Here is a 143,086-nt window from a genome sequence, read left to right as displayed (position 1 = left end):
AGCTGAGGGGAGACCTGATCGCTGCCTGCAACTGCCTGAAAGGAGGTTGGAGCACGGAGGGGTTGGGCTCTTCTCCCAAGTAACAAGTGATGGGACAAGAGGAAATGGCCTCAAGTTGTGCCAGGAGAGGTTTAGATTGGATATTAAGAGAAAATTCTTCATGGAAAGGGTTGTCAGGGACTGGAACAGGCTGCCCAGGGCAGTGGTGGAATCACCATCCCTGGAGGGGTTTAAAAGGCGTTTAGACGAGGCTCTTAGGGACATGGGTTAGTGCTGGAGTTCGGTTTGGTCATGGTTGGACTCGATGACCCTGAGGGTCTCTTCCAACCCAAATGATTCTGTTGTTAATTGTTCAGGGAATAATGCATTTCCAGTACGGGAGACACACACGGCACACACCGGGCACCCCCAGCTTCCCTGGGGGGCTCTCGCCAGCGCTGCTGAATGGCCCCGAGGATCCCCCCGGTCAGTTCTCTTCCTCCCCCCGGCAGCGATGCGGGGCGGCCCCTCCCGGGGCGGTGCGGTCGGTCCCGCTGCCACCGCCCCGTCCTCTCCCTCACTTCCTCAGCGGCCCGCGGGGGCGGCCGCCGGCAGCCGGCGTCCCTCGGCGGGGCGGGGACCGGGACGAGAACCGGGGGGGACCATGAGCCAGCGCCGGGAGCCGTGTCCCGCCGAGCCGCCGGGAGAGGAGCTGGAGGCGCTCGGGTAAGCGGCGGTCGGGGGTCATAACACCGGGGAGTCCCTGCGCGAAGTAGCCGGGCTGCCCGATGGGGCAGGAGATGCTAGTTCTTGATGATTCTATGAAATGAAACGAAGTGTAAGATAAACTGGGGTTTGTTTTAACGAGGCCACTGAAGGGCTCTGTGAGCCCAGGACGGGGTGCAGCCCCTCGGGGAAGCCCAGCGACTGGCCCCTGCGGTGTGTTTGAGAGGCCGGCAGGCTCCTGTGCACAGAGGATGCTGCGGATGGGTCGGAGAAATAAATTCTTCCTGAAAAGGGCTGTCAAGCATTGGAACAGGTTGCACAGGGCAGTGCTGGAGTCACCATCCCTGAAGGGGCTTAAAAGCCATTTAGACAAGGTTCTTAAGGACATGGCTTAGTGCTAGAGTTCGGTTATGGTTGGACTCTATGATCCCAAGTTTCTATTCCAACTGAAACAGCTCTGTGATTCTATGAAATTAGAGCTCAGGCAGGCGTTTCAAATGTAGTGGACCGTTAGAGGGCTACAGCTTCCCCCAGAGAAGCTCTGCCATGTTGAAACCTCCTGAGTTGTGTGTCCCGGGTTGTGCCGTGTTGTTTACCTGCCTCTCAAGGCATCACCAAACCCAGAGCTTGTCCTCAGAGCTGCACTGTCCCCTTGGCCATCTCCCCACAGAGATCTCCCACATCCCAGCTGTGATAAGGGTATTGCCCTCACTCAAAAGCAAAACCCGAGGAGCGAAAGAAGGAAGGCCGAAGGTTTCAACAGAACTCGTTCCCCATCCAGTGTGACTTGTGCATTGCCTGCCAGTTAGCTTTGGGTTTTATAGGAGGAAGGTTTGGGTCGTGTTCTCGCCGGCAGCATTGCCATGGGTGAGGAGAAACACGGGCTGGAGGAGCAGCAGAGGTGGCACTGGGATGCCAGGGAGGGAATGGTCGGTGGCAGCCAAGCGAAGGGGAGACAAAGCATAAGAAAGGATAGTGAAGATACTGGAAAAGCAAAGTGTCTCTGATGTAATTTCTGCATTCAAAAAGAATAAATACAAAATTAAATGTTTATTGGTTCCTGAGTACTTACAGATAAGGACCAAATCATGGGGAGCAAAGCAGGGGGTGTGATTAATTCACTTAGTGAAGAAATTGGAGTGTAACAGAGAGACTTGAAATTAGTATCTCCACACTGCTGATATTTTCCCATATTTAGAAGAACCTGTTATTTAAGTGCCTGTTTCTGAAGCATATAACAAATATGAAATGGAAGTAATTTTGCAATGGTACCAAGTGGCCATCATATACTTTTCTTTTACATCTGTAAGATAACACTCATCCTAAAAAAGTATCTGGGGGGTGGGGGGGGAAGGGGAAGAGCTGCAGCTGCTGTAGGAAGGATGATTCCCAATTCCCAGACTTTTATTCATTTAGACTATAGAGTCTGAGTTGATTTATGCCGGTAACCTGTGCTTATAAACAGCCTCCCTGGTTGGCAAGGAGTTCAACCTCATAGATGATCTTGTAGGACTGCAGCTTGACGTGGTGCCTGGTGTGGTACCAGTACAGATGAGAAGGCTACAAACATGCATTTTTTAAAGCTGTCACTTCTTTATTTTAATTACACTTGTATTGAAAACCCACACTTTTCACCCTGCCACAAAATACTAAGCATCTCCGTCAGTTGAGTTAAACGCACTAAAGAAGAATAAGAAATGCCAAGCACAGATTTCCTTCAGATTATTAAACAAACAATTATTTTTGGCTAATAATAAAGCCACTTTTTTTTTTTCCAATAGAAGTCCTGACACACCAAACATCCTGGTAGCAGAGTCTAAAAGATCTCTTAATGTAAATACTTCCTTGGCTGTGAGAAGTCAGTGTGTCACTTTCCTGCCCGTAACATTCAATTCTTAGCCACCACAATGTTGCTTTTACCCTAAACTTAGTCCCTGGTGCTATCACAGTGCTGAGTTTCCCTTAGACCTGACACAGTATCTAGCACAACTGAGACCGATTCTGGTGAGGAATATATGTCATTGCCACAGTAAAGACCAACAGTCAAGTATCATTCAAATGAGCAGCTTTGACCTTCACATTCCTTTGGGGAGGAATCCAAAACAGGTTATTTTAGAGCTTCTGCTTTACTGTTCAAAAATTAAAGTAGCTAAAGGTTTGAAGAAGTGTAAAATGGGAAGTGCTGCTTTACTTTTAAGAGAAAGGAGAGTGGGTAGCAGGATATCCTTGTAGTTTACTCAGAAAACTGGTCATCAAAACAGAAAGTTGACTGCAATGTAGATGGGCATACAGCATAAAAAACTCCCTGCTGGGTACCTGACCTGGTATTTGCTGGGCTGTTCTAGATTAATACTCCTATAATTAAACTGAGAATATCAGAGCTGGAGGAAGGGAGAAGAGGAAAAGAAAAAGTCAATGGATACAAACCGCAGCTTTATTTTACCCTGCTCTAGAGATATCCCATGTGTCACAGGAAAAACGATCAAGAAATAACATTTGAGCATCCCACTTACCATTGGGATTACACAGTCACTGAAAGATCTAGACATATCTACAGATGTTTCTCAGATTGGATTGTTTTTCTCCAGAGCCTCAGTATTTGTAAGGATGAACTTTTTGACCTTTTACATCACAACAAAGGAAATCAAGAGTGATGGGTTTGGCATTGCTTAAAAAAACCCAATCAAACAACAAAAAACCCCAACAAAACACAGGAAACAAACCAAACACAACCAAACCAACCAAACACAACCAAACCCCAATCAACTCACCTCCCCAAACCAAACCAAACAACAACCAAAAAACCCAAGCTATTTTGTTCAGTCTGAAGCGGCTTATATTTATTTTGAGAGTTTGGGTGGTCAATCAAGAGTTCAAAGTGGAAATTCACATTCTCTCAGCTTCCTTGTCAATGTGTTTATAGGTGGAACTAGTGGCTAGCAAAAAGCTAGATCAAAATCAGAACACGTTGTTAAAAATGCGTTACCTCATTCATTAACTTCTTCCCTAAATCTACAAAAATACTTAAAAAGGGGGCACTGAAGTTTCTCAAAGGAGACACAATCATCTTAGCCTAAAGGAAAAGGACATTGTGAATCTTCTTTGAGGGTCTCTCTGGCTATTTCTGAGGCCAAATATTTTCCCAATCATATTATTGCTGTTACTGCTCTAAGGACACCCTGCCCACTGCAGTGGCTGGTCACACATAACCTGAGTTTGGGGAATTCCAATCTGCAATTCACTCTATTTGCACAAGAGACGAGAATGTGGAATATCCCGTCATACGAGTGGTTACGGGCTGGTCTGGTAACACGGCTTCTGTCCCAACATCAGTGATGCTGTTTGTCTTTTGGAGGTGAGAGCGATGGGGCAAGAGGAAACAAGTTTTTGTAACCTCTTTCCTTTCGCAGTTGAAGTGGTTTTTGTCATCCCTTGCAGCACAGTTTTTACCTTCCTCCAGCTCCAGGTTTGACAATACACTGACAGATGGTATTTGGTAAGACTGGACGATACATGTTATGCTTAGTTTTAGCAAGAGAAGAGAAATTAGACCACAGGCCTAGACCAGATGGTGATAAAACTGGAGAACTGAGGAACTGATGTGACTGGGACAGGGCAAATTATCATAAGAATGTTTTTCTTTCATCTATGTTTCTCATGGCAACAAGGGCAAAGTTACAACAGCTAGAAAGCGGGCAAAAGAAATGGGTGGAAATCAGAACAAAGGCAGCTGAAAGAAGGGAGTGAGAAAATGGAAGTGAAAAGCAGAAGCTGAACTAGTGAAAGCCAACAGTTAGAAGACATGAAATTTGAGACTGGATACACCAATGTTACTTCCTCATAGTTCTATTTATAAATTATTTTTCCTGTGAAATGACACCCTTGTATTTCAACAAAGTACTTTGCATAGGTGTATGCTTAAGCGTTTCAGTGTGACACATTGATAGGACGTCTGATAAACAACAATTTTGGTTGCATGCCACCTATCTTGGCATTCTCACCCTTTTGTTGGTTCTCTCGACCTCTGTTGGGTTGTGTGCCATTAAAAATGTTGCTAAAACTTCATTTTTCCCTAATGAAAAAGAGCCCTTTGTGACTTCCAGATGATAGGTAACACTTCCAGGGTTTGATATTGGGGAAAAAAGTAAAAATGAAATAACACAAACAAACAAACCACCCACCAGAAGCCTTGACAGATCTGATCCAAGATCCAGCATGCTGAGAACAGAGAACTAGGGAGGCTATTTTGTAGGGTCAGTTTTGGAATAAAGCACATAAAAATCATTGTGTCCAGCCAAATGAAATAAGTCAGTGCTTTGTTCGTCACTCCACCAAACAGTGCAGTGCATTTCTCCTTCAAATTAAGATGCGAATACATCCTTGAGGCTCAGTGTTATTCAGAGCAGTTATTTACCCTGGGTGGTTTTCTTATGGTGGTAGATGTTGGAAGGTTTTGCATCCTTTTTTTTTTTAATATTAAAAAAAATATCTACCACAATGAGTTTAATTTTCTTACACTTTGAAACTATATATCACTCAACATTCATCCTCGGGTTAACCATAGATGAGTGTTTGTGTTCCTTGTGCATTCGGATACTTTTTAAAAGTTAATCCACCTGACGCCAGCTGCAGGTTTATTCACCAGCTCCTATTTATATAGGCAGAAATGTTTTGCAAAATATCCGTGTGGTTTCTTTGTCAACAGCATTAGCAGAAACAGTTGCCATACCTAAGGGCTGTCTGATCTGCAGGCGACATGGAAATGAAGTTTCATTAACGTTTTTCTTTGAAGGATCTTGAATTGTTAAAGAAAAGAACAAATGAACACTCTGAAAAGCAGGAAAAATAGCGTGGTCCTTCCACAACACAAACACGCTTACAAGTATAGGACAGAGAGATCTAATGTAATTCAGGACAAAGTCAAAGCGCCAAGAATGGATGACAGCAATTATCAACTCTGAAACTGAGATTGCTAGTCTAATCAGCTATACGGAACCAAAAAAGGGGAGCATGCGGGGTTTTTTTAATAGGAATGAGTGCAGATCTTAACAGTGCACGTGAACTGAGTTCGGGAAACACAGAGTTTGAGAGGAGTTTGCCCCAAAAGAGGAAACGTAGCAAAGTGTGTAGATATGTCAGGAAGTAAAGATTCTGAAAATAGGCAAATGATCCTGTATACCACCCCAAATTGCTTTAACCTTATCAGCAGAGACCTGGGTAAATTGTTGCTTTTGCAAGGGTTTTTTTTAGATAGAGCAAAATGTCAGCTGTTTGCACACAACTTCATAGTTAAAACCAATAAATAATAGTTTTCTGAGCTTGTCAAAAGGAGTGTGCTGAACGGGGTAGAGTTCTGTGCAACGTGCATGTGCCTGTGAGAAGGATGGTAACTCAAAATCACAGCAGCGTTAGCAGTGGAAACCGCCGGTCAAGAGCTGAGCTAATGATGCTTTAACACCTTGTGTCTTCCCAGCTGGTACCACGGTAACCTCACTCGACACGCAGCAGAAGCGCTGCTGCTTTCCAATGGGCAGGATGGAAGCTATCTCTTGAGGAAGAGCAATGAAAGAGAAGACTTGTACTCCCTCTCTGTACGGTATGGTGTGCAAACAAGTCAGTTTATCTAACGGTTTTAAACTCTTCACTTACTCTCAGTTTGTCTCACGCATTGAGATGACGTGCAGATTTCTTACTAGGGCTTGAACTGTTTTAAAACATACTCCTAATGATATAACACAGCTGAATGTTTTTTTGTTAGAAGAGAAATAAAATTGATTTGGTTTGGAAATTGCTCTCATTTTTGCAAACTATGAGTTAATCTTGCTGGCAAAAACCATAATTCGATGGGTCTCCTGTAGATGTTCAGTCTGCATGGTAAAAACCTGTACACCAGTTACAAGAGTTTAAGAAACAGTTGATGGGAATAGAGAAGTTTTATGATGAGTGTTGTAGTAAATATACCAGTTAATAGGCAAAAACTTCACCGGTTTCTGGATCACTGTATAGGAACCGTCATCCGAGGGACAATACAATGTTTTCCTGGATTATTTTACTCCTCAGTTTTGAGCTAAGACTCGGTTTTAGCCAGTAACACACAACTAGTTCAAACAACATCTCCCAAGATATCAGGCCCTTGAAGTCATCAGAATTACAGCAATTTACATCCGATCAGGATGCAGACATTTTGGAGCACAGGTAGCCTATAGGCCTGGGCACTCACCACTCAATCACATTCAAGGAATTTCCCAAGAAGCCACAATATTTTAGAGAGACCATACAAAAGGTGCTTGGATTGAGGTAACCAGCCCTAAATACATTTTTAGCCTTTGGTAACTGTATGAGATATTAAGCCCCTTCAATGAAAGTTAAAGCTAGTGCCTTTAAGCCCATTTCTGCCTCAAACTGAACAATTAGTGACCACAGCTCAGCTGAATCCCCATAACTTCTTCAGCTAAAGTCACTTTGATGAATATAATGGTGGTAGTTATTCAATGCCTTAATAGATGGTAACACAGCATACGCCCTTGAAATTGTGACTTTCTGCATGGTCGGTACCAGGAGCTGTTATAATTTGGAAGTGTAATCACTTGGAAACTGAGGAAAATGCAATTTGCATGTACCCTGTTATAAAAGGCAAACATGACTCACTTCACTTATCTCTGATAGAAGACCCAGGAGCAAGTGTGCCCGTACATACACTGCTGAAATTATTACCGTTATAGATAGCCATTCATACAAGGAGCTTGGGGGGTGCCTGGTAGATCTGTAGGTGATGTTACAAAATAAGTATTCAGAGTAGCAATGACTGAATTGAATGCAAGTCTTGGGAAAGAGAGTAGTCGCATTTATAAGTAATAGTATTCTGTTAAAAAAATATATATATTTATATATTTATATTTTATATATATTTAAAATGAATCATTGTTTTTCTGGTTAATATTTTTGACTGTAAAATGTAACTGAATATTATTTAATCTACCTCTAACAATTAAAAAAAAAAAATAATCTGTCTTGAAGGCAGTTGCCAAGGGCAATCAGGAAACAATCCATTGTAATAAAACAAAATGTGAAGAGCTGTTCTCTTAATAGGAAACAAAAGCTAAAGTGTTAGTTAATGAGAATAAATTTGCTGCTTTAACAAATTCTAGCCTTAGAAGACCTGGCAAAGACCTACAGGCCAATTCCAGTCTTTAGTTTGGTTCCCCATGTAGGAACAAGAGTCACTTTCTGCATTACCATGTGAACTGAACGTCCCAAACTGGAGTTTGATCTTTTATTCTCTTACAGAAATTTCTGGTGAAGCTGCTCCCTTGAAATACTGAATTAGGTTTTAAAATGTTTTAATAATTTGCTACTGTTCTCTTAAGTTTTCCTTTCAATTTTTTTGACTAATATTGAAACTTCATTTTGGAATAAGTCACTCAGTTTTGTTCTGATACATTTTTGTGTAAAGCCTAATTTTAGCAGTTGTTTTCTTTCCTGAAATTCTACAGCTTTACTTTCTGCCCCACAAGGAACTTCAGTCATTACTATAGGGTTTTTTTAAAGGCAACAGTGCTCAGAGACATCCCTTGAGGGTTTCATTGACAGCTGCAGAGAGATGACACATTGCCTGAAATCCCCTCCCCAGCTGCATTAGGCAACTTTAAAAAGGAACTGGGAAATGGAGTAGAAGTTGCTCTCATTGCAACATGGTGTTTCCCATGAAATTAAATGAAGAGATGAAAACCCTGCGGCAAAGTCACATCAGCTATTTTGCACCTGGTTTACACATGCGGGAGGTTGACGGAGGCATGTTCTATTATACAATATCATGAGTACTACATGATGTATACTTGAGTACTGTTGAAATACGTGTTTGAAATGATAATCTCTTGTGGAAGTGACAATAATCATAGAATCATTTTGGTTGGAAGAGACCCTCAAGATCAGAGTCCAACCATAACCCAACTCCAGCACTAAACCATGTCCCTAAGAACCTTGTCTAAATGCCTTTTAAACCCCTCCAGGGATGGTGACTCCACCACTGCCCTGGGCAGCCTGTTCCAACGCCTGTCAACCCTTTCCATGAATAATTTTTCCCTAATATCCAATCTAAACCTCCCCTAGAATGAAAGAGACACTATAAACACCTTTCTTCACTATATTTTCAGTATATTTGCTACATACACTTTCCCTGAGACAAGATTTTCTCTGGACTGTTTTGGGTGCTAGTAATATTAACAGAAGTAACGTTTTCACAGGAGAGATACTTGCACTTCACCAACTTCTGAAATCTAAATAATTCCTCGTCCAGGAAGCGAGTCCTTGCACACTTCTCTAAATACCATCAGCTCTCACAAACAGGTGCTGCTACTTCCCTGACAGAAAAAGAACCAAAAAGGACCCTGGTTCATATTGGACAGTGCCCACCATAGAGGAACCATTCGCCAGAGATGAGCAGACAAATCCTAAAGCCTTACGTATCTAAACTTAGGTTATTAAATCTCCATTTGTGTGCAAAAAGGAGGCAGCCTATTTTTGAAAGAGAAACAGAAGACATTTTTAATGAGAACAAAAGACACATACAGAGTAATACAGATGCACTATCAAGACTAAGGGCTAGTAAGCAAAGGGATATCATCCTGCTTAGACACAGGGCTGCAAACCTCATTTGTAAGTCTTTTTGCTGATAGCCGCAAGAATTAAGTTAAATTGACCTTTCTAGGCTTCCATCATCTCGTATCTGTAAAGCAACAATCAGATTTTTCTTAATAAACCCAAGTCTCAGATGTGTTGAGTATTAGTGAGGGGCAGTAATAGCAGCAGTACTTCTGCTAGGACAGAGATTTTCAGCCTGTGATCTGGGCCAGATTTGCCATAGTGGAAGCTGCTATTTAAGGACTGTACACGCCAAATGCCTTGACAAATTTTCCTTTTTTGTTTGTGTGTTTTAGGGGAAAAGATTCCGTGAAACACTTCCACGTTGAACACATAGGAACCTCATTCAAGTTTGGATTTAATGAATTTTCTAGCTTGAAGGAATTAGTCATGCATTTTGCAAATCAGCCTTTAATTGGCAGCGAAACAGGTAAGGAGAGCCATACGTTTGTATGAACATATTTGTAGTCGTGCTTCACACAGGTCTAAGGATCTTCCCATGTATTATCAGGTAGATTTACCACTGAAGTGTTCACCCTCAGGAATTCACATTTGTATTAAACTCAATTATCTAAGACATTCCTCTTCAAAAACTCTTTCGAGTATTCTGAAGACAAACTACATGTAAGCTTACTGGGTTTTTGCTAATTGGGGCATGAGCTCCTTTTGATTTCTCAGGGTGAGAGAAAGAAGCATTTCAAAATACACATGTACTGGGAGGGAGTGCAACCTTCTCAACAAGGGCAAAACCAAAGCAGGGTGTTCAGTATGGAAATACACGTTCAACTATGAAGCTGAAATCCCCCCAATGAGATAAATGGAAAAGAGACTTGAAATCGTTTAGCTCCACTATTCTTCATCCAATGAAGAAGTCTACAGTGGTAGGGGATGTGCCCTGTATTACCTCTCCCTTTCTGTCTACAGTAGATCAACCTACTGGTACCATCTGCCATCACAGGGGTTTGTCTTGTTTTTAAGAAAAAGGAAAGCACAGGCTGCTTTAGCAGTCAATGTGCTACCTCAATTAAGAGTCAAAAGATTAAACTTGGTTTGTGCAAATGTGTTGAACACCACCAGACCGGAATCCCCGGAGAAACAGAAGTATATAACCATGACAACACCAGTTTCAGGTTTAGCTTCAAATGTTAAGAGTTGAAGATGCATCAGCACAAGTTAGCGCCAAAAACTTCAGTATCCTGTGTAGAGAGTATATGCAAATAACTCATAGAGTAGTAGTAATTATGTATGCAAGTGAGCAGTTAAATAATAGTTGGTACATGCAATAACTAATGTATGTCACACACTAAATATGCACCAGTGCTCTTGTAACGCAAGCATTAAATTCAAGGTTTGCTTTGCAATTTTTTTTCCCTGTCAAGAAAACCACAGCGGCACACTCAGTATGGCACTTGTATCTTTCAAATCATTCTCTTTTTAAGTTGCTTTTAAGAGCGTTTCAAACACAGAGTTGCTTACATGCATCTTTTGCACAGCAAGCTATTTTTCCTGTGAAATCAGACATGCACCCCCAGGCCTAACGCTGTGAAGATTACGGTTGACATATAAAACTCGTATTTCCCCATTCCTTCGCTGCATGTGTTGCAGACATTAGTACTCAAGGCATTGGTGTTATGTGACCTCTGTGGACAGGATCAACACTGCTGAATGATGGGCTCACTTGTCGCCTTAAAGCTCCCTAATCAGATTCTGCTGGCTCTGTGAAACCTCTTTAAGTTGGATGTGGTACAGAACAAGAAAAGCCGTTCAAACATCACATCAAGAAACCTCCTGCCCTCCCTTACCGTGGATAGCAGTAGAGAGGAAGACACAGAGACCCACAAGACAGAATATATAATGGTTTCCACTATTTTCCATTTAAGTTCTGTCTCACTGGAGCCAGTTTTGTGTCTGAAGAGACACACCAGACATTGATCAGCACTTGGAACACACAGCAAACTGGTCTATGGGGCACAGTGGTTCCTTCTTACTGGGACAGCTGCAGGTTTGTGCTTCAAGCCCAACAAACCGTGTCTCACTACAGCTTCATTTGACACTCCAAATGGCTACGTGGCCTTGCATCTATTTTTCTGCAGAGTAATACGCACACTTCCTTCTGAAACACAGATAATTCAAAGGAAATTGTGGCCACTGTGTTCTGCAAGATATAACAGCTTATTGAACAGCCAAGCTGAATCTAGTCAGTAACAAGGTTGAAGCAATATACTATCATATTTCTATATTTCTATCTTTTTTCAAAGTGACACAGCCAACGTGTCATTTTTACATGTTTGCTTTCTTGTTTTTTACCTAAAATATTTTGAAAATGTATAAAAACTTTAAGTCATTACCCAGACCAAAAAAGCCAAAGTCACTTGAAGCTAACATTTCCAGCAATGGGACTGATTGTCGTTCTTCCTTAAAAATAGATATCACACAAAAATGTGCAAGAATAATATTGCTACAGCGCAGCTTTTACTAGTTCTTTTTTTAGTTATCAAATGATTCTATAAAAGTATCTTTTGTGGAGAAAAAACATGGAGAACTTGCTAGGAAACAAATATTGTACAAAATGTTGAACTAGTTCTGCAACAGGGCTCTTTGTGCATGGTGTACAGATGATGCTACTCTGATTCTTTGCAACAGCTTGAGAGTAGTTTGTGTAGACTGGTGATGGGAGTTCTCAGTTTCATTTTAAAGGATAAAGCATTTTTTTCTGCAAGGCCAGAGAGAATTAAACTGATTTTGACTTTTCGCCGACTGCCAGTTGAATAGATCGCCTTTGCATACACCCCCGGTGCCTGCAAACAGATCTCAGTTGGGTACTTCAAATACAACTTTTCCACTTCCCTTTGTCCCCCTTGCCATTACAAACTATACTTTAAACGTTATTTCGCTTTTAAATTACTCAGTCAGCTGCAGGTTTCAAATCCAAGTTCTTACCAATTCTATCATCCCTTCTCTTTGAAGAGCTGACAATGTCAGCGTAAAATGCAAATGGAGCCGTGTCTGCTGTGGCGTGACTTTATTTTTAAAGAGTGACGTTAGATGCTGTAGCAATTACTGTCTTAAGAAGGTTCTTCGCTATTGTGAATAGCGTAATAGATTCACTGTTGAGAATCATGCAGAGAAGGTGCAATAAACACGACCTTTTTTTGGAGAAAAAGGAAAAGCTATAATCAAAATGTTATTAACTGGAAAGATCTATGGTAAAACAGTTAAAGGTGGTGGCAATGTGTGCTTGCTGTTGGGAAGTCTGCATCCGAAGCTCTGACAGATTAAGTGATTTACACAGCAAACAGTGGGTTGTTGGTCTGCATTTCAGCTCTAACTGTGAAAACCGTGGTTGAATTTGTTCTGCATTACCTACTTACTCCCAACTGGAAAGCAGGTTCAAGCAGGACATGACACTTGCCTTTAAGGGTTGTCTAATGGTCCTGTTCTGTTGTTGTCTTGATTTTTCACCACTTACCATGCATTGCAGAAGGGGTTTAATTAGGCACTGCTTAGAAGTAGTGAAGAGGGTTTTCAGTCTTGTTTTCAGAGATGTAAGAACAAATTGACCCCTGCTGTGCAGGGGTAAGGGAATTAGGCAAGGTACAAGTGTCCCAGCCATTGAGGATGCTGAGCAACACAACAGAGCCGAGAAAGTGACACTGGGCAAATGAATCCAACTCTGCGGTTTGTGTGGTGGATTTTTGTAGAAAATACCCTTCACAGAGTGTAACCTATTAATATGATACATGTTAGAAATAGTCATCTAGTTTTATCAGGACGGCAGAGTAATTTAGAGCATCTCATTGTTTTCTGGGATGGATGTGGCCCAAGTCCTGCCCCTTTAGAAGGAAAACACCTTACAGGGAGTGTCACAGAGATCCTGAGGAGTTTAACACCTTTCCCTAGAATTAAAAAGGTACAAGAGCTAAAGCTAATCCTTTACAAACAGGCAACTACTACCAGTTATTTTCTAAGACTGTCTTGCCAGATGATTCAACCCTGCTCCTTTTCTCTGCAGGAACCTTAATTGTATTGAAGCATCCCTACCCGCGGAAAGTGGAAGAACCTTCCATTTACGAGTCCGTCCGAGTTCACACGGCAATGCAGACGGGAAGGACAGAAAGCGATCTTGTTCCAAACGCTCCCTCAGTAAGTTGTGTTCTGGTGTGAGAGGTGCTTCTCTAGGCCCAAGTTTAGTATGATTATTGGAATAACAGCAGTAATTCATCCCTTTATGTGTTCGTAAACACACAGAGTGTTGCACAGCAAGCCCTTGTTTTTCCAAGCATCCTTTACAGCCAGTGGGAAGTCTCTCCCTTGCCCCCCACAGGTGAGGGTTACACTAAATAGCAAAATTAAAGCTACGGAATTTGCCACATTTTGTCTCACTCAGTGAATATGAGGATTAGTTGACAGGAAACGGACAGTAGTCTTGACAAACTCATTATTTATTAGGGGTTTTTTTGTAGTCTTTTTGATTTGGTGAAATTGTTGTGCCCAGATAGCAAAATACAGCATCCTTCCTAACTGCAAAGGAAAGAAGGAAAGTGCACCTGAATTTCTAAGTCAGTTTAAAAGTGATATTTTGAAAAAAAAATTAAATTAAATTAAAAAAAATATATACATACACATATATATTAAAAGATGTGCAAGACAGGCAGAGAAGCATTTGGCAAATGAAACTCCAACTGAAGCATGGTACAACCAAGTTAATGACAGTACCTATATCCCAATAGATACATTACTCAAAAGGGTTTTTTGGGCATTTTCACATTTGGACTTCATTACTTCAGACTCACCTCGAAGCTGGAGATGGCATTGCTGTATTCCGACACAGACTTACACCCACAACAGAGCAAAATGACGGAGAAGACCCTCCAACCTTTCAGCCCTAGTGGTTCTGAGCCCAGTGAAAAGCTGTGTCACGTTAAACACTACACCGTACTGGTGCAAGAAACAAGAGAACATCTTCATATCCATTTGGGCCACCTGCTCTGACATCTGTGACTCACTCAGACAGTAATCAGAGACTTTAAACCCCCAGTAATTCATATCTAAGCGAGTCAGGTGGTGTGTCCAGAACAGCATTGCTCAGAACAGAAAGTTTTAATGACATACTCTATTTTTAGAGAAAAAGAGGAAGAGTTACATTAATATGGGTTAATGAAGTTGATAAAAGAACATCCTCTATGTCTCTCTTCATGGCCAAGTTCCACTTCAATTTCCAAAGGAACTCTGCTCCCACATACAACCAATAAAAAGGCAATAGTTTATCAAGAGCAAGTAGCAATTAACTTGGGAAGAATTTGGTTTTCAGAGGTCATCAGCCTCACAATTAAGTCTTTACACAGAGCTTCAGCGAGTATCTGAGAATTCATAAGGCCACTCATAGGGCAGAGAAACAGTTCAAAACCCAATTTCTCAATATTCAGGCCATCAGCTTGCCTGGGAGGCATGGTCTGAGAGATTGACTTCAGTGGTGGACCCATCCACACTGAGTGACAACAAGGCACGGGGCCACAAGAAGGTTCCCCCAGAACAGGCTGCTCTTCCATCTTAGGGGTGTGGGCAAAGGGGGGGACGTGGGAAATAGAAGCAGAACTCAGTCTCTAACCCGCATCCCTTGTTACTTCACAGCTTGGCACAAAAGAAGGATATTTGATAAAACAAGGCAAAATAGTCAAGGTAAGGAAAACTCTTGCTCCTTCCACTTTTCCATCACCCGCAGAAGACACAGACAGTGCAGAGCTGAAGTAGCTCCACCTGCAGAGGGGAACAGTGTGTGTTTGGGCAACAACAAAGCACAACTGTAAACCAGAACATGTCAACAGCTTTAAAGGTTTTTCTTTCCTCAGAGACATCACACTAAATTCTCACAGGACAATTACCATCTGTTCTTGCTCTTTCAGAACTGGAAGACGAGGTGGTTTACACTGCATAGGAATGAACTTAAGTATTTCAAAGACCAGACAGTAAGTAGCAAACATCAGTTCTACTCTTAAAACCTCTACAGAGGCAGCTGCAGCCTCCTCATATCTCTGGCTTCTTGCAGCCACATCACAGCTTCCCAAGCTAAAGCTCCCACTCTGTCAGAGGGGTCGTACCTTTCCAATAAAGTCAGGGCTTTGCTGATGACTTCAACAAGAGGAAGTTTTACAGTTGGAAAACATTTACTGTACTCTGTCAGTCTCACCTACTTGATACGGTTGTTGTTAACAGTGTGGTTTTGGTTGCTTTGTTCCATGGATTTTAAGCTACCAGCACAACACAGCTTTCAGCAGCACCTTTGACACACGACCTAACAAGACAGCAGCGCTACTAAAACATTGCAAAATATACTACTAGTATTTGCAGAATTACTTGATTGCATCCTTTATTTCAAGTGATCACACAGCATACATGGAAAACCATTCAATTAAACACAGCTGCCATCCTGGCACTCTGTCATAGATTAACCTGCTGCATTGGGGGAAAACAGCGTGTCCTTGCAGTTGCTGTTCCATTTCTGTCTTAAACTTAAACAAATAAATACATCTAGAGTTTCCCCACCCTTGCAATACCTCCAGTTCAGGTTCCTTTATAAACACAGCCAAACTGTTTACCTCTGCCAAATCCTGTTTCAAGTCTCTAACACATTCTAATACAACAACATACACAACTGCCCTCTTTCACCAAATATCACCGTTTATAAACAGTAGTTACATGATCTTCCATCAGTTTTCATTTCATTTCAAGTTTCTGGGATAACATTTCAAAGGGCAGCTATCAAAACATTTGGGCAGCATTTGTGACTTACCAGGCAAGAAGGTGTCTTTGTTGGGAACACAGCCGCCTCCTCTGGTGTTTCCTGGCACTGCGGTTGTTGCTGTGGGGTTGCAGATACCAACAGATGCGCAACGTGGTGGCCATGAGATGGCATTTGTTAGCACACCCCAGCACAAGTGGCTTTCCTCTGGTGTGGTGGCTGTGAGTTATACACTACACCAGAGGAAAACATCAGGAGAGGGGAGAAGACACCAGGTGCCTCCAAACACCTGATGAAGGACCATGGGAACAGCTGAGAGTATTTGGGCAGAAAACGAGCTGTTCTGCTTCAGCTGCCTCCTCTGAGGTGCTCAAGAGTGCAAGGCTGAGAGGAACAAATCAAAGGAGGACCCTCACACTTCAGGGAAAAGCAAAATTTTAAGGGAGAGGTGTTGTAGTCAAACACACTTTACATCCCTGCACCTGAGCACTCTTGGACCTGTCCCAGGAGTCAGATGAATACACACCACTCATACAGCCAGGCTCATCGCTCCCACTTCAGCCCCATTTGCCACTACCCAGCTTCATCCTTTTAAAGCACTTGGGAATTAATTAAATGTCCAACAGCTGGCTAGGCCACATAAGACCTATAACCATCCCCTTGTCTCCTCAACATGATTCCAGATTTGCTGCTGTGTCAGTTACATTTGAATGTATTGACCCTACCCTCAACAGTCTGCATCCAGCTCCAACTTTCCTGCAGTAGAGATCTCCTCTATTGTTTGTCCAGATCTGAACCTGGCTTTTTTATATATTTAGCTCAATTCACCTCATGTCAGTGCTGATGTTACGTTTGCTAGTTTGGATTTATGTCATTAACAGCTATTGTGCCTATCTATGCCTGGAAAAACCTAGTGTGCCTCTAGAAGCATTGAACTGAACCAGCCTTTTCTTCTATTTTCATTTGTTCCCGTGTTAAAACCGTTTTATTTCCAAGGCCACAGAACCGATTCGAGCACTTGACTTAACTGAATGCTCAGCTGTGCAATTCGACTATTCCCAGGAAAGAGTCAATTGTTTCTGGTGAGTTGCTGAGCTTTTTCCACCTCACTGGAAAGGTCAGAATAGCCAGGGAAGTTTGCAGTGTAATGACTGGACACTTCTGAAAGCTGCCCTGCAACCCTGATGTTCCTCTAAATCACAAGCCTCTTTCTGTCAACCAGCCTCTGTCGTTTCTGCATGGCTTTGCCAAATTACTGCTGGCAAACGAGTGCTTTCTTGGCAGGGAAGGTGCAGGTCTATATGTAGTGGGCATTTCTTTTCCTAATTCTGTAAGCACGTATAATCATCCCCTAGACCCGTGGAACTTAGGTACGTTCCAGTTCCCAGTTCAGACATGGCTACGGGTCACACAGTAACCACTTCTGTGCCCAAATGTGGGTCTTTTGTCCATATGGGACTCGGGCAGCACATCCCTGAGCTGTGAGTGACTGTAAACCATTCTTGCCTGTAAACCTGGCGACTGAACAGGAGCGCAGCCTCCCTGCCCTGTCCAAACAACTGTTGGTGCAGGCCAGCTGCGTTGAGCTTTAGGAAGAGCTACTGCTTTCTTCTAGCAATATAATGAATATTTTTAATTGTTTACTTACAGTTTAGTGTTCCCGCTAAGGACATACTACCTGTGCGCGAAAACTGGAATAGAAGCTGATGAGTGGATTAAAATATTGCGATGGAAACTGGTGAGTGACGTGCACCCTCGGTGCAGCCATCATCAACCCCCCAACGCTGCAGCTCCCAAGCGCTACAGTTCTCCTTGTCTGCAAGAAGGGAAAAATTGTTCTGGAACATGTAGATTTGCTTAATGTATAAACCAGCAAATGCACTTCAGCATTTTTAGGATGCACTTTTAGCGTATATTCATCATGAAGAAGAATTGGCTTCCATCTTTAAGGATGTCATTGTGTAGATGGTAAACAAGGTGGAACATCAGCACAGACCGCATGTGTCAGGTCACGGAGGAAACAATGAGAAGACAATGTAAAGGCTTGAAAGCATTGCTTCCTTAAAAATACTGGTATTTGGGTTGGTCGTACTTGCCCACATCCACATGCCTGCAGACAAACAGTAACGGATTGTCTTTCTGTTCTAGGCGCAAATACGGAAGCAAGTGGAGCAGCGTAACTCCGCTGTCAGTTCCTAGCCGTGCCCGCAGCGCCTCTGCTCCTCTTTGCCAAGGGGAGGGCATTGCTTACAAGAGGACGGTTTCCAATGTCCCCAGTACTCACGGTGGGCACACGTGCGTGTGGATACTGCACACGGACACTTGCTTGCAGCTCTGCACACAAAGGATTCGTACAGCTGAGCGCTCCCGGGCTGTCGAGTCACACATGGAGACAGTTTCAAAATCAGCGTTGGTTTGATATGCGTGGTCTATGTCTGCAGTGCACTCTTGATTCAAACAGCTGTTCACTCATCGCAGAAGTAGCCACTGTTTAAAACTTTCGTGGTTATTCAGAGCACTCTTGATAACTTATTGCAGGCTCCATCACAACTAACCATTAGCAGAGTAGTCTGTAACCTTGACCCTGTTGTTTAAAACCAGTCCTTCCTGGAAACATTAAATATTCCTTTTGTACTACCTGTTTAGGCTCCAAACCCAAAGAAAAATGACAGCAGTAATTACATCTTTGTAAACAATATCTATGTTACAATCCAGAGAGTATTTCAAGGCCCTTTTCAAGGTGATGGATGAGTAACGGTTCTGGTCACGTATGTTTTTTACAGTTCAGAATTATACCGCAGTGATGGCTACAAATGAACAGTTGTTTCAAACAGCATCTATAGGTAACGGTGAGCGGCACCACACGAGCACAGTTGCTTACAAACTAGGAACAGGCACCTGCTTCCCAGCACACATGTGACAGATCTGCCACTGGACTCCAAGGGTGGGTGACAGGGCTCTGCAGAAGCCTTTGCCTGTGGCAGCCACCAGCGTTGTTCACAGCTTTACAAGTTGGGCCCCTTACAGTCCCCCTTGAAAATGGGCTGAATTTTGTACTTTTTTGCCACGCAGAGAACTCAAAATGAGGTTTTGTCCAGAACTACGTTCCAGAATTAAGCGCTGCTTGCTTTATATTAAACAAGTAACAGAAAAGCACCACATAAAGATGTGGCAGGGCAGTGTCCAAGAGATGCCTTTACTGTGAGAAGGCTGAAGAGGAGAAAGGGTAAAACATACTGGAAGAAAAGAAGAACACAGATTTGAACATAAGAATAGCATTTTATTTCAACTTCAAAATATTTGTAAATATTTTTTTTATACAGACTGTTTTCTGAATAAAATGTCATTATAAAACTACCTAATGTGTTCGACATTCCTGTTAAAGCTTTGTCCTCCTTTCTCCCTTAAAGAAGTGGTTTAACAAACTGGCATCTCATTTAATTAAAAAGCTTTGATGAGTTTGTGTGAGAGAGAGGCAAGATAAAGGGAAGAGAGAGACTATATTCTCCAACAGCATCACTCTCCTATGAAAACGGCTTGGAAATGGAGCTCCAAGTGTAACCACAAAAGCAGCCTTCCCTTTTTCACAAGAACAGGCTGTGCTACCAAATACTAGAAGCAAGTTCAGCACACGGTGTCAGGAACTGAAGCCATCAATAGAAAGTGTGTTTGGCTGCTCTAGGAGGCAGAGTCAGACCAAGGCGTTGAACGGAGGCTCAGCAGGAGCAGGCCTTAGCTGGAACATGAACACGTTTTACCAGAAATACACACAGAAGCTCCTTGGGGCTCAGTTTCCAGCTGCTTCCGTAGTGACCAGCAACAAAACTGAACCCAGGAGCTTATTCAAAGGAATACAGGTTGACTGACAAATTTTAATTTCTGAGGGAGCTTCTGAGCCAAGAATTCCCAGTCCTTATTTTCAGCACCACCTTCTCTCCTCATCCTGCCCGATGCTGAAGGTGGTCAAGGTGTAAGCAAGGGAGGATGATGCCCTCTTTCCCAGCCTGAGGCACAAACCTGCCACGAGCTCTTCCTTCCACCAGCAGTGCTTGGTTTTAGCGCTGGATGTCTACACTGGAGGCATCACGAGGGGAATGTGGAAGGGAACGAGGTGGGGCAGGCAAGGAACAGCGGATCGCAGCCAGCACTAACCTCTGCACCAACACGGGACTCTGTGTCCTTATCCCCCAACCAAGGGACGCGCTGGTTGGTTTTCAGCCTGCAAACTCCTGGATTTTGTACATTTACAAACACTGAGGCCTGTTCTCGCCACAGAAAAGCTGAAGTGCAGCAGAGTACTACAGTGCAACAGAAGACTGAACCAGGATCTGTCATTTAAAAATACTGTATTTTATTTATATTTATTTACTTAGGAAAACCTAAGGGTAAATGAGCTGAGAGTGTCACCAGTGATGAACCCACACAAAGACTATGAGACATGAGATCTTCACAACCGTATTACGCAAAAAACCCATGAAGAAGTGAGACATTTATTGGGTGCTTTTTTCTGGGCATCAGGAAAACCCCTAAAGCAACAGCTTTCATAGAAATAGTTTTCTTCTTAATGGAAGCAGGATGCAGCTAGCATCCAGAGTAGTAGCGTTGCCTCGCCAAAGTATCACCCACGTAAGAAAGCTGAGATATTTATTGATTGTACCAACACATCACTGCTTGTAAACTTGCTCTCACAATACTCCTTCAACCACATCTTTCAGAACACCATACAACCCATCTGCTTTCCGACATGTAGTGGTAGCTGGCCTGAGGATAAAGCCCACGCGTGCCTGGTTCCCTGTAAAGCAAGAGATCTGTGGGTTGCTCGTGTGAGCATCGTGCACATCTGGCTCAGCTGGCTGAGCTAAACTCCATGGGAGCTATGCCGGTGGTCTCTCCAGTACTGCACAATACAAGAAGCATGGCCTAAAGTAACATCCACCTACAACACACTAGTAGATCATTTCAGATTCAGTACTATGTACAATTTACTCTTACTTAGTATACTAAGGAGCTGTGGTATTTCTTCCGAGACGTGTTATTTGACTGAGGATTATTGAATCTTTCTGTCCACTGGGCTGCAGAGGGATGCTGCACTCTGGCTAGACCATCAGGTTAAGAAACTTCAACAACCTGCCTCAGTTCTTCAAATAGGGGCGTGAGCTCCTTCTCCAAACTCACAATCAGCCCTGGAAAGAGAGAAGAGACAACATCCCATGAAACGACATGACCAAGAAGCCTCTCTCCAAACCACACCGCTCCCTCTCCTTCCAAGTCATGGGCAGAGCTCTCCAAAACACAAAGTCTTTCACTTGAGCTTCTCACCCTCCACGGGAGGAGCAGCTGAGGCTGCTCAGCCTGGAGAACGGGAGCTGAGGGGAGACCTGATCGCTGTCTGCAACTGCCTGAAAGGAGGTTGGAGCATGGACGGGGTTGGGCTCTTCTCCCAGGTGATGGGACAAAAGGAAATGGCCTCAAGTTGCGCCAGGGAAGGTTTAGATTGGATATTAGGAAAAATTCTTCATGGAAAAGGTTGTCAGGCATTGGAACAGGCTGCTCAGGGCAGCAGTGGAGTCACCATCCCTGGAAGGGTTTAAAAGGCGTTTAGAAGAGGTTCTTAGGGACATGGGTTAGTGCTGAGTTCAGTTACATTATGGTTGGACTCAATGATCCTGAGGGTCTCTTCCAACTGAAATGATTCTGTGATTCTGTGAGTGGTGGGCAGCGCCCTGAAGGAGGGTGCCTGCAGCCCCCAGCACCACCACAGGCACAGCCCAGTAACGCAGTTCCCCTCCACGCTGCTGCTTGCTTCCACTATTGCTCCGCTGCTTCCTGCAGCTGCTGAGGCCCACAGAGCTGTGTGAGAATCAAATCCCTTTTGCTCCAACTCTCACTAACCAACGCCCTCAACCAGCAAGCCCAGGTGCCCTGGTGAAGGATTTCCCCACCCCACAGAACTGAGAATCTGCATGTTACTGCAGAACATAACTCGGAACTGACAGAAAGAGACCAAACAACTGGTTTGTACAGTACAACAACTGCTGGTGCAGTGAACACTCACACAGCAAAGGGTAAGGTTAAACACATGAGAAATATATCTCTAACAGAACAACTTCAGCAAGTCACCTAAAAAAATCTATGAATTTTCACTCACACTTTCCCTTCTCCCCTTCACAATACACTGACAAAATTCATAGCAGGAGCAAAGTTAATATTCCTTGACGTAAATTTGGGCAATTGATTTTCAATTATTTAAACACCCGGGTATTAAAATACTGCACTATTTAAAATATGCATTAACACATACCAGTATTGGCGTTGCTGCTGGCAATGAAGCTTACTACCAAAGGTAAGCGATTGAACTGCACCACCTGCAAGGAGAGAGAACAGTGTTCAGCCAGCGGCTAACACATGTTGGATGTCAGAGCTCCAGCACACAAATTCATCCCTTCCAATCCCTAACACTCTGTGGTTCTGTGACTTCTCTGTGTTATCGACTTCATAAAGTTCAGAGTTAAAAACACCAGGAGAACTCACACCACAGTACAGGGAGCTGCATGTGGAAAGCCTGGTGTTTCCCTCTGCCCTGTGTCCTGCAGCATCATTCACCTGCAATCACTCCAGAACACCCTGTGGAGAGCATGGTAACGAGAGGGCAGGCAGGTTTTGTCGCTTTAAAATGCTATTCTGTGTACAGCAGTACCTCTTCTTCCACTAACAGGAAACTGGAACCTCGAGCATGACAATAAGCTGTTAACACCAAGAGAAGCAAAGCAACGTACTCAATGTGTGTCAACTAACTCATTCACCCATTTGTTTCCCAAACAAAACCAGATACTGTGGACTAAGCAGTTGGCCAGTTTACTGCAGTCATAATAAAAAGATCTCAAGACCCCTAGAACTTGATAAGGAGAAGAAACTTAGTAGACGGTGGATTTCGGGACACAAATAACCAGTTTGTAAAAAATGTGAGTGGTATTTCAAAGCTTTCTTACCTCAAAGTCATACTAACAGCAAGAGGAGCAATGAAATAGGCTGCATGTGCTTATTTAAATTTAGATGTCACTAATTACAAACAATATTGTCTGTAAGAGAACATAAACCCTTTGTAACATCCTGAAGACCATATGAGCAGTACCTGCTGCAAATTCCTGATTACCACCTGTTCATAAAAGTTCACCCTTTTCAACCAGTACATCTCTGTTTTGAGAAATGTAAGAGATGCTTGACAAATAGTGCAAAAGTTTAGCTTGGCCATGTAAGCAATATAAGAACTAGAACAAAAATACTTCAATAGCAGTGAAGTGGAAATCCAGCAGAGTTTAAGTCACCTCTCCCTTGCTCAGGAACAGCTCAGGCTACATGGAAGTTACTCACCTGGTACGTATTGTAATAGCAGATGATGCTTTTGTTTTTAGAAAGTCCTAGTTTACTGCCCTGATCTGTGGCAAGGGCAAAGGTGGACAGAAAGCCAGGTCGCAGTGCATGTTCTGGAGCGTTATCATTGGCAACTGGAATAAAACAAGAAGGTATTTTTACAAGATATGTCTGGCTGTATCACAGCTCCTTATCCAGCTCAGTGCTGGTGCCGGGGAACCATAACACATCTTACACACTTCCGCAACAAGTACAGGACAATCTTCATGAGCTATGCATCACTTAATACTCTGTACACAACTAGTGCTCATTATCCCAGCGTTCTCCCTAGCACACATAAGAAACAGGCTTTTCCTTTAGGATATTCAGCCTGTGCTGAAGGCACTTTGGTTCTGTGGCCTTTGCTCTTCATACCAGCTCCAGCTTTTGAATTCATTGCTGTCACCACGTCCCCTGAATGAAAACAGGTGAGGATGTGCAAGTTCTGCTAGGTGTTTAAATACTTTGGGACATTAAAAAAAACCCTCCAAGACTTGAACCAGTAGTCTTCAGTACTCTTAAACTAGTTTACCCACAATGTTAAAACATCTTAAACAAAGACTGCAGAGATAGGATAAAAATTACAGTACCAAAAAGGAAAAAAACCCCCAAAGTATAAAAGTTGGATGCAACTGCTTCTGAGTACAGACCAGCCAAGTCAACACAATACTGATAAGCTCTCTCTAGGACTTTGTATCAGGCTGCAAGTGACCTGAAGATGCAACCAGTCCAACACTATTCACCAAGGAAAACTTGTCACCTGCAATTATTGAGGACACTGCATGCACACAAATACAGGGATAAATTCAAAGAGATACAGAGCCAACTATTGAACTTAAAATAGAAATCTAATTTAATTCCTCAGCTTCGGATATTCAGCTATTGGGCGTAACCAGAGAAGATTCTGTTGTACATGTCCACCCTCTGCTGTTCAATCAGGATTTCGGTCGCAGGGCACAGTAAGAAGTCGAAGTTACCTTTGATAACAGGGACGCCGTCTCTATCTGAGACCACAATAGCGTGAAGACCTTCAACACTGCAAAAAACGGGGAGACCGTTTTAAAACCAGAATAACTCGTAGCAAAGATTATTTTGAACAAATAATTAAAGGCAGGGGGGGAATATGGAAAATGTGATGTGTTCACTGAGTTAATATTTTACTGAAATGGACTTGTACTGTTTGGTATAGGTGGTTTCTTGGAGCAGTAGAAAAAGAAATATACAATAAGAGTATAGAAAAATAGATAGAAAAATAGAAGAGATACACAGAAATATAGAAGAAAAGATAGAAGAAATATATAGAAATATAGAAGAGATATAGAAAAACACACGGAACTTTCCACTTCAGAAAGAACTACTAATCAAATGTAATTTCTCAAGGAAGAGCCTTTGATGGTTGTTCTCACTTAACAAGCGCCCGGCTGGCTGTATTCACACACACGCCCGGTCCGTGGCTGTTTGAGGGGATGATCCCGGATGACCAGCCGTGTCAGGAGGGATGTTTTGCTCACTCCCCATGGCGGAACTTCAGTCCTTCCCAAAGGAGCCCCTGCCAGGCTGAGCTGCCTTCACCTCCAGCTCGTTTAATCAACAAAAAGAGCCGCCCCCCCCCCCAAAAAGCCCGACGAGCCGGGCAGGCCCCGCCGCCCCGCACCACTGACCTCGGCAGCTTCTTGTACAGAAACCTCTTCAGGTCCTGCGGGCAGAGACGGCGGCTCGTTACGCGTTCCCGCAGCGGGCGGCTCCCCCTTCCCGCCGCCCCGGCCTCCCCACAGGCCTCCGCCCGCGCCCCAAGCCCCCGCACTTACATCGGCCATGGCTGGGGCCTTGCCGGCGCTCCGCCACCTCCGCGGGCCTGCGAGACGAGAGGGCGCCCGGTCAGCGGCCCCTCGAAGGAGGGGAAAGGCGTAGTGTTGGGGGGCGCCTCCCCCCGCCTAGCCGCAGTGGTACAAGCCACCCCCACCCGCCCCAGGAAGGGAGAACGGTTGGGGCGAGACCACCGTCGTACCTGATGGGGGGGGGGGTGGGGGGGGAAGTCGCTACCCAGAGCCCGCAACCCTGAGCGCCCACCCGCACGGCTCCGCCGCTTCCCCTTTAAGCCTCTGTCACATGACAGCGCAGCCCGGCCGGACCCGGAAGCGCTTCCCCGCCCCGCCCGGTTGGTCACTGGGCCGGTTTTAAAGCCGGTTTAAAACCCGATTTAAAACCTGATTCTGACGAGCCCGTCACGGCGCTTTTCGTCTAAACACATGGTGAGCAGCTGAAAGCTTTGCTTAAGCAGCAGTCTGAGGGGCAACCTTGGCCGATTTATTAAAATACCCCCTACCACGCACACAAAAAATGTTTAAAAATGCAACTGTAAAAGAAAATAAATTGTAGGTGTGATGCTCAGTGATGGATTTTACTTGTTTCCCTGCGACACCGGCTAAAAGCCGTGCAGAGGTACCTGTGAGGTGGCTGCTGTATTCCTGATATTAAAGGGAATTTTGTCTCCGGTTCCAGGATGGATAACAACTAAATGTATCTTATTATTTCTAAAAATACAAACTTAATCGTGTTTAACATAAGCATCAACTTATTTTAACGATAACTTCACCTGAAGAAAGGTCATCCGAGAAGATTCAAGAGCTCCAACCTCTTCAATTAGCATCTTCCTCACAAGAACATTTGCACTGGACTTCCCAGCAGATTCTTTCAATGAAACCAGGGGAAACAATGACATTTTTGAAGAAAAAAGCCTTCAGACTATCCCAAGTATCAATCCCAAGGAGAGAAAAACCCACGTGGAACATTTAGACAATGTTTTCAGGCCATATTTGGAGCAGGTTAATCTTTATACTACAGGAAATAACAACATTCTGCATCTCACTTTTAAACTCCTGGGATGTCTGTGTTGCCATAGGATGCAGCTATAACTGCGGTATTTGTTTGTAGAGATCCTGACAGCAGTTGAACCAACAGCTCCATTATACATTATACACCCTTTTTCTTCTTAACTAAATATCACCTGCAAGCTCAGACTCATTTCTGAATGAGGTCTACGTCCTTGTGAAAGCCTTGGAATAATTTTCTTCTATCAAGAAGACACAGGAGTACCAATATGTACTTTGATAGTTTGCTTTCATTAGTATAATTACAATACATTCTGGACAGTTACAAAATCCAGGGAATCACGTTTTCTCCATAAATTTCTACTGCAAACTTCAAACAATTGGGTGCCTTTCCATCACTTCTTCACCTTTTCCCCCGTGAGCTTTGTAAGGACATCCAGTACAGCAAGCTGGTTTGTTTTGTTTCAGCAGCTTTCAGCTCATTCACCAGGCTTTGATGTCCACCCTGAACGCTGGTTTAGCTGCTCAACTCTCGTGTTGCGCCAATTCAATCGAGGACAGTTCCGAAAAGGTATGAATGCAAAAGGATTTCCTGGGTCACTTGAAGTGTTTAGTGCATTGCTAAAGTCAAACCCTGCTCTAAATTAGCAGCAGTTCCAATGAAGTCAGTCGAGTATTTAAAATTTCAATTCAGGAGGAGAATTTGGCTTCACATAAACCGATAGTGTTGTTCAAAGACAGCAGTTTTCTCAAGCAAAAAAACACCACTCGTATTACACGCCGCCCGGCATTCTCAAACACAAGAAACATTCTCCTGTTAAAACGTAAAAACATCAGCTACTGAACCTAAAAACATTTTTAACCCACTTTTGATGGAGTACATTGTACTCAGCCGCCTCAGAACACCTTTGCACCGGCAGGCGTGGCTACGTACCAGTTACGTGACCTCGCAGGTGCGTTTGCTCCTTCCTCGGAGATCAGTGCAGCAAAGTTCTGGTCCAGAGAAGCGCACACCCCCAGCGCCGGACTATGATCCCGAGGAGCGCACTGCGGACTAGCAAAGCATTTAAACAGCTGGCAAAAAGGCACATAGTCCTTAGCAATATCTCCCTGTTCCGCTTATGGTGCCCATTGATTGGGACTTAGCTTGAAATGAGTATGAAAGTGGAAGCCTCTCAGGAAAACAAAATATTAGGTTGCCTTTTCTTTGTTGAGCTTTAAGATTTTACTATTGCATGTTTTCCTCTGCCTTTCCAGCGAAAATTAAGGAAGCTATGGATGCATGTCAGCCATACGTATGGACTTACTACTACTGGAATACCAAACGGTAGAGCTGCTGTGAACTGTTTCAAGTACTAAAAGCAATGCATATACTGGTCTGTACAGCATGTGCAAATATTTACTTTGAAAGGAGATCAGTGTAGTTCTTAGTCTTCTCAGCATTGCTTAGAAACGCTAAAAACTACAACAGCGAACTGCTACTCTACACCAGATCAATATACCCAAACAAATATTTAGGAATATATGCCGTTATATTTAAAAATACCAAATTCCTCTAAGCTGGTAAACCTAGAAGATTTTACATAGAGATAAAATATTAAAAATTCTTATTCCAACTCCACACACTTGACATCTGAATAGGAGTGATGTAATCATACCATTTATTCCATCAGTGAGACAAAATGTTGTATGGAACTAAATTTCTGAGATTTTAAATAGAAAGTAATTTAACTCATATATACACAGTGTTCTTTCCACAGATATTTACATGGCAAATATGTTAGAGGAGAACCACTATGACTAAGTCTCTACAAGTATAGCATCCTTTCTGAGCTATTCTCTCTGCTGAAAGAATTCACAGAAGCTTTGAAGTAAAATCTAGACAATTAAAGTACCTATATTTCACAGTAGGTAAAGAAGCCATTAAATGATATTTCAGCATAAGGTTTCTGGAAACAGCTACACAGTAGAGTTTTACATCCACCCCTCTTCTCCAGTATTCATGGTGAAACTAAATCTCTTCTTAATTTACAAGAGATAAGGGCATATGTAAAGATATATGTCTATAATTGTAGTTCATCCTCCTCGATAGAGGCTGGTCAGCCGTTCTAGTTCTTTGCAGTTGTCCATGGCCATGGAGTCTGCTTTCTTTCGGAGACGGTCATCTCGATATACTTTTGCTGCATAAAGTAACTCTGATTCTTTAACGAACAAAAGAGAAAGAGAGATTTTTCAGGTTAGAAACACCATACTCCGCACACGATACATCCCTGCTCAGAGCTGTCCAAAACACCTCCGGCTTAATCCTCACCCTTTTTTCCTTCTGCTTATTCTAACTACCCACAGACAGCACCTAAACAGCACTGCTACAGCTTCCCCGTGCTGGATCTTCACTCCTTTTGAAGAGCAAAAGTGGTTACAGCTTTCCAGCACCCTCCTATTTCATACAGCAGTATCTGATTAAAAAACCCCAACCAAACAAAACCACTTGTGCCAGACCTCATTAACAATACAAACATAGGCCACGCTCAGTGATTGTGCGTGTTATTGACGGCTCCAGCGGCTTGTTTGTGCCCAAAAATCCACTCTGAATATTATGCCCATTACTTCGACTCATGCTGCTTCAGACGGCCGCTGCTCAGAGGTATTAATTAATAAAAGAGCTCTCTGTATTATACTGGAGCTCAACAGCTTGACGTTGCCGAACGTTTTAATTCTGTGAAATATTTGTCAGCCCTTCAACTCAAACTGGATTAGCAAGGCATGCGTAAATGTCAATCAGCGCTGCAAAGATTGTGACTGTCAAGGAGATCAAATACACAACAGGTATTTTGAATCCTTAAACTCACAAAATCAGCTGTTTCTATAAATAGAGAAAAATCTATTAGGGGCTGCTTTCTCAAAATCAATGTGGGTAGTTTTCGCAACCTGATAAATTGCAAATAGCAAACAACACGGCAGTCACCACCTTTGGGTTGTTTTTTAGCATTATATCGGGGTGACATGTTTCTCTAGTAATCACATTTTTCCCACTAAACATGTACATATGGATTCGTGGGCCTCTCTGCGTTGTCCAGGACTCTGATCAGGCTTAAAGTAGTTCTATCAGGAATAAATACTGAAAAATGGGAAGGGTGTTCTTTCTCCTCTTTTCATCCCCAGGTAGAAATTACATATCAACTAAAAATTTTCAAAGGTATTTACACAGTAAATATGTTACAGGAGACACAAACATAACATGTCAGTAAATCTAAGTGTAACCACTCAGTTAAAAAAGGCAAAATACCCTTCCAGATCTACACTCTGCTGAAAAAATGTATAAAGAATATGTGCTTTTTTATTGTGCTGGATTGTATCTTGTCTTTCATTTTTTGTTAACAAGCACAATCATTTTTGTAAACTGTTTTATTATAAGATTACTGATGATTCATCTTGTAGCTGAAAAATTAGGTATTGATTTCATTAATAGTAAAAATAAATATTCAAACATTTCAAGAGGATCAAAGAACAACCTGGCTGGAAAAATACAAGTTTTTGTATATTTGCTTATGAATTATACCCCAAAATTCTCTGATGCTTATGCTCTATTTGAAAAATCTGGGGAAAATTGTCCTGGTAAATCTAGAACTCTTGGCAATAATCTCATAGTTGTCTCCCAATGTACCGGTGTTTCTCTTGTGTATGTGTGACCAGCAGCACACGTTTCTGCCCACAGTTCTTTCCTGACACTATTCAGCACTCTGGTGCTTTCACACTGAATTTTAGGCTTCTGAAATTAAATAGCTCCTTGTATAATATTAAATAAAACAGATGGTAAACTAAAAAACCCAACAAACCTGTTTCTGAGGTCTGATAGAGCCAAAGTACCAAGCCCAGGGAGAACAATGACTCAGCATTAGCAAAAGATTAAGCACTGATTTACAGCTTATGCAGTTTTACACGCTGTGGAAAAGCGGTATTTGTATGTACAGTGGTCCAAGGCAGATTAGTTTTTTCCTTCTCCAGAAACACCTATGTAAGCTTTTTATTTATCTACATAAAAGCACTTAGAGAAATGAAGTATTGCCATGAGAAAATAATGTAGAAGAGATTAGAATTCATAGCTTTCATCCTTAACTTAGAGCAATTTCTTTCTCATTAGCAATTCACTGTAGTGTTCAATTTTCTGAGAAGTGGGTTAAAATTGCTGATGATTTGCAGATGGTTTTTAGGTCACTGAGTAAAACACAGAAATTAAGTGACACTGGGGACACTTACTTGCTGTCTTATTCGGGTATTTGACTAGTACAAGCACTTTGTTCTTTCCTGAATGAAGAATGCGTGCTTTCATGTAATTACACTTATTACCAAACTTACTTTGTTGCCTCTCCTTCCAACAATTATTACGAATGTTGGACACATAATCCTCTTCCACACTCTTTTCCACCTTCTGTAACGAGGCTCCTTTGTATTCATTTCTAAAGTCTTTGTTGACGTAATAAACGACGTGCAAGTTTTCTGTCTGCATTTTTATGGTCTGCCCTGTACTTCTGCAAAAAACAAGGGAGAGGGGAAAGAGCGACTAAATATTTATTTGATTTTATTTTTACACTACAAATACACTTTTAAAAACATTGCTATTCCAGAAGAATGGCATATCACTGAATTTGCCATTTCAAGGCAAGTAATACAATGAATGGCTATATAATCTGACAGAGAATAGAATTACTACACTTACCTAAACGTTCAACTACTGCTGCTTAAACCTTTGATCTTGCAAAAAAACAACGAAAACCAAAAAACCAAACCAACACTTCTGTAAAACACTTTACTTGTTTCATACCTCTTTAGTTAATTATAAGCTTTGTTAATAGAAAATTACATTCAAACTCAACAGAAAGAAAGAGAGGTCACTATTCTGTAGCAACCCAATACTGGCATCTCCATTCTGAATTGCTTTCTACCAGCCCTGACAAATCCGTTTTCCTGCTGGCATTCTGTGGACTGAATATCAAAGATTGTGTGCAAACATTTTGGCAGAGAAGCGTTTATAAGCATCGTAACAGCTTAGTTGCAGAAGGGAAAACCATCACACTCTGGAAATAAAGAGCTCTGAAAAATAAGAGAGGAGAAAAGAAACCTTTCTGTTGTGGGGCTGAGAGCTCTGTAAGGAACTAAGGCCTTTTAAAGCAGTTGTGGTGAGTTGGTTAAGTCTACTTGCTAGTTGCATGCTTGATTAAAGTTATGTATTTCTCTCAAGAAAATAAGGTTTATATATCCTACTGTACAAACCAGGTGAGTTTCCCTAGTAGAATTCCTTGCTGGAAAAAGAAGATAAACTATTTTACCATCACCTGGAAAGAAGCAAAGAACAGACAATTTCCGCAGCCTCATCTAGTTCAGAACTTAAATAAGGATGAGAAAGTTGCTTTCAAATACTTCACTTCCTACAAGCACAGGTGGCTCCTAAAAGAATAACGAGCCTTAGCAGGTTTGAGGATTTTATTAAATATGCTGGACATGCAAACACTTTTACATTGCATGGAACCACTCCCTTGTATTAGAAGACCTTCCGAACTCCAGGTATCACTGACCTCTTTTCTCCAAGACATTCTCACAGGATGCTCTCAGTACATAACTTCGAAGTTTTGTTATGCTTCATTTCTGCTCCATCTATACGTTTGCTTGCTTCCCTCGCTGTGGGAAATCAAGGACCAACTAATGGAAGCCTCTCTAAATGCTTCGAAGTGGGAGAGGGCGATTCCACTATCCTGCCTTGTGTTTGAAGCTGATGTAAGTGAGCATTACTTACGATCTTGGGTATAAGGCGTAAGGAGGGTTCGATACCATCAACTGGCTCAACAAGGAGACGAGGATCAACACAATAATAGGCATCAGCTGAATGAACATAGAGAAGCCTCCCTAAGGAACAAAACAGATTCAGGTATTTCTAAAAGAGCATCGGTAAACAGGTAAATTTGACAAGATTTAATGCTTAGCATGACTTTCTGCTTTAAGTGTCAAAAGCTGTTAGGAAAACTAAAACCACAAAGCTGCCAACACTGTGATGTTATCTTAACTTTCCAACGCATACACAATATTCACAGAGTGCTCAGACCGCAGGAGTTGACAGGCTGGCATGTACCACAATCAAATTAATAGCTGGATTCAGTTACATTGTACGCCGTGATTTGGCCTCATCTATGCAGCGATACGTACTTATGCACAACTATATATAATTAATATATATGAATACTGAGCCTTAAGTACAATTTTTTCCTCAGCCTAAATGATTTTTAAACGCAGACAAGGATTAGTGACAAGAACCAGTTGTCTATTTAGGCTAATACTACCAGTCACTAGTAAGCTAGTGATATACAACAATAGATTTACAAAACCAGGCTATTATAGTTTTGAATTTGCACGTCTATTTACCATCAGTAAGACCCGCCAAAGTTTAAAAATACGTAATTGGCAAGTACAAATCCTCCTCTACAGCACAGAGCTCCTGGACAATCACATCACCAAAAGCGACTACCAGCAAATTTCACAATCCACAGTTTAAAGACAATGGTGCTTAAACATACATCACCCCTCTCTTCTTCCCGCTCATGCCCGCTCTGATGGTGCTGATTAGGGTGACTGTAGCCAGCACGACCGTTAGAAAATGAATGTACACTACCTAAGGGAAGAAATATCCACATTTAAGTAACGTAAATAAATATATTTAGAGGTCACTGTGGAAGCAACGACGTAAAGCATTTAACATTACTGCACAATGACACAAAGTAACTCAACTTTAAGACATCTTACAATTTCAAAGTTGTTTAAACAAAATATTTAAGCTCCAAGACAACTGGTTTGTTGTTTCACATACTGCAGAATCACCACTCAAAGAACTGAGTTCACATTTTTGGGGTTTAGCAACACTTGGGGCAAAATAAACTGTGATGCAGCCTGAAGAGTTGAGGCCCGAGGCAGGTTGGAGTGATTTTAGTGTTTTATAATGTCACAAACTCTGATGTTGCTCTGTGCGGCCCCACTGTATCCCGATGGTTATACCAATACCTGTTGGAAAGGCCCCTCCAAAAAACATGTTGAATAGATCCTCTGGAGTGATATCTGCCTCGCAGCCTCTGTGGAAGTTGAATCTGCCGTTGCTTGGGTGGCTGCAGGTCTGCTCTTCGCTGCCCGTCAGGTCATACTGCTTTCGCTTTTCTGGGTTACTCAACACAGCATATGCGTGTCCGATCTCTGGAGCAAGGGATAAAATACAGCTCCCATAAATGAATGGTATGAACGGTATGAATTCCAGTATGAAAACTGCAATTTCAAAGTCAAGAATAGGCAGCAAATTGTGTCCTTTACTGTTACATTACAGTAGTAACACTTGCTCTAGCAGCCTAGCTTAAAGACATGGTAAGACTCAGTAGGTTTTCTCTGGTTTCATTTACTAAGTGGTGACTTCAAATACATCAGCTTTACTGTCTAAAGGAGCATGAACAATCCTCACTCAGCCAGTTCTTCATTAAACCTGTCCAGGTTTCCTTTTCTTCTCTCTCCTCCAGGCCCCTCCAACAAAAAGCTTCTTCAGCAGCCAACGCAAGGCACAGGGATCGTGTTTTGCAGTGTCGAAAAGCCATCAGTCATCAAAACGTTGTGAAAAGTGCAACAGTATAAGCTCAACACGGGCAAATTAGGCTATGACTTTGCATAATTAATGTTTTCGATGTTATCCAGTCTAAGAAAAAAAAGGTCAAGCCTTAGCTTTGTGCCTTTTAAGATGCCCCTAGAAATAATCATTAGCGATATGAGTGGAGAAGAGAACACAAACGAAGCCTGGTAATTTGCACTGAGAGCATGATGTACACTACTGACGCCAAATATTGCTAAAAAACCCTCTGTTACTCAGCACGAGGATAAAATTAGTAGTAAAAATTGAGATTTTTCCCAACAATTAAGGATTTAGAGAGACATAAATCAGGTGAATGCGCATAAAGTGAAGACATCACACTGGTATGGTACGGTCAGCAATCTTTTTTGACTATCTGCTTTGGATTATGTGATGCCAATTCAAACCAGATTTGATTTAAATATAATTTTCTTTAAATAAAGGACATAGAGAATGAAAAAACCCACAAACTTCCCCAAAGTTTCAAATGAAAGATTTCTGATGAAGTCGGTCAAAGAGATTTCAAGTGATTAACAGTGATTATATTTGCACAAACTTTTAAATCCAAAATATAACTTCTGCGAGACAACTTAATACAACAGAAGAGTCCAAGGTAGCTTGAGATCTATATAAGTACCTTGCCTAACATCAAACTCAATTCTGTCTTCTAATGGGACCTTTCCTTAAAATAAAAATAATTGTTATGGAATACTATTATTATGAACCTCCTTTTCTCAGCTGGATGTTAGAAACTCATAAGACACCTTTAAAGGCAAACTAAATCATAAAATAAATTTAAAAGATATAAAAATTCAATAATTTCAAGGCAAGAAAAATGCTGGAGTTCATTCATTTTTAGCCAATAGGATTCCCCTCCAAAATGTTCTGTTCATTTACCCATCTAGCCAAGAGCCAGAAAATGAAATTAAGCTGAAGAAATCAAACTTGTACAAAGTGCTTGTGCTAAATAAAACATTACATAATAAGAAATTGACTTCTTACATGTTCAAGATTATTTAAAATGCTATTAACAAAGAAGAATTATTCATAGCGCTGGAAATAATTTTGTAAGATTATCTTTTTTAGATAAAGCCATCACATAGCTGTGTTAAAACAATCATTAGCAATCAACTTTCCTGCTGTGTTCTATCTACTTTTCATCTGGAATTGGTAATATATTATTACAATTACCCCTTAAAATCTGTATCAACAGACTTGCTCAGGACCTTTTTTTTTCCCCCCTTTTTCCCCTTACCCAATTTAAGAGTTTTATCTGATTTATTTATGCATGAACACTTCTTTATTTATGCATGATCGTTTCTTGCAGATTCACGTCTTAATTCATCTGTATCTGAGATAAAGGGGCAGTTTTCTTTAAAAAGCTTTTCCTCAACAATTTTCCTTGTGCAGGGCTAAGCTGAGCAGCCTTAGATCAGGTCAAATCAGGCTGTAAATTTTACCTAAGAAATGGTCAAAGGCAACTATTAATAAGGCCAGGTTTGAAACCAAGTGGTTTTGTATGGAAAAAGTATTAAAGCCACACACATACAAGGAATTCTAAGGAAAAGGTAACGTAGCGTGGCACGCGATTCAGTAAAAACTGCACTCTGCTATCAAGTATTACTCTGGTTTTCTCAAGCTCAAGATAGTAAGATTCAATTGGCTACATTAAGTCAACAACAGTAATAAAATGCAGTTTGGTTTCACAGATTAAGTGTTTGCTCCCTGTACCCAAAAATTACAGTCGATCCTCTGAAACTGAACCCTACTGCAAAACCCCGCATTATTTATACTCCTAGGTATATGTTAAGAGCAGTCAGACAGAAAGGGACCTGGGGGTACTAATTGACAGGAAGCTCAACAGGAGCCAACAGTGTGCCCAGGTGGCCAAGAAGGCCAACGGTATCCTGTCCTGTATCAAAAACAGCGTGGTCAGCAGGACAAGGGCAGCGATCCTTCCCCTGTACTCTGCATTGGTGAGGACACACCTGGAGTATTGTGTTCAGTTCTGGGCCCCTCAGTTCAGGAAAGACATTGAAGTGCTGGAGCGGGTCCAGAGAAGAGCAACAAGACTGGTGAAGGGACTTGAACATAAGACCTATGGGGAGAGGCTGAGGGAGCTGGGGTTGTTTAGTCTGCAGAAGAGGAGGCTTAGAGGTGAGCTCATCACTCTCTAGAACTACCTGAAGGGAAGTTCTAGCCAGGTGGGGATTGGTCTCTTCTCCCAGGCAGTCAGCAATAGGACAAGGGGCCATGGGCTTAAACTCTACCAGGGGAAATTTAGGCTGGATATTAGAAAGCAATTCTTTGCAGAGAGAGTGGTCAGGCATTGGAATGGCTGCCCAGGGAGGTGCTGGACTCACCGGCCCTGGAGGTTTGTAAACTGAGATTGGACATGGCACTTAGTGCCATGATCTAGTAAACGGACTAGAGTTGGACCAAGGGTTGGACTCGATGATCTCTGAGGTCTTTTCCAACCCAGTCCATTCTGTGATTCTGTGATAATAAAGGTCAAATATTCTATTGGATAAAAATGTCAGTTTAATATTAGCTACAAAGCACCACATTGTTGTAAAAAGACAAGTGATCAACACGGATGGATTTCTTTTGATGTGACAGAGTTTAACCATAAAAGAAATTGTAAGTAAAACTAGGATTTTACTTTTAAAAGCCTCTGTTGCTCCAGGTGCGTGGTTTTTGTCTGGGTGGAATTTCAAAGCAAGTTTCCTATAGGCCTTCTTGAGGTCTTCTTCACCCGCATCCTTTGACACCCCAAGGACTTCGTAAAAGTTTTTACATTTCTTTATACTGCAAAAGAAAATGAAGCAAAATGTTGTCAATAAGAAGATGTAAAAGTAGCATGTTAGAACACAGCTGCAGATGAGGTAATACATTGTGCTGATGCAACACATTACATCTCTTGCTTTCAATATCAAATATATTTAAATTGCACTCTAGAAAAAAAAAATGCAATTTTTCATAATAAACTCGCTATTAAGCACAATAAACTATTGTACTCAAAATTAGTTACTCTACACATTTATTTCTCCTACAGCAGAACTACTACAGTTGCAATAAAAGGTGTCAATTTATGACTACTGTAGCATTTCCTCAGCCCCAATTCCATGAATATTGCTGTTAATAATACACAAAATGAAGATTCCAAATTTACTTCACAAATGCATCTTGGTATGCACCATACAAACCAAACAACACCTCCCCTTCTCCATTAACACCATTTAAACATTCGCTTTTTAGGGAAATAAGGCAGGTGAGAACACCTCTGCTGCTGGGAGCACACCTGGAGCTTAACAAACCTTCTGTCAGCGTTTAGATATATCCAGAGAAACAATAACAGCTCCAGCAATTACAGATTCACCTCATATGTTCAATGTAGCCATTTTAAAAAGTCAGAAATATTCTTCCTCTAGTCAGTCTCAGACAGGAAAAGCAAAATCTGGAAGTGAGGTAATAGTTGGGTAAGTTGTTCAATACTCAGAAGAGAGAAAGAGCAGTTACAGAGGTGGAAAGAACATTAATTTGATGTGCGCAGGAATGCTGACCAAACCAATAAATACACCTTAAAAAGAATTCAGAAACTTAGAAAAATAAGGCTGAATCACAACCTTGCATTGCAGAAATGAGGCACACTGACGCTGGGTGCATCCCAAAAGAAAAGGGCTGGTCTCAGCAAGAAATGGAATTACACCCATAAATACTTTAAAAGCTTTCTGTGAGTTTATTCACGTGGCTGTAACTGCGTCCACGTTCTCTGAAATGCACAGATTTCTATGTAAATATGGGTTTAATGTTACAAAGACTATACACAGGGCAGCCAAGTGTCAAAAATAAAAAGGGGTAAGCGAGCTTTTGGCGTTTTCATGAAAGAAGAACGGGTACCCTGTAATTAGGGCAATGCTAACATGAAAAATACAACCCCACCATCGCCTGTGGTCCTTCACAGTTCACAGATTGATCAAATCCACTTGCATTTGAGGGATCCTTTTTCCTGTGTTCAAATAACACGAGCTTTTATGGAAGTCTCGGTGTAATGCTGAAGTGAATGTATGCAGGCAGCTGCCAACACAAACATCCTGTGAAATAAATATAGCTCATTACATTGAAGCAACATTTAATAAGCTCCGGTTAGGAAACTGATAGAGCTAATTAAAAAGAACACAGTGAATCCATCATCAAGACAGAATGGAAAGAAAATACATTAAATATACTCTGAATACTGGAAAATTTTGTTTGTTAATTTGTACAATAAGAAATATAATTTGATAGTGTAAAAACACCTTCATCCTTACCCTCAAGCACTGGATTAGTTATGAACTATATCAAGAACAGACAGCTGTATTTAAAAGTGTAACAGTATCAAACTAAGCTTTTATTTCAAGAAATTGCTATCTCGGCAGCCAATCTAAGGTCATCGTCAATAATTCAGCATCTGAATTATCTGTTTGTGGACCAGACTCTTCAGAACTTTAGTTGATATAAAATTAGGTAGTGAGTCATCCACGTTTAGCAAAGTTGTTATTTTGTTAGCATTAGAACCGTAGTGTTAAATGTTTGTTGAAGTGTTTTTAAGCACTGTGCGTCCTCAACAACTTTTTTCCCCCAACAGCATATGGTCATTTCTCATGGAAGTAACAAACATGAAAAAATAAGTTTACTTCTTTGCAGACCTGATATGCATTTATTTGCAACCCTAAGATGCAGAATGGAAAATAGAAAAGAAAGAAAAAAGAACAACGCAAGAAATGCCAATCTCTTCTTCTAACCCTCAAAAACTCACCCCAGAATTTGTTCCCATTGGCAACCAGTGAAAATCCCCCACTGGGAAGCCCTCGCGGGAAAAGCGGGAATGGTGGGTATCAAGCAGAAGACATCCAAGTCAGCACATGACCCAACAGCTGGTGACACCAGGATCTGCTCAGAGACAGCGCATCAAATCAAAGCCACGTCCTGGTGGGGACATGCAGGGAGAAACCTGCCTGGTGGGCGCACAGCTCCCGTCCTCCAAAGGGATGAACGTCACCACACATCAGCTGTCCTGGACATGGGCCACAAACAAGCTCTTGCTGTTTCATAGAACCATTTCGGATGGAAGAGACCCTCGGTATCAGCAAGTCCAACGATATCCAAACTGAACTCCAGCACTAACCCATGTCCCTAAGAACCTCGTCTAAACGCCTTTTAAACCCCTCCAGGGATGGCGACTCCACCACTGCCCTGGGCAGCCTGTTCAATGCCCGACAGCCCTTTCCATTAAGAATTTTTTCCTAATATCCAATCTAAACCTCCCCTGGTGCAACTTGAGGTCATTTCCTCTTGTCCCATCACTTACTACTTGGGAGCAGAGCCCAACCCCTCCATGCTCCAACCTCCTTTCAGGCAGTTGCAGACAGCGATCAGGTCTCCCCTCAGCTCCTGTTCTCAGGCTGAACAGCCCCAGCTCCCTCAGCCGCTCCTCATCAGACATTTCTCAAGAAACAAGCATTCAGCCAAGGCGTAACACATTTCTACTTAAGTCTTTGCTAGCAATTGCTTTGATAAACAAAATATTCTACAAACACACATTGCTGACTCTGTACAAAGCTGGGATTCAATATTCCAACCCCCCTCATACCCTGACCTGCTGCCCTAGGCTGAACGGCCAGTCTCTAACACAGAAGACCCTGTGAATTTATGACGGTCACCCCTGGCTTCTACTCTCCCTCACGTGTTCTTGTCAGGATGGGCACGCTCAGGGCTCGCTGCCTGCAGACCTGTAACCAATCCTTCAGATCATTTACGCTGCCCTCCTTTCTTCTGCACAGGATCAACGCCGAGACACACAACCCCTGCTCGGTGTTCAGCCTTGTTGGCATCTTCAGATCTCAACCCAAAGCAATGACTGAGCAGCAATGTGAACGTTAGTGACAAGAGCTGAGCAGGAGGAACCTATGCTGGCTTCTGATCCCAAAGCCAAGCAGAAAAACACACTAAATCACGCATCAATTTCTACATAGGCTCAAGTTTCCAATGATGCCAAATGGCATCTTGCAGGTGAACTGGGAAACGTGCCAGTCACAGTTTGGATCACCTAAGTGTGTTCTGCAAAAAGTGCTCTAGATTGGGAAGAGTTACAGTATTGTTGAAGAACTCAAGCTGGTACCAGCATACCCACAGTTTCTGAAACAAATGCACCAGAAATGTCAGGTCTCTGTTTTACGGATTGATTCAACAACACATTAGGGTTCTTGGTGTGGTACCTTGCTCTTGGGTGTACCTGGTCAGTTTGTTTCTCCTGTGTGTATTATACGAATTATTCACGGCTGTGTTTACATCAGCATACTTAAGCTTTCATTTTAGCTGTAAGAAGTGTGGATTAAAGACAGGAGCTTTCTGACTAAGTCCACTGTATCTTTTGTGCCACTCTTCCATGACAGGCGCGATGACTGTGATTTCCACCTTGACTTTCTCAAGCATTCAAGTGAATATTCCAACAATTCACAGCAGTTCTATCAGCCTAATTAAAGGCACATCCCCATTTCTTTGCCCCTTTTTTTTCCTCCGTTTTAGAACACGAAGATTGCTCTTAGTAGTCTGCTTCCAGTTATTTATCTTCTTGAGACAGGGTTAAAGTAACGATACAACTTCTTCTGCTGAATTTGCAGAAGTCTCAGCAGGAGATCTGGAAAAATTAATGCAACTGACAATCCTTCTGGTTTGATCCATGAAATGTGTAGAGGCAAATTCTTGGTTTACTCCATCAATTCAAATCAAGCTGCTGATTATTCTTGACCACTACTGGACAACATTTAATCCTGCCTTGCAAGGTTGCTACAGACCTCATGCCTCTATTGGTTTGGTTCTAGCTCAGAGGCCCGAACACAAAATTCCATTCTTGTGCTCCCTTCCTTGGGGCAGGCCCTGGAAAAGCAGTTATTACACCACAGTGTTCATAAGGCAGCAATCCAAATCCAGCCTGTTACCCACGATGGTGGTTATCTTTCAGATATCCAAAAGCTTATATAGAATTTATGCTATGCTTTATTTACTAAAGAGGGACATCAGACACCACATGAATTTTAAGATCATTTAAAGGGAGTTTGTGTAAAGTGTACAACCTGTATCTCCAAAACTATTTTGTTTAATCACATAGTAAACAACAGATAATACAGCCTTGACAGCATGAAAAGAAGTGGGAAAGATTAATACAAAGCCAGTAACTGATCCTTTTTTAATTTTAATTTCATGCCAATCCACAAAACCCTTCCAAAAGGTCTGCACACTTGGTATGAGAAGGCAGATATGACAAACAATTTGTTGGAAATTAAGAACTCTTTAACTATAATACTGATCAGCACTTCTTCAGTTGTTTTAAGTGAACTAGAATTAAAAAAAAAAAAGCTTAAATTTCCTTTCTTATACAAATACTTCATTTATCTAGCAAGAAAATGCCAATAACCTACATCAAACAGTGAAGGAATTGCTTTAAAGCAAAAACCACAGAATCCCAAAAGCAAATTCACCCTTTTTTGTTGTGCATATGATTCTTAAGCTGACATTGCTCAAACAGCATTCAATTGCCTACAGACTACGAGGGCACTTGCTCTGAAGAGACCTAAGTCTACCGTGGGTCCTAACATAGACTTCTGCTGGTCTCCTGTCAATATCTGTGACACACAGGTCACCTGAAGCATTAAGGCAACTTGATCCAGCCCTTGGTGAAAAGATAAGCATCATTAAGAGCAGGATGTATGCGCTACAGGTGGTATTTTCAAAGCATTTCAGTTCAAAACTAACAAAGTGGTTTTTGATCTCTCAAGCTTCAAAGTGCCACACTGAAATAGCGCTGGTTCCCACAAAGCATCACCCAGCACTTATGCAATCAGCGGAAAGATATTGCATCTCCCACTTCTCCCTGTCGAGCAACTTGTTTGCAAGCTCATGTAATGCTCAACAGAAGTGTTATGGTAGCTTGCTAGTGATCACTGTCCCCTGTGTACGTGGAAAAATTAAACAGCACAGAGGTGTTGTTTGTACTCAGACCTACCCGCATTACTAGAGTAACCTCGACAAAATTAATGTGGTTGAATTAGTTGTAGCGCTCCAAGTGTGTCTTCACCACACTTAAATCTGTGGTCAGAAGCAAATTCAAGACAGCTGGACAACTCCAGGAATACTCATGAGTGATCCAAGTCAGAGACCTCCGAGTCAGCCTGACCACTCACTAGAGCTTATAAAAAAGGGTTGGAAATGGCATGTGTAGTTAGATCAGGAATGTTTTCTCTTGGTCTATATTCAATTACTAATATAGAACCAAAAACTCCTAGAGGGAAGAATACCTGAGGATAACGACCACCTTTCAAATCATAAGCATACAAAGCAACTTAGTCTGACAGAGTCAAATTCATTGTAAGGCTCAGAATGCATTAAAAGCTGTCACTTTTGCTGCCTTGCCATCTAGAAATTTCTTCCCTTATAGGAAAAGAAATCTATTTAAAACCACCACTTTTCACACAGTATTTCCTTAACCAACTCAAAGGCCTGAAATCCATTCCAGTGTGGTATGGCAGAAGCATATGGTGGTGACAAGCTCTACTCTCTGAAGAATTCCCTCCCCAGAGGGTGCATTTCATTTAATTGGAAAAGCCTGAAGCAGTAACACATGCAGCCCGTCATATTTCCAACTACAAAGCTCATTCTCGCTGTGGTGTAAACATGAACTTTCCCTCAGCTATCACCACTGAATATGTAATATTTTTCCATTAAGTTTTAGCCCACTGTTTGTATTATATTTAATCCTATTCTCCTTGGCAAGGCGCATGTGCTTTTAATTCCTAACTGCAAATTTTCTAAGTAGCGTGTTGATGTCACTGACTGACATCATGACAAACTTCACAAAAGTTCCAATAAGAACTGGGGACTTGTTGTGTTGATTACTGCACATCTAACCCAAAATTCAGTCTCTCCAAAGGTTTATAAACTGATATACCAAAGGACTGTAGCATCACTCAGGCTAAAGTCAAGATATTAACAGCTGGTTTTCTAAATGAAGTGTAAATTACAAACAAATAAGCAATTGTAATAGCCTGCATAACAATCCATATTGGCAAAAATCTGGGTACTTTTTAAAAACTCAAATTTTATACCCACAAAGCAGATCATTGAAATAGGTACTAAGAAGCACTGTCACATTGAGATTATCCTTAATATGCAACTTCCATGAATAACCCTAATTCTGTTTCTGATCTCAACAAACTGGATTAATTTTATAATATCTGGTATCTAGTGAATTCCTTCAAGGAAGCAACACCCCATACCAGGAAAGCATAGCATGGAGAAAAGCTGGCTCTAAAACATCATTTTACTCATGAGAAAAGCAGGCAACACGACTTTCTGGTAAAAGAAAAACAACAACCACCAAGAACTTGCAGGGAGCCTGATGTGAAAGCAGACTGCAGCTCGGAATGGCACGTCATGGGCGAGTGAACACTGGCACTGATACAAACCTGCCTTATATAGCAGCGTTCTGGGAATGCATTACATGTCTTAATTCGATCTAAGCCTCGTTTTACAGAGGACTTCTTTCTGGATATTTTGTCTCACACAAGAGTGCACACACATTTTGCGTCCGCTTTAACAGCTAATATTGCAAGGTGGCGAAAAAATGTACACGCTTATTCAGGTTTTACTTTAGATATATCACGAAGGGCAATAACATTAAGCAGAGATGATGGCAAATGAAAAGCTCTACTAAATAACAACATGGAAAGGATAACCGTGTCAGAGATGCTGCTGTCTACCTGCCTGAATGCAGAGCTGCTGTATCAACAAAGAAAAGCTGCTTTTTCCTCACTGTTAGCACAGATGAACAGATTACTCAAGTTCAGGAAAGGATCCCAAGATAATATGAACAGTAACGAATATTTCACACAAGAAAAACCCCACACAATTTTCTGTTTGGCACAACAGTTCACCCATCCTACACAACCGAGGAGACGAGGATCTCTTGAGTTCACTTCTTTGAGCTTCCTTGAAAATATTTGGGCTAGGTTTATCTGAAGATACAGGCAGATTTTGAGGTGTGCAGTTTTAAAGTGGCTGTATTCATATTTCTTTAGCAGAAATCAGGGCACATACCAAACAATATTTTTCTCACTCCTTCAGCCCAATAGTCTGTAATGATACCATAAGAGTTACTCGCCTCAAGAGGACATTTTCATCCATCTTTGTTTCTTTTTGCACATCCTCCTTTTCCTGATATTAACCCATCTTAACACTACCATGCTGCACGAAGTCCAGACAGAATTTATAACACAACTTAGACTATGTGCTTCGGTGCTTCTCAGATACCTGTATGTCTAGAATGAAATAATTTTAATGTTGGTCTAAGACCAGCCTGTACAGCGAAATTAGCTCGAAAATAACTTCAGGAGTAAGCATGTAAACTCATTTCACAAATACAAAAATATTTCAGAAAAGAAACACTGTCCTGCAAGTTGTGCTGCAGAATTTTCACCACTTCTTCTATTTAAAAGAAGATCTACTTAATAATTATTTTGAGTACTTTATTTTTAAACCATCGAGGTTACTTTATATAAAGCCGAGTATCCGTGTTCTAGCAGAAGGCAACAGTCTCGTACTGTGCTTAAACACAGCAAAACTCTCCTCCTCCTTGCAGTCACAGCTCAGTACAAGTAAGCCCTCTCAGCTAACCTTGAATTTCCCGTTGCTTCTTTAGTTGCTAGAGCTGAAAGCATAAGCACATGATACACAGAACAAAAAGCAGTGATGTATTTAAGCAAGTCCATACCTGAATACTCCTTCCATTTGGTCTTTGGTGTAGCCTTTTCCACTTTCACCTGCAGCAGATGCATTGCTCTCCTTCGTGCTATTGGGCTTACTTTGATCATTGCTACTGGCTGGTTTTCGGCAGTAAGCGCCTCCCCCAGCAGTACTTCCATTCTTCATAATAGCTTCCAACAAAACTATAAAACAACAGTATATCATAGTATCATTATAGGCATTAGCGATTAAGTCGGGGCTCGCAAGTGTCTTAAATGGGAGCACCACATTGTAAAAGACTATCTGCTACCTTCTCCTTCCCTGTTGACCGCCGCTTTGTAACGCAAATGTTTCTCAAGCCAGCCTAGAAACTCCTTCTCGTGGCAAAACGATGGAAAAACGTTTCAAAATTAGTGGCTGGACTCCCCTCCATCTCTGCCAACGTAATTTAATACTGGAGAGAATTTGTCCAGGTCCTTCATTTCTACATAATTTTTAGGGGCACTGAATCCATTCTTTGGGGTGAAAACATCAGAATACCCGAATAAGCAACTGTAAATAGAAAATAAGAACTGAACTAACACTCTAAAGAACCTACAAATTATTCCATACGGAGACTAAGCACTTTTAGGTTGCTACAGTACATCACTATTTGTAACCTGAGCCATTAGTGGACACAAACTGATGCTCTATACCCCTTGCAGGCAACACCAGTTGGAATTCAAACTACTGTTAAACGTCACATATAAGTCAGGACCAGCCAACTACACCCAACTCTTGAGACTTGGATATTGAAAACAAGCAGGTGTTCGCTAGATCTTGAAAGCATCTTTCCTTCCACACTCCAACAAATCTCAAAGTTAGCAGTTTTAATACATCATCAAACACTCATTTGTATTTTTCTTTGGGGATACAGGCCTGTATTTTGGGATGTGTGTCTTACTGATAAATAAGAAACAGTACCATTCTATCTTAAGAGACTGCACACGAAGCATAATGTGGATCAAAGATTATTAAATAATCTATCCTTCCTGAAGAGAGATCCCTCTGGAGCAAGGTGGCAAACTACACAGGCCAAATTTGCTTCATAAACAACTGAGAGTTACCATCTGCATTAAAAAATGCCTGAATAAGGACTCCCAAAGAAAAATGTCCCACTCATTGTGGAAGCATGTTACGTTTACTGATAAAAAACCACATTTTATTCTAGAAGTTAGTGAGATGCAGCCTGAAAGTTCTTCTCCTAAATCTAATTTAAAAATGTCTCCTCTGACTACCGTGGTTTCCTGCGGAGTAGCAGAAAACCAGGATCCTACACATCACAGCTCCTATCTCACAGAAGCACGGGCAAGAAAAGAAAGCAGAACTTTGTTTAAGAGGAGAAGAACCACTTCCCTAAGATGCGCTTCTTAAAAACCCTCCTGTATTTGCTTTTACTTATCAATTCACTTATTACCCGCCGACCACAGCAGTCTGAAGTGCTGCAGATGAAAAGCTACGCTCGGCCTGAACAAGAAAGTCATGAGACTTCAGTGCTGGTCCTGTGCTCGCGCCTGCCTCGGCAAGATTCCCCAGTTGATCAGACCAGGCTTTTTACTGCAGAAACAAAGAAAAGGCTAACGTTTAGTCACTGGGATGTACACCGAGGGGATGTTTTCACCACAAATGAAGCTCCTGAAAACAGGAGAGCTTCTAGTTGCATTATGGGTTACCGCTGAAGCACATCCAAGTATTTGCAACAGTTTATTCTGATGTTATCCATTATGGCATTTAAAGTTCTGAGGTAAATGAAGTATTAACTCCAACAAGGTGACTGTGTGTGCAGGCTAAGAACTGAGCAAGAACAGAAATATGAACAGACAGTGCCCTCAGAATGAAGCATTTTCAGTCTGAATGTGCTCCAGACAAGTGATAACAGAAACCAAAATTACTCCTTTTCTGTTCTGTGACATTAGATGTTTAATCACAGTATCATGTGGGATCCTATCAAACATGTGACTCAGACTTCTCCTCTAGAAATGCTTACTTGACAGTTTTGCAAATCCTGCTCTAGAAATTCCACATCCCTGCACTAAAGCTTGGGAAAATCAGTAGTAGCAATAATGGTAGAAACACAGGTATAGGCAACAATTCACATTTTTACCACCCAGTGTCTCGTTTACAGCAAGCTTAGCTGGGAAGTCTTTTAATGAATTGCTTTGGCTGCACTATACTGTTAAATTACTCCTTCCTAATCACCTTCCGAGACCTCCTGTCCCTGTAACGGAGCCGCGCTGCTGAGAAGACAGGGCAGGACGCTTGCAAAAAATACATTCAAATCCGTAAGTGTTAACTTCTTAAGATAGCAAGACACAGCACATACAAACGTGCTATCGTTCTGTGTTGAAAAAGAAAACCATATAAAGGCTCAGGGGCCACTGTTGTTTTTTTTTTTTCCAAATAAAAGATCCAGTTCAGGTATTCAGAAAGAACTTTGACTCTTCCATGAACTGCTGGTGCTAAAACCAGCTGTTAGAACTGTAGTAAAGAAAACTTCAACTGTACATCTAGGTATTTAAAATAGCACATACAGGAACCAAAGACTTATTGTGTTAGGAGGTAAGACAATGGATGTTATCTCCAAACGTGTCCGAAGGCTCTCCTGTGTGCACTGTTACCTGCTGATGAATGAAAGATCCTTGCAGTGCATTTGATTCCATTATGCATTGAACATGACCCCGCTTTCACTAATGGAAGAACTGCTGAATTTGGAATTCACACCGACATGACACCCTAAAAACTAAGCTCATGTCCTACCGAAAAGCTTGGTTTTACAGGCAGCATCAGAAATAATGCAATGCAATGCAATAATGTCCTTTCCAGACAAGCAATTAGCTTCCATTCAGTCGCAAGAGGAATCATTAGGAGAAATCACAATCAAATGATATTTTGAACAGCTGAATTGTAAAGCTATCTTCTAGCAAAGAATGACGTCAGCATGAACGCTGCTGCTATGAAGTCATTAGCCAAGTATCATTAAATAAGCACCGACCTCACATTTCACACTAGTAAAGCCTTAAAATAGCAATGCTGCAGTCAGCGTATTTCAGGCTGAAGCTTTGTTTAGCAAAACTAAACTTCACTGATGACTGAACTAGTGCTGAATGCACTTCAAATGCAAATATCGCCAACACCAAACCACACATAGTATTGTGTTCGAGACAATAGCTAAAACCTGCTCGCAATCCGCTATAACATCAGGAGGAAGAAGCTCCCATCAGTAAGACTGAGCGCTACCGTTCTCATTGCTTTTATCACTGATGGAACATCATTTGTGAAACGGTGGGCAATTGTTCCCAAAATGATAACAAAGATACAACCTATGAAGCATCCCTGACTTCAGTGACAAATAGATACAAACTACCTTCTAATCCATACCCTGAAGAGAAAAATAAGCAAGCACAGTGACAACTAGGGCTGCACCACATTGTCCTACCACCATATAAACCAAACACATTACGGCTGTAAAATAAGAATTTGTGTCGGAACCAAGAAAGCTCACAAAACCTTAACTGTTTCCTTCTCTTGGGTATGTGCTATGACATATTCTTAATTATCTAATGAATTACTGTTGTGTGGGTTTGTTTTTTTTCAAGTGTTCCCTTCACTTTCGATCTAAAAGACTACAATGACATGACGAAGCAGTCATTTCATTTGTTCTTCAGTGTAAAATTCCAGTTCTAATTTATCGCACACCTTACAGTTCCTGTCCTGGAAACGGGACATTCTGTGTCCTTGCAGCTTACTACACTTTTAATGGGGCTATTTAAGCGGCTCAAACTTAAAGAAAAAAATAATCAGTGAGTTGGTGTTGTTCTGGGAGGAAATGGGAAGAATTAAAAAGAATTACCAACCTCCACAGCTATAAAACTGAAGTACGGAAACATTACGAGTTACCTGAGTCTCCTAATTTCTAAGTACCTAGTTCAAATCAGGCCTAGGGGCTGTTTATTTTCAGTGGTACTAGGGCATCTGCAATTCTCCTTAGCTTCAGATGGAGCTTTAACTGCCCACCAGTTCCACAAATCAGGCCCTTGTTTCAAGCTGAACACCTGAAAAATGAAGCACAAACTATCAGCCGCCACTGACAGAAACCAAGCGAAGTGACTTATTGAACATCACAGAGAAAGTCTGTGAAGGATTTAGTTTCAGTACACAATTCCCCAGATCACAGCCCACTACCACGCCACCGTTTTTTTCGTGGTATCTGTACCTCATTTGTGACATACTTTGCTAATTTCCACAGTGAATAAAACAAGTGTCCTACAGACAATAGCCTAATTAGCCATCTATTTCTTGCACTGAGTTCTTCACAATGGTGGTTATGTAGTAGCAGTCCTACTTAAGAAGAAAAAAACAAAACAAAACCACTCAAAACATAAATCAGATGGAGACTTTTTTCCTGGGAGCTACTATAACTCAAGGTGTAAGACTGTAATAAGTTATGTGAAGCAGACAGAACTATTCACTCTCTTTGGTGGAAGAAGATGAATTTAAACCCTCACCTTTCCTGCCTATTGACCAACACAGCTTCCAAAAAGCTGAAAGTATTTTCATTCATGTCATCTTCTTAAGCCAGAAAAATTTAGAGGGATATGGCAAATTTCTGCTTGTTTTTACTTCAGAAAGGTATGCAGCATGGCAAGAAAAACAGTGCCACATTCTCGATCCAAAGCAGTGGTTATTTTCCAGGTGATTTACCAGCAACATCCATCCTGTCTTGCAGAAGGAAAAACTAAAACCACCCAAAAAACTATAAAGAAAAGCACTGATGAGGCCTTTGCTTATTGTTTGCATATAAAGTCAGGAAATAAGAGAGAAAATGTTCACCGAATCGGCTCACCTGACTTAAAGGCTTCATTATAGAACAAAATGGAGCAGAGACCACTTCCAGTCAGGATTTCACCCCAAAGTCACGTTCCCGAAATGGTAAACAAGTCACTGATGTGTCCAAAGGTATTTTGAGATGCCTTGTGACACGGACTCCAAGACGGGTAACAGCTCTACATACACTCAAACCTTACTATTGTTTCTTTTAAGAAAATCACTTGTAAACACCTTATGCTACAAAGATGCTAATTATTTTTCAAGTCTTAATACAGAAGTGTCCGCAGAGCTGATTAAGTCATAAGAGGAGCCACCAATCCCATTTTCTCCAGGCAACTTAAACCTGTGTGCAATTCTTACATAGCTACTGTACAACCAAATGGGGAACGAAGCTGAATAAACCCACACCACAAGAAAGTTAGAGGATCAAGGTGCTGCCCAGTTTGAAGCAGCTCTTACCACAACCTGTGAGCGAGAGGTAATTCGGAGCCAACCCAGCATGGCGTGTGCTGCTGTTAATCGGGTCTGAGCCTAGTCTGTTAGGCTATGCTTACAGTGATGGCTAAAGGGGAGGAATTGAGGCGAGGAGCCGGGCTGGCCTCAGGGAAACCGTCTGGTAAGGCAGGACACAATCCCAACCGCAATCCCATCGCCACAGCCACCAGTGACACTGAATTCCCCGTACCCTACTCGCTTCTCCTGGGCCTTTTTTCCCCGCCGAGCCCCGCACGGCGCCGGGGACCCCGGGCCGGGCCGGGGGCAGCGCGGAGGACGCGCCGCTGGGTCCCCCTCAGCGCCCCATCCCGCGAGGCCGCGCCGGGTAACGGCCGCTCCGGGGGGACACCCCGCTCCGCCCGCCGGCCCCCAAGCGAGAAGGGGAGGAGGGGCGGCCGCGGGGTGCGGGAGGGGGCCGGGCTTCACCTCGGGCTGTGTCGGTCGGGTAGAGCTTCTGGGCCTTGCCGAGGAAGCGCAGGGCACGGTCGCGGTTCCCGGCCTCCAGCGCCTCCCGCGCGATGCCGATGCACTTCTCGGCCTCGTCCCGGTTCCCCTCCATGGGCTTCTCCTTCCGCCGCCTCCGCCCGCCGCAGCGCAGGGAGAAGGGGCCTGAAGCCAGAGCGGAGCCGGGCGGGGCGGAGAGCGGAGAGGAGCGGGCAGGAGGGCGGGCGGGGGCTCCGCTCACTCCGCAGGGCTCATCCCGCTCCGCTCCGCGCCGCCGGTACCGCAGCCCCGGCAGCCAGCCCGGCACGCCGCCTGCTTCCGGGCACCGCCGCGCATGCGCCGCCGCCCGCCCGGGGCTCCGGCCGCTGCCCCGGAAAGGGGCCGTGCCGGGCTGGTCCCGGCCCGGGGCCGCCGGAGGGAGCCGGTGCGGTGGAAAAGTACCGGGCGAGCGGGCGCCGCCGTGTGCGAGCGCTGCGGTGCACTGCGGGCCGGGGAGCGCCGCGCCGCCCGGCCTCCCTGCGGCCCGGGCACGGGGGGAGAAGCCCACGCGTTGCCACTTGCAACTGTGCTTTGAGGTATTTGTCAGCACCTTTTAACCACTCGCTATAATTAGCAACATCGGGCAAAGAAGGCGTTGCTGGGAGGAAAGCACGCTGGTGCTGCCCCAGTGCAGTTAATACGGGTCTAACCGACACCTGCATCAATCCCCCCTTTTCTAAGAGGTTAGTAAATTCTTTCACTAATATGATGATTCTTTATTTAGTGTCTTTGCAAAATACTTACTAGATTCTAACTTCTGATGCTTCTTCAAGTTGCTATAAGTATCACCAGTACTCTGGCAACAGCACAAGAAACACCTTGTCATTATACAGACCAGTATTCCTAAAACTAATATTCCCACTAAGCTGTGAATAAACATTGTAGCCAAGCTAGGTTGGGAAGCCAGGAAGCGGGCCTTTCCCATAAATTTTAGAATTGCCATGATGTAGTATCTTGATGAAGGATCTGAGATGGTTCCTGTATCTTTTGAATATCTGTTTGTACCTGTTTCTCTGATCTAGGTCAACACCCTCCAGCCAGAGTGGTGCAGCAGAGATTATCACCTGAAAGAAGCTTTAGAAACACATCAGCCTATTCAATGCAGCAGCTTTATTGGAAGCATTTCACTGCTGGAGGGGCAGTTCTGGATGTTGCTGCTTTACCTGCTGCTATACAGCAGAAGTTGAAACTATAACACCCCATTCTTGAATTGTGTAGCTGGGCTCCTCCTTACTAACAGAAAGCAAGTTCAGATCCCTGCAGCCAACAGAAGTAAAGCCCACCCATGAAAAACCTCACCAAGACACAGCCATTCATCTACAACCCTGGAAGCAGTTTTAGACTCTTCTTTAAAGTTCATAACCTACAAGTCAGCAGAGGCTGCTGCAGTACAGCCTGTTTTGTTTTTTTTTTTTTTTTTTTTTTTTTTTTTTTTTATGAGTGTCTCTGATATTTTCTAAGAAAAAACAGCAAGGAGTCAAGCTCCCCCACAAAGAAAATCAAAGTTTTAACTCTTCAACATCCACTCAGTTTACCTTCCTCTTTCTTAAGAGACACCTTCCCTCTGTGAAGGCTGGCATCAAGTAAAACTGGCTTTAAATAGCATATCTGCTACTAAAGGCAACTGTCACACAACTGCAGGATAAAACCCCCATACCATTGCACTTGATGGCAGTTACCAAGCACAGTATTCTAGGACTGTGTTTCCAGACAGCCCAAGGACAGCTGGTAGCATTTTTCAAGTTGCATGTTCCTGGAACAACTCCAAGCTGCACAGTCAAGACATTTTTCAGTTAGTGGACAAGAGACCATCAGTCTTGATATAACATTTATTGAATATTTCCACTCTAGTGGATGAAAAGTCTGTACAAAACCAAACATTTCCTTTATTTAAGCCAATCCAAAAGCAGTCAGCTCAACCAAAACCCACTACAAATACAATAGCTTCTCTGAAGCCATGGTAACACTTAAATACAGTTAAGACTTCAATGCAGAAATTTGGTTTGTTAGAAAGCTCAAAGCTTCTCAAAGTTACAAAAAGGCAAATTTGTGTTTCACAGATACAGTCCACTGGAATCACCAACACTGGACAATTAAGTACTTAGAGTCCTGAGATCACAAGGAATCCTGGTATCCTTTAGACAGTTTTCTGTTGTCCTTTCTTCCCAATGAGAGACTTGTGGATATGTGGTATTACACCTAAGAAAGAACAACAATTAAGACCATGTTAATTCCCTTTAAAAATTTTTCTAAACTTTGCACTGCAAACAAATGACAGTATTAAGCAACCTGTGCCCTGTCAGAGTTCTTACCACTCAGCTCTAACGGTTAGAGAGCAATTTACATACCACCACCAGCAATTGTTGCCTTAATGAGAGAGTCCAATTCTTCATCTCCTCTAATTGCAAGCTGCAGGTGACGGGGAGTGATGCGTTTCACCTTCAAGTCTTTGGATGCATTTCCTGCCAGCTCAAGAACCTGAGGACAAGATCAGTTTTGAATTGAGTTATAAAAGTCAAGTGAGACCAACTGCATGGCCTTAAGCTATTCTATTTTCTGTGATAAATACACTATTAGCGAAACCAAATCGCAAACAATGCCTCTTTTGAAAGGGTTCTTTCCTTTCATTTAGTCTTCCCAAGGAGTGTTTACAACTATGACGTGCTGTAATACCACATTTCATAAAACACTTTATACCTCCCATCTCTCCTGCATGTCACAGCTACCTGATCTGCCCACAATGCAAAGCAAAAGGTCTCATGCTTCACAATCTCCTGATGATGCACAACTCAAAACTAGCTCAAAGGAAGTGAATGGTTCAGAGCCTAGTCCACATTGGCAAAATACAGCAGGCTCTGGTCATGATGCCATTTCAGAGTTAACCAACTTGCTTGTACCCCTTGCAGGAGCTTTACCTCAGCTGTCAAGTACTCCAGGATTGCAGCACTGTACACAGCGGCGGTGGCTCCTACACGCCCATGGCTGGTAGTCCTAGACTTCAGATGCCTATGGATGCGGCCAACAGGGAACTGGAAAATAACATAAGTATGAACAGGCTGTGACAGAGACAGAAAAAGAAAGGCACTACTCTAAACCTCACACCAGGCAAGAGAACCCCAGCGGCAGAAGCACAACTAGAACTAGACTACATTTAAACACTCAGGAGGCCAGCTAAGAACACTGTATGCCAATTTGTGTCCAGTTCTGGGTCCCTCAGTTCCAGAAGAACCAGGAACTGCTTGAGAGAGTCCAGGGCAGAGCAACAAAGATGCTGAAGGGAGTGGAGCATCTCCTGTATGAGAAAAGGCTGAGGGAGTTGGGTCTCTTGAGCTTGAAGAGGAAACTGAGGGTCAACCTCATTAATGTTTATAAATATGTAAAGCGTGAGCGTCACGAGGATGGAGCCAGGCTCTTCTTGGTGACAACCAATGACAGGATGAGGGGCAATGGGGACAAACTGGAGCACAGAGGTTTCACTCCAATATTAGAAGAAACTTCTCTATGAGGATAACAGACACTGGAACAGGCTGCCCAGGGAGGTTGTGGAGTCTCCTTCTCTGGAGACATTCAAAACCCACCTAGACACAGCCCTGAGTAACAGCATCTGGGTGCTCCTCCTGCGGTGGGGGGATTGGAGGGGATTTTGAGGTCCCTTCCCATTCCTGACATTCTGTGATGCTGTGATTCACATCAGCAGCTCCACAGTTCTAACCGCCAGCAACAGCCACAAGGGAATTCTCTTCCCTCCCACACAGAAAGTCTAAAAATACTCAAAACAGACAATAACACACTCGAGGGTCAAAGAGATCCTTACAACACTCTGCACAACACACAAAAGGCAGACTGTGCAGGTTCCACACGGTACAACCAACGAAGAGATAGAAGGCCAATATGACTTCTCTTCACCCATACCCCGCTCACCTGCAATCCAGCCCGCTGAGAACGGGACACCGCTTTGGTCTTGGTCTTCCCGGAGTCCTTCCCAGCTTTACCCCCGGCCTGGCAGGGAGTTATGTCAGAGCCGAGGCCCCGAGGGGGGGGCAGCGCCGCTCCCGCGCATGCGCTCGCTCCGCCCCGCCCTCCCCTTCCACTGCCCTAGCGCATGCGCGCTGCCCGCTGCACCCAGCACCACATGCGCATGCGCGCCCGCCACTCCCTCTCCCGGCTGCGCTAGTGCGCGTGCGACTCCCCCCCCCCACCCCCCTCTCCTTCTCCCCGCCAGCCGGCAGGTAACGTGCCTACCGGCGCGCGCTGCCCTCTCCCGCGCTCCCGCCTCACCCCAACGGCCGCCATCACCTCAGCCCCTGACACTCCCCGGCGGCGCGGCCGGCCGCCCCCCTCCAGCCAAACCCCGGGCCCCAGACGCTCCTCACCATCGCGAACCGCAGCGCAGCGCCGCACAGGTGCAGACAGAAGAAAAAGAGCGTCCCACACGCACAGCGCCCCTGCGGCAACGCCGACCTACCCCGACCCGCCGCGATTCAAACTGCGCCCGCTCCCGCCTTCCCCCGGCGCTTTATAACCGCCGAGCGCGCCTGCATCCGGGAACCCCGGCCTCGCCCCCAGCCAATGGCTGCGGGCGGGGGCGGGCCGCTCTCCCCCAGCGACAACCAATGGCAGGGCGGGGCGGTGCCGGCCTCACGATGCGCAGTGCGGGAGAGGCCACGCCCACATTTAAAGGGACAGGCGCCTGGGCGGGGGGGTGTCAGTGTGACGGCCCAGGAGAGAAAGGGGGGCTGGGGGCCCTGAGTCGAGGTTGGCGGCGGCCCCAGCGCCGGGAGTGTTGACCACGGGCTGCCCCAGTGCCGCAGGCAGCGCCCGGGCTCCGCTTGGCGTTCGCTGGTGGAGCTGCCCGGCCCGGAGCCCCGCCGACCGCCCTCGGCCAACACTTCGGTGTCAGAGGTGGTTGGCACAAGTCACCAAGCGCCCCGACTCATTCATAAAGGGTTATCAATTGCCAGGGCCCATTCCTGCACCGAGCTGAGCTCTGCCTCGCCTTTTACTCCAGTTGCTTTAGGTCCACCATGCTGCCGGTTGAAGCTTTCTCCAATAAAGTTAATTGACTTAGCGTACAAAGCACCTCAGAACCAGCCTGAAGGAGATTATGTTCCGGGCTTGGGATCAGAAACTATTAGACCATATTAGCGAAGACGGGAGTCTGCCCAGTGCTGTTTGAATGAGGATGATGTGGCATCTGCTCCTCATGGCGCTGGGTGTGGGGCCAACAACTCCACACACGTGCTCTGGTTTTTATTTTTACCTCCGTCTTACGCAAGAGATGCGTGATTACCAAGGGCAACCCTGCCTCAGACCCATTTCTCTCACTGGATGTATCACAAACCGTGGTTAAAAGCTGCCCGTCATGAATTCAATTCTGCATGTAATGTTTAGTTAGTGCAGTGTAGATGTCCTCAGCTTGAGCACTTCAAATCACTGCCTGTATTTCCCTGAATGAAGCCTTATCCCCTATTTTTTTAGGTGCCATTTTCAGTACAGCATTGTTTTTTCTACTTCAGAAAGAAAAAAAAAAAAAAAGTCAGGCTATCCATTTAACCTCAGAGCTCAGTGAATCTACCTCTTTCATCCCCAAAAAAGTAACAATTCATTGTGCTATTCTAGAACTCCATAGATCTTGAGAGACACCCAAGCCATCTGTGAGTATGGAACAAGCTCGGGGGAAACCTTGGCCCTTCTAAGGCTGAATAGCTCTTCAGAGGGAAGACTAGCTCAATCTGTCATGTGCTTTACCAATCTAATCATAAAAACACCACTTTAGTAGGTGTTAGTGTATGTGTTTATATTGAAGGGTACACAGCATGACGACTGCTCTTACAGATAGACGTTTAATGGGTGATAAAGTTGTTGTGAGGAGACTCTCCTTCCTGTAACGTTTTCGCTTTCTTCAGGTCTACAACAAGCAAAATGCCCAGAGCTCTAAGATAGGAGGGTACATGCTGATCCCTAGAGCTCCTCTTCAAGGTTTTTTCAGCTGTTTACTAAAACAGTAAAAATGTAAAGCTTTGTGGCTCTTCCACTCCCACGGCTGACCCCAAATCCTTGATCCCCTGGTTACAAAGGACCCTTTGCTTGAGCCCCCAGACAACCCAAGGCCATGTCCTCCAAGCCTTCAACACCCAAGTTCTAGTTCAGGCATTTTGTGGGAGACCCATTTCCAGACACAGGCACCAAATTGAGAGCACACACTCCTACATGCAGGAATCTAGCGGTTTGTTTTTATGTAACTGTCTGGTGCCTCTGTCTGTTTGAAGCATTAGCTGTTTATGCTCTCCTCAGCAAGAAAGAAGAGGGCTTATGTGGTTTTTTTTTACGGTTTAAAAACAAACCTCTAGATTTTACAGAACCCCGCAGAAGATAAGATTACATTCAACCTGCTATTTTTTAAATTATTTCTGGCTGAAGTGTCTGCAGCAAGGATACATTTGCCATTTTCCTTACAGGCAAGAGAAACCAAGTTGCAGGCCATGAAGCCCTTTGGGAACAGTATTCAAGATGTAGGAGGAGATAAAGTTATTTCCCCCCCCCCCCTTTTTTTTTTTGTCCACAGGAGTGCTAGGAGTGGAAAAAAAAGGCCTCCTAGCAGATGGAGTGAATCCCAGACACAGATGTTCCTGCTTCCCGCATGAGCTTCAGCTGCACGCTTCCAGCTGCTCGGGGCTCCTTAGGCCTGGGATTAGGCGGGCAAGGCAGCCTAACACCAAAGGTTGAGCTAATGCAAGGGTGTGTGTTTACCAATTAGATCAGGTTAGGGACGTGGCAGGTAGAGACCACAGAACTAGTGCCAGGTCACGCTACGCTGGTGAACAACCCTCTCTAACAGCTACAACCTGGACTCCCCCCCTGCCCTGATATTTAAAGAGAAACATTTCAGATGATTTAGGTACAGCAGAAAAAAACCCAAAGCAACTTCAGCCTCAGCCGTGAGCACAAATAAGCTCAATCCCACATACATTTTCACCTCTATCTTCCTAATGAAACCAGTACCCCAAGCCTACCACCTCAGTGTATTAACCAGTTTTTATAACGTAATGACCTTATGGGGGAGATATGCTTCAGGGGGACAGAGCACAGTAATTGGCTTTTATCGGTCCAATTAACATTGGTAGCTACCTTTAAGGAGGTGAAAAAATCCCTCTAAAAGGAAAGGTTATGGAGAACCTAGTGAGGAAACGTGCAGTGATTCAATGCGTCTGAAAAGGGAATTGCTGATAGCTGGGCTTGTGTAATGGTTTTCACACCCTGTTGTCTCAGTGGCAAAGTGTGCTGGGGTGTATTTTTATTATCTCAAAGGCCAGAGTGATGAAGGACTAAGCATCATTTACCCAGCCCTTGTGCCACTGCTTTATTACGCTTTTCTGATGCTTCTTATTGCAAGATGCTGTATTTGTACTACACCATCATCTGCGTTAGAAATGCTGTGACTGAACTCCTTTTATTGTAGCACATAACAGGCAATCCTGATGTGCTGAGAATTGGGGTGTGGTGCTGTTTTTCCTTTCTGCTCTGTCTACTGCTTAATATGATTTCATTGGAGACTAACACTCATTTTTACTTTCCTCCAAAATACGGACACATTCTCTAAAGCAGAGACCACTTCTTACCCTTCACTAACTCACAAAACTGGCATTATTTGGGCTCTCTTGAATTTGTTTCCTGCAGGGTTTTATTTTCCGCAGAAATGGTGGAGATCATCTCCATTAATAGACCAATGTATGAAGCGCTCCCAAAAAGCTTTTTCTAACACATTCCTCAGGGAACATTCTGGATCCTGGACAAGTTTGTATGGGGGATACACACCTAGCTGCTCAGCCCTGCCATGGTATTCCTGGGATACAAACTTGAATATCTGGGGAGCTTCAAAGCCACACAGGGGAAGGCATTTGGGAAATCAACTTTTTTTAGGTGACAGCTAAGCAGAGACAGCTTGGTTTTTAGTATACAGGTTTTAGGATGCCTGGCTTTGGCCTAACCCCCCTTAGGTGAATAATGTAGGTGGGTTTGTTTGTGTTTATTTATTTATTTGCTTGCTTATTTATTTATTTTAAAAAAATCTGTAACCACTGCTTGCATTCATTTAGACTCTATTTTTATGGTGAGATCAATTACAGTACAGGCTTGTATTTGCCCCTGGGGTCCTGCCCCCCTGCTGAGGGCTTCCCTGCTGCCCTTTTGCAGAACCTCTATCAAATAACAGGGTTCTGCTCGGTTGGGTTTCCCTGCCGGCTGCTGTATTTGGGTTCAGCAAGATCACGTCCTCTCCGGTTGCACTGTTGTGCTGCGCGTAGTGATGAATGGATGCAAGATTTTGGTTTAACAGACACATTTGTTAATCTGGTATCTGGAAACAGCTTTGCACGTCTCTGTAATAGATCTGTGGTTAACACTTGCATACTGACCTCAGAGAGACTTGGACTGCCCGTATATCTACACTGGTGTCCGTTGTACGCTCTTGTATCCGCTATTAAGGGTGTCATAAGGACTAGTCTGAGTGGATTTTTATCTTGCTCTTGTTTAGCCAGCTGTGAAAGGAAACTATAGCCAGTTAGGCAAAAAGAAACAAAGGTCTGTCAGAGGCCAGAAAGCCTTACCCTCATCCTTCCCACCGTCTCATGCAGAAACTCATCTTCCTCCTCTCTCTTGTTGCTGCTTCAGGCCTCAATCCTCCCTGTTACCCATATTTGAGCTCTGTTCAGTACGGTAACTGAAGTAATATTTATGTAATATTTAGTGTTGTGCTATAAAGCCATATGCAAGGATCTGCTCCAAGATGGGGAATTCTCAAGGTGGATCTAATTTGCCCTGTGATACCTATGCCCAGAGGACATTGTAATTAAATAGACTTGTACCAGTTGTAGCAATTTGGTTATGCCAATTTCTTTTCTTCATAAAGCAACCTGGAAAAACTTTTTTGGGCCAATCGCTTCTTGTTTAATCCAGCACAAGTCCCAGACTAAGCCTACATTGTAAACAGTGTGTGTCTGAGGTGGTGAAGTCACCACGTTTGGTTTGAATGGGCAGCGTGCTATGAGCCTGTCTTATTTTGGTTCATTCTTTCAATAATTTATACTATATGATTCTTTCAATAATTGTGTTTCTTCAATCAGTCTGCTCACTAGAAGATACCAGTTAATTTGGAACAAAGAGTAGCAAAAGTGAAGAACCAAATAGGACTACGGCAGTGTTTCGCATCTGGTTTTCAGTGCAGTCCTTAGAAAAGAAAATCCTTGCTTTTCTCTGTGGGACTTCAGTCTAATCACCATCTCTCCCAAACAGCAGCTTTGTCCTATTAACTCTTTACATTCTTTTTCCAGCACTTGTCATCCACTTTTCCACTGAGGTGGTGTATCTGGGCGCCTCTAGCCCTGACCACACCAATGCAGGAGGGAAAGAGAAAGCGTGCAATTCAAGAAACTGAAAGAAATATGTGTTTTCCTGAAAGTGGCTTGTTCCAGGTTTTCAGTCAAAATGTCCCTTTGCAGGAGCTGGAAATGGTTCTTCACAACTTATTCTGCAAAGCTGAAAGGAAAAGCAGAAATGCCACGTGCCCTTAGAAGAGCAGAGAGAAGATTCACTGGGGAGCTTGTCCTTGTCTTGTCAAAGTCGCTGCAGGTGGAAGGGATCGAATTCTTTGTTGGTAGGAGACAGTTACTACAGCCGTCATTTGTCTCTAGATTGACAACCTGGTTTACTTTTTACTTGTGGTGTAAGTTGATTTTTGTGGAGAAGCTGGAAGGGGGCCCTGTACTGCAACCCAGCTTGTAACACAGATGGCTCAGCCATCACTGAATAATGCATAATTAATAATAACACTCTCATTTTTAGTCACCTGCAACAAAGAACTACAAGCCCCAGGGTCTGTTTTATACTGAGAAAAGTACAGATTTCACAGAGCTAGGCGAGGTGTCGGTATGAATATAACTATTACCAATATGCCTTTACAAACCATGATAAGAATAACGCAGGAGCTCGCTTCTGCCAAAATTTGGGATTGCAGCTATAGGGTGGTTCATTCCCCAGAAGAAGGACTCACTGAGAGGTTGGTTGTTTTGATCGAGCGTTTTTTGTTGGTTTATTTTTTCCCCTTTAAATTCTAATTATTGTAGCTAAAAAAAAGAAAGGTAAGCGGGTATTAGACTCATCACCTTCCTTCATCTCTTCTTTGCTCTTCGCTGCAGTGAAGATCCTTCTGCTTTGGACTAGTTTTAAAGATTTCTGAGTTATTTTAGTTTCCTTAATGCAGAGATTGGCACTTGGAAGCAATTGGTCCTGCAGTCTGACTATTAACGAGCAATTAAATTTGATACACTGTGAAAACAGTTCGCACTTTGACCAGGGGCATGAAGATGGATCTCTTAAATGGTAACGGGGCTGTGACTGAGTGAATAAAATAGGTCCAATGGTGGCAGCATAACATAAGAAATAAAAACCTTATCTGAAAGATGAAAGGTTTCCTCTTCAGTGTGGTTTTTAGGCTGAGTCATCACTGCCAAAGAGATATCCTTGTTCTAGGGGGGTGGTGGTGTCTTGCTTTTAAAACCAAAGCACAGCACTTATCTTGCTGTAAAATTGGAAAGAAAAAAAAAAGGCATTTTATTTTTTACTGTCAGGCAACCAGGCAGGGTCAGACTTTTGCACAAGATAGACCTTGTGTGACAGGCATCTGGTTGAGATCCTCTGCTAGGCCTTCAGAGCAGGAAAAATAACGTGCATTAGGGATCCTGTGTTAAAAACAGGTGTTTTCCCAGATGTGAAGGCAAAATAGAATTTAGTGTCTGAAAGGCACTAGATGGAGTTACTGCAGATTAATAGAGGAATAATTATACAGCTATAAAATGACTGCTTTAAACAAGTAAGCTCTTTTCTAGCTTAAAAAAAATAATCCCATTCTGTAATATTTTGTGGAGGTTTTATATGTTCTGATAATTTCCTGGTTAAACATCACTGCACATTTTCTAATTTTCTCACCTTGCGTTTGTCCAAAATCCAACACATCAGATCCCATGTGCCTGTGGAGGCCACACAATTGAAATATCAAGATACTGAAGACTTGCAGAGGTGAGCAGAATTATCATAGCTTGCGAAGCACTTTCCTTCTTATGCGAAAAGCAGAAATGAAAAAACTTCATCAAATTTGTCAAATACAAAGATTTGCTGGTGGGGCCTTGCAGCACCTGGGAGCAGCCTGAAGGAAAATAAATATTCAGCACAGAGAGAGTTAAACATTGATGGTTTGAAAGGGCTTCAGCAGGAGCATCTTCTTTTCTGTGACTTCCAGAGGATGAGTATCCATCCCTTTTATCTCAGTGAAGCAGCTGGGCTGCTGCTGCAATAAATCAGGAGCAAAACTAAGGGATGGTGATGAGGAAGACTTATGGCAGGGTGGTGGCAGCGCCTGGCGAGACAGAGAGCAGACTGGGTTAAAACGAGGTGCTCAGAGCTCCTGTGGGAGGGAGAGATGGGGGACATGAAGCTTGCAGCACGGCGACGACGGGAGGGAAGGGGCAGCGCCGATACCTGCCAGGCAAATCCTTCTCCAGGGGGTGGGAATCCCCCCGGCTTGGCGTGGAGCAGGTGGGAGGTAAGTGTGGGGCTTGGGGAGGGAGCTCTGGTGTTTGACGATGCCCTGGACCCCTCACAGCCATCCAGGAAGCCATGCAAGCCTCTGAAAGCCATGGGTACCAGGTGGGGTGAAGACGCAGGGAGCTGCTTGCAAACAACAGCCTCTCAAATGTGAGCCTTGCGGTGTCTTTCTCAGCCCCACGGCCTTGCCCAGACCTGATGGCAATGTCACCGAAGCCTCTGCAGCTTCCCTGGGGCTTTCTGCTCACCAGCACAGAGAACACAGGGCAGGACTTGTCAATGTGGCATCTTCCAGCGCAGTCATTACAGGCAGGACTTTTAGGCATTCCTCTTGATCACTTTTAAACCCATCTCCTGGCTTTGGCACACGGGCAATGGTGCAGGTAAGATGGCCAAAGCTGCAGTAGGAACCGGGTTGCTTAAATACGCCTGCACAGCCTGGTTTGGCTCCCTCACTGCCTAGCTTGCCAGCATAGTCCTGATGCATCTGAGCTTCCTCTTGCTTTAGAGCAGCCACAACCATGCAAGGTCAGAGTGCAAAGTAGTTTCCAAATGAGTCACCACAGAAGAAAAGGGTGTGGATGAGCAACTGAGAGCTCCCCCCCAAGGTTATGAATGTGGTTTCAGGCAAGTCATCCACTTCACACTGCTGCTTGGGGTGACACAACAAGCTCCCCACATTCTTTTGTTTGAGGTAGACTAATGCTTGTTGCCTGGCTGGGGCCTCTTCTTGAGAAGCATCATTATCCTTCCCCTCTCTTCTGGTCTTGCAGACATTTCAAACAGCACAGCATTAACCTGAACACAGGTGTAGCCACGGGAGAGGGCAAAGAGGTATTTTTGCTAACCGATGATGAAAACGTGTGCTAATGTCTCTGTTTGCTGCGGGACTGGTTGTGTGCTTTAAGATGCCTCTTCCAATGCTGATGTGCAGCCAAGCAAGGACCATTCATGGTGCCACCTCCCAGAGCTGGCATCAGTGTGCTCCAGCACTCCGTGCACCTGCCTTTTGCTGTGCATAACGGTTTGCTGTTATGTGTGATGGATGTACCAGACCCACAACAGGAACAGCTCCCTCCAAACACCACATTTCCCACTCCTGAGACTTCAGGCAGCCCCGTGTGGATCATGAAGGAGACACCGCACCCCTGAGCATCTTGCAGCCCCCCAGTCTTCACCCACAAAAGCACCGTCACCACCTCTTGCAGCGTTGTGCACCCTGTCTCCTGCAACCCCCTGAAACATTCCCTGACGTATTCCAGCCTCAGCAAAAGTGACAAAATAGCACAGTGACAGCATTAAGCAACACACGGTCACTGTGTAAAACCAGCGTCTTACTCAGGTCTTCTTCAGAAACACTCCACCAGAGATCTGTGCTCAGCTTTGCCTCAGCTGGACCTTTAACATCAGCCATGTCTCCAGCAAGGAGCACTTCTTACTGTATTTCCAGCCATCATAGTTTTTTTCAGAAGTAGCATTTCCCCCTCTTAAATAATAGCAAAAGTGCTTAGCAGCAGCTGGATCAATCTATGACTTACATTTCCCCTTAGACTTGAGACTGGCTTACATAGATTTACATACCCATCAGCGCTTTCAGTCCTCACAGGTCCTCGCTGTGTTACAGGAGAGGGGTTTTCTGTGTGTCAAAAGCACTGGGAATCACCCCATCTGAATGGTGGCATCACATGGACTGAATAGGAGGTCCTCAAACAAAACAGCAACATTTCCTACATCCCTAAGCTCATCAGCCAGGAATCTAATGTTGGGGCATTTGCATGTCATTATTGGCTACCTATTTTATCTAGTTAGCTAATTAGCTAACTAGGCTCATTGAATCCTCAGTGTTCACTAATCACAATTAGAGATGGGCCTGAATCAAGACCTGGGTCCAAATTAGGAGATAACAAGCTCTTGACAACCCGCTATATCCAGCATTCGCTGTAGCTGATCACAGGAGTGCGGGATCCCCCAGAAAACAGCAAGGAGATGCCAGACCCACACCATTTCTGCCCTCAAAGTCTCCACGCAGCTGAGAAGCAGATCAGGAGCTAAATGAACCATTTGCTTTGCAATGCTCTGCATATACCTCATGTGCCATACCCCAAAAAGTGAGGGGGAGTTGTTTTTTGCACCTGTCTGTATCAGTCACATCAAACCATCCGCAGTGGCCAGAGGAGCCCCTGGGTGCTAAAGCTCTTACATCTCATCATCCTTTCTTGTTCTCTTGGCACATTTTGAGCATGACATGGTGACAAAGCCATATACGTGCTGCAGTCGCTATTCACAAGTATCTGTAGCAATAACTTATGCACAGTTGAAAAAGTCCGCTTGTTCTGCCAGAGACCTCTGACCCCAGCAAAGTGTGGTTGCTCAAGCAGCCAGCTCCTTCTCACTGGAAACAAATAGGTACCTCACTGAACAAAGAAAATCCAATTTGGTGTCAAAAAGCAACAAGACAAATCCTGGTCTCTCATTTTTTCTTCCTGCTGGTGCAGCACATCAGGCTTTTCGCTGATTTATACCTTGGATGCAAGAAGAGTTTCAGACCCAAGGTTATTCTCCTGTCAGATGTGTGATGTGTCCTCACTGTAACATGGGATGAAGGGCTCTATGAACCAGGGACCATCTGTACCGCAGCGCTGAGGTCGGTGGTGGGCAGCAGTGGGCCAAGGACTAGAATGGGGCTCCTTCTGGCAAACCCCCTTGATGAATTGGTCATAAAAACCTGATGCTGCTCTATGATCTTTTTTTTTTTCTTCAAGAGGACGACTAGAAAATGAAATTAATGTAGTTTGATGTAGCAGAGCTTAAGGGAGATATTAACTCAGAAGCCGATCCACTGCTCACCCAAGTTGGTGGTGCCTTTTCTGCCGGCTTCAGTGGTTGCTGGACCTGGCTCTCTATCAAAGGTGACTGATTTTCTGTGCTTGTGTGAGCCTTTGCTCCCATTTCTCTTTGGGGAATAGCTTTGCGAGGCTTCAGAGCTCAGATTAAATGTTTGCTGTGGCTGGTCCTCAGCTTTTTCTCCTTGCACCATGGTGGCTCCTCTCTTTTACAGCTGGCAGCCGTAATCACTGCTGGCCTCCTCCTGCTGTACATCCCACTGTGCTACGAGGACTTCCATTTCCATGTGGCTCACATGTACGCTCGCCTGGGCTACTCCAGCGCCCAGCACATCCTGGGACAGAGGTATTTGCAAGGTAACGTGTCTTCCAAACTAACTTGCTGCCGGAGTATATATGGGTATAAGCCAGAAGCACAAACGTGGCTGTACACTATGGAGTACACCACTGCACTGCTAGATTTTGGACACCGTATTTTATATCTTAATTATTACTTTGCTACCTTGTCTCACATCCAGGAGCTGGAGTGGAAAAAAGTGAGGACATGGCCATGCACTGGTTCAGGTGAGGTGCAAAAAAGCACAAACCCCAACTTCTGCTGTGGGAAATCGCCCATTCCTGGGGAAAACCTACTGTGGTGTGGGAGAAGGATAAAGGAAAAAGAGCCAGCAGTGATTTTTGGGGGGGAATCACTCTGAGCCATCTTGTGCTGGCAGGGGGGAGATGCATGGGGTGGCAGTGGGGACACCAGGAGCTCCCAACTTCTGGCTGTTGGTCGGATGCTTCTCTCCACTTTCCCTACCTGCTGTTATTATTTAAATCACTGGGAGGGATGTAAGTATCTCAACAGCGAGAGCGCAGAGCGATGCCGGCACTGATGTACAGGATTTTGAGGAGGTTTGAGCTGCAGGTGGGCAGTGGGAAGAAAGCACAGGAGGAGAGGAGAGGGCCAGGAACTGCAGAGGCAAGCGAAAATCAAGTTACAGCAGTGTATTAATTTCCTGCACTCAGCACACGCTCCCATGAGGTTTCTGCCACGTAAGCCGGGCAGCTGTGCCCAGTGTGTGCATTTGCTGTGGTACCTGCTGTGGTTACACACACAACTGTGTCCCCCAAAACCCTCCCACTCCTACTGAGAAACGGGAAGGATGAGGGATGGGGAAATTTACTGTGCTACCCAAAAAAGGTGGGGGGAGAGAGGGGATATGTTGGATGTTTTCTCAAGGCATAGAGCAGCACCACACTGCAGGATTTTTGGAGGTAAAATAACTTTGCGTGTGACAGCAGGGGTTGTGAACCAAGAAGGCATCTGTGAGGACATCTGTACTTGAACACTGCAGCCTTGGCACCTTTCTGAATAAGGATGTTTCCCAAATCAGAGCCTGAAGATTTTAAAGGCGTCACATTTCAGGACACTGATTTATAAGTACTTTTGTCCTCCTTTGCTCTTACCTCACTTTAAAACTTTCAAACTCAGGTTTTTCTTCTGTGCTTTCTCTTACCAATTCCTTTGCTTGTCCCTCCCCCTGTAGGCAGGCTGCGGGGCAGGGCCATCCCCACTCCTCCTTCAACCTGGCGCTGGGGGCACTCAGAAACATGAGGGTGGCACTTGAGGAAGGGTAACGTGAGCTATTCCTCTTCCTTTCCATCACGGCTGCATTCCCAGCTCCTCCTGGGGGGGTGGGGACCCGATGCTGTAGATACTCCATGCGTGAAGCTACTCCAACTTTTCTAATACCCTCTCCTTGCATGGTCAGTAATGCAGCCCAAACTGTGGCAAGAAAACTGGAAAACTCAGCCCAACAAGATTATAAAAATCAGGTGACACAGTACCTAAAATGCCTGTGGTCAGATTACGTATGTATTTCCATCAGTGATTTCCCCATCAAGGCAAGAGACACACACTGGTACAGTAAGAGCTATTGAAGTGACATTAATTTTCTATTAGAAAGACCTGTCTTTTTTGGGGAGCCCCCTTTTCACTTTCCTTCCCATCCAATGAGGTCAATGAGAAGTTTCCTGTTGACCACCCGGAGGTTGGGTTGAAACCATTCGGAACGTGTTTCTGTCCCTGATGTTCTCGCACACACTACACACCAGTGTTCCCAGCAAGACCCACAGCCAAAGAAAACTTGCCTTGTTTACATTTGCTCCAAGTCTGAAAAATAATTGAGGTTGGGGAGATCAGTCATGAAACTAAAAAAAACAATGTTTGGGCAAATCCTGTGAGATGAAAACAGCATGTTTCATTTCGATCTCCACTATATAATCAACTCGACTAAGACAAGAAGGTCACCAAACCAAACTCATAGGTGCTCAGGCTACAGGGGAAAGCAGAAAGAAAATCAGATAGTTTTCTGAACAGAGGAGAGCTGACTTTACAGACGCTTTCAGATCCAGTATTTGTGGTCCTCTTATAAAAGTTTGGGTAAATAACAGTCAGCTAGGAACAAATCAAACCTTCTCCTAGATTTTCTTGATGAAGACTTCATGTCCCTTAGGGAAGTGGAAAAACTCCTTGGTGTGGCTGCAGCCCATGGGCTCCGAGAAGCTCAGCAACTTCTGGAAAACATCCTCAAGAGCAGAAACCTTCCCTGAATGACCGCTGCAACACTGATGCTTCTCCAGCTTTCCTTGCTGAGTGCTTAGTCTTTAAGCATTTGAAATATTAATCAGAAATTATGTTTGCTTCTCACTGGATCGCCACAGATCTATGGCAGTGATGTGTTGCTGCTCCTTCTCCTCTTGCTTCCAAACAGCCCTGGAAAGGTGAGGAGGAGCAAAGAGCCTTCAGGGTTACACCAACAATGACCATATGGCCATTCTTAAAAAAGCCCTGGTAGTGTTGTAACGAGGGAGCAAACCAATCCTCCATCAAGAATTAATTGCCAGCTGGTGGTCACACCTTGCACCAGCTGATCTGTCAATACTAAGTTAGATCCAGATATTGATCTGGGCTTGATGTGGTGTTGCTTTTGCATTTGTGCTGTGTGTATTTTATGCTGTGTGTATTTTATGCTCTGCTTAGGCATTGCAATACATGATCAAGACTGAGGCTTTGTCACTGTAAATCAGCATGACATGCATACATGATGTCATTTGTAGTAGAAATTATAGTGATTTAATAGAAAATATAAATAATGCCCTAACTTAATAGCTATTGTTCCTTATCAACTTTACCATTGCCATGCCAGTTTCAGGGAAAAATAATTAAATTTAATGGAAACCGCCTTCACTTTCAGGGTGGTCTCGGTTTAAAACCACAGTAGGAGCAATTGCATTTCACGGAAAGTGCACTCACTAAACAATGATCCACAGTGCTTTGCTACCAATAAAACTGTCTCCCAGGGCTGCCTTTGTCGGTGTGCAGTCTTTCCTTTTTTCCTGCTGTGATTATCCGTCTCACTTGTTGTGTTACACAAGGCCCGAGGCCGTGCTGGCGAGCCCAAGGCGTGGGTGCTGCCACCAAGGAGCAAACAGGACGCTAAGCCCGTGGTGTAGGCCAGGCCTTGGTTTCTGAGAATTACTTTTGCACTGTGACTTGTAGGCGAAGGTGTGAAGGATTTTGCCCAGTCTCTTGTTTCCCCGTCCCCTCTCGGGTGTGAGCCTCAGTATTTTCCTGGAGCGATGATGATGGCACTTGGGGGACATCCTGCAGACACAACGTGTTGGCGGCGGGCGCTGGTGGCCACAAATTAGGCAGGGATAGCCAAGCATTGCCTCTTCTCCACCTGTCTGTCCCCAGGGGCTCCTGGGGGCCAGCTCTGGCTGTCCCTTGGCCTCCCATTTGTCCCCGCCATCCCCTTGCAGACCCAGGCTCTGTTCACAGCGCAGCCGCCCGCTCCCCCCGCACGCTCTTCTCCTTTCTCTTTCCCTTCCGCGCTCCCTCCCACGCATCCCTCTATTAAATCTGGTGCCACAAATCCCGCGGCAGAGCAGTGCAGAGCACCAGGCGGGTTTCTCTCTTCCCTCCCTCTCAAGTAGAAAAGCAAGACAGCGTTTGCCAGCTCAAAAAGGAGCTTGTTTCCGTGGCCTCTGCAGCGGCTGTGGACTGGGGCCCCAAGCCAGGACAGGGGGATATTTCCCTTGGCACAAGACTTGCACTGCGCCATGTCTTATATCCACTTTATTGTTTCATTCCTCATACAGTAAACATGCATGAGCTGTAGCTCCTGCTTTGAAACCTAGACCTATGCTATATGTCTCATATATAGAGAAGCACACTATTTAAGCACAGCAGGCATCCTTTACAGGCCTGTGGTACCCTCCTTTTTGTGCCCACGAGAAGGAAAACCTCCTATTTCACAGGACTGAACAAATTACCTTTTTCTGCACCCTGCCAAAGCAAACGATTGGTTTTTTGTATGCTGATCAATTTTCCCACATGAACTGTGTCACTGCCCAGCACCTAAATGGGCATTAACACCAACCAGGAGGCTCTGCAGCTACCGGGTGACAAGTCAGCCTTGAGGTTCATGCTGCCTTCGCTTTGGTGGCAATGTGTAAAATCAACACGTTACTCATTTGCTGGTTATTTTGTTCGCTGTCTCAAAAAAAGCTGTTTTGGAATATGACTTTTTTGCTTTATCTCAGCTGTAGTTTCCTCACTGGCACACGTGGCCTCATACAATGGGCGAACGACTTATCATCCAACGCTTTCCAGGTGGCCTCTTTCTTAACAAGGAGTAGTAAGAACTGAAAAATAAATCACGAGGAACCTCGCACATCAAACAGCAGTGGGAAAGAGCCACTGCGACTCAGCGCGATGCTGAGCCTTCACCAAGAAAAGGTGTCCACCGCTTTAACGCAATTTGCAGAATTAGCGCTTGCATTTCTACCCTCGCACCACCTCCCCTGAGACACGAGTGTCTCCCACCCTAACTGCTGCCAGCACGATTTCCCACAGATTCTCTTTCAGTCCAATCCCACGAAAGGTGGTTTAGCAGCTGATGGCCAAGTGTGCACAGTCACATTCCTCCTACCTGCTTTTTCTCCGCCAACCTGCCTCGCTGGGGCTGTGCTGCTTCCCAGTGGGTACAGGCACCTCGTGTCCCCCCCAGATGAAAAATCCCTGGTCATGGGGTGCTTGTCCCGCATGGTGCCAGCTGGACCTTCCCAGCAGCTGCCAGCCCTCTCCTCCTTGGCACTGCCTGTGCACAGGCAATTAGGAGGATTTTCTTTCCCAAAACACAGCTCTAATTATAATCTAATTCAGCTTATTTGAAGTGCATTTTGGTAGCATTTCCATTATGCAAATATCAATTTATTATCCTCACATTATGTTTTGACTACAGTTGTGTTGCTAATTAGAGGCAATTTAACCGCTTTAAAAAACCCCATCCTTTCCTCTCCGTGCACCCTTACTTCCTCGCAAACCACATAGAACAGACATTTAGCGCAGAGTCAGTGATGAAAACCTGCAGTTATCGGCTCCATTTTCATCACTTTAATTGACTTTCATCGTGTTAGAAGCCACTTAGAAAGTACAGATTTTCTAATTTACTTGGGTTTGGGGACAGAGGCACGAGAGAGAGGAGGGCGACTTACTCCAGATGTGTTTCTAACACTTTCCTGCCCAAACCTTTGGGTGAGTTTGGCGTGGCTGCCTACTCCCAGTACCCGGACACGCTGTTGCATTTGGTTTGGGGGGTAAATGATAATGACACTCATCTGGAAAAGATGGTACATTTCAGGGGTAAGAAGGAGGAAAGCTGACCCTGGGGCTCTGGGTTAAAAAGCCCCTAGAAAGGGTTATGGCAAAGAGGTGAGGCACTGCGAAAATGTGGCAAAACCCCATGAAAGCAGCAATTCCAATCTGCTCTGGCTGAGTGCAACAAGAGGACTGTAGGTTTTGGTTGTGGGGGTTGCCCAGCTCGGGGTGGGACTTATAATATGGGCAATGGAGATTTTTTTTGGGGGGGGAGAGTGAGGCAGCCACAGGGAGGTGCGTGGGAATAGAGACTAAGCAGTGGGAGGCTGAGCACTCATCTGTCACCAATGCCATTAAAGAAAACCCACAGCGTTTTCCTCCCAGCACCTTTCATGGTGACCGTGACTTCTGATTGCTTTTCTAAACAGAATTTTCTGTTGGGGACATTAGATGTCCTAGGGGCAGGAAGGGATCCTCTGTGTTACGGGGGCAGCAGGAAAGGTTCTGCCTCCCAAAGCATCTATAGGGATGCCCCTGTTTGATGCTGCTGGTGTGTTTTCCGACTGCAGAAATGCTGTTTCGCCAAACTTCCCGAGGAGCTCTCAGAGCTTCCCAGAAAGATGACTTCTGGTGGGGGGAGGAAGCGTTATTGCCCATAATAAAAGCCCATCAAAATAACCAAACCTGCAGATGGTTGAAGAAGCTGTGCAGCCCTGGTTTTGAAGTGTGTGCTTCAGCGGCAGCTGAACATTAGGGGTCCCCAGTGGACTTCGAAAAGCTTTGTAGGAGGAAGAAAAAGAAACAAGAAAAAAAACTCGAAGCCTGCCTGAATTTCTCTACAATATAAATCCCAATACCCCACCCACCTACCAGGCAAACTCTGTTGATACCAGGGGCGAAACAACAGCATTAATGCTCTGATGTAAAGCAAAGACAGCAGCCACCGCACTGTTCCTACAGAAACCGGGGTCTTTCAGGGAGGGCCTTTTCTTCCTGCCCAAAGTCAAGCTTCAGAGCTTTCTACCCCATTTTGTTCTTAATTGTACGTGCTACTGCAGCGCCAAGGGTTCTTTTTGATTTGCTGCTTTGCACACACCCCCTCCTCCCCGCGCCTTTTAATTTCTTTTCCTCAGGAGACATTATCTGTCATTCGTGGAGTGAATTCAGTGTTCCCATAACGGAGATGTAATGGCTGTGAGCAGGCGTGGGGGAAGCGGCACCAAACCTCCTCCGACCGGTGAGCAGCTGGGTTTCTCCTGATGGAGAGGAGCTGGTGGTGAGATTGGGCAGCGTGTTTGCGCTGGTTGCATCCATCAGGTGCGCTAATTGCACCGGACACCCTGGCCATCCCCCTGTCCTGTTCTCCTGCCATGTGGAATGCCATAGGGCCTTCACTAGCACTTCAATGGGAGCATGGTACAAGGAGAGGCCAAACGTTGATGTCTGTGTCTGGATGGGAGCAAGCTAGAGGTTTGGGGAGCTAGTGAAACTCTTCCCAGCCCAGCTCAGCACTGGTGGTACTGGGGACAGTGCCCCTTGTTATCACACTGGTGAGCATCCCAGGCCAACGCATTGCCAAGCTCCGCAAGGTCTGAGTGCTGTTTTGTGCTGGAGCAGGCGGGGGAGCAGTGGGCTTTGGCTGACAGGAGGGACATGCAGACCCACCAGGCAGAATCCTAGAATAATATAGGTTGGAAAAGATCTTTGAGATCATGGAGTCCAGCCATAAACACAACACTACCAAGTCCACCACTAAACCATGTCCCTAAGCACCACATCTACACATCTTTGAAACCCCTCCAGGGATGGTGACTCCACCACTGCCCTGGGCAGCCTGTTCCAATGCTTGATAGCCCTTTTTGGTGAAGAATTTTTTCCTAATATCCAATCTAAACCTCCCCTGCCGCAACTTGAGGCCATTTCCTCTCGTCCTGTCACCTGTAACTTGGGAGAAGAGACCAACCCCCTCCATGCTCCAACCTCCTGTCAGGCAGTTTCATTTTCAGGTCTCAAGCAAGCACCATGCAACTGCAGAGCACCACATGCAAATTCCCCAAGATCGGCATTTTGTGAAGCGTGCAGGACCTGCAAAAGGCCTTCGTTTCTTGGAACCCCTGCGTAAAGCCCCTGGGTAGGGGGTTGATGTGTCCACGGCCATCGGGAGAGGAGGAAACTTTACCCACATCACAGTCAGTTTAAAGAAAGCCATTTCATTATGTATCCCACTACTGAACAGCAGTGCTTTAAATTAAGTTGCTCCCCAGAAAGGGAAGACACGGCAAATTTGTCTTCCTGAGGCTAAAATGAGTGTTTTGATACAAGTGTCCAACAAGAAGCTGACAGCACTTTAAAGGGCTGTCATTTCAGTGTCCCGCAGCTGACAGCTCTGTAATTCAGCTCTTAGAGATTATCACTTATGATAACCCGCATCACTTCCCCTCATAGATTATAAAGGGACAAATACTGCAGTGTTGTATCTTCAGCACGTTAAGAAACTCTTAAGACACAGGCAAGATGAACGCTGCATTTCTGCTTGGCCAGCATTCCGCGTGGGGCACTTTCCAGCAGCTGCTGCCAGCAGGATTTCGGACCTTTTGCAAACACCGTCTCTGCTAGAACAAGGCTTAACAACCCCCTGTTTCCATTCACAAACCCATTTTTTAATACGGGAAGAGGCAAAGTGGGCATCACATCCCTACAGGCTGTGCAAGATGGGCTGCTGCTGAGACAATTTCAAACCCCTGCATTTTCTGTTCATTTCAGACCTTGCTCAGCTCCCTCAGAAGAAACAGGCTGCAGCTGAAGTACCAGACATTATTAAAAGGCTATATGGGGCAGTATTAATTAAGGTTATTCAAAGGCTAGATGGGGCAGTGTTAATTAAAGTCGGGTATCAACTCTCACGGTCTCCCTGGGAATAGCCCCTTGGCATGAGGCTGAGCAGCGCAAAGATGCTGCAGCTCACAGGGCTGGTGAGAGCCCTGGTGCAGTTTGCATCCCTAGTGAGAGCCCTGGTGCAGCCATTGCATCCCTGGTGAGAGCCCCAGAAGAAAACCAGTGCAATGCAAAAGCGAAGCTGCATGGATATCTCCATCATAAAATAAACTCCAAGTATTCTCAGGTCGTTTCAGTTTCCCTAATGCTATCAAGATGCCTCTGAGGGAATTTTTCTTCTGCCTCCCTTTTGCAGAAGATTTCAGCTCTTCCCCAGGATGTAGAGCCTCATGTGCAGCATGGAGCCCACCAGCTCTGAAGGCTGAACTGTCTTTATATTGCTATTGGGCTGCAGTTCTGCCTCGCCAGAAGAAAGATGTGGATCCACGCCTGGGTGGGTGAAAGAATTTGCCACTGGACAGTAAAATAAATGATGGATATTAAAGTCAAATGCAATTATCCCTGAGGAACTCCCAAAGGCAGTAAAGCATCTGTGATTCCCCAGCTCTGTGAACTTTATCACTGTCAGGTATGTCAATACATACTCCTGAGCATTCAAACACAAAACCTGTTTGGGAAACGGCTTAAGCTCAGGCAGAAAAAGCATCTTCCAGTGCTACATAGCTTACCTGGGACATACCAAAAACCTGAAAATATGACATCATCAAGCTTGAAGTTTTGAACCTGGCAACGCCTTTTCAAACCCATTTCTGAGCAGCTGCTTCCCTCAGGGCACCCTCACTAGCTGCAAGCTTTACCTCGTCCTGCTAAACAAGGTTTCACTACTTCTTTTTCCATGCTTGAGGCATTGGGAAGGAATGACAAGGAGCCTTCCCACTCAAGCCTCCCTTAACAACGTAGATAATTGCAATCTATTTTCCAGTTTGCTCATGGTTAAGCAGGGAGGTTGGATAAAAACCCACGGCATGCCACACAAACTGGCTAGAAAACACCTACCTGCAACAGGTCACTGATACTAATCACCTGTGATCTACTCCCTCCTTTCCACCTGTGGACCCCCCATCCTGTGGCTGGGGGGCAATGGCATTGGGAATAAACAAGCTGCAGCACAGGAAAAGGTTTCAAAGGGATTTTCAGGAGTTTTTGGGAAAATCTCTTGCACTTTTGGGAAGTCCAGACCCTCTCCGGGGGATTTCTGGGGCTTGCTTTGGGCGCAGAGTGCCAGGGAAGATAGATGGCCATGGCTAGAAAATCTTAGGGATAGCCACAGCTTAGAAGAAACGTGGTGATGGATCCACAGCGGGTTGTACAGTCAGCAGCACCCCTTAAAAACAGTCAATGCTAGCACCTATTTTGCTGTCATCTGCCATCCAAACATCCATACATCCCTGCCCAGAGGTGGTTTGAGGCTGTAAAGAGGTGAGATGGGCAGGAGGGAATGGGAGGAGGTGGCAGGAGCCCTGGCAAGAGCTGTGTGGTGGGAGCAGCCCCACAATCCCAGCCTTGGCATGGGACCACGGCCCTTCACCCGGCTGTGTGGATGAGCTGAGGGTGACCCGGTCACAAAAACCCAAGGAAAATCCTCAACAAGCCACAAAGATGGGACCTGTGCAAGCTATTAGGAGTGGGAGCAGGGCAAAAATCAGATGCAGAGGAGGGGGACGGGCTGCAGATGTAGAAGTGACTTTCCAAGAGTGACACGCCATCGAGGTTTTCTGTAAAATGATCTCTAGATTTATACGATACAAAGTTCTGAGTGCTGTAATGACCCAATCATTATAAAGGTGATACCCTAAATTTTTGTCTGTTTTCAGCAGTGTTGATTTTCCATACTTCAGTCAATCAGAGCTTACTATGGAAAACAAGATCGTGTCCCTGTAGTAGCTTCTAATTCCTGTGAAAATATCCCCAATTATCCAAAACCATAATCAGGAACATACTCCATGTACATACAAGTCATTACTCAAATGCACGTGATCCTGTCCCTGATCCTCCACTGAAATGTAGCCAAAGCTCCACTGATTTCACTGTCCAGGGAAGAACCAAGGAGATACAACATGCACCATCTTAAGAGGTGGCCTGCAATTCAGGAAGTGTCTCGCAGATTGATCCAAACATGTCTCTATCCTGCTTTTCAGGAAACTATGACAGTATTTAATGGTATATAAATGTAAATCCTTACAGAAAGCCATGATGCTTCTTATCATTTTGCTGCCTCAAGCCCAACGAAGAAAAGAGGTGGGAGCAGTAAGAGACCCTATGAGATCCATGCAGCAGCAAGGCATGAATGTAAAGCTGGGTCCTGCAGCCAGAGCCTCCGTTTTATGGTGTGAGACACCACAGAACAAAGGCACAGCCACAAGCATGGAAAATAAGAGGGATACAAAACACAATGGCCAGGAGAAGCGACCTGCTTCGTGCGTCAGATCAATCATTGGTTTGGCAAGATGGCTCCAAGCAAGATCGTGCGTTATCGGTAATGGAGCAGAAGATAAATGATGCTTCTAATACCTCATTGCACCGAGGGTTAACAGCGTAGTAAAACATCAAGGCTATGTTGTTACCTCCAAGACATAACTGTGTATGGCGTTGTGCAGCACCTGCTGAGGATTAAGCGTCCTTGCTGCAAGAAGTTTTTGTTTTCCTTGAGTTGCCCCAGCAGCTCAAGACCAGAGTCCACAGCACTTTGTAAACCCTCAAGACAAAATAAAAGTCCATCCTTAGGGGATGGTGTTATAACATCATATTAAGCCAAATGTATGGAGTGAGGGGACGGCAGCATTGGTCTCAGTCAGCGAGGAGGCAGCTTGTGGGGAAGGACATTATGGCATTTGGGGTGCTTGAAGCCAGTCAGCCCATTGCAGATCAGCCGTGGGTGCTGGTTGGACAGAAATCCCTCCAAACTCACCAAAAAAACAATCCAGCTGCACGGGGCTCAATAGCAGACAAAGAGAGCGTACTTTATGGTCTTTCTGGATGTGGTATCCACCACCTAATATTATACATCAGGTGTTTTGGCCAAGAGTAATGTGGCAACATGGAGCCTCGGGCTGAGGAGATCCTATTTTAAAGAAATTAATCTCCTCTGGTGAGCCTGGGTAACTCTGCCAAGGGCAGATGATGCTTTAGCTCATGGGGCCTAGAAATAACAGGTCCAGTTCTTCTAGGACTGGGCAATTTTTCTTCCCCTGACTATGGATTATTGAATGAAACAAGCCCTGTATAAGGCACATGGCTCGTCCCAGGGAGCTGAGCCTTCCTTGGCTGGGTGCCTGTTGCAATGAAGACATATTTAATTTGTTTTAAGACAGAAGCCAGACATGAGATCCAGAATAGCTGTGAGCACTGAGTGCTCACATGTCACTGTCAACCCACCGTCCCTGCAGGTATCCCCCCGGCTCCAGCACCAGCTGGACCTGCCATGGACCTTCTTGCAAATCTGGTTTTCCTTCCCCAAAATTGCTGTACATCACCCAGATGTCAGCGAGAGGCCTCAGTTGTGCAAAGACATGAACAACCATATTTATCGTAAATCTGAGGTTCATATTAATCCATTTGGAAGAGATGGAGGGGCATCTGGGTTGAGAAAAAGAGAGAGCCCTGGGCATAGGGAGAAGGAAACAAGACTTTCAGCAAGGAAAAAAGTAAACTCTAGCTCTTTTTCCACATCTTAACCATGCTTGCCTTGATACGGAGTTAATAAGAGACACTGAAATATAGCCAAGTTATAGCCCAAAATAAATCCAGGAAAGGAATTGAGTTGTCTCTTAGGAAAAAGTGAATGCCTGGATGCTCTTTGAAAACCAGAGGCAAAACTATCCTTTGTGGCCGGGGTACGACATCGCTCTCAGGGGACCCTCATCTTCTTGCCGCGGCAGCCTGGGTGGATTTTGGGAGCAGAGCCTCTCAGAGGTGGAACATGTCTTCTCAGCATTCAGGAAGAATAGACAAATTGGGACGACATCCTCCACCTTTTGCTACCGCACAGCTGATGCTTCTCCTGCTCCCCGTAAAGCGACTGTTTAATTAAGGAGTCAGCTCAACAAAATTAGAATAAACGCTGCCAGAGCTTAATGTTGACCAGATCCCTCTTACTGCCAATTTTCCTTCGAAATGAATAGCCAGCCATCATGGCCTATGCCGCGGCTGGCTCTCGCCTGGCTCCGCTCCTTTTGCCGCTTGCATCAGCATGGCTGACGGCCTTAAAAAACAGCAAAATCAACTAATTTCCCTCCTTTCCCATATGGTTTATCCAGCACAATGCTGGATGATCCTAATTTGTTTCCCAAATGCTTGTGCACTGGTGTCCGAGTTAACGCCAACTGCATCTCTGTTAAACGCTTTAAGTAAAATGTCAATGCCTCTGCCCAAGCTCTGATAAACATCTGCTTAAGATGAACTGAACCTAGCAGGTTCTGCCCCAAAGTCCCAATTCAGCAATGTTGTTAAGTCCGTGTTTAAATTATTTTATATTATATTGTTTTATAAAGCAGGATGAACAACTGAGTTGGGGTCTTGACTCGATGTGGCATGTTCATCAGTTACTAAGCTGTTTGCCCAAAACTTGTTCACAGAACAGCAATAACAGCTGCACTGTCACTCAGTTTTTCAGAGGTGGGGAGAAAAACCCAGGCACATACATTTTCCTTCTTATATGAGGTAGGAGCCAGCCAGTAAGTGCTTTCCCAAAATCATTTGTAAGACATGATTTAGGATTTATACATATATATATATATATATATATGATGACTGAAAAGCTATAGAAGGAAAAGCCCTTTCCTCCAGCATTTAGAAAAAGCTAACTAAATTATATTCCTATCACCCGAAGGACTAAAGAAGTTTAAAGAAGAAGCGATGAGGAGGAAGGAGAAGATCACACTGGGGTTTTCTTGCACACATGCACATATCCCACTGAAGTCATGTTACTCACTTAAATTTGAGAAGAAGCCTCTTCTCAGTGAGGGTGCCAGAGCCTGGCCCAGGCTGCCCAGGGGGGTTGTGGAGTCTCCTTCTCTGCAGACATTCCAACCCGCCTGGACACCTTCCTGTGTAACCTCATCTGGGTGTTCCTGCTCCATGGGGGGATTGCACTGGATGAGCTTTCCAGTTCCCTTCCAATCCCTGACATTCCGTGATTCTGTGATTTAGACAGTACCTAAGACCCCCTGAAGTCATGCCAAGCTTTCTGTTGTCTCACATTAGGTTTCTGACCCATGAGGTGGGGCTAAGACCTGCCTTGAGACTGCAAGAGTACGATGGCACTGGAATACCTCTGGGAGCAATATTTAGAGATTAGAGAACAAGAAAACCCTTCAGTACCTGCTCCTGGCTGAAGCTCAGCAGAGACATGGGGAGGTGGCCTCATGTCTGTGGGCAGAGACCTTGTTTGCTTTATGGGGAGAAATGTCCCCCATGGTGTGTCTGCCTCTTTCCTACTCATCCCTCTTGCTCTCCCCCATACAAATCAGGATGCCAAGCAGTGCATGCAAATCCCTCCTTACACTCCTTTGTCTTCCTCAAAAATAGCTTTTGGGGAGTTTCTTGTTCCACTTTCAAAACTAGATAATCACCCCCCCATTTGCACTGCAGGGGGGGAAGGCCAAATTCCTGCTGCTCCCCTGTGGAACTGAGGGGTGGATGCCAAGGATGAAGCCACAGGTGTGCATCAAGGCCAGAGGGTTTATTTCTCCTGCTTCAGGAGCTGCCTTGCACTTAGTCCTGCACGTAGGGCATCCCTCTGACACTCTCCCATCAACACCAGGTCCCTCTGCTCCTGGAGATATCCCATATAGATACTGTTGAGATGGATGGGCAGCTGGAATGACTCCACAAGGACAAAAAATATTAATCCCTGGCTCATTAACTTGACTGATTACTGCGCATCTGGAGCATAAGAGTCTGCTCCCCCAGGCCAGGAAGAAAAAGAAAGATCCTCATTTTAGGCACCAAAAAGCCGTTCCACAGTGTCCTGCTGGAATAACTGTGGCCACCAAGCAGAAAATCCACTTCCAGGAGAGAACGCTCAGGATTCCACAGGGATTCACAGCTGTATTACGGAGAAAGGAGCCTAAAACCCCCACCAACGATGTTGAAAGCTGCAGGTTTTTAGGAAAATAAACAGTTGTTCTGCCTGCCTTTTGGAAAACATGGAAAAAAAGATATGTTTTTAAAGGCAGCCACGGTGATTTACCTGCAAACATCCACCATGTCCCAGCAGTCTGCCAAAGGTTCCATGTGTGACTCCGGTCCTGGGAACAGAAGTGATGGGCAAAAATAGGTGCCCAAGGAAGAAAAGCTGAGAGGTTCAGATGTTTAGATGTGCATGTGTTGTGGTGGTGGGGTTTTGTTTGTTTGTTTCATTTATCTTACACTTTCCCTTCTATAAGAACAAAAAGCGTTCCTGGTGTTTCACTGGAGTCTGTTGAAGTATTTAAGAGGTTGAAGCGATCAACCAAAATTTCTGACAGTACATTCAAGGCAGGTTAAGGTCTCTCTCTCTATGAAGTGTTGGCTTAGTGAATTATAACAAATGCTGATGCCTCTGGGGGCAATAAAAATAACTCCTGTATGCGACAGAAAATGAATTATAATTCAGAATAATTCTTGGTAAAAAGCATACACTTTTTAAATTAGAATCGTAGCCGCTTTTTGATTCTGAGATAAGAAGTGGTTACCATAGTGACCCAATCCTTAAAGAAAATACTATATGATACCTGCCTTCACAGAGAGCAATTTGGGAAGATGAGTTTTCCAAATATTAGGCTACGAGTATGAAAAAGCCACATATGCTATATTGAAAAATAATACCCTTTTGGTTGCCATCTGAAGAGCTGTACACACGCATTTCCCTGCAAGCACACTTATAGATGTTGTCTCAGATTTGCTGCAAGCTACAGATCTTGCTTGGCTTTCAAGCCCATGTAGATTCTGTAGGAGAATTTGAAACCCCTGTGGGAATTCAGAAAAACGAAGAGGAGAAATAAGGGACGTGTTTGTCCCACAGAACAAACCACCCACTATTGCCTACCGTCAGAGAAGTTTAAAACATGTTTTTTCTTACTTTGAACAGTTTTAATCTGTATTTCTCTAACAGCATGTCTACCAGCACTTCCCTATGAAGATTTCGGGAAACACATTCTGAAGTCACAGCCATTGCTATAGTCAGACAAAGGCATGTTTTGACGTACAAAGTGACGTGCAATTCTTGGCAAGACTAGTACAAATTATTATTAGGCTTCTGTTGGCAACCCTTGCCTACCTGGTGCCTGCATCCTTCGTGTCATTGCAGTTTCTCATCATCAGTGATAGCCCTGCAGCAGGCTGCTTTGTTATACAACATCCTACGTTAAATTTACCCTGCTTAAATCACTTTATGACACTCGCTCTGATCCCCAGGGTACCCCTGATTTGGGACAGTACAGAGGTGACAACCCCTGGCTGGTGAACTGTGGGTTTCTCACTTTGAGGTGTCTGCTCCTGCCAACCTTAGTCATCCTGTGAAAATCCTGATGCTGTAGCTCCAGTTGAATATTACACCAAGCCAGCTCGACTGGGGCTTAGTCTAGGTTGTTGGCTCTAATTAACCTTTTATTTTTGGAAGTTAATAGATGCAAACTTCTTCCTTCCTGAAATGGCAAGTGGAGGATGGCGTCTCAGAGGTGCTACCACCACCTTGCTTCAAAGCTGGCCCACGTGGGAGGAGATAAAACAGGTATGTGGCCTTTTCAGCTTCCTTGTGGCATGCATAGAAGACGCAGGAAGGTTTCTCTCCCTCCCACCACTGGGTGATGAATATTTTCAATAGTGGCTTTAATTAAAAAGTGTGGAGCCTTAGAATAAATGTCTCCCCGTCCCCTGCTGTGATCATCTAGCAGCAATGAGGAAGGTCAAGCCTGATTGCCTTGGAATGCCTGACTTCTTAAAAGCTGCCCCTCATTTTCCTCAGTGCTCCCTCCTCTCTCATGCCCCATAAACCCCCCTTCTAAAAACCATCCAGCCCTGCCCCAAAATACAAGGGGAACCAAGTCTAACTGGCCAACCTCAGCTGTCCCTAGAGTGTATGTAGATGGGGTTCTTGCCAGGCTTTTAACCCATGGGACACTCCAAACTCGGGTAAACCCTCCTGTGCTTCCTCTCAGCTTGAATACTTTTGCTTTCCAAAAATGTTGGGTGCAAAGGGCAGAGGTTTTGATGAGAAAAAGCATAAAAGAGATTTAACTTGTGACATAAAAATGCTAAGGTGCTAGAGCAATTCCAAATACACATTGATAATAACACATGAATAATTAAGCATCTCACACCCGACAGCTTCCAGGCACTGAATATGAGAAATGAAGGATGTAGATACAACAGCCTTTGCTTCAATTCCCAGACACGGGACTGGGCAAAACAGGAGAGTCCTCCCCACCCATCCTTAAACACTCAATACTTTGCCAATTAGTTAAAAGCAATGGTAGTAATAGGGGAGAAATTTGCAAGAAACGATCCCCTTCACGTAGAGCGTGAACTGAAAATATCCTTGTGGAAACTGAATTTTAGCTTCAATTTTTTTTTTGATTCACACCCGATTTGGTAGCAGAGCAGGGGCTCAGGAGGAAGGAAAGGTGTCAGAGCAAACCCCCTCCCAACCCTGCCGTGAAACACGGGCAGAACAACAGCCAAACAGCTGGGAACCTCAAGACTTCGGAAGCTCAAAATAAGTGTATAAATTGTTACTTTTACACCAGTTAGGAAAAAAAAAAAAAAAAAAATCCTTTTATTTCCATTTAATTGCTATTTACCAGGGTTAAAATTAAAACAGTCTCCTGAAAGTTTTCAGCAACAGACTCTAATAAATATTCAGGAGGAGGGACAAGGAAAGGTTAAATTTTCATTTTTTTGGGGAAGGCTGGTGTTTATTTTATTTTGGTTTATATTTTCTTTTAAGATACCAGACTAAAATCTTTGTGTTTATAAAGCACAAGCCCTTCTAGAAGCCAAATCCTTACATTGAGACCAGCACTGCCAGCTCCTGTGAAGCTCTTCCCCTTCTAACAAGCCCATAAGCTTAAGGGCAGTCACAAGAATATAGTGGTATAAACTGGTGTGTTCAACATTTAGGCTGCAAAACAGAGGAAATTTTAATTAGTGAAGACCTTAATCAACCCGTGGGGGAGCTCACCATCACCATGGTCATTACCATCGCTATCATCTTCATCACCATCTCCCTTTCCCGCTGAAAACCCAAGTTGTCTCTGGAGGGAAGAAGAAACCAGGAGCAGCTTTTAGACCCAAGGGTGGCCAGGAGAGGAGAAACAAAAATGGAAGGTGGTTGCATTGATTACCCTGACATTTCTGGTCTATTTGTGTTAAAAGATAGAAATACGCTGCATGTTCTATACAAAAAGCACTGCTTTCTTCTGTAAAACAACTTCTTAACAGGTACTTTTAGGATAGGTACAGCTTAGTATTCTATTGCTGTTAATGGACTTAATAGTTTGGGTATTTGGTGAATTATACATTTAGCTCTTCTGAGAGGTCTCACGGAAGTTCAACCCAAACTGCTGCTTTGATTTTTGTTTGCTTGTCTTACACCGGCTCCATCAGCAGCTGCCACACACACGGGCCTTTGCCAAGCCAGTTAAACCAAACATAAAGCTGATGTGAATAAAGTCACTTAGGTGGGCAGGGCCTAGCAAAACAAACCCAAACAAAACATTTTCAAGCAAGAGGCCAGCAAACACTCCAGCTAAAGAGAAAAAATAATCATAAGAAATCGCACCCATGAGACAGCTGTGTTGTGAAACACAGATTGAGGGTTGCTCCCCAGAGCATCTCCCAGGTGAAACGACAACAGGGAGAAAAACACCTGAACCTCACCCACAAGCAGTGGGGTGGAAACAAGACACCCAACTGCCTTAGGCAAGGAGAGCGAGAGCTGAAAGCATTATGGTTTAGGTTGGCGTGTTATCGTGAACACAAATAGCCGTAACCTAGCTCGTTTCACATCTGTGTTACAAGGTAACTACGGTAAAATGAATGGATGTAACGTTTTAGTCAAGCCCAGTTGTCTTTGGGAAGATTTTCTGCATGGCAGTAGGTTTATAAATGGCTGTTAGGGAACAGCAATAGTTTCTTTGTATACCAAAAAGCTCTGCGTGCCTGCTCGCAACTCCCACTTAAGGGAGTTCAGCTCTTACAATCACGCATCTGCTTCCTCCGTCTCTGCCCCAGGGCTGAGCTCTATTTATGCTTTGGGCTGTTTCCCTTTTCCCATGTCAAGACATCAAATCCCTCTAGAAAAAGAGGCGTCTTTGCCATCGTGTTCGTATCCAGAATTAACTCGAAGCAAATCCAAAGCGCTCCCTCTCCTCCACCACATCTGCCAAACAAATGAACTGAAAAGACAATATCTCCGAGCTGCTTCAGCAGCATTTGTCAGGCAGGTATGGGCTTTGTTCCGAGGGGGCTGAGGGAGCACAGTGACAGCTTTGCCTGCAGAGCCTTGTTTTCCGAGCACCGACATGCACCTCAGGAACCAGCTATAGACCTGGGATGGATATCTCTTCTGACAGGAGTAATACACAGGGACCTAGAGACATCTCTTAAGAGAGCACATTCAGGATACCATTGTTATTTCTGATTGCAAACCCAAAGCAAAGCACTTGCTTGCAAATAGCACATCAATCGATATGCTAACACTGGAGTTTTGCTGTACATCATGTTAGAAGAAACATTTCATCCCTTCACAGCTGTGCTGGTGTCTGCATAAACTTGAGGCTTTGACACAAGTGAATGTGGATAAGGAAAAATGACAACCAATGGTAGGACAAGAGGCAATGGGTGCAAACTGGAATACGGGAGGTTCCACTTAAATTTGAGAAGAAACTTCTTCATGGTGAGGGTGCCAGAGCCTGGCCCAGGCTGCCCAGGGGGTTGTGGAGTCTCCTTCTCTGCAGACATTCCAGCCCGCCTGGACACCTTCCTGTGTAACCTCATCTGGGTGTTCCTGCTCCATGGGGGGATTGCACTGGGTGAGCTTTCCAGGTCCCTTCCAACCCCTGACATTCTGCAGTTCTGTGTGCAGCTTCCCTGAAGTGCCTTCGAGGCATGGATGGCAGCTGAACTGCTTCAGTGATCCCACATCCTCCTTGTTTTATTACTCTGATAGATCTGGGGACATGTTTTGCCCATGCAAGTGCACAGAGGCTGTCAGGGATGGTTTCATATTATCTCTCTGGAAGGAGAGGGAGGATTTGCACCAGAAGGTTTCACTGTTTCTCTGCCACTTCATTATGTTGTGCTGGAAACTGCAAGTCAGCTTAACTAAAAATAGACCAATATGAATTAGTATGGGAGATGAATGCAAACGGCACAGGACCTTCATGTTGTTGGTCCCATCTCATACTGGCTATTGCCCCAGCAAATGGGGCAGTGATGCTCGGAGGTGGCGAGAGGCCGTTTGGGAGGGCGATGCAACAAGTTTGGCTGCCAGATGTTTCTGGTAAGACAGCTGGTGGCAAATAGCACCAGGTGAGCTGCAAACATCACTTGGGGGGAACAATTTGGAGGGGAAAAAATAAAATAAAAGGGAAGCAGTTAACATTGTCCTTGTATTATCCTTTAAAATATATGACCAGCAGTAGTAATTTCCCTTTCAGTTAGAAAATGCAGACTCTAAGTATTGATGTACTCCTTGTGAAGAGAATCTCTGAAAGCCTGGAAATTATTTTATCTGTAATAGTTAGGATTTCTTCTTCTTTTTCCCTGAACACCACCTTGAGTACCTGGAACTCTCACTCCAGTAATTATGTGCATTAACTTTTCCTTATTTTGCTCCATCAGATGTGCTGTTTATAGTTTACACTAATTCCTGCTGCTTCCAACACACATGGGCAAGATAACTAATTCTAGATGTCAGACCCAGCTATGGAAAAGAAAAAACATATGTGCCTAATGACCGAGGCTCAGCTAAAGTTAGTGCACTGCCTTTGCATGGCAGCTCAAGCCTAATGATTGTGTTCCTAAAACCGGCACAGCAAACCAGCTGGTTAGGTGCCCTCATTTAATGAAAAAAATTACATATATATATATAGCCTGGAATATTTTTAATCAATTATTTCTGGATCTAGAAGTCGCCTTCATCCTGCAATCTTTTTCAAGCCTCTGAAAGCTGCAGTTTTTCAGACAAGATTTTTTGCAAGTGCAAGAAAACAAAGATCCTTCCCTCTGCTTTCCAAATCCTTGCAATTCTATCTGCCCTTCTGTCCCTCAGAGAGCACTGTCATATTTTCAGATCATCTGGTATAGTCCAAGAAAATATATAAGGCCACGCACTTGAATTTTATCCTGTTGGAGGATGCATGGGTACATAAACACACATCTGCTTGCCCCAAAGCAGCTGCAACCCCACTGACTTTTTCAGTGTGAGGGTTTCTCCTCGTTATGGTTTGGGTTTAATTTATGACCTGTGTGGGGACAGAAAACTGACCGTGTGGACAAACTGGCTGTGTGGACTGTGTCGAGATGGCCAGCAGTGAGCAAAGCCACCTGGAGAAAGGCAGGGCTGCGTTTTCCAGCCTACAAACAGCTCCAGGATGGCTTCAGTGCGCGTTCCTGCATCCTCCAGAGTATGGTCCTACTGCTTCAGACCAGCAAAGTTGCTAAGAACTGCTGAAATGCTTTTATAAGTAAGTTTAATAAACAATAACAAGCTGTTTGTACAGGGCAAGTATAATTCCAGATCGTGCCTTTTATAGGTTGTGAGGTTGTGCGCAGCAAGCACAGAGTTTTGAGTCGTAGAAAAGTAGTAGAATTGTCTGAACATAATTGGGTGATGTGAGCTTATGGTGCGTGCTTGGAAAAGGAGGAGAGACTGTTGTTTTGGAATACCCTTTGATTGCATGTAGTATAAAGAGTTACTTCCTTACTGTTGATTTATATATTAAAACTGAGTTGTGGTTGTTTTTTTTTCCCTCCTTGTTCCTCAGATCATTGTGATTTATTTGCATGTCTTAGAATGTGAACTGCCTAGAGAACTTTAATGCTGAGTTTAAAATGAAGACTTTAAGTGTATTTTTTTAGGTACAGTGGTGGTGCAGAGAGGACCAGGTGGTGCCCGTCCCTGATAGCTCTTCTCGGTACACAGATGCTTTCATGGCTTTGCGAGGGCAGGGGGCACGGGCTGCAGAGACACAGGTGCCTCCCGCTTTGTAAACTATGAGTTTGCAGAAGAGGGCAAAAGCAGCAGCTCTCAAAAGGAGAAGAAACACAGCTACAAGATAACAACATGTTTTTCACTCACCTGCTGTAGTTATCCAGCGAGATGCCCCATTGCCATACTCCAGGGACTGAGAGCTACTCAAATACTGCACAGACCCCCAGCAGACCCCTCTTACCAGTGCTCAGCCTTCCTGCTTGGAACCACAAAGGGCTTGAACATCTCCAGGTTTTTGGTAGATGGAAGATACCCCAGAGTCTCCATCCTTCACAAACAGCAGCACTTATTGCTATGGATGAGGGTACAAAGCAGCCCTAGCAGTAAGAAACCTGCCTGGGAGGGAGGTGGGTGTGTGGGGCCAAATTTCCCTGGTGATCACAAAGTGGTGGCACCTGGAGGAAATGATGGAGGACACATGTTCCTCAGGACCAGCTGCTCTCTGGGGTGAGTGCCTCAGCATCTCTCCAGCCCCTTGGGTGAGCACAGTATGGCACAAGAGCACAGAAGCTTGTAAAGCACCCCGCTTAATTGGTACAAAAGCATGGCCTGTTTTTTTGCCCCTCTTTCAGACGTCCAGGCTAAATGCCTGTGCAGAGCGTTGAGCAAAGGTTAAATCACTGTAGTGCAATAAGATTAAGTCATTGCTGTTCGCATCTGCAGCGAATGCCCACAGATTTTGGGATGTGGGGGCTGAAGGTCAGAGATGCTTTTGCCTCCCCTGTGGGTTTTTCTTGGGGTGGATGCAAATAGCAGAGTTCAGCTCTGGCTCTGAACTCCCCCCAGTTAGCTGGGGTGTTTGTCAGGCTTTTCTTCACCCTTCCTCCCTCGCTTCGCCAGCTAAATTCAGACGAGGCGCTCGTATGCATAGGAGCTGTCAAAAGAATAACTTAAAAGTACAGGAGCTAGAAAAGGCTTGAAGTGTAAATCTGGCAGCCCCCGAAGAGCTGCAGGGACTATCCAATCCATCTGGTGCTCCTGGGTGCACAGCAAACAGCCTTTTGACTAGTTCAGAACTGTGGCACACGCAAAAGGCTCAATTATTGCTTCTTAGAAGAAACAAATTATCTCCTGGAGTTGGAGACTGACAGCCACACGCTCTCCACAGCATTATGCGTGGCTGAATTTCTGCCGTCTTATTCTCTGCTGTTCTATACTGCCTGTAATTGCGTTGGAATTTAATTGTTTAGCATCATCAGAACTTCAGCCCCGTGGGCAGCGGAGGTGGTGAGAGCTTAACACATCAAATTACTACCCAAAGAGCAGCCAGATAAAAAGTGGAGCGGGGAGGGAGGAATGAAGGCAAATGAGCCACGTTCATTAGAAGAACAGAAGCCCTGACCGGGTAAGTGCCCTACTGTTGTAATAGGAAAGCTGAAAGTTGTTAATAATAATAAAAAGCACAATAACACAGTTGCTTTTCTAAAAGGAAGCACCACATCTAGAAGAAATTAATTCAGTGTGGAAAGCAGAGATGAAAGAAGAGGGGAAAGAGGCAGAAACCGAGTAGGATGGGTGCGACATGGCCCCCTGTGCTTGCGCAAGTTGGGCAGAAAGTGTGTATTTTCTTTTCCCTCCTCTAAAGTCCGCCCATGGGGACCAAAGGGAGTGGATGAAGAAGTTGGATTATGTGATGTTGACGAAATAAATGAATTTTGCCACTTGTGAGTGTCCTGAAGTGCATCAGAGGCCACGCTGGGGCCGTCTTGTTCAAATAACAGAATGAACTCCGTGCAGCACCTGGAGATGCTTAACACCCCGGAGTTACAGGAGATCCTCCAGGGAACGGGACAGCACAACGAGGCAGCCACAGGGCGAAGGGCTGGTTACCTGCTCGTGGGTCTTTCCCCTGGCTACCTGCAACGCCATGGGTGGACCACATCAAAGAATCACAGAATGGTTTGGGTTGCTATGGACATTTAGAGGTCATCTAGTCCAGCCATTGAGATGAAGGTGAACAGATGGGCACACCAGCAGGTGTAGCTGGTGCTTGGAGATGCTGGGGTAGCAGGGAGGTTTCTGCCCCTGGTCCTGGTGCAGCTGGGGGGGGGAAGTGTGTCTGCCACGGCCCTTCACCCCGGTTGGAAAAGAAGGAGCTGAGAAGATTCTTCAGCTGCCTGTTCTCCGGGGTTAATTAAAGCCTGTGTTTTATAGATTGCCCTTGGCCATAAACTGAAAAGCTGCCTCAGTTGAGAATCAATAGAGTAATCTTTAAGCTCATTTATTTTATTAGATACAGAGTTCTAATTTGAAGAAACTGAGGACCCATAATTAGTGGTGCCAGAGAGGTCTTGATATTTATGTCTAAAGCTTCCTGAGGAGAGCGCTTTGTCCGGAGGCGCCGTGTGTTGGATGCACAAGTCCCGGGGAGCGCTCCAGCACTCCCAAAATCCAACAGCAGTGCCATAGCCAGCACGCTGTGCTGCTCCCTCCCCCCAAAATTGGAAGCCAAGCAGCAATCAGCAGCGTTGCCACCGTGGGGCACAGCAGAAAAGCCAGATCCTGGGGTGCCAGGGGCCAGAATGATTCCTGCCATCCAATAAGCAGAATAACAAACAAAAGACTGACCTGTTCATGAGCAGCTCAATGAGGCCTTCGGTCAAACGTGTAGAAATAAATACTAAAGTACTTAGAAGGTTAATAAGCTCCTTGTGGGGTTTCTAAAAGCACCTACTGCCTACCTCTTCAGCTCCTACTTTTCACGACTTCTTAGAAATAATTATTTTCATTTATCCATGCTGTTTTCTCATTTCTGTAGCTTTTTTCCTGTAAATAATGATCAAAACCCTTTTCTTTCTGGTATTTTCTCTCTTATGCAAGTCAAATAAGTTGCTTGACAGAGCATTTTAGAGTAGGAAGCCAATAGCCAATACACTGTACAACATCTTTTTTTGTTCCTTTAGTGCCTGCCTGTTTTGTTTGGGACTGGGTCCAAATCCCAGTGTGCCACAGTTGGTTACTCCCAAACTATTACAAGTGTTTTAACTGCACAGAGTTAGGTCTCTGGGAAGGGCTCAGGGAAATTTTCCTGTCCTTGAAGACAGTGACTTGTCTTCCCAAGTTGAGCCTGAGATAAACAGGGCTGAAAATGCCTTTCTTCTGGAAAACCTGAGCCCAAGAGGCTTTACTGACTGTGACTAACAACACCCCAACTAAGTCTTTGGCAGCCGGTTCTTTGGTCTTGGATTCTAACACGTGGTTCAGAATCATACGCTTGACCTGAAAACTTGTTTAACTAGTAACTTGTGAGCTGAACTAATTTGAAAGCAGATCTGTTTCAATCGTATTTGCGTGGGCATGCTCACTCCACACTGAAGTGGGCTTCATTTCTATAGCACATTTTGGCACGTAAGCTCAAGAACACTCCGTTTAAGTGGGACTGTCCACAGAAATTTAGTCAAACTTCAGTAGGAAGTGTCTTACAAATGTAGATCCACTTCCCTTGGTATCCTCATATAGACAAACCTTGCATGTGGAGGACCAGCTTTTACTTCTCTTGGATTTTTTTTTTTCTTTTTTGTACACTAGTGACCACAAAAACTCGAGTGGATCTTTTAGAAATGAGTTACACTGGAGATGCTAAGCCAGGCAACTGGATTTTTAATTTCTTTTTAATGTGCCTGAGCCATTGCATGCAACTTCTTTAATAACTGAGTTCTCTCTGCTGTTAGCTCATCACCTCCCATTAAAGCCATTTTCAGCATCTCCAGCTTTGCAGAAGAGCCCCAAATATTCTTCCAAATGCTTTCTGTACTTCACAGATATCCCTCAAGCAAATTCATCTTCTCCATATAAGCACCAGTTCCCTCCTGATCCTTCACAGAATCACAGAATCGACCGGGTTGGAAAAGACCTCAGAGATCATCCAGTCCAACCCTTGGTCCAACTCCAGTCCATTGACTAGATCATGGCACTAAGTGCCATGTCCAGTCTCAGTTTAGAAACCTCCAGGGCCGGTGAGTCCAGCACCTCCCTGGGCAGCCATTCCAATGCCTGACCACTCTCTCTGCAGAGAATTGCTTTCTAATCTCCAGCCTAAATTTCCCCTGGCAGAGCTGAAGCCCATGGCCCCTTGTCCTATTGCTGACTGCCTGGGAGAAGAGACCAATCCCCACCTGGCTAGAACTGCCCTTCAGGTAGTTCTAGAGAGTGCTGAGCTCACCTCTAAGCCTCCTCTTCTCCAGACTAAACAAGCCCAGCTCCCTCAGCCTCTCCCCATAGCTCTTGTGTTCCAGTCCCTTCCCCAGTCTTGTTGCTCTTCTCTGGACCCGCTCCAGCACTTCAATCTCTCTCCTGAACTGAGGGGCCCAGAACTGAACACAATACTCCAGGTGTGGCCTCCCCAATGCAGAGTACAGGGGAAGGATCCTGATCCTTCACAAGGATGGAAGTTCACATTTCCATTTACCACAAACTCAGGGGTTAAGAAGATCACATGTTCTCCATTTCTGTTCCCCACTAAACCCACCTCTTCTGCTTCACACACACCCACAACCATGCCCAGAGTATCTAACGCCTGCCCTCCAGGCTCACCCTAAAGAGTTCACCTCACTCTGAGCTACAGGAACGCAGAGTAACGAACAACAGTTGTAGCAGGAATGGGTAATGAATTGCACTTCTGCAATGAGAAAAATAAGAGCCGCTTACTTAATAAAGAGAATAACTTTTAATAAGCAGTTTGTTTTTTTTTCTTGACACGCCATGGTATTTTGTGAACAATTTTTGTGCAAACACATATACATGTATTTCACAATCTTTCTCTGCATTTTTCTAGTGCACTTTCAGTATGATGCAACATGCTACAAAATGTATTTTTTTAAATCGATATGAAAATCCACAATGATTGCTTTTTTACACAGGAAACTTCAGCAATCAGGAATCTGAGTAGCTGCAGATGCCAACTAGTGTGTTTTAGATGGCCTGACCTTTCCAAAGTAGGTATCCAAGACTCCTCTGCTCCTGAGCGACCCAAGTGATCCAGGAATCCAGGATCCACCTAAGTTCAGCTGCAGCATTGAGGACACTTGTTGGTTCCCCATCTTTTACAGAGCTTCATCAGAAGTTTCTCTTGGTGTCGCTTAGACAGAAGATTATTAGTCCCATCAAAGTGGAAATAAGAGCAACGGTCAAGCTCAGGGCAATGAACACATTTCAGCATCCTGTACAAACACGAACTAGTAGATCTGCTCAATCTCTTACCACATTGCTAGTTAAGTTTTACTGTTTCAGAGAGAGAAGTTCCTCAAAAGCATTGTATCAATAAGTATGAAAACTTAGATCATTGCCCTGGCTCCTGGTCCTGCACTTACAGCACCAGTTGTCATTGTTCCATTCACCAATAAAACAATGGAGGTTCTTGGCACTCTACCCGAGCCAGTGGTTTAAGACCGAGCAGATGCTCACAGTAAAATAATTTTCAAACATTTGTAGCTCTAGAAAAGTAGGATACATGCAGGTAGAAGCACTACTTGATATTTTTGAATTGCCAGCTCTGTACAAATTAAGAGAATCTGTAATTAGTACTTGAAACACTCTTTAAACTTCCAGAGTTATTCAACAACCCACAGGAATCCCATGCATTGCTCAGAACAGAGGGAAAAAGGTTCATCTGTAAAATTGCTTATCTTGCTGGCCCCCACTGTGCGCCCCAGGCTATATAGGAGACATTTATAGCGTGTGTAATGCAATTAGCCAAGGAACAGGTGAAAATCAACTATGTTGCCTGCTACATTACAAAGATCATATCTAGTAATTTACAGAACTTCAAAGAGCCTCAGTGCAAGGTATATTCCTCCCTTCACAGGAAAAAGCGCACGCTTCAGCATTTCACCCAGGCATTCCATGCTGTAAACATTTATGACAAGTGAAGTGTGTGCTACAGTGAGGAGTCTCGTGGAAATCACTGAATTCTTTTTCATAGTGGCAATTTGCCCAGTACTGTTTCAAGGGTCTGGCCCTGTTTGTATTTTGCTACATACAATTAAAAGAACCCTACCTACCATAAGTTCAACAAAATCTGTTAACATATTCCTTCCTGTATGTACAGAAAATGCTTTCAGTAACTACTATGCAAACATCACTTGATTTTTACATTCTCTTCAACCTTCTTGAAAGTTTTTCTGCTCTTACTATATGTGAAAATAATAAATACATACGATATACCAGTTATTAAGCCATCAAAAATTACATGTCATTCCAGAAGGGACAGGAGACACCTGAGATTCAGAAGTCAAGAGCTGGTCATGAATGCAAGTGTCCTGCCTGGTAAAAAGCTTCAGCTGCTCCACGTTTCCTGTGGAACCGCGACTTTGGTGGGAAGTTTGTGCGTCTTGTGGTAAAACAGGCTGCTTCACGTCTGAAACAACAACAGCATCTCAAGATTATTACTTCACATAGGGTTGTTCAGCAACATAAGAGTAACTCGGAATGGATGACATAAAGTAAATCAAATATGGGATATACAATAAGGAGTAAACCCATTGTACATTGTCCTGCATCTGCACAAAGAGAATCACCTCTGGGTTTTCAATAACGTAGGTAAAGTTGCGTTCTGCTGCTCTAATTCAAGGGGCAAATGTCATTTTGTCCTCACTGTTGGCATCAAGAAAGCTCAGTTTGTACATCCTTGTGGAAATGAGAATGGCCTCAAAACATCAAAGATGTTTTGCAAAAGGGACTCTCCACGTTTCTGGTCAACCAGATCTCAGTGCAGTGCGACAGGACCTGTTCTAGAGGGGCTTCATCCTGCAAGGATGGTTGAAGTCTAGGCTTTGTCTGGGCCAAAACCTTTGTCTTGTCCATCCCACACATGCTGTGACACCTGGTTCCTCAGGCCAACCTGCTTCTCTACCTCCCATCAGCACCCTGATCACACAGGGTCCTTCCCACTGCCCTCAGCAAGGGACGATGTTTCCTCACAACTCCATGGGAAATGGAGATCGTGGTGCCTGAGAAAGCTTCGTGCATGAAGGAAAATGCAGCGCCCACATCACGAACAGTGGGTTTTGGGGGTGCCCTGACAGTCCTCTGCCCTCACACACATAAAAATGCTGTCCAACACCTGCCAGTTTTGCACCTTAGCCACCAAGGATTTTAAGCTAAAATAAACCACTTCAACGAAAGTGTGATGTGGAATGGACACAGGTTCTTCGTGAAACCAAAGGAGCTGAACGCTTCTAGGTACCAAGTTCCATTTTTTATAGGTAACTGCCTTTAAGAATCTCTTACTTCTTACACAAACAGGAAGAAAATTCACCTATTGAATTACAGCCAGGAGATGCTGAACAGTTAAAGCCAAATGCTATGCCTAGAGAGCTGTGCAGCTTCTTCAGCCCCTCAGTTCGCCTGGGATTCTCGTCGTGATGGTCTGCTCAAGCTGAGCTTTGTTTAAACCGCTGTTCCTTGAGGCTTCCACCAACCGAAGTCATTGTTCTTTATGTTTTGCATTTTTAACCCTTTTGTTTAGTTACATGGCACAATATTGAGACTAACAAGTATTAACAAACACTAACAAACACTAATAATACAGGACATGACAAAAGCAATTAACTTACATATTTATTGCTGAGGTGTGAAGAGTTGTCGAGTTTTATTCTTCCCCTGAGATGGGTGCTCTCCTAAGAAACAGAAAATATATATATTTGCATCAGTTAAACATACAGAGACAAAACAACAAAGGAGAACACATCACTGCCCACCATACAAACCAGCCAGTCTCCTTGTCAGGCTTAATGAGCAAAAACTGTCCACACAATAGAGTTTTACTATTTTTTCTGTGTTTTATAGCTTATTTCCCCTGTGATTTGCTCTCAAACGGTGGGTTGCTACCACAAAGTATTTCCAAGGCAGTTCTCGAGGGGTTAGAAAAGGCATAAGATTTCAATTAATTTTTAACTATGATTAGAACATTAAATCACATATATAAAAAAGAGATATAAATATAAAATTATGTTTTTGCCTATATCACTGAGAGCAGCTCAGTTTCTCCAAAGCAGGAAAATGAACATCAAACAACTTCAGTCAGGGATTACAGACAGTTCTCACTCCTCTTTCCCTGGAGAAGCGGAGCTGCTGCCAGCAATTCGAGGCAGACAAACAAGCCTCCAGATGAGGATGTATTCACAGCCGTCCTGTTTCCAAACACGTGTTCCAGGAACGCCGGTGAGATTTCTTTGCATCAGAGATTCCTACACGGAGATGAAGAGGGAATGGCATCCCCAGACTGGATGGAACCCCATGGAAATCCAAATAGCTCCGGGGAACCACCTTCTGCGTCTCTGCTCATCTGCCGGAGACAATTTAATGTCGGACACGTACACGAGAGGCAAGAAAGGGAGGAGATGTACTGCATTCTAGCAAAAGTGAATATGCATTAAAAATCTCACGTGCGATATATAGCCTGGGGTTGGAAATTGTAATACAAATTGGGATTATAACAAATTCACTGATTAGGCATTTAAATAATTAGCAGTCAAATTAAATAGTTGCACTCCTGAAGAAGATAAAAAAGGCTCATCAGTGGTTTTCAGACAGTTTTCTCGGCAGCAAAAAGGGCTCTTTAATTCAGTGCAGCCTTTTGAAGATGATGGAAAACTTGGTATCTAATGGGGTAAGAAGAGGAACACTGAAAATTCTTCAATAATAGAACAGTGGTCACTTCTCAAGTGTTCAATTTTGGATAAAATAATTTCAAAAAGATCATAAAGTGTTGTTACGTTAGAGCGCCAGAAGTTCTGATGATGTTAAATTTCAGCTAAAAAGGCCTTCAGGAACCGCTTCAATAATTCATAATGTAAGTTTTTAGAGAAAAGGAAAGCCTAAGCTTCTGGTAGAAAAAATGAAACGTTTCAAGAAGATTGGTACATTTGTGGCAGGTGAAAAGTTTTTGTTAGATAAAAACATTGTTTCGAAAAGTTGGAATAAAGTGGATCAGCTCAAATACTTCATAGTTTTGTACTAGCAAAGGAATGAGTTTTTCAACAACTCTAATTTCTTAATTTGTCTGATGAGGGTTCCACTCAGGTAGTTGCATTGCTTTGCCACTGCACTCCCGAGAGGGCAGGAGCCTGCAACAATTCCAAACCAAAACCAAGTTATTGCTGCTCCATGGTGGCAAATGTGTCTGAAGATGTTTACATTACAGGGTATATAATCATTAGTGCCAATTAACAATCCAGTGATGAAGACAGAATGATGATATACTGGAGGAGAAACGGTCACACAGACACTCTGTGCTCAAGAGTAACAAGGGTAACACATGGTTTTAGACCCGGGGCTGCAGGACACCTAAAGTCTGCACAGAGAGGTGCCTACAACAATTTTGGAGTCTAATGGCTGAGCAGTTTGATAATGTGCCAGAAATTCAGCTGCAGCACAAAGAGCAGGTGAGTTGCAAGCGGGAAGACAATTTTATTGATCTCAAAACAACCTTAACTGACTAAATTCCAAGACCGCAAAAAACCAAACTTGCCCGCAAACCATCACCCACTAAAAACAATGGATTAGACATTGCTTCCCATAAGGGAAATGAAAAAAAACCAAACACCTTGTGTTTAGTATTTTGTTAGAACAGATGATATTTTAGTTGAATGAAGAAATTATTTCACACCAAACTGGCTGATGGAGAAAATACGCAGTGAAGCGGCGATGCTCAACCAGTCTAGACAGCTCACCTGTGTGAAATGAAGGCTGCTGTCAAGTGAGAAAGGGTAGAGCTATGCAAAATATACCAACAAGAGTGGATTTGCTGAACAACATCAGTGAAAATTTGGCTTTTATTGATTCTGGATTATGAGTTTAGGGGAGGATGACACACTCAACCTCTATTGCTGCACGCTAGGAGATGGAAAGCATCAAGAGAGACTTGAACCATCAGCTTCTCACAATACAGTTATACAGCGTCTTGCATAAAGTTATCAGTTGATCCAATTTGATTTCCTGCTAATGGGTTGAAAATTCATCGTGTGTTTGTCCACTTCGGTAAGTGAATGAGTGGACTGCGAAAAATGGGAGATGGAGGGAACTGGAAGGAAGTATTTGGTGCAGCTAAAAAGGTTCTGTCAGCTGCAAGTGCAACGTGACCCCCTTTGCCTGGGTCCTACCTCGAAAGAAAAGATGCACAGCTCGAGAAAGAGGCCTTAGGCAGAATATTTGGAAAGTGAAATGAAAATGACATGGAAATTTTAGCTGACAAGTAAACTCTTCCATTAAACCCTTTATTCTCCCTCTCAGCCTCCTGTGTTGCACCTCTTTGGTGACTTTTGTCTGAAATTGAATTGTAAACACAAAGACAGTGACACCTTGAAGTCTCTAAACATTACTGTCATATAATACAGACAGATCTGTAGTTAAACTGTCTGTTATTGCCGCAGGAGGCTGCAGGTGCCACAGGGGATAAGGCAAATTCATGAAAGTAAAAGCCTCCGAGAACTATGAACCATCAAAGACACAACCTCTGACTCGGGGCATCGCCAAGACTCTTGGACCCTTCTGCTGGAGCCCCCACCATCCAGACACCCCAGTAAACTGGCAATATGCACCAATGCACGCTGCTTTAAAAGGATGAGAATACGGAAGATGTAATAGGAAAAAATCTGTATTCATAACTCCTGATCCTTCAGCATATTTGTTTGAAGTGCACGGGAAGCAGACTGAGTACACGGATACTGAGGGCTCTGCAAAGTTAAACGTTTAACTGGGGAATTAATAGTACTTCAGTGAAAATGCCAAGCTTTTCTTCCTAATTAAATTTTCACTTGTGTGTATTTAATTTGATTTTTCGCTCTCACAAATATAGTCATTTCTGACGACTAATGTTGCATCCTGGTGCCGGTATATGTGAATAAGTAATGGACACATAATCAGCTGAAATTATCAATTGTATAAAATCAGTTTTGAAACTCTGAAACAAACATTTCTTGTCTCCTGTTTTTTTGGGGAGGCTGTTGTATTAATCTCACTGTAATTTCCTCCCCCCAGTTTGATTAGGAATCTGAATATATTATTCTGCATACATACACTGCAGAACATGGTGATATAAAGGAGAGTTAACAGGTCATATCATTATGAGTACAGGAAGTCTTTGACCTGGGTAAATCCCTCTTTGATGTTATTGTGAAAGCCGGAAGAAAACCAATATAAAAAATAGTCTTTGACATAAAAATAGATTGTACTGCATCTCAGACTACATTGTCTGGAAGAAAGAATTACTTGCGCTGTTATTTCACTGTAATATCCACTGCTGAGAAATTGCTTGTAAGTGGCAACCTGGTTTGGAGCAAAGAATTAAAGCAAGTTTTTCATAAAATACGATTGCAGAAATGTATTTTTTTATACAAGTGTAGAACTACTTCTGCAGGCACAGGAATCCAAATGTCTATTTTTACCAAGCTGAACTTCCCTGCCACCCACTGCACCTGTGCCCCTGCAAACTGCTCCTCGCCCCCATCGGCCGGACAGAGGGATGTGCGCAATTCCCTGCTCATAAACGGCTCACAAACAGGATCAGAAATATAGAAGGAAGCATGTGCTATTTAATGTTTTTTGACTACAGCTTTGCCCAATAGTCTCAGCTGGGAAGTGTGTGCAGTGAGATCTTTGTGGTGCAAGTAAACACAAACAGAATCCAGCCATCAGCTGCAAAAAAGCTGAGGAAGTTTATTCTTCAGTTCCCGTAAACAAAGAAAACACAACTTCAGGCTGTTATACAATACAAAGTTGTAAAAAAAAAAAAAAATACAGTATCAGTAAATGAGAAAGAGAAGGAAAAAGAAGCAAGTACTTGATCTGTCTCACTGTTGCACGGGGATCATTTTCTATGAAGCAGCTTCTAGTTTTTCTCCCTGCAGGGAAAATAAGAAAGACTTGATTATATCTCCTCACATGAGCAGGAACACCAGGTCTTACTGCTCCTAAGCACACAGCATGCCAACAGACTGCTCCCCGCTGACCTGCATTGCTTATCTCACAAGTGATAGGAGGAGGGAAGGGAATTTTGAGGGCCAGAATGGGTCACCTATAGACCCAGCTCCCCTCCTCTTAAAGGCATCCACCTGGGTCCTACACAAAATGAGAGAGAGATGAAACTACCAGCGTATGTTGAGAAACCCCACAGCCCTCTATGGAACCCAATGGCAGGGGTAAATTTCTCTGGGCTGGGCCCCCAATGAGATAAAGCCAAATATTTCTTACCTCCTTAAATGCCACGGTCCATGCTCAGATGTGCTCCGCATCATAGAAACCAAGGAGAAAGAATACTCTGCCCCAGCTCCTGATTTGTCCCGTTGTACCACAGCTACATCTGTGGTTTGGTGTGTGAGCAGAACAGTTAAACAGTGCCAGCATTTGGAGATTCGTGGGGAGCAGTGAAGAAGGTATTGTCACTCAACCACATCATTTCAGAAGACCACAGGGTTTTCCAGGTCCAGACTCTGGGCTGTCTCATCAGGTGCTGAACTTTAGGTGTATTCCAATGACTGAGGCAGGTTTCTGTGCTGAACAAGAAAAAGGGTTTTTCCTTTGTCCTGGGATGATTTTGGTGGTTGGTCACTATGTGTAGTGCAGTCACCAGCCTCTGATATCAAAGACCAGGAATCCTGAGAGCCTTTACAGAGAAGGCTTTGGAAATTCAGGAAGTCCAGAAAAATGCTGCAAGCATAAACTAGGATCATCTCCAAAGTGACTGAAGTTATGGGGTTCAGTTAATCTATGCCATGAAATCCCATATATCTTCAAGGTACGTAGCCCATCTTGTGCAAGGGATGCACCCAAGAAATGTTACGAACATCTACAGGCGGGAGGCACATCAAGCTGAAGCAGCAGATAACAGTCCTGAGGTTGTTATTACTGTTAACCAACAGTAGCTTTTGGAAGAGATGTGAAGGATATGGGGAATGCTGGTTGTTCTATGTCCTCGGTTCGCACTATTTTGTGCTGTCTGAGAGCCCCTCTAGATATTGAGTGATCCCTTTCTCCAGCGTGAATACAATAAGTTAAGGGTGTTTCACATGAGACAGGTCAGGTCTCTCCTGAAATATCCACGTCGGCCTTGTACATTTTCCCAGCTTTATTTAGTAGCAATGCTTGAATTTTCATTTGCGTCCACAGTGGGCACCTCGGGAAGCCCCAGTGCAGATGGACACCTTCCATTCCAAGTGCCTCAACAAAACCTGAGCCCCATCAGCTTTGACACATGTAATATCCTTCCAGCAAATTCAATGCAGAACAGGCAATACCCCTACAAGCCGAGTGAGCCACATCCTGCTCTATCCTCTCAAAAGAGCACACACGGGTTAGAAAACATGCCCTAATGAATCAGCTTCTGCTTAGGTGCCAGGATTATACCTAAAAACTCTGAAATATTACGTCACCTGCCACATTCCTATGAGACTTTATATTGAATATTGAACTAGTGTGCTGCCGCTATAAAGGCTCCTCATACATTTTACCTGCTCCAGAATGGGTACTTCAGGCAAGGGCCATAAAAGAAAATTTTCAAGTCATAACTCAGGTATCAATTTTTCTATAAAAAGTCATTAATCTGTATGGAGTAGCCTTACTCCAATTTCTATTCCTCAACTTTTCTGTTACTGAGGCATTTCAATCCCTCAACATTTTTCATGAGTCCTAAAAGGTGATCAATACCTTCACTGTTTTTCAGCGAAATACGCAAGAACCCTCACAGCAAAACTTAGGTATGTTTTCGAGACAGACAATACTTTATCATTAACACCACTGATGATGGTATTGACCTCTTAGTCATCAAGCAAAACCCTCCATCTTATATTCTCAGGAAATGTATCTACCACTGACAAATCAATCATGCAGTTCTGTGAGCTATATTGAATCCCAAATAAGAAATATTTTTGCAGGTAGATTTTCTGGAGTTCTGTGCCACAGAAAACCATCTTCTCTCCCTAGGAAGAGCCACCCTAAATTTGTCTGTATAGTCAACACGGAACAGCTGCGGTAAGTCCTGCATTTGCACATTAGTGTAAAACTTCTGCAATGATTCAGTAACCTGAGCATTTTTATCCAGGCTGCATTTTCAGATAAGATGCAAGTACAGGCACTTACCTTGTGTTGGGCATTGCAGTTCACTGCCAAATGTGCATGAAAATGTAAAGGTATTTAGTTTTGTCTGGTTTTTTTTTTTGCTTTACATCAATTCTCAACCATCAGTGACCCCATCTTTCTAAGAAGAGTTTTAAAACACGGCAATATTAAAAGATCAGTTTTACCTAGTGCCCTGATGATACCGCTCCATTAAAAATTATTTCTTTAGTCCAGGCTTAATGTTTTCCTGTATTCTTTCACATTAATTGTAGGTATTTGAAATAATGCCCTTGATTAAACTTAATTCAGCTATGCTTCTGAAAAAGGAGTGTTTTTTTTCTTTCAATTTACAGTCAGATCCTAATTTTATAAGTCCTAAAACAGGATCCTTCTGTAGTCAATGGACCTCCATAGGTCAACACATTCCGGTTCAAGATACATGCCCAAGACAGATGGGATAAATAGCCCTCTGGACACATACATCTCTTTCAACTGACCATGTGCAGCTGGCTTAATTTTTACATAGATAAAATAAGGCAAGATTAAACTCACCATAACCTTTGATCAAGATATATCACACACAACACTGACACATGGCTTTTCTAGGTTGCCTGCTTGAGCAGTTTGTGGCTCCTATCCTTATTTGTTTTGTATATATGTTTCTACACGTTTTTAACACAGTTATATAATCTCAAAATCTTCCCTTTGGAATAAAGAGTAAAAATAAAATAATTAATGCTCTTCAGAACTTTCTAGTTTCAGTCAAAATCTTTCGTAGCTTTGTTGGTGTGTACAGAGGTAGCTACAACACACACTTTCCAAATGGCCGAACAATTAATACAGCTTTTAATTGAGCTGGATTTCATGTGTCTAAAAAGGAAAAAAGAAGAACACATGTAAAGGAGTTTTATGCAGTGCAATTGTTTTCAGTAGTTGTAAGAGGGACCACAAGTCAGACATTTCTCAGGTTTCTATCTGCACTATAAGAAACGCCTAAGTTTTCATGTAGCCAGTAAATCTTATTCAAATGGGCAGGCGTCCTAACATATTTGAAAATACCTGTATGACTGACAAACATTTCTGTAAGAAAACAGGCCCTTCCTTCAGGCTGCTCTTAATTTAAGAAGCAAAGTGTGCCTGAAAACCTAGGGAAAAGCAGGACTTCCATTTCTGTGAAAGCACATTTAATTTTGAAACATATAAAGATGCAAGAATTCAAGAAAAAATGGTAGCTAGTTTAAATATGAATTGTATTAATGAGAAGAGGACAAGAATCTTGTCTTCTAAGTGGTTATGACTCATACTTTCCAATTATAGCACACATACATCGTACTTCTGTAGAAAAGAATATCAAGCATCTACTGGATGGAAGATATTTGGATGCTTGGTGAACCAGTTGCTGATTAACAGGCACGAGATCTCATCTTGTGAAAAAAACAGTGAGCCCGAGTCATTCTCATTTACCCTAAAAAAGCATCAAGAGGCTGTTTTTCCTGCAGGATTTCTGCAGATGAGGCAAGAGAAAAGGTGGGACCTACAAGGCTGAGGAAACAAACGACAATGGGTGAAGGGAAGAAGTTTCACCATGAATTGCCCTCCCATCAGAGGTTTATTTCTTTGGTTTTGTTGTTGTTGAATAGCTGGGAATCAGATTATTCAGAATTTTGTTCTGCCTCAGTGTTATTTTGTGGTACTCTGTTTCTTGTAGAACCTATAAGTGCATCCATCTCTTCACTTATATTGATGAGATTTTGCTTTCTTTTGTGCAAGTTACCTATCACCTCTGTTCCTTTGGGTTTTATTACCACTTTTTTTTTTTTTTTTTTTTTTTTTTTTGGTAAGAAACTGGATCAGTGAAGCAACAGGACAGAGAAATTTGCAATAAGAGTAGGATTTTCAGTGGAAAAGGTGGCTGGGTACAAGGTTGACTGAACGCTGCCAACACCAGCTCCAGCACAGCCCTATTTACATACAGCACTGACTCCCAAACCTTCTGGTCCCTGGGATGTTACCAGTCCTCAAACTTCCTTGTATAGCCAGATCTAGCTGATAAATCCCATAATCACCATTACACCAGAACACACCTACCTGCAGATCACTTAACGTCAGCGATTTATGAACATTATATTCCCAGTCATACTTCTCACTCCCAAACACCAATAGCACACACAGTGCAGCTGCTCTACAGATGCACAGGCTCCCAGTCTGGGGATTTGCACTCTAGATAAATTGTTTGCACTGACTTTGACCTGAGAGGAGCTGAAGATGGTTTTGCTATTGGAAATGGCATCTGAAAACTGCTCTTCTCTGGACCCAGAGAGGGAGACAGACAACCACACAGAGGAAACGCTCACCAGTCTCAGCAGAAGTTGTCTTCACAGAAAGAAGTTTGACTCCTTCCTTATCTGACTGGGCCCTGTTGAAGTCAGAAAACATTTAATCAGACGGTCAGCATGTGTGTTGGTCAGCTAAACAAAACTCTAACATTATGACCCAGAGGAGGCAGCACCTATGCTAGCCTACACTGGTAGGCTTGAAATGGGCTTTGCATGGGATCATGTGTAACTCTTCGTTGTGGAAAACACCATATACCAATATCCTTGAAAACAGCTTTCACTTAAAATATATAATAAATCAAGTTGCATGACTCTAGGTTCAATCTAGGGCTCCATAGAAGAAGTACATCTAAGGGAAAAGACGGAGTGATAATTTTTCTCTGTCAAAACAAGGCTTTTAGCCATGTTGAATTGCAAGAAGGATTGTGCTTCAGATGTCCAGGGAGTCAGGGCTAGCAAGTAAATCAGCAGCCCAAGTGTTGCTTTTGGCCATACAAAACACAGAGGCCGCAGCCAGACTGAGTCGTCTCTTGTACATATCTTCTAATGGATCTTTCTCAGTTTCACTCTCCTCAAATTCCTTATGCCAATACTGTTCTACATGAGCCTCTGCAAATGGACTAATGGAGAGAAGATGGCGTAGAGGAACATGAAACAATAAGGGACACGAGAAAAATAATCCAGACTGAAAAACATTGAGAAGAAAGCAAACATGAACAAAAAAAGGGGAGTAGGAAAGGATAAGGGAAAAAAATCAATGGGGCAGAAATTGGTAAAAGAGATGAAAAAGGACTGGTCCAATAGACCCTGTGGCACAGCACAAGTTGTTTATCCATTCCAAAAGGACTCCCTGCAAAACACTTGAGAGCTATCACATTTCTATGCATGCTGGAACAGCTGCTTATCATGCATATAGGTATGCAGTGACTGCAAGCGCATCTCTTTCAACAGGATATTTCTCTTTGGGGTGCAACCACTTATTATGTTTAACCAGGGAAAGACCAAATAAAATTTCACGCAGAATCTGCCGCATTCACAAGTGCCCCATGATAGATCTCAAAGCAATGAAAGAACAGGATTCAACCTACCGTTCAGTGCCGTTCTCTTGTCTCTCTGGAAGAAAGAACAATATTAATACCATTTTGACTGCTGGAACTCACTTCAGCAAACATTTAGACATAGCTATTGCAGTGTTACATATCTCTTGCTTCTGAATATTCAGTAATTTCCTCACACCTTCCTCTGTTTATCCGAGTCTGGTTTTCCATGTCGTTGGCTAAATTGGTTGTGACACACCGTTTGCCTTGGTCTACAGCTTCACCGCTCTGGTTTATATTGCCATGGCCCAGTGATTTCACAGCTGAAGGTTTGCACAGGTCTCCTAATTCATGCCAGTTCACAGGGAGAGGAAAACCACAGTCTGGATTCAGATCAGGTTTTCACACTTGCCTGTGGCCCACTTAGGCAACTCGCTGAAGCATTTGGCAAATGGAATTGAATGGAATTATAGCTTGTTGTCTTCAGTATTTAACAGACAGCAGCAAAACAGATACTGGCTTTAGGTGCTCTGTCAAAATGACTGTTTCTGAAAACACTGTTTGCTCAGGGATTTTGTTCCCAGGTACATTATACTGTAACTGGAAAATTTTACTTATATATAATGTATATATGTATGCATATATCAGGTATTTCCTGAAAGAAAGAAGTGGTATTTCTTTGCCCATATCTATAACAGAGATAAAATAAATATAGTGATGTTGTTAAACAAGATCTCCAAACTCAGTTTTCACTGTCTTTTTCTACCTGATTGAGTGAGTGTTGTTGCACAGCTGTTTGTTAGCAATTTGTAGCTGCAAAAGCATGAAGAAAAAGCTTTATGGCATTATATAATCTCCAAAAATCAGAGACATTTTTGCTCCCTCTCTTCTTCATACTGATTTTGAAAATGAAGTGTTACTTTCCTACTTTAGGCAAAATACTTTGAAATACAAGAAGCTTTCCTATCAGTCTACTGCAACATCTATGATTAAAGTAATCCAAAAAGGCTTCAGAGATCTTTCAATAATAAAAAGGCACATGGATATACATTTTTTTTCCCCTCTCAGAGAAAGCAAACCAAATACCTGGAGTTTTCTTCTGGCACATTCTGTACAAAGCCACCAGCGAGAAGGCAGCGAGGGTGATGACTATCAAGGTGATGACAATTGGCAAGATAACACCTGTAAAAGAGAGAGAACAAAAGAGGGCAACAAAGATGCTGAAGGGAGTGGAGCATCTCCCGTATGAGGAAAGGCTGAGGGAGCTGGGGCTCTGGAGCTGGAGAAGAGGAGACTGAGGGGTGACCTCATGAATGGTTATAAATATGTAAAGGGTGAGTGTCAGGAGGACGGAGCCAGGATCTTCTCTGTGACAACCAATGATAGGACAAGGGGCAATGGGTTCAAACTGAAACACAAGAGGTTCCACTTAAATATGAGAAGAAGCTTCTTCTCAGTGAGGGTGACAGAGCCCGGAACAGGCTGCCCAGGGAGGTTGTGGGGAGGGAGGATTTAGGCACCTTCCTTCCCCCACCCTTAGTCCTTCCCTGGCACTTGTGCTGCCTTCTAGACCTGGTTTCACCCGTTATTTTTGTTGGAGAGTGAGGTTCTACCACCTACCCCCCTGGGACCACCATAATCTCAATTGAAATATTCACAATTCACACCCAACATTGATGGCCCCCAAAGGCTTTGCAAAATAGTCATCTTTCAGGAATAAATTTTTGATGCATGCGATTTATTTTTTCCTCTTCTTTTGAAAATAAGGCTCATCTGAAATTCAGCAACTGAAGCAATTATTTCTCTTTTAACATTGTACACCCAGAAAGGCACCGAGGAGTTACATAATGCAGTAACATTCCCCACAGCGCTTACAACCAGGGATAGAAAAACGCAAGATCTCCTTTTCAAACGAGGACATTTCTTTCCTTTTATTATTTCCCACCATCTGCCATTTCCTGACAGGTGTTTCCCAGCCAAGAAGCAAAAAGGAAAGAATTATGTAATGAAGAGAAGCTTTCCCAGGGAAATATATAAGCCTGATTTCTCCCCAGTTATCTTTTTTATTAGTATTATTATTATTTTTCTGGCAATAATCGGCCACATTCAAATTTAGCACTTTCTGGCCTGCTGGCCTAAGCCCTGTGTCCAGGGAGGCTGTGGCCACATTCCTCAGCACCAGCCGTCATGCCCGCCTGATATTTAGAAACAGCATATTCAATGGCTCTTGATGCAATTAATATTTAATATTCATATAGATATGTGTGTGTGTCTGCATCTATGGAACCAGAGGGAGAACTCGGAGACAACTTTACAGTGGAAAAACATCAAACAAATGTTACTAAGCCAGTATTTTGGGTGGGAAGTAGCAGAACTGCAGCAACACTCTTTGCCCAGAGATGCGTAATATTAAAATATAAGATTAAGTAACATGCATCATGCAAGATGGAAGTGCTTGAAGAGGCTGCATAAGGCTCCCTCCTAGTCCTTCGCTCCCATGACAATATGAACAATATATTAATATAATACATCCATAACGATATATTAATAGAATATATACTCATAGTGGCACATGAACAACATTTTCATGTTTCCTTGTGTCTTCTCTCTCAGGGGATGACTGTTCACTTTTTTAAATTCAGTTTTATCACTTTGAATCAGACCTTGGGAATAATTGTGCTGCTCTCCAATGAGAGTGGTGTCAACTTGTTAAGCTCTGTTTCTCTTTGAGAGGAGTTTTTTAACAGGCAGTTAAATTGGGTTTGTAATAGTGTCTGTGTCTGGTAAGGCTAGAAATAAAACCGACAGTTTCATTTCTCTGCTACTTCGATCACTCATTGGAAGCCAAACTGATCAACTGACAACTCAAGAGCTGGACAATGAAGCGGGAATACTCACTGGAATAGTGGATAGCATTCTCGGGCACGTTCTTGTTTCCAGAATTGCTTGCAGGACTGCCAAGAGCTAAATTTGCAAAAGAAATATTGCCTTTCAGGTTAACATGTAATTCCCAGAACTCCCCAAACAACCCTCCCCAAAAATTTAAACCCCCCAGAACAATTTCTGTGTCCCCAGTTCTTGAACCATTTCACAGCTGTAGCTCTCCTCAATAATACTTGGATAATTTGGCAAGAAGGGTGAAAAGGTTTATCTGATATGGCCTAGAAGAAACACACATGTTGCACGGGTACAGTCTCCCCAAGGATCATCTACGTGTCCACTTACAGGTTATGAGCTACAAACTTTTTCGCTTTTAGGAAGTTCAACATTAGAAGAGACCTCTTGACAAGCAAATAAACAATCAAGAGTGTGAAAATTAGACCTGTCTCCAAAAGAAAAAAGACCAAAATTTTTCACTGCTAATTAAAAAAAAGTGCTAATAGTAGGTGAAGAAGTCTAAAGAGGTGCAGGATCAATAGCCAGCAATTTTCTTGGGAGTTGAGTGTTATATACAGTAGAAACTTTTGGGAGTCTCTGGACATTATTTAGGGGAAGATTCAAAGGAATGCATTTCTACCTTCAGGTGCTAATCTGATTTTGAGTCAGTTATCGACAACCCAAGACATTCATTACCTTGTTGCATACAGTCTGTGGAAAAACAATCACTGAACTTCGGGAGAGAAAACAGAAAAAGCGAGCATTTCCTATGGCCATTTTTAGCAGAACAAGATGTATTCTGGCCCTTGGTTTCTGAATGACAGGTCCATCTTTTTTACAGATTGATTTTTTACTTTTTGTATAGGCAGTACATGTAATTCTAGTTTGCTAAATTACAGTAACAAACAAGGTTTGTTTGTCCCAACCCTGTAGGGGCTCCTTGCTGCACTGATTTTAAAAACTCAGGACCACTATTGATAAATGTTTTGGTAACAATTTTTTCCTCCACCATTCTCCTTTTGCCCATATGCCCACTCTCACAACATACTGGCCTGTTCAGACATGTAGTAAAATGTTGTCTCCTGATGCAAGAGAAGCAAAGCAGAGAACAACCATGGGCAAGTTTCTCCACTGGTTTGCTGGATATACCAGTATACTGCATTTTCCCGGTAACTAAGAGCCACGTGGTCCTACTTAAAAATTTATGTGGATTCATGGTAGCACAAAGGGAAAGATTTGAGAGAGCTGTGTTTTCATTTTTATTCTGCTATTGTGTAGCTGTGTGAATTTTGGGCAGATTGTTTAGCTTCTGTTTCCTTTCCTTCCCCTTCATTCTCTGGCCAGAGACTGAAACCTTCTGGGGAAAAATGATCAGTTACTATGTGCTTGTGTGGTGCCTAAACAATACAGCTGAGATATTCTGATGCTATAGTATAGGAAGCAATCATTGTCTGAGACCCTTAGCTCTGAAAAATCACTGTCTTGCTTTAAAGCAGAAGCTGTTCCTCCATGGTGCCTGTCTGCCGAGGGGTGATAATGTAAGGATGGAAACTGTGAGCCATCATCAAGTGACTGAAATCATTCTTATGAATTTGTAATTCCATGTGATTGCTTCAGATTTCCCAGGGAAATACTACTGCCCTTTTCACTACCGCACCTGATATACTGCATGATATCCAGGGCAAGCAGGCAATTATCACAGCAATGAGCTACCCTGCATGCCAGCTGAAAATGTCAACAGAAACAAATGACACTGAACAATGTGAATGTGTATCCCTGCATTTGTGCAGCGTCTCCTCATGAGAAAAACTGAGGATTCAAATTCACTGGTTATTTGTTCTAGTTCTCTGTTAAATGACAAAGACGTGAGTAATGCAGAAAAGACAAATCCATAGGTTAGCGTTTTAACTGTTTGAGACCATCAATGAGAAATACAACAGCTACAAAGAAGCACTCCTGCATGAATAAAATGGCTTAAGGAATTAAAACCTTTAACTCAGTTATTCACTTGATTCACTGAAGCTTCTCACAAGCCAGCCCACCCTGTCTACTTTCTTTGGATCTGGAAAGTGAATATGGAAGGTATTTTCCAGCTATGGAATGATCTGGGATCAGAATAACCACTGGAGTAACACATCCATCATGGTAACAGGAGGGACAAATATTTGCTGGCAACAGGAGGGACCAGTAGAGAAGAGACCATTTCCTGATAAGACCAGAGAAAGGAAAACAGCACAATACAGGTTCACTAGCACAGGAAACTCTTGCCTTACTCTGGGACCTGCTGCTTCTAACCACAGGACGAGGAATGAGAGCCCCCGACAAGAACAAGCTCCTTGGTAAATACTCTATTTATATGAAATTTCCATTGCATCATGCAATACACCAGGCCTGAATTTTTGTGCTCCCACCCTGTTTTCTTTCCAGTATCTGCTAGTCCAACATGGCATTCAGCTGAAATCACAGCGAAGCTACTCATTGCTACAACTTGAGCATCACTCCTCTGCTTCTCTGTACTATTCTCCCGGTTCGTTTTTCCCCCAGAGCCTCCTGTTTCGTGAACTTTTCCTTTCCTCAGGCTGCCCCCTCCCACCCCACACCTGCCCTTTTCACCAGTGGGACCGGGGATCTTACTCATCGGTTCTGTCGGGGAGCTCACATGAAGGCCTGCAATAAAACAGAAGAAACAGGTTCATTAGTCGCTGTTTTAAGGTTAGATGTCCAGAGTCTTCACATCATGCAAACTGTAAGACTCTGGCAATGTGCTTAGAAACCTCACAAGAAATGCAGACCCAGAACTGACACTCTGATGCTTTTCCCAAGCCCAGAAAGCCTGCCATGCAAAAATCTGCAGGCTTCCCATATAGATGGGAGCAGAATCCAAAGCGCAGCCTACACTGGGTTGTTATTCTGCATAAGAGAAGAAAATCCTGAATTAATTGATACATTCCTAAAAAATTCCTCCTGCCAAAACCAAATAAGTGCCTGGGAGTGAATAGCTGGTGTTTAACTAGCAAATAAGTGTTTTATTAAAAGAAGCTCAAATGCCTGAGACATGTCTTCAAGTGTCAGAAAACCCTTTAAAAACGAATCTTCATTAATTATCTTTGTGCTTTTGTCTAGCAGACTGCCGAGCAGCAGGAGTAAGAGGCATTGGCAATGAAGAAGAAATGGACCTTGCATAGTGCTGTGAATACGGATTGGCCCCCTGCTGTCAGCTTCCCCCAACCACTTCACAAGTTTTTGGTGCGGAGCGCTAATTTTTTGTTAGCTTTTTGTTAGTATGCTGCTGCTTTTGTGTGTCTAGACTGTAGCATGCTTGGAAATTAAGGCGGCTGAGTAGTTGGCATTTGGAGGCTAGCCACGGACAATCATCGCTCCTACCGTGGCTTTTATTACGTTGCATTAAATCTCTTCTCCGATGACTCTGAAGTCAGAGGGAGTGCGTATCTAACTTGTCTGTGGCTTTGAGAATATTCACCTGTGTGAACTGGCAACACAACATTTATCTGTTTGTACGAGACAGAGCGTCTCTTGCCAGGGGCGAGTGACTGGCAATCTGCCTGCTTGGTGAGGCCTCTCACACCGGATTACTGGGGCTACCACGGAAAAAATCCCCCAGGCACTATACCTAAGCAGCCGCTTGCTATTTTGAGGCATAAATCACAGCGTTTGGTTACCCCCCGCTAGGCTGGAGGGCACTAGAGAAGTCCCCTCATTGGGTGTCTTTGGGGTTCACTGCTGCCACTGCATCTGTGGGCTTTCACCTAATACAGGTGAAACGTTATTGTGCTGCTAGAGACCAGAACGGCTGCTCATGTTTTCCCTCCTCTCTACACCCAATTAAAAACATGGATCACTTGAACCACTGGGGTGCAAATAACCACTTTAGCTAGTGATACATGTGACAGAGCTTTAACTGCATTTTAAAATCACAAACATGCATGAAAAGCACATTGTGGTTGAAAAGGCGAGTATTTAAAAGAGGTCTTCTTGAACATAAGGTATACACATATCTCACCCTGCCTTCCTAAGATCCAGAGGAGACTTTTTTCCTAAGCTTCTTATCGTCTCATTGATCTGTCTGCAAAAAGCAGTGTCGCCTTGCTCAGAGAGGTTCTCTGTGATGATTCATTAGGCAATGTTTATAGCATGTTTGGGCAACATTAACAACAAGAGCCAAGGAAAAGCTTTCAGGAAGTTAATAACTTGCCTGTCAAGGTTTGGAAAGCTACACAGTACAGAACGCAGTAGGAGATGTACCTGGCATTAAGGAAGCATCCAAATGTGATATAAGTGCTTGTTCCCCAAATACTGCCTTTCCTTCTGCTTAGAAATAGTGGGATCCCATGGAAAAAAATACTGGGTGATCACACAGCAATGGCTGAACAAGCAAATGGTAAAGCCCTGTGAGTGCACACATCTACCCACAACAAAACTACAAGAATTTTCCCCAAAGGTATCTCACTCAGATTCTGCTGGAGCATGAAAAATTAAGCAGGAAAAATCTCGTGCCGTTCTCTCTCTCTCCCCTGTCGCCAGTATGCAACAAGGTGCCAGCTCGCCCTCTGCTCGAAGATCGCTCAGCCCTGCCACACAAACAACATTCTGCTTATCAGAGCGGTTCAGCAGGCGCTTTCCATTTGCATTTTATAAATAACCACCCAGTGCCCCTTTTGGTGGTGGGGTCATGCGCCACTGTCCTACAGAAGGACAGGAGGAAAGGCAGCATTTCTCTTGCTATCATAGTTACTATAGCTGTTCGCCACATCCTTTGGTGCTGCGAGTTAGGGGGCAGATGCTCTGCATAAATAATCTGGGAAGATTTCCAGATTCATCGTAAAAAGTGAGGTGTGCAACACTGGCTGTGCCAAGCCCTCGTTGGGCAGTAAGGAGGACAAGGATTAAATTTGGCACATGGCGGTGGTTTGATTTGAAAATACCTGCCTGAGTCAGTTCAGCTCTGGTTAGAAGCTTGACAGATGGAGAAAGAGACCAACAACTAACCTCTCCCCGCTCTGTTCTCCAACAGCCGCTACCCAAGCAGGCTGGATACCCTGCCATTTGCTGCTTCGGTTTTTGGAGAGCAGCCACGTGAAACTGTGTTCACTGGCAAAACAAACGAATAAATTTGGCTGATTACTCAGAGGGGATGCCACAATATAAATCAAAGCAAAATAAAGAACTTCAAAAAACCCTCCTTGCTCTGACCATGCCACAGATCTGGAATTGTGTTAACGGAGGCTTTGCTATATTTTCCATCTCCTAGGCCCTTTGATTTTAGTTTCTCTCTGTGAAGAAGCTGAAGATAAGGTGGGTAATTTTTACCTAATATCACTATGCAGAGTTCCTACACAGTTTGCACCCAGAAAGAATCAAACCCTCCGTGTCTTACTCAGAAGAACTTCTCTTAGGGAGATGCCTCCTGTGAATCAAGTGAGTAGGACTTATAATTTGAGGAGTGCAATAAAGATATCAATAGATGCAGCAGGTTGATTCATCTGACAGTTTATTATAATAGATCATTTGATCTTATCGCCCTGCTGGGTGAACTTAAGCTCATACTGTGTTATGGATTTGGTTTTGTTGTTGAGGTCACAGAGTAAGAAGCTACAGTACTTGCAGTTTCTCAGGTGCATTTAGGCTCTGATCCATTAAATCTCCAATTTTTCATTAATTAAACAAAAGGTAAAAATTAAATATTAATGAGAAATCCTGTTGAGTTGGAGAACGTGTAGGAGGTACATTATACATGACAGCCAAAGTTAAAGAAGCCTGTGTGTCTATGGTACGCATGCACGTTCCTCTTCTTGTTAAAAACAGTCCCCATTGCCCTCTCTAGCCCGGTGGCTGGTGGTTTCAAACTCCTTTAATACAGCAATAGTGTTCTCTGATGTTTCTCCAAGTTCTTTCCAAGGCTTCCCCACTCGATTCCGTTGCTGTCCAGCTCTCTGTTGTGCTCCTCCCACACCCTGCTCTTTTGATATGGCTGATTGGAAACTTATCTTCCAAATGTGCTTTTGTCCTTTTTCTACAGCAAGAGAGGAAATTTTCACCCAAACAGCATTTTGGCAAACATGGAATATGGCCTCAAAAGTAAATATATTCTTTTGTATTGAGGTTAGCCAGCTGAATTATTTTAGTGGAGCGTACCAAATAGAAACATTCAGTTTTGGATCAACTTCACATTAATTTGTCTTTCCTTGACTCTTATGCAGAAGCTGTGTGTTGGGTACCTTCAACTTGTCCTCTATGGGCTGCAGCACCAGCCTCTGCTCTGGTGAACAAAAGGTATCCAGCCCCTATAGAAGAACCTTAACATGAAATTTCAGAGCTGGGAAGAAATAATCTAATGGCAGTGAGAGAGTCAACATTTCTCCGAGTCTCAGTGCTGATGAAACAAGTGGCTTCACACCTGCATGTTATCAGGGTGCAGCACACAGGTCCCCTTGGCCCTGAGCAACCACATGTAGGAGAATATTTCTGTTTAGAGAGAACTAAACTGTTCTTTCTTAAAGTCTTTGACGTATACAGAGCATAAGGGAGCAAGGGTGATCTAAAGGTGGGATAAGCTGCCTAACTCAACGGGGTGAGCAATGGAGTTTCATGCTTGTTTAAGCTGCAAGAAAGAAGCGAGGAGCTGGGGACGTGAGGAGACAGGGAAGGTGCGAGCATGGAAATCCTGATGCGGGGGGAAGCGATTGTGAAACGGCACTTTTATGGGAACTCCGAGTACTGGCTATACCAAGCACCTAGACTGACTCTCCCCCTGGATAGATTGGCCCTTTCATCCTCAGCCAGGCAATTATAGTCCTGGCATCGTGAGTAGTCCCCGAGCTCAAGGAGATTTATTGGTTTTGTAGCAAAGTGAGCCGAGTAAGATGACGACTTTCACAAACAGATGCAATGAAGGACATAAAAATTTCTGGACAAATTTTAAATGTAAAATGTAAGTCAATGAACAATGTAATAGGTAACTCAGTACTTGTGTCCCGTAGTCAGATATGTATTACAATTTAATTTTAACCTGGAGAGTTTGCCTGTGAGAGAACCTTTAATTAACAACACTGTAACTCACTGCTTTATCGCAGTGTACCAGTGGAAAGGTTTCCACACCATGCACGTGTCTGCTAAAATACACTAAATCTAAGAAGATAATCAAGTAACTGCATCTCACAATAATATGAGGCGTAGGCTTATTGAAATAACTGCAAAGAATCCTCTCTAAATCAATGGTCTTGGATTAAAATATGAAAAAAATCCCAGCTTTCTTAAAATGCTTATAATTATCTTTTTGGATGCTTCTAAGTATTTCAGTGTGTACTGAGCATGTGATGCTACTCTTATATCTAATGCTATCATCTATAAGGAAAAAAGTCATACTACATGCACATGCTTATCTCTGATAAACAATCTGGAGGTTGTAAAAAGAGTCTTGTATTCCTTGGGGGATGTTAAACATTAATAATAACTGGGATACACAAACAAGGTCAGTATCCTGATTGGATTTACACACATATAGCTGAAAGTAAGTATTGAGTGAAGTGAAGGCTCAAGAGACCTTAAAAACACTTGAATACGTGATTCTTCAAACATCTAGGCAAGTTAAGCCAGCTAGAAGCATAATAAATGACTGCTCATATGACCTGGCATCTGTGTTCACCACAGTGTTGCTTAGTGGATAAATACACCAAAACACACCCAGAAAAACAGTAAAACTAGACTGGAGCTGGTAAGGATTAATAACTTTTTGACATTGCATGTGACCACGTTGTACTTTGAACAATGTCATTTAACTGGTAATATGCATTAACTTGCTCTCCAGATTTATTAATAATTGTAAAAATTATAGCTATTGTCTCCTTTGTCTCCTTTGCTTTGCAGCCAGAGACTTGATGACCTCCTCTGGCAGTCAGTGTTACACAATGAACCCATACAGCACATATAAACATTGCTATTATCTTTTTGGGTTTTTTTATATCCTGTAATGACATTGAGTATCTTTTTTTTTTCCTTTTTAATTTATTAAGTTTTGAAGTTCACCCATCATTCATCCTAATTTCATAGCCAGATGACACAGACACAGCGCACCCTGCATGAATAAGGCCCTCATTCCAGGACAACACACAACAAATTAGGAAGATATTTGAAATTAGCTGCATCTTTCTAACTGTTTGTATAGAACAGCAGAGCGTATGGTTTCAAGACTTACCTGAGGTTCCAGGAGCAGAAGTGGTTTTTTGTAGGGAGATTGTAGAAGAAACAGACCATGCCTTAGTCGATGAAGCACCCGAACTCACATTTTGGGCCAGCTGTGTTGTGCTTGCTTGTGTAGCTGGAAATGAGAGAGAAGTTCGGGTAAGATACACCTATACAAGCATTGTCTTAGATCCTGGACCATCCCTCGGACAAATGCTCCCATGATCATAGAAGAGATTTAAGGTCACAAAGCACTACAGCTTCTGTCAAGTGACAAACCATCTGTATGGAGTTTTTACCGCTGGCATAGCTGAGGCATCTTTAAAGCACATTCTGTATCAGAAACAGCCTCACCTCTGTGCCAGGAGACAGCCCAGAGTTCTGCCTTGGGATCCCAGAATAACTACACAGTTATTCACCAAGAGCAAAGTGAGGAGTGAGAAGCTCACTCACTGCCCTCTAACTTCTAATGTATGAAAAAATAAAGTGTCTTATTTCTGTTCTCGCAGAGTCAATAGAGGACCAAGGCCATCTGTGTCACAAGATTTGCAGCCCAAGGTGAGTCCAAGACGATGGTGCTGAAGGAGATGAAGGTCACTGAATGACAACAAGAAAGAATTTAAGCTGTTCCAGCACAAAGGATAATTCCTACATCTCTGCTCATACCTCAACATAACAACAGGCAAGACATTGCCTACTGAATAAAACATAGAGGTGCCCAAGAGTAACCTTATATTTCCCTTGTGATATAAATCAGAGATGCAACTGTGCTGTAAACTATTTTCAGTGCCTCTTCATATGAATTTCAAACACTGGAACTAAAACAACTTCAAGACATGTCTTAGTACAACATCATGCATGTGCAACATGTAGATCTTGAGGAATGCTTCATCACGCAGAAACTCTGATTACCAGTTTGGCCACTTAAAGAAACTTTATCTCAGCAAAACCAAACAAACCAACCAACCAACCAAACCCCCAAAGTTCCCTATTCTACCACCACACACCTTTAACTTGACCCTTCCCCTCTTGTTTATTAAGTGCAGTAACTTGGAGATGCAACCTTTAAAACTCAATAAGCAAAGAAGGATTGAGTTGAAGCCACTGGAGTCAGGGGATTCATACAACTTTGGGAACTGACAGGAGCTGGACATCCAGGGACAGTATCTTTGGAGGTTGAGGCACAGAAGGAAACCATACTGAAAATTGTGCAAAACAAACTTAAATGCCTAAAACTTCCACTGGGATTCTAGTGATGAGAAGCACAATTTCACTGTCACCTCCCTCCAGAAACTTCGGTATTGTACCCCTTTAAAATGCAAGACTAATCTGCAGTAGAACGTAAAAAGCACCTCTACCTCATTTTTCATAACACAAGGATCTGAGGTCTTCAATAATTCCTGTATTCTCACCATAGAAGCCTTGAACGAATCTTTAAAAGTAAACTTTTTCCTCTTTTGATTCTTACTGTGGTTGCTTCAGACTCTCATTTTAAATGTTGAATTTCAACCTGAGATCAGCTAAAAAAAAAAAGGCTAAAAACCCAAAGAGCCTCTCTCTCCCTTTAAGATGCATGGGCTTCATGAGTAACAGCAACCATCTTGTGGCTCCCTTATCATTAGTAAAAGCTGCATGGGAGAATGAAAAGTAAGGCAGAATAACAGTGAGCAGAGACATTCAAACACAAATACACTTTGTGAACACCACGAAACAATCAGGTGTGTGGGAGAGATGAGGAGGGAGGCAGGCAGCTGCCTTGTAACCCCCGGGAGAGCTGTTTTCCCATGGGCATCCCATGTTCCAGGCGTCCTATCAGTCCTGGCAGCCGCCCAGCCCCGGGTGCTCCTCTTGTGTTTGGGAGCTGCGAGAACAGATTGTTCTCAGGAACACGGGCTGTGCACTGGAGATGCCTCAGTGGGGGATCGGGAGGGGAGAGATGAGAGCGTTTCCATGCTTTTTCTTTTTTTTTTAATTCAGCTTGGATGAGATTCTTCCTGCAACTCAGGTAGCACCAGGTATGACTCACACCCTCACCTAGGGCTTAGCGTGAATCTTGTTGCATTGATTAAGGCAGACTGCAGAACAGGCTCACTGCTCGAGGGGTGAAGCAGATGTGCTACAGTGCAAAAGCCTGCGTGGCAGATTTCACCACTTTCAAGCCGAAAAACGCAACCTGGCAGGGAAGGTTCCCTTAATTCTGCTGTATTACTCTAAGATTAAATCCCAGCACCCCAATTCTCTGCTGACTTGTGGCTTCGGAGCAGCTTTCAAGCAGCATCCAAGCCTTACGCCTAATACAGAGCAACACTGAGCAGATCTAATAGCTTCTGTGCCAAAAGCCCACGGGAGCAGGAGCATCCATCTCCAGCCACTGCCACTAGAAACCCGCCTTTTTGATAAATCCCGCAACTCATATCTATGCGAGGTTTAATTTGATCTCGACGGGAGGAGACGGCGCGAAGTCCTCGCCGCGGTGCCCGTGCTCTGCGTGGGCGCACGGTGACTCAGTCCTGCCGTCCCCACCGACGCGACGCGTCGCTGCAGCCGTTCATCATGCTGCGGCTCCGCCAGCTGCCGGGCTCGCAGGAAAGCAGCAGAGAAGGGCGGCCGCCGCCGCTGCAAAAGCACTCGCATCATCGCTTAATGGGCTGGTTATGAATAAAAATGGTAAAGACTGTAAAATAGCTGTCCGGACGGGGATGATTGCTGCAGAAGCAGGGCTCCCTGGTGGTGATGCAGCTCTCCCTGCTGATATTTTGATAAGATAAATGACGGTGTGTTAACACCTATTTGTAAAAGGGATAATCAACAACAGGGAACCTAAAGCTGCTCTGCGAAGCTGCTGTCTGAGCCTTTGGTATTTCCTTACTCTTTCTGCCCTGAAAACCCTTAATTTGCTTTAACCAGCTGCAATTTGACACATATTCTCACTTGATCTTAGCATGATTTTCTACTTAACCTACATACAATCCATATATATTTTCACATTTCCCAACAGTACTTCAAATTTTCTTTACAGCAGGATGTTACCTCACTAGCTTTGACATCATAAGATACTTCAAGTAAGGAGCAAATGCTCTGCATATACTCTATGCACTGAATATAGATCCCTATATGTGTGTAAAAATCTTGCTTGGCTAATAGATGGCTCAAGGAAACACCTTCACAGGGCAGGAGGAACATCACCCAAACCCAGCATTATGAACTCCAGCACAAGGGCTTTGTTGGACAGAAGACTAAACCTTCTCCCTTTAGCTTGCAGCTTTAGCATAAACACACATACAGGACTTGCCCCTATAATCAGTAACCTGAGAAACCTTTCGCATTAACAAATGCACTCATGAAAGCTTCGAAAAATCCCAGTGTAGCAAAACGAATGCAACTTCATGCATATTGAGAGGAATGGAAATCGGCTAGGGAGGAAACCAAGCAGATTTCAGTTCTAACATTTACACCTATAGCTGATGTTGTCTGCTGTCTGCCAGCTTTACATTTTCAGGTAAGCAATACACCCCAAGTATTGAAAAATATATGTTTTAATGCATTTCTTTGCCTAACATGTCTCAGGAGCCAGCTACACTCAGTGTTTACCTGTAGCATGTGATAATGACCTGAGGACAACTGAGCAACACATGTTAGCATAACCCTCTTCTGGTAGTTTTACTGAAGTAAAGCTTCCTTCTTAATTACCAGTGGTTTAATAAAAAGACAAAACGTTTTTCTCCACTCTTTCCTTTTCTCAGTTTTTAATATTTCATTGCACCACGATGTATCATCATCCAGGAGAGTGACATGAGATAAATCAGAAACACACCAGCTGAAAATCCACTCTTACTTGTAATTTAATACCTTGAGCACTGACCTTGCATAAGATGCTGCTCCATTTCCAAGGGAGGAAGAACATAATCTTTTGTTGCATTTCATTTCGTATTCTCTTTGATAACTGCAAGTGTCCCAGAATATGAAATCCTGATTGCAGATGCAATTTGCTGTAGTGTGGCACCATATAAATTCTTGTTTCAGGGCCTAGACTGCACAAGTAACATCACTCTCTAAATGTGAACTATCAGATTTGACCCCTTATATTAACATAAGAAGGTTAAGGAGACAAGTCTTATTGCTGGCTTACAATGTAATAAACAGGGCAGGAGGGCAAAGAGGGAGAGAATGTACTTATGGCCTGCAGAGGAAAAGAATACTGAAGACTTTGAAAAAAAAATAAGACAATGTCATTTACATGATTTCACAGTGTATGGAGCACTGGGGGCTCTTCCTGAATCTGTAATAAAAGGTGACAGCAGCCACAGAAATTGCGGCAGAAACGGGAAGCCCTGTCAAATCTCTGCTGTGTGAACGCGGTCATTTGCTGGAGCTTTTAGCAGGGATTGAAGCACAGAAGGCAATGGTCTCCATTGCAAAACAACAGGGGTGCCTGTTTTTTCTTAAAAACCAGGTGTAGCAAGGGTAAATTTTGAAGCGTCACAAAGGTACCACCAATTTCTGCCTTAGTCCCATAAGGTCAGCCCAAAAAGGGGGAGAAATGAGTGCTAGTGAAAGAGAGCAGATGACTTCCATCTCCTGTCCATTGTGCTGCTGGGGATGCTGGCCAGGGCTGGGGGATGCGCTGAAGACACCAGCACCTTCCTGTGCCAACACATGGGGTGGAAAGAGAGAGATGAGAGTGAGAGGTAGGTAAACCCTGCATCTAGGTTCATTTATGAACCGTTTTTATCACTCTTTTTTTGAGGGTTTTTAGCTTAAATGGGGAGTTTTAAAAACAAGCAGCTAGGAACTGAACTCTGGCTGGTGGGAAGAGAAGTGAAGAGGAATACAAAGGAAGCACGTTGGTGAAAACTTCACAGCCAGACCCACCATACCTCCAGCACCAGTTTTTTGGGGCATCAGTGCAGCGCTGCACTGGCAGCCATTCCTCATTAGCTTTCCTTCCCCTGCTGGGAGCTCTACCTGTCACCAAGGTTTAGTTCCAGGTGGCCGTGCTGCTCCAGTACCCACAAGCCAGGAATCTCCATCAAACCAAAAGGACCAGGAATTGCATCCGTAACGCGATGCGCCATGCCGCGGGCTTTTGGCAGGTCCACAGGGTCACAAAAGCAAGCTTAAAAGGATTCTTTGTGGCCTTCGGTATCACTTCAGCAGCTTGTGCATCGGGCAGACTGTATTCTGTGAGTCACCGATACTGGCATTTAAAAGTTGAGCTAAAAACCAAAAGACTTCTGGCTGACAATCAGGCTGCTTCCTGCACCGACACAGAGGGGAAGATGCATCAGCAGGAGATGTAACCCTGGACTGGATGGGTCGGGTCCATGAGGGGTGGCTTTAAAAGGCTTTAAAGGAGAATTTGCACAAAGCAAGCACAGGAGTCCCTTTTTAGGCAGAGAAACCAAGGGAAGGGAAGTCAAGTTCTAATCTTTTGTCACAGTTCAGTATACTCTAAATATCAATTCTGATAATATTGGAGTACCAGTGACTGCTGAGTTAAATAACTGGAGTATTCCTTTTTTATATTTAATTGACTCAAAATATTAAAAATGGAGTATTTCAAAGCTCCAGTTCAGCAAAAGACTTGAGCAAATATTTACAGTGTAGTTCATGGACAAGAAAGGGAGATTGAATTTCATCTTAAGTTTACTGAGCTCCTTTTGGACGTTATTATACTTGTTTGAATTAATCCAACTACTTGCTGGATATGTGGATTTTTTTTTTTTTAATGGTATTTTTCTAGAATCCAATTTGATGCTCTGGGCCAACACACACATTATTCTGAAGATTTATGAGGAGCAAAAGTATTTCCTAAGACTGAAGCAGGGTAATTAGTACCACCTCTCTGCTTTCAGTACTGTGACTCATAATAATATAGAATGTAATTAACTGTAGCATTAAAACATATATAAAAATAAAAACCAAAGGGGGCTGTTCTGACACCACTCTGATGACAGAATCATTTATTTTTGATGAAATTCTTACTTAAAAACAGAGAAACAAAACCACCACAAAACACTGAAGAAAATAAAATATTAAGAACCTTCCAAATACTTCTATCCCAATTATAGCGTGATTAAAATCCTGTATAATGGCTTCAGATCAACTCCACTACAAATTAAAGGCATAATATTCTTTGTGTAATATTCTAGGGCAAGATTCATTAAAGATATGCAATACAGTAGAATGAATGGCTCTGCTTCCCCAGACCTCTAGATCCAAACCCCAAACTACTCTTCTTGACCTCCTTTAATTGCTCCACGCTGTTTTACAGAAATGTAGCATATAGTGAATTGGAAATGGCTCAATGAAATTATCACTTACTGGTTGTTGTGCTGTCATTTTTACTTGCTGCTGTTGTGGTCGCTTTTACCGGTGGTTGTGTTGTTGTACCTTGTGTTATTTGTTGCGTAGGATTAGGTGAAGTCGCCGTGGACTCTAATAAAGGAACAACATTCAAATTACTTCCTCAATTTTATATACATGCATATGCATACACACAAAACACACCAATTGCCCTGCTTGCTGCTCAGTTTTAAATTATCAATATGGTATTTCATTTAAATTGAAGATCAACAGGGACAGGGCTTCCTTCAGTGCAGAGGAAGCCACTCCATGTCCCATAGGTGGGTCATCCCACTGAAGATAAGCCTGTAATAATGCATTTACAAGGCCTGGCTTGGACCTGCCTTGATCCTGACCAGGAGGAAGCTCCTGTGCACACCCTGCAGGGTTTCACCATAGAGTTCACTATCTGTAAAACAAATCCCCAGGCCAAGAGGCGCTGCTGCTTAATTTCCTGAAAGACCACTGGAACAGCAACAGTGGTTAGCTCAAATAAGTTTTCACTTACTGCTTGTGGTGGGTTCATCTGTAGCTCTGATTGTAATTGTTGTCAGCACTGATGCTTGTGGTGTTGCTGCTTGTGGAGTTGATGGGTTCACAGCTTCCGTTACTGCAAGAAAGGCATTCGCATCTTTATTGATTTATTTTATCACGCATAAATAAACATCACACACCTCTAGCTGCCTTATCTCCTCACAAAGGCAGTGAATTTCTGTTGAAAGCCTGGCCCTTACAGAGCTTTCTCACTCACACGTTTTTAAAGAGGATTCAAAGTGCATATGGTTGGTGTCAGAGAAAGGTTTGGCCTGTGGACTATCCACAAGGTGCCCACAGAAAGTCAGCAGCTGTACGTTCCAGCCATCCCCTAAGGAAGAGGCGGATGCTCTCTGGGAGTTATACAGAGGTGCCTGGCATGACTTCCAAGGGAAGAGGTGAGGGGAAAGAAGCCTGGCATGGATGGATGGGTTCACTGCGCTGCTAGACTAGACTTCTGACCAGTGTTCTGCTGCATACTCGTTTAATAGGAGGAGGGATGTAAACTCCCCAGAAAGAAGTGAGTGATACACAGGAGCAAAACTTGTATATTATAGGTAATTTACAGTCTCTTCTTCCTGAAGGAGAAGAGACTCTACTAGTCTTTGTGCAATTTTTTCCTCTCCTCTCCTCTCTGCCATCCACCTCAAGCCCTGGTTGAGTCTTCTTCTCTGGCGAGCTTTCCCACACCTTCTTCCTCTGCATTCAGATTTCTGGGGTAAAAAAAAAGCACCTGGCAGGTCTCCCTCTGAGCTGTGCAGCAAAGCTTAGGACGTTGTGGATGAGACCAATAGTATTCTCTAGAAAGTGATGCTCCCTGGGGTGAAGTTGGTGCCCTTTGTAAGGTGACTCCTGGTAGTTCTCTCCTCCAGAGGGGTGACATTTGGAAGCTGAGGGGAGGCGAAAGAGCTCCATGAGGCAGCAGGAGTCGTTCCAGCTGCTGCTGCTCCAGAAAGAGCGGAGCAGAGCTCCCCAGACGTCACTAAGGCAATAGCGAGGTTTAAATCAGCGTGTCTTGCTGTGCGTGGATGTTATGCAGCAGGTCCTGTGTGCCCCGGCACATGAGCAAAGGAGTGGACTGGCCAGATTGCTACCGAGGAATCTGGGCTAAAAAAATCCATAACCAGTCATTTTAAGAGCCCAGCTTTCAATTCTGTAATCTAATATGAAAAGAAAGCATTACTGTCAGCTACAGAGGCTCATTTAAATCCCTGACAACAACCCAACATGTGTCCTACTACCTATTCTAGAATTTTAAATGGGTGGGATACATAAAAGAACAGGAACAAATCATGACACGATGTCATTTTTTCTCATATGACTTGAGTGCGTCTAAATGCAATGTTCACACCGTAACTCTAAAAATATAACTTATACTCTCTTCTTCTGCTTTCAGTTTGCTGGCTGTTCACTTAGAATAGCAGTGCCTCAAAGAACTGACCCCCTTGGGAGCTTGCTCTACACCCACCAAGTGCTTTAATCTCATAGTGGGCTGCTGATGATTTTCTCACAGGTATAAATAACAACACTGTTTTCCCTTCTGGGACAAAAGCTGCAAGAGAAATTTCAATGAAACACTTGAAGAGCTCATTTACTGTGAGGTCTTGGGCCTTTGTGAAATGTCTTTGAAACAGACATGAACATCAGGGGTTTTGAAATATAAAAGAACCGAACACAATTTGAAAAGGACTAATTCTTCTGCTGTAAGAAACACAATATATGCACGTCACCTTGCTGCATCTTATTCACCCCCATTACTAGACTTTCAAGTGTATGCATCATAATCATATCAGTGCTTTCAGCTCCAAAACAGACTCATTAGTATCTCTATTTATCAAAAAATAGAATCCCATGTCCAAGTTTTCTTCTCTCACACACATCACTTATTAAGTGCAGCAGTCTTCAATATTCAGACTAATAAAGGAGTTGATATTTAGCTCACATGAATGAAACATGGTCAATATTGATTTTTCATAAATACAAAGCTACACAATAAGCAGAACCGAGTGTGTCGGTTGAAACTGTAAACCAGAATCACAGGCTTCTACCATCTGAAGCAGTTATTTTCTCTGTTAAGTTTCATAGTTTTAGGACTTTATGACTGATCTAGTTAATAAAAAAAAAATCACAAAAAAAACCAGAGTGAAAGAATGCAGCTTTCGAAACTGAGGGCACTGGTGCCACCCCTTTGCCCCCCAAAATTAATCTTGACATCAACAGTTTCAAGAATTTATCAGTAGCATTTGGCAAATGAGAGCTTTATGCACATGTATTCTCTCCTATTAACCGGGGCCCAGCATTGACATATATTGTGTAATTCTTCACTGTTAAAGTCCATACCCTCTTCTGTAATCCTATACTCATCAAAGCAGCTACTCCCTGCTGCCATATCCCTTAACTGATGCTATTTCCCAAATTATTCTCAATTTGACAACCTCTTGAACTACGAGTCTTAGCCAATTTGTTAATATCTTATCACATTTGAGCCACTGCTTGAGAGCAGAGGAACTCACTGAATTTCAGCCTTTTCCACCTGAAACAAAAAGGCAGCCTGCTTAAATTAATCCTCTCCTTACTAAGATCTCTCAATCCTTTCTTCTCAACAGAGTTTTATAAGAGGGACAGGGACATCACTCTACAGTCACCTTACATGAAACAATTCACCAAGTTTCTCCCAGAAGCTGGAAGAGCTGAAAGCTGAAAAGGCAATGGGAGCTTCAGAATATCTGATAACAGTGAATCTGAACCCTTACCAGGTTTTGATGTTAATGCAGAAACGCTTGTAGTGATGGTACTGGTTGGAACAACATCATCTGAAACAAACAGAAAGAATCATATTACATTAGCCACCTTCCAGATCTATTTAGCACTACATAGGCACACAAAGCGGAGAGTAGCAAGGACCTTTCTGAAAAACCAAATTCAGAAGCCTATTAGCAGAAGCAACCAAATAATATAACTCTGCTAGCAATCTTTTCAAGCTGTATCCTAGTTTTGCCCTCACTGTTGTAATGGGGAGCATCTGCTACAGCCTCCCACCTTCGACTGTGGGTTGTTTTCCAATGGGTATTAGCATCTCTAAGACTAGTTTGGAAAAAGACATGGAGCAATTAAAGCTTTTTTGCTAGCTCCTCCTCTCCTTGAGTACAACCACAGCTACTCTGGGTCTCCAGAGCAAAGGATTAACTAAAACAACTGGCTGCAGGCGTAAGCACCCATTCTCCTGCCTTGGAGGAACAAAATTGTGCTAGGTCCCTGGCTAGTGAAAACGCATCTGGAGGGGTTTGAGTTTTCAGCATCAGCCTAATCCTTGTATGTAAGAGGAAGAGGAGAATTCACGGAACATGGCTCAGGAAGCACCACGCTGAGTAATGAGTGACTTTCCCCATTGCCTTCAAGACAGTGCTTCAGCTGTGGAAAGTTTACTACAGCAAATGATGCTGGTCTTAAAAATCCTAGGTCAAGTTAGTAGCTCAGCCTCTGACTACCTGAAAGGAGGTTGGAGCATGGAGGGGTTGGGCTCTTCTCCCAAGTAACAAGTGATGGGACAAGAGGAAATGGCCTCAAGTTGCACCAGGGGAGGTTTAGATTGGATATTAGGAAAAAATTATTCATGGAAAGGGTTGTCGGGCATTGGAACAGGCTGCCCAGGGCAGTGGTGGAGTCACTATCCCTGGAGGGGTTTAAAAGGTGTTTAGACGAGGTTCTTAGGGACATGGGTTAGTGCTGGTGTTCGGTTGGGTTATGGTTGGACTTGATGATCCTGAGGGTCTCTTCCAACTGAAATGATTCTATGAATATTACAAAACAAATAAACCTCCCCCAAAAAAGCCCCAAAACCAAAATAATTTCTAGCTGTGCTGAAAGGTTGTAAGAGCATAACTCCACTAGAGTTTTGGCCTCAAATAAGATTTTCAGTCTTATTGCTGCGGTGTTTATATTATTCTAGTAAAAGAAGTTTGGGGGGTGATGAAGGGGGCAAAAAAACCTACATTGAGTCAGAAACAGTGGCATTTCTTAACCGTTTTACAGCACTGTGAGACAAGGATGAGTACATTTGGGGAGTACAAGATTAGCTGTGTGACTGAATGGGAGAGCAAAATGGTGCAGATTAATCCCCCAGTGCTTTCAGGTTTGGAGCGTGACATCCTGTCGTGCTGCATTAGCATGCTGGAATACAGACATTGCAAAACTGAGTCAGGACACCATGTCACTATTCTTGTGTGACTCCATTCATGGTAATATCTGCTGGCATTCTCTCTTTTTTTCTTGGCTACAGGGCAGAACAGTCAGCTTTGTTCCCTTTGCTCAGCATGCTGTGCGCCGATTAACATTTCACGAGCACCACCCGAGGCCTGCCAGAGTCACAGATCTAACCTGGAAAAAGAAATAACATAATAAAATTGCAGGAGCTCTGCAGACATATATTAAGGTCTAGTCAGATGAGCTCTTACAATTCATTTTCAAGCAGTGTAAGGTGTTGTCTAATGGGTCTCAGCTGGGTTGTTGCCCCTTCCTAGCGAGCCCCACTTTCTTTGGTATCTTTTCTATGTATGCTGCTGCCTTCATGATGCCTTGTCACAGCATGTGCTGGCCTGGTTTGATATGGGCATATCCCATATCAAACTAATTCAGCCCCCATGAGCTTCTGCCCCAGCCCGACTCCCCAGGACACACAAATGCAGTCAGGCTATACACAACTCCTTGCATATCGCATTTAAAATACTGTTTTTCCTGCTATTTAGTTGCCCAATCAAAATAATGCTTCATATCCCACAACTGGAATACTCTGAAAACAAATTTTATCCAAACAGACCAAAAAGCAATCTTTTTTCCCTAAACAAAGAGTGTTTTTCCATCTCCTAGTTCTCATTACCAGCTGCTGACAAAGCTCCAGTAATTCCACACGCCACAACACTCAAACAGAATGTTTTTTCCAACAGTGCCTACATTTCATATGGTTTGTTGTAAGATCTCTCTGTAACTACCCTGTCTGTAACACCGGCCCAATGCACCAGATGCCCAATTAGCTCATTCCCTAACTCAGCGTGACTGCGGAAAGCCCGTTGCAATACTTAGATTATTTGTCCCGCAAAGGCGTTCCATTTAATAACCGCGTTGATAGGTCAAGATTTCCTCAAAACTAGAGAAACCTGAGATTTAGGTCACAGTTTTGTTATGATTCACCGTTTTCTGATTTTATCACAGGCTAGAGATAAACTAAGGTAAATTTGATTAGCAGAGTAAAATAGAGGTTTATGAATTAATTGTTTTCTTAAAATGGCGGATAATTAAGTATACTTTAAAAACAAGCTGAAAGCAATACGCAAAAATGCTTAAAACTTGTCAGGATTTTGGAGGGAACTTGATTAAAGGAAGTGATAGGACTGGCGGCTTATTATGCTCTTACTTGCAATGTTAAGTTGTGACTAAGGAGAATCCTACAGGGGATAAATCAAGACATCAAAAATGATTGAGAAAAACACTTTTGCCCATTAGAGGCTATTGGTAGACAAAGAAAGACATTTTTCTGCTCATGTCAGATTGGTTGCAGCCTCAGATGCCAGATAACCAAGTAAAGTTACAATTGCACGGTTTTCAGCAAATTCAGATGCAGCGATCTCTGTGATACGAGAGCGTCTTGATGTGTTCTAATGTGGGAGTAGCAAATATCTACTCAGCAATTGCTCCCACACACAAACGTCTCCTGTTTGCCATGTTTGCTGGCAATAAACTCAGCCAATAAAGGGATGATGGGCGTAGTGGGAAGATCCAGAAAGACAAAAACATCTAAAAGTAGACAACAAGGCGAGAAGAAATTGAATTGTGGAGAAAGATAGGGAAGGGAAGGGAAGGGAAGGGAAGGGAAGGGAAGGGAAGGGAAGGGAAGGGAAGGGAAGGGAAGGGAAGGGAAGGGAAGGGAAGGGAAGGGAAGGGAAGGGAAGGGAAGGGAAGGGAAGGGAAGGGAAGGGAAGGGAAGGGAAGGGAAGGGAAGGGAAGGGAAGGGAAGGGAAGGGAAGGGAAGGGAAGGGAAGGGAAGGGAAGGGAAGGGAAGGGAAGGGAAGGGAAGGGAAGGGAAGGGAAGGGAAGGGAAGGGAAAGACAATAATGGTAGCAGGGAAAAATAACAAGGAATGAAGAGAAGCTTGAAAAAAACAGTTGACCCAAGGACAAAATGAAAAAAGAGTGACTGGGTTTGTTTGTTTGTTTTGAGGGGGGGTTGTTTGTTATTCTTTCAGGTTCACAGAATTTCCCTTTATTGTCTTTTCTGGCTTGGAATTAAATGTTACATTTGCTCTAAAATTAAAGCGACGGTACAATCATTTGTATCTGGTCTTTGGACATGATTTTGAAATGAACAAATTGAAACACTGAACTTACTTTCTTTTTTAAAAATTCAGGAGGAGTCCCTGAACTCAGCCAGGGCTGCCCAATGGCCACAGCCTTACTCAAAATGCACCTTTTGACGTGGGCTCCAGTCTCCAAGGTCCGAGCTTGGAGCTCTCGTCATTTCTTCCCTCTTTCTCTCTCATTATTTTTACCTTTACACTGGGAAGACTAAGATAAGCAGGTTTTGACCTTGTGTTAATTAGGTGTCTGTTATTGCTATAATCAGGACAGAAAAAAAAAGTAGAAATGACCGTGTAATATTACATCAGAACTATTTATACACTATAGGACACTACAGAATACAAACTACTAAGTATGAAACACCACATAAAACAGCTAATACAAAAGCAAATGTCAAAAAGTCAGACTAAAAACATTTAGAAAGATGAATAGATTGTTCAAAATACATATTGACTAAACTAATTACTGAATTTGAATGCTGTCCAGTTTGCCATCAATATGTCATTATGAGAAGAAACTATTTTTATGGAAAAGTCACTGTCATTGCAGAAACAGAGTGAAATGTTCTGCTAGAAATCTTTTTACTTGACCTCATACTAGGTAGACAGGAGCATATATTCATATTAAATTCCCTTCGTTCAGATCAGCACCGCTTAGGCCATAGCTGAAGTACTTGGTCCAGCTTTGGAAGGGTCTTGAGAAGGATGTGGATGTTAACGGAGAACCATAAAAATCATCAGTGCCATAAACAGTGTGTGAGCTTGCTGGCTTACAGCTCTCCTGGATATACCATCACCAATAACACAAATGGCTATGACTGGGGAGTAGAGATTACTCCAGCCTCCCTGGAAGGTCTGTGTAGAACAATACAGCTTAATGAGTTTAGATGGAGCGTCTGGAACCTAGTCTTCCTCATACAGATCAGCTAGGGTGTTTCTATTAATTTTGCCACACAGATACTCCCTGTGTCCCATCGATAAAAGAGGAATATTAGTACATTCTTACTTTCTAGAGGACTACAACCTACAACACACAATGGCACCGCACTCTAGCATTAATGGAGTTGTGCAAGAAACAGGTATTTGAGGTCAGGTTCTCAACTGCATCTGCAGTTTTTATCATTTGGATCTCCCAGAATAATGACGTGGATACAGGCTGCAAACTTTGCATTTGCAACTGACCTCGGCTTTCTCAATATTTTGCTTTTGTGTTCAAGTGCAGAATAAACTCTCTGAAAATACTGCAGAATTCTGTAATGTAGGACCGAGCAAGGAATGGCATTAATTTTAGATAACTGTTGTTATTTCAGTTCTCCCTCTGCATTTCTGCAGTTTATGTTATTTCCACTACATACAGCTTTCCCCCACTCCCCACGTTCTAATTGCACAAATAATAACGACCTAATGCCAAGAGAAATACATTGCCAGGAAATCTGCAGGTTCAAGACATGCATGTTTTTAAGAGCAGAGGGGTTTATCTACGGTGTTTCTATAAATCTTAAGAACTGTCATCCATGTAGTACTTTCAGTTTCACTTGGAGAATTTGTTTAGGCCAAAATTGTGACATGAAACTTCCCAAAAATCAAACAACAGTGTTGAATTGTGGTCATAGGTCAGTCACCAAATGGCTAAAAATGACTAACCAAATTACTTAGAAAACCAGTAAACACTAAAAAAATTAATCTTAGAGGAAGCATACATGCTTCTAGATCATAAAAACTTCCTTTTGGGATGTACTCTTAGAAGAGGTTTAAGTGCAATTTTAACAGTATTGTTCAAAATCATTAATTGCTTTTTTCCTATTCAAAACCTCTAAGATCTCAAGTATCAAACCTATCAATTAAACATTCCAGAATTTAAAAAAATCCCAAACCCAACACAAACAAAACCTGCAGATATTTTGTTCTACAAGAATAAATTTGATAAAAGTAATAGTCTTTCTAGTACATTTAATCCTTAAGGACTCATACTTCAAACCTTTCCTCTACAGTCATATCAGCTACATTATTAGCAGGAATCAAAGTTGTGATGTAATCCAGTGAATGTCTGGAGCTGATAACAGTGTGTAGTTAAGGATGTCAAATTAAACAAAGCCATTTGCAAACGTCAGGGATTTGAAGCAAGCTCAAAGAAAAATACACAGCCTTCATGTCTTCGTATTTCCTCGGCACGGTAAAGCAATACCCAAGGCATGGCATGCCTTACACACACATTCAGATGTGTCTGCAATAGTAACTGCACACAAATACTCACGCTGTGACAACACCTGGTGAAAGGAAAGCTGCATCCCTAATAGCAGTCCCGCACTGAATCACCACCACTGCAGTATGATCACGGGCCAGAATTGCAATGTGTTTTTCCAGCCCGGTCTCGCAAAGCCCTGTGAGATGTAATCAGATACTACACGCAATGCTAAAAACCACAAGGCAGGGAGAGAGGCCACATTCTTTGCTGCTTGGTGGCAACCAGCTGGAAGCCTGGGGAGGCGGGGAACCAGCTCCTGTTTGCCAAGCTGTTACCTTCCCTTTCAGTCACTTCTGCCTCCAGCAGCAAACCAAAAACTACTGGAGAGAGTGCAGAGGAGGGAACGGAGCTGGTGAGGGGCTGGAGCACAAGTGTGATGAGGAGCGGCTGAGGGAACTGGGGCTGTTCAGCCTGAGAACAGGAGCTGAGAGGAGACCTGATCGCTGTCTGCAACTGCCTGAAAGGAGGTTGGAGCATGGAGGGGTTTGGGCTCTTCTCCCAAGTAACAAGTGATGGGACAAGAGGAAATGGCCTCAAGTTGCACCAGGGGAGGTTTAGATTGGATATTGGGAAAAAATTCTTCATGGAAAGGGTGGTCAGGCATTGGAACAGGCTGCCCAGGGCAGTGGTGGAGTCACCATCCCTGGAGGGGTTTAAAAGGCATTTACACAAGGTTCTTAGGGACATGGGTTAGTGCTGGAGTTTGTTTGGGTTATGTTTGGACTCTATGATCCTGAGGGTCTCTTCCAGCTGAAATGATTCTATACAAATCCTACACGTTGAGATCCTACATTTAAGTTCCTACTTCTCCACTGTAGCTCGCGGTTTGCAGGCTGGTGTCACACAACAGAGATGCCCTGATACAAAAAAAGAGAGAAGAAACATGGGCAGGAGCATAGGGGGAGACACCAAGGCAGGGAGGAGAAGTCCCTGGGCCAGAAGAGCACAGTTTGCAGAAAGCAAAAGCAGCTGAAGACAAGCAAGAGAGGAAGACGTTGGGGAAGGGAGAGCATGAATGCAAAGTCCCATAGCCGGAAAGAGAGACAGGGACGGGGCTGCTCCTGCACGGCCTGGGAACAGACAGCGGTGTGGGACTCGGGCTCTGCAGAGGAAACGCGAACCGGGTGGGCTGGAGGCTCCTGGCAGCAAGAGCTGAGGAGAGGAAGGAAAGGGAGGGAGCTGCTGCAATTTCTCCAGCAGGGAATGAGGAGAAGGCAGGAAAAGCGGCTTTGGTGCCAGCAGTGTCCCGGTGCCCCCCCTGCTCGCCCATGCCCCAAAACCAGCACTAGCCGAGAGCTGCTGGGAATCAGCAATTCCCCAAGCAAACAGCGCTGTTTCCACAGAGCCAGCAAAGAGCTCCTGCGTGGGGAGCCACCGCACAGAGAAATACTGGAAATGCAGCTGCCCACACAGCTGTAGGATGTTGAGGGCTCCCCCTCATCAGAAACAGTAATGGGGACAGTTGGACGTGTGGCTCCATGCTTTATTTAGCATCCGAAATGACCCAAGCGCAGCATGCTTTGCCTCTTTGCTTGTGTGGACATAGAAACCTGGGCACTGACCGGCCACTTTCATGGTTTCTTTTATTGACTTGGAAGAAATGCAAGCTCCCTATCAAGGGCTTTTAATCACAAGCTTCCTCAGTACACTTCCTGCTCCTACGTGAAGCTTGGTGGGTATCTTTATTACTGTGTATTACAGAAGGATGAGCACGTTGTTCGCACTCCCTAAAGTAATAAATGTGCTCAGCATGCTCATCAGCACCCCAGCCTGCCTTGGACAAAGGCTCCAAGCTCTGTTCTTCTCTTTATTTAAACCTGTTAAACCTATTTAATAGGTTTTAATTAAACCCTTTGAATCTATTTAAGCCACCAGATTGTCACCCTTTGATGGTGATATATTTGTCTGTCCATGTGTAAGATAAAAGGTAGGAGTTACTCAGGGTTATTTTATAGTATGAAAAACAAACCGCTACCCCCCCTTGTGTTAGTCATGCTAAATCCATTTGAAAATGTCTCTAATGGGTGCAGTTTTATATAGAAAAAGGCTTTTTACATATTGTGCATTGCTGAGTAGGACAAGAAAAAGAGGAGAGCTGTTCCCCTGCAACAGGAAAGAAGAGGAGTGTTGGTGTAAGTCACCTCCACCCAGGAGGAGGAGAGAAAAACTATGTCCTTCTCCGGGTAACCCTTATAATGCTTTTTCCTTACCGTGCTATTTGCAAGCCTATTTTTGTTTCCCAGGAAAGAGTGTGTTTGGGTAGGGCAGATACAAAACAGGCAGACGGGAAGCTGAGCCCAGGTCAATCGGTGGTTCTTCTTTGCAATGTGCCGCAGCAATTAGCGAAATCATAGTTGTTCTGCTCTATGTTTGTGATCCGAATGCACCCCCAGGAAAAGGACTAATTGTATCATTCAGGAAAGGGTCACTGCAGTGTCTGCTGTGATGTATTTATTCTTAGCATGTCCGGGATCAGCCCAGACACCCATTTCAGCCGCACCCGCCCATGCCGCTCTATTCCTGACAAAGCTCTGAAAGGCCCTGGAGCATCAAAAACCTGTTCCCACCAGAAAACTTTCTGTGGAAACACTGTAAATCGCTCCCATAATTAATGCAATTCCATGCTCAATCAAGTCCCTCTTGTCTTTGCCACATTGCCTAGAAGAAAGGTTAAATGGTGCAGAATATCCCAAAGGGAAAGCTCAAAACAGGCTTTGCAAGACCAGAGTACAGTCTCATTGGAGTTAAGTTATATGCAAGGATGAAGGATACATATTGAAAATACTTGATTTCTGTAACTGGCACATATAGCTGAGGAAGACCTTGTCTGTGAATACCTTGCAAAGCTGACTAAATACTCACATTATTTTTAATTTCTACCAATGTGATACAACCACTGCATGAATGAGTTGTTCCATTCCTACTCAAACCCTTCCAATCTTTTTCTCCCTTGGCCATTTCTTCTATATATGACCAATCCTCGTTTTCCATTTTTTTTTGCACCTGAAAACAGTTTTTTCTGCCAGTTCTTGGGAATGCAAAGTGAAAGCAATTAGCGAGGAAGCAGACAGTACATTGCAATAAAGTGTCACTGAGCCAATAAGATAAATTGTGCACTAGTTCACCTAAATTCAGCAGCATTGAGACGCACTGGCCACATGATGCCACTAGCACAGGGAACACCTTGCAAAAGCAAATAGTGAATTCTTCTGGAGCCATTCGAACTAGACAGGATAAAATGCGCAGAAAACCAAGATACAGTCCTGCACCGTGAGATTTTTTTACCTCTAATACCTGTGTTTTGGCTTTCACTTGCTCTCATTGGTACGGCTTGGAAATTGGCTTATTTGCCATAAATCTTCAGTAAGTTTTTCCTCTTGTTACACATTAGAAGCTACTTGAGTTGTTGCAAAGGAAGCCCAAGAGTTTGGTAAATACATTTGCTGCCTTCTGAACCATAGCAAATATATTAATATGCTACTCTTGCAAGAAAAAACCTTCCTAAACAGAACCTAAAGTTGCTCTACCTTAATTGCCTTTCTGGGCAGTCGGCTTTTGGTGCTGGCTGTAATTTCTGAGATCTATGTGTTTTGTGGCAAAGTAGAGTTAAATTCATAGGGTGTCCAGAAAGCTCTATAATTCAAAGAATTCAGTTGTTTTCAGAAAGAGCAAAAATGAGTAACGACAATTGAATTGCACACTGGCCCCAAACAATTCTTTTGAGATGCCACAGGCTTCAGCCTTTATGACCATCTGCAGGAGCCAAGGGGAAATGATGTTTGGGCAACTTTGTAGGGGTTTCAGAGAGTCTAATTCCTGGGCAAAAAAGCCCAGATTTTGGCTTTGGGGGACTTTGAATGGCAGTGGAAGCATTAGCCGTGTACCATGTCCAAAGTTACCCCTCTACCAAGACGTGACACGGAGAACTTGGGGGTGAAAACATGCACATTTCTCATTTCTTGCAAGAGTAATCTTCAACTTTTTTTGCCATTTCACCTAATAACGTTTGGTGATACTTTTGCTTGCACAGCCTTTGAATGAGTTCACAAACGCTGATATTTATACCATCTATATTGCTATGATATATAACCTGTCCTGAAACGCGAAGGGTCAATTCATTTGTCAAGGAAAGAAGATTTCACACTGTCCTCCCACTGGAATGGATAGCATACACACATTAACATTTAGAAGGTTATCAACACTGTATTTTAAATAAAAGCCTAGACTATTGAGCATGCAAAGAAGTGGGAGACTAGTAAAGTGAGGGAATATATGGGGCTCTGATAACTCCAAATAATGATCATGCAATGAAAACACAGCTCAACAAATAAGTAATGTATTTTACGGAGGAAAATAATGCGAAACCTTGGCCAAGAAGGTAAGTAAATCTCCTGGCACTGTTTTCCTTAGACTAAAATCCAAGGTTTTTGCCATTCTGATCAGTTGTTGCCTCAATAGCCAAACCTGTCAAGCCCAAATATGATTTTCATCTCCTGCTAAAGATTACGAAAGGAGAAATCTGCAGGAAGTATAAACATCTCATTAATATAATCAGGGATTTAATTGATTTAACTGTAAAGTTTTGATTGCACCGACACTCCTCAAACCAAGTACCACACTGAGAAGTGCTTTTTAGAATGAATACACGTCTCGTAGAAATCTTTAAACAGGAAGGCTGGTGTAGTGCTTCCATCCCAGCAAAATGCATAATTTCATTAGAGCGATTAGACAAGGCAAAAAGGTTACAGCAGATAAATATGATGCAAAACTATGCGCTGATTGCTCTGTGGTCTCAGCAACCTGAGATGCGTTGCGTATCTACAACATCCAGCTAACAGTCAGGAGCACGTTAGTGCCAATGGAAAAAATGAGATTAAAAATTGTAAAGTACTCTGATAAACAAGCTAGGATTTGTACCTGTACCAAAGTCAAGCAAGCATCCCTTTTCCATATAAAACCAGTCAGTTTTTGCCGTGTTACTAGTTTGAAACGTAACCTTTGGAGCATTAGCTGGCTACTCAGGCCTGAAAGGGGCTGTTGTATAGCCTGGCTGCTGAGGAATTAAAAGTTTTGGAATTAGTTTGGACTCATCCAGACCAGCCTGTAGTGCATGTGCGGGTGGCATCAGAAGGCTTCCTACCCAATTTCCACCTCTCCTGCAAGGGGACAATACCCCAGAAGATCACATCTGCTGCATTGTGCTCCCTTAGAGCCATTGGATCAGCAAGTGATCATCAGAGCTTTCTCACACAGGGAGATAAGGTTCAGAGATAGCATCATGTTAAATTGCGTCAGACCTGTTTGCAGGTGTGTCTGGGCTGCTGTCAGGACATCTAAGGATCCGCTTTCACGAGATGAATGCCAAGGTATGGCTACCTGATAGCTCAGGTGCTGGGACAATGACAGCGGTTTGCATGGCAGGACATGGTGCGACTCAGGGTTTTGAGTCTTCTGTTTGAATCTGGGACACTTATTTTTAGAGTGGCAGCTGAAACCAAAAGTAAATGTTTGTCTTCTAGGGGAGCCAGGTCTTTGATTCTTGACTTGTATTTGGAAATAACAGCTGCTACACACACAAATCCTACATTGTCTCTCTGTTTATGGAATTGCAAAATAAAACCTTTAGATATTCATCCTTGAGTTGTCTCAGCAAAAAATACAAACAACACCCAACCCCCCCTTTGTGAGCAACACAAATATTAAGGATGTCTTTCCCATGTGATTTTACTGTGGGGACTTATTTAAACTGTGAAGTTAGCCTGGCTACTGAATGGTCTCAGCTAAAAATACTCCCTTCCCTAGGTTAAGAGTGTCTTAAAGATAATTTTTAATTAGTATTTTTGCATGTTTTTCACATAGAACTCGGATGTATAAACAACTCAAAACCAAATTCAAGGTCCTTTCTTATTTAGTAAAAACTTACAAAACCAAAACATACGCCTCAGAAGATTGTTTTTGCTAATTTATAAAGAAGAGCTCCAAGTTTTAATCCAGATAAAAGAGCTAAATAAAATAAAACATTCTGGTAAATTTATAGAAGAGACAACCATTTGTTGGGCTTGTTATGTGGCATTATGTAGTCTCAGGTTTGGAACCAAATGCTGCAGGCAACTTGCCCTTCAAGTTCAGTTTCTATTTATTTTGGCTGCAAATCATAATCTCCTTATCGAGCAGGTATCAAGCCACCTGCTTCTATCCTCAGGAAATGCAATAAACTTGCATGCAGGTTTGGGGCTAGAACAAGGAGTTTTCTTCTGTCCAGTAATAAATACACCTTTAAAATCCATTCGGTAAAACTGGCCCAATGTGAGAAAGCTCTAATGAATGAAAGGAATGTGACAGTGGGAGAAGGGAGGAAAAACTCAATTAAAGGCAACAGTAAGAACCAGCACTACAATTTTTGAGAAAAAATTGCAAACTGCAGGGAAACACCCAAAACACTTCATTTTTTCCACAACATGCAAACTTTCAAGATATTAAAAGTGTGGGTTCAAGCAAGCTAAAGGTGTGAAAAAGCAGGTGGTTGTCTGAAGTCTATTAGTTTCTCAGACTTTCAGAGATAAGACAATGATCCAGCTGTGGCAGTCTGTGCTCTTCCAGAGCACAGCCATGAATAATAACCCAGAATGATGGGAGACCATGCTCCAAAGCTTTTAATTGCTCCCGTTTAGTTAGTATTTAATTTAAAAAAAATGAATTCTTAAAAGGCTGAGAAAGATGGGAAAGGAAATGGCTGTCCACCTTCCCTAGTTAACATCAACAAGAGTAGAGTTCAGGTGGCTCTAAATGTATAAAGTCACTCTAGGAGCTCTGTTTTAGTGGAACTTTTCTCAAGCTATCAGCCTGGGAGCCAGGATTAATCTGCTGTGTTGTAGATTGGGGACGATATCCCAGGATCCACAGCATTCCCTTAACAGGGAAGGGGGTCAGGTAGCACGTAACTTAGGGTTCATTCACAGTGTAATGCAACAGCTCCAAATTGCTTCAGTGGCCTTTGGGCCAGGCTCTCAATGCCAAGATATGCTCCAAAAATGAAAAGGACCCTTGGTTTGTTTGGTTTGTTTTTTGCAGTGCCATCGATTTTGATAAGAGCATCCTTGGAAAAAGGTACTGCTAGCTGTCAACAGGGGTCACTAATCAAACGTTAATAAACCCACCCACTGTATGTCTACAACACGAACCAGCGCATTCCAGCTGCTACCAGCACCTGCACGCATCCAGACCAATGCTAAGAGGAGCACAACCCCGCTCTTTCCTGCTATTATTTCTATAAGAGAGAAACTTGGGTGTCTGAGTGAGAAGGAAGTTGTGTGCGGAGCACATTGTGGAGCACATCTGCTGGGCCACGGAGCTGTAGCCAAGCTGTATTAAAAAGCCAAAGCACAGGAAGATGTGACCTCTAAGTGCTTACATTTTAAGCACATCGCAGTTCCTCACCCCTCATATTTTAGAAGAACAACCAACACCCTTACACATTTTAGGAGTACATACAGATTAAGGAGCATCTATATTGTGTTACTACGATTTAGCAATATGTTCTTTGATCCTGTATCCAGTTTGAAGCTGGAAATGCTATGAACCAATGCAGAAAGCATTTCTGTTTGGGAAACATTTTGGAGCAGGTAAGAATAAAGGGCAATATGCCAGGAGGACTGAACACCTCTAGATAAGCATGGAGGAACTTCTGCTTTACACGTCATTTGGCTCTCCAAGGGTTGAGAAAAGCCTTGAGAGGAGGGACGAGTTGTCAGGAGGCCACTGTCCTCCACATCTGTACATAACCGAGCCTCCAGTAATTTGCTGACAGAGGGTAGATCCCACCAAAACATTAGCGACTTCTGACAATGCAAGATCCCGAGATGAACAGAAAATTACCAAGAAAGCATCGCCAGCACACAGGCTGAAGACAAGGCATGAAATTTGGAAGCCCTGGAGGAGACTCGGTGTGTTCTTGACTAACCACAATGGAGACACCCTTGTCCACTTCTGCATGATTTACAAAAGGTACAAAGACAAGCAGCTTGTGTGTTATATGAAGAGGCTGCAAGCCCACACATTACTTGTCTTGGTAAGCTTTGAAAACAAACTACCCCAAAACCTGGGGAAGGGAGTACTAAAACACCGGGGTGTGATTTGACCTGCTCTAAATTGTACTGAGCATCAATTTTAAAATACTAAAAGTGTTTCTAAGCAACTGGAGAAATGTCTTTCTGCTGTCTCCAATGCTCAAAAAGGGGAGACTGAGCATGAAGGGACGGGTGTCAGCCTCCTTCGCTTTCATCTTTCTCTTCAGATCGTAAGATCCCACTGTTACAGCCCAGATGTCCCGGCCACCTTAGTGATCACAAACAGTGGAAATCCAAAGACTTTGGTCCAGCCTCACATAACAGACAATAAAGCTGCTCCTGTCTTAACAGGTGATGTGTGGGGCAGCCTGAAGGAAGCTTGGCCAGAGTATGCTCCTTTACTTTCACAAGGTAGATAGAGACATATTGCAAATTTCCCCACACAGTCTTCATTTTCTAATATGAATTATGCAACAGAATTTAACTGCTGTGTCTACCTTGCAATGAAGCATTTAAAAAAATACTTCTACAGAACCAAAACTGTTCAGAGCAAATATATCCTAAATGAAATTTGCTCATCCACTGTCATCAGTTCTGCCCTGTTCATACCATGCAGAGGAGGGAAAATCCTTTTTAAAGAAAGGATTGTATAAAACCGACAGAATTCCTCCCACGTTTGCATGTTGCTTTCTGATAAGCTTTATGGACTGTTGTCTTAAATATGCTCCTTTTGATCCAACTCCACTTCACTTTCAGAAGTTGTAAAATTAAAGGTTTAACAATGACAGGAAGGCTATTTTTATTAGGAGTGGCAGACAGAGAATAAATAGTATCTCAACACAGACTTTTGGGACTCGTACTTACTTAACATAGATTTAAAACCAGTTCTTTTTGTAGCACAATCTTATTTTTAATCTCCTTTATTAATTTGTTTTCTAACAGCAGTGAGCCCAAGCAATAACATGAGCTACACCACAAAAGACATTTCTAGATTTTAACACATAACCTGAGCAAAAGTTGATTAACATTTTGTAGATCAGCTAATCTAGTTTTATCAATCTTTCAGCTTCTGTTTCACAGGTGATCTATAGGCATTTGTGGAAGCTTTGGTAATGAGTATTCACACCAGAAGGCCAGCAAATGAAAGTACAGATACAAAGCAGATTTGACTTCAGATGTATCTGTTGACAAAGGTGATGAAAGACTTTGGCCCTCGTTGCAGTTTCTCTCACCCTTTCAGGTTTTACTAGTTAATTCCACTGTAAAAGCACAATCTTTCGAGCTAAAGAACATTGAAAACAGATTTAAGTGATCATATGAACACCACAAAGTTTGGTTAAATCTGTGCACTTGAGAATCACTTTCAAAAGCTGTCACACTCAGTAACTAATATTGCCCCTAGGCTTGCATCCCTCATTATTTAACGCTCAATAAATGTTGTAACCTCTATGTCTTTGGGAGTAAAACTAAGATAATCTCCAAGAGATACCCTTGGCCAAACTTATTGCTGACATAGTGCCAGGGAAATCCATTAGGATAGATTTGATTTGCAGGAGCAGTATTTGCAAAATCTGACAGACATTTCAATTCCTCCCCTTAAAGCCACCTCTACAAAAGCTGCTTTATTCACAGAAGAAAAACAGAACAGAAAACCTTTGTAAATACACCGCTGCTTTTAAACCTTCTCAGATTTAAGAGCTTCATGACACCCAGAAAGAGAGCTGTCACAAAAATACAATGGCAGGAAAGTTTTTCACAGAGCACATATAACTCAACTACCAGTTAGTACCTTCTTCTCCTCCAACACACAGTCTTTCAATCACTGCCTTAAAATAATAAATTAAAAAAGCACCCAGCTACTGACAGCTAAGCTTTTGCTCACAAAACACCCCACAAACGTGACAAGCCTATCCAAAAAAGCCAAAGAACTTACCTCCCACAGCGCAAACACAGAGTGCAGCTAGAAAAGAGCAGGCAATCCCCAGGAGCTTCATGCTCGGTGGTGCTGGTGCTGTCAGCTCTGCCTCGCACAGCTGGGCAGGGAGTGCTCTCTCACGCCGAGGCAGGCCTTAATTACTCCATGGAAAAAGGTGTGTAGAGACTGTGCCTAGTCACTGCCCATTCCTGCTTATTTTGGGGACTTTGATAAAGAACAGGAGGAAACACAACATACTCCCTCTGGGAGTTCAGCACGGAGGAGATTTATTGTTTCAGTCCTTACAGGAACTCCTTTTCTTTGGCAGCGAGCTGTGTTTTTGTTAATACATTATTTTGTTCTTCTTCGGCTACGAGGTCAGGAAGATTTTTGAACAGATGCAAACCTTTCTTTAGAATATGCTACACATCACCAGCTTCCATTCTGTAGCTGGGAATACTTTTAAAAGGAACGTTTATGAGCAAGGAGGTAGTGGGGGATAATGCAGCAAGGCATGGAGGAGCAAAACGAGCAACAGGAGCCCTCACCTGGCTCTTCTATGTGTTGTGTAAAGCGGCTTTGGTGAAAATCACAGCTGCTTCCCGTTAAAGGCAGAGAGAATGCCTCCCTGAGACAGCTGCCATCCTGGAACCGGGAGGATGCCAGAGGCCACCGGCACAGGGCGAGGAAGTGATTCCAGCAAGCAATCTTTCATTTGAGAAGTTGCATCTAGCCTTGGCTGTGTCTGCTCCATTAGTAATGGAAAGGATTTTTTAATTATTCTTTTGTCTGTATTTGCTGTGCTGTTGGATGGGAACGTAGTGCCCACAGTGACACTCTTACCTGGGCTGTCTAATAAGCCAGAGCTGAATCGCTTTCTTCTCCTCCAGACCAGCTGATCTGGGAAACTCTGGTATCCCTCCTTCTCACAGCCATTTCTCCACCTTCTGGGGAAGAAACCCAAGCAGAGCTCTAGAGATAAAGGCTATCGAAGCATGATCTTGTAGTTGTGCTCTGTGCCTTAACAATTCAAGGCAGCTGGTGGCAATTAATCACAAAACTTCAACCACAACAAGAATGCGCTGCAGTGTGTTTGCTCATCTCCCTCTCTGTCAACTCTTGACTTCACAAACTCATTAAATAGTCAACCCTACTCATTGCAGTAATTAAGATTTTTTTTTTCTCCTTATAGCTGTTTCTTGCTGTAGGAGGAGGTTTTGGAATGGCTTTGCATGCAGGAACTCCCAGGAGCTAAGCCAGAGTGCTTCCAACAACAGTACAGTTTTATTCATGGGAAGAGAAAAGTGGTAGCAGCTCCTCAGCACCATGTGTGGAATAAGCTTGGTTTAGTTAAAGAAATTACCCTTCTACATCTTAAGGCTATGAGACACATCCTCTGCCTATTCCAGGTGACAGAAGCCAGCGCTTAATAAAAATGTGATGGTAAACAATGAGTTTCTGGCATTTCATTTGGACAAATGTAGGTATTTGCACCTGTGAGAGATGCAAACACATAAGTTCTCCACCATCATTGGAAAGAATCACACCATAATAGAAACTTGACTCAGGCTAGAGGTGGGCCACACAACGACACTTTGGTCAAGTTGCTCAGAGCATATAGCAGGGAGTTAGTGCCAGTTTTTGTGCTAGTTTTGTGCTGATATAGGACCTAAAGCTAGAATGGGCTAGAAAAGCAGTAACTACTGCAGCAGAAAGCTTTCAAGCAAAAGAATAAATCTGAACGCGGAGAGTCAATTTGTCCCAGGTTGGTGCTGTTTCTGATGCAATAAGAGGAACTCTAACCTTTTATTTACTGCATCGCCAAACTACCACCTGAAATGCTAATTCTGAAGAAGGAAGCGGAAAGGAATATTATTTTATTGACCCAAATGAAACCTCTTGCACAATCTAAGAGGCCTGAGGACAGGATCCTTTCCACGGGTTTTGAGCCCCAGAAAAACTCTCTGAATGACTAAGAGAGTATTGATTTTGTTCAGTGCTGTTCATCTGAGCAGCTGCATCCCAAGGAGCCCTCAGGGCGCTGCTGAGGATGATGATGGTGGCGGTTCCCTGAAACTCACCAAAGGCAGAAAGGGCACAGAGTGTTGCAGCCCTGCAGTATCTACCTATAGCACAGGTACAAGTGGCAAACGCTCCCCATCCTCATGCAAGCAGCTGGGAGGGGAAGAAAGGACCAAGTGTCTTTGCTTTGTACCAGGTTGTGCAATTCGAGTCATGCCTCAAGGAGGCCTTAGGAGATTCTTACAGCGCTCGTCAATGGAAATTCCTTTAAAAAGAAATAATTGACGGTTTTAAAAACTTCCAGTGATCTTTCTAGCAAAAGATTATTC

The 143,086-nt window shown here is 43.4% G+C and overlaps 5 protein-coding genes across 10 annotated transcripts; 1 reads left to right on the top strand and 4 right to left on the bottom strand.

Moving 5' to 3' along the window:
• Window positions 1-546: 546 nt before the first annotated feature.
• On the top strand, window positions 547-19,441 carry DAPP1 (dual adaptor of phosphotyrosine and 3-phosphoinositides 1). The gene is made up of 9 exons (XM_005515240.3): window positions 547-705; window positions 6,179-6,301; window positions 9,642-9,775; window positions 13,358-13,488; window positions 14,977-15,024; window positions 15,249-15,311; window positions 17,081-17,166; window positions 17,735-17,822; window positions 18,233-19,441. Exons 1-9 carry the CDS (start codon window positions 644-646, stop codon window positions 18,281-18,283), a joined length of 786 nt encoding a protein of 261 aa, XP_005515297.1. The 5' UTR covers window positions 547-643; the 3' UTR covers window positions 18,284-19,441.
• Window positions 19,344-25,651, bottom strand: LAMTOR3 (late endosomal/lysosomal adaptor, MAPK and MTOR activator 3). 2 transcript variants are annotated; one of them, XM_065062357.1, is made up of 7 exons: window positions 25,503-25,651; window positions 25,303-25,349; window positions 25,156-25,190; window positions 24,472-24,530; window positions 23,456-23,589; window positions 22,386-22,449; window positions 19,344-21,267 (listed from the first exon to the last, which is right to left on the bottom strand). In XM_065062357.1, the coding sequence occupies exons 2-7, from the start codon at window positions 25,309-25,311 to the stop codon at window positions 21,194-21,196; spliced, it is 375 nt and encodes a 124-aa protein (XP_064918429.1). In that variant the 5' UTR covers window positions 25,312-25,349; window positions 25,503-25,651; the 3' UTR covers window positions 19,344-21,193. The 2 variants fall into 2 exon arrangements, with proteins under 2 accessions (XP_064918429.1, XP_064918430.1); XM_065062358.1 differs by having other exon boundaries at window positions 25,565-25,613.
• Window positions 25,652-27,963: 2,312 nt separating this feature from the next.
• DNAJB14 (DnaJ heat shock protein family (Hsp40) member B14) lies at window positions 27,964-50,902 on the bottom strand. Its single transcript, XM_065062354.1, has 8 exons — window positions 50,543-50,902; window positions 44,784-44,958; window positions 36,639-36,784; window positions 33,373-33,558; window positions 32,892-32,986; window positions 32,117-32,226; window positions 30,682-30,854; window positions 27,964-28,526 (listed from the first exon to the last, which is right to left on the bottom strand). The coding sequence occupies exons 1-8, from the start codon at window positions 50,673-50,675 to the stop codon at window positions 28,402-28,404; spliced, it is 1,143 nt and encodes a 380-aa protein (XP_064918426.1). The 5' UTR covers window positions 50,676-50,902; the 3' UTR covers window positions 27,964-28,401.
• A 1,512-nt stretch (window positions 50,903-52,414) lies between these two features.
• On the bottom strand, window positions 52,415-55,186 carry LOC102086634 (histone H2A.Z). Of its 2 annotated transcripts, XM_065062355.1 has the most exons (5): window positions 54,973-55,186; window positions 54,521-54,598; window positions 53,515-53,628; window positions 52,948-53,077; window positions 52,415-52,798 (listed from the first exon to the last, which is right to left on the bottom strand). In XM_065062355.1, exons 1-5 carry the CDS (start codon window positions 54,973-54,975, stop codon window positions 52,737-52,739), a joined length of 387 nt encoding a protein of 128 aa, XP_064918427.1. In that variant the 5' UTR covers window positions 54,976-55,186; the 3' UTR covers window positions 52,415-52,736. The 2 variants fall into 2 exon arrangements, with proteins under 2 accessions (XP_064918427.1, XP_064918428.1); XM_065062356.1 differs by lacking the exon at window positions 54,521-54,598 and having other exon boundaries at window positions 54,973-55,110.
• Window positions 55,187-91,427: 36,241 nt separating this feature from the next.
• On the bottom strand, window positions 91,428-141,399 carry EMCN (endomucin). 4 transcript variants are annotated; one of them, XM_005515238.4, is made up of 12 exons: window positions 140,754-141,399; window positions 124,914-124,973; window positions 122,135-122,236; window positions 121,606-121,719; window positions 115,295-115,417; window positions 109,717-109,749; window positions 107,104-107,169; window positions 105,292-105,387; window positions 104,257-104,281; window positions 103,187-103,248; window positions 94,334-94,396; window positions 91,428-93,135 (listed from the first exon to the last, which is right to left on the bottom strand). In XM_005515238.4, the coding sequence occupies exons 1-11, from the start codon at window positions 140,812-140,814 to the stop codon at window positions 94,338-94,340; spliced, it is 801 nt and encodes a 266-aa protein (XP_005515295.2). In that variant the 5' UTR covers window positions 140,815-141,399; the 3' UTR covers window positions 91,428-93,135; window positions 94,334-94,337. The 4 variants fall into 4 exon arrangements, with proteins under 4 accessions (XP_005515295.2, XP_064918423.1, XP_064918425.1 ...); XM_065062351.1 differs by lacking the exon at window positions 140,754-141,399 and adding an exon at window positions 126,153-126,189; XM_065062353.1 differs by lacking the exons at window positions 91,428-93,135; window positions 94,334-94,396 and adding exons at window positions 98,416-98,620; window positions 98,970-101,702 and having other exon boundaries at window positions 140,754-140,933.
• Between the last annotated feature and the right edge of the window lie 1,687 nt (window positions 141,400-143,086).

This window comes from Columba livia, chromosome 4 (genome assembly GCF_036013475.1).
Source record: "Columba livia isolate bColLiv1 breed racing homer chromosome 4, bColLiv1.pat.W.v2, whole genome shotgun sequence".
NCBI lineage: Eukaryota > Metazoa > Chordata > Aves > Columbiformes > Columbidae > Columba > Columba livia.
Note: the sequence above shows the minus strand (reverse complement) of the source record. Positions and strands in the feature narration are given on the sequence as shown.

Bases quoted from the DNA above. Each gene is read 5' to 3' on its own strand.
- LAMTOR3 (XM_065062357.1), bottom strand. The intron at 23,590-24,471 runs GTAACTTCGACT...GTTTTATTCCAG, and splicing joins CGGCGTCCCTGTTATCAAAG to TTGCCAATGATAACGCTCCA. The intron at 22,450-23,455 runs GTGAGTAACTTC...CTCTCCTTGCAG, and splicing joins GCTATTACAATACGTACCAG to GTGGTGCAGTTCAATCGCTT.
- EMCN (XM_005515238.4), bottom strand. From the start codon at position 140,814: ATGAAGCTCCTGGGGATTGCCTGCTCTTTTCTAGCTGCACTCTGTGTT. The intron at 124,974-140,753 runs GTAAGTTCTTTG...TGTTTGTTTCAG, and splicing joins CTGTGTTTGCGCTGTGGGAG to ATGATGTTGTTCCAACCAGT. The intron at 105,388-107,103 runs GTGAGTATTCCC...TCTCTTTTACAG, and splicing joins GAATGCTATCCACTATTCCA to GTGTTATCTTGCCAATTGTC.
- LOC102086634 (XM_065062355.1), bottom strand. The intron at 53,629-54,520 runs GTGAGCGGGGTA...GTTATTTTCCAG, and splicing joins CTCAGCGGGCTGGATTGCAG to TTCCCTGTTGGCCGCATCCA. The intron at 53,078-53,514 runs GTAAAGCTCCTG...TCTTGTCCTCAG, and splicing joins TGGAGTACTTGACAGCTGAG to GTTCTTGAGCTGGCAGGAAA.
- DNAJB14 (XM_065062354.1), bottom strand. From the start codon at position 50,675: ATGGAGGGGAACCGGGACGAGGCCGAGAAGTGCATCGGCATCGCGCGG. The intron at 32,987-33,372 runs GTATTGGTATAA...TTCTTCCCTTAG, and splicing joins TGGAGGGGCCTTTCCAACAG to GTAGTGTACATTCATTTTCT. The intron at 30,855-32,116 runs GTAAGTAATGCT...TGTTTTTTGCAG, and splicing joins TACGCCTTATACCCAAGATC to AAGTACAGGGCAGACCATAA.
- DAPP1 (XM_005515240.3), top strand. From the start codon at position 644: ATGAGCCAGCGCCGGGAGCCGTGTCCCGCCGAGCCGCCGGGAGAGGAG. The intron at 15,025-15,248 runs GTAAGGAAAACT...TTGCTCTTTCAG, and splicing joins AACAAGGCAAAATAGTCAAG to AACTGGAAGACGAGGTGGTT. The intron at 17,167-17,734 runs GTGAGTTGCTGA...GTTTACTTACAG, and splicing joins GAAAGAGTCAATTGTTTCTG to TTTAGTGTTCCCGCTAAGGA.